Source organism: Scomber scombrus, chromosome 14 (assembly GCF_963691925.1).
Source record: "Scomber scombrus chromosome 14, fScoSco1.1, whole genome shotgun sequence".
NCBI classification, from domain to species: Eukaryota; Metazoa; Chordata; class Actinopteri; order Scombriformes; family Scombridae; genus Scomber; species Scomber scombrus.
Genome location: NC_084983.1, coordinates 21,955,105 through 22,082,931, shown reverse-complemented (window position 1 = coordinate 22,082,931; position 127,827 = coordinate 21,955,105). Strand labels below are relative to the sequence as shown.

At 39.4% G+C, this 127,827-nt stretch overlaps 3 protein-coding genes across 11 annotated transcripts; 2 read left to right on the top strand and 1 right to left on the bottom strand.

Annotated features, from left to right (window-relative positions):
* The first annotated feature begins 7,177 nt into the window (after positions 1 to 7,177).
* ppp2cab (protein phosphatase 2 catalytic subunit alpha b) lies at positions 7,178 to 18,005 on the top strand. Its single transcript, XM_062432640.1, has 7 exons — positions 7,178 to 7,439; positions 16,139 to 16,348; positions 16,457 to 16,630; positions 16,841 to 16,930; positions 17,030 to 17,191; positions 17,548 to 17,666; positions 17,867 to 18,005. Exons 1-7 carry the CDS (start codon positions 7,338 to 7,340, stop codon positions 17,937 to 17,939), a joined length of 930 nt encoding a protein of 309 aa, XP_062288624.1. The 5' UTR covers positions 7,178 to 7,337; the 3' UTR covers positions 17,940 to 18,005.
* A 2,949-nt stretch (positions 18,006 to 20,954) lies between these two features.
* On the top strand, positions 20,955 to 28,145 carry skp1 (S-phase kinase-associated protein 1). The gene is made up of 6 exons (XM_062433839.1): positions 20,955 to 21,086; positions 21,769 to 21,868; positions 22,847 to 22,920; positions 23,726 to 23,869; positions 27,298 to 27,438; positions 27,680 to 28,145. The coding sequence occupies exons 2-6, from the start codon at positions 21,772 to 21,774 to the stop codon at positions 27,713 to 27,715; spliced, it is 492 nt and encodes a 163-aa protein (XP_062289823.1). The 5' UTR covers positions 20,955 to 21,086; positions 21,769 to 21,771; the 3' UTR covers positions 27,716 to 28,145.
* Positions 28,146 to 30,729: 2,584 nt separating this feature from the next.
* On the bottom strand, positions 30,730 to 106,539 carry tcf7 (transcription factor 7). Of its 9 annotated transcripts, XM_062433829.1 has the most exons (13): positions 106,076 to 106,539; positions 105,618 to 105,687; positions 103,916 to 104,019; positions 59,792 to 59,918; positions 47,551 to 47,638; positions 42,588 to 42,677; positions 40,563 to 40,682; positions 40,230 to 40,392; positions 39,702 to 39,809; positions 38,433 to 38,480; positions 35,832 to 35,880; positions 34,269 to 34,341; positions 30,788 to 30,954 (listed from the first exon to the last, which is right to left on the bottom strand). In XM_062433829.1, the coding sequence occupies exons 1-13, from the start codon at positions 106,256 to 106,258 to the stop codon at positions 30,951 to 30,953; spliced, it is 1,227 nt and encodes a 408-aa protein (XP_062289813.1). In that variant the 5' UTR covers positions 106,259 to 106,539; the 3' UTR covers positions 30,788 to 30,950. The 9 variants fall into 9 exon arrangements, with proteins under 9 accessions (XP_062289814.1, XP_062289816.1, XP_062289822.1 ...); XM_062433830.1 differs by lacking the exon at positions 34,269 to 34,341 and having other exon boundaries at positions 30,730 to 30,930; XM_062433833.1 differs by lacking the exon at positions 34,269 to 34,341.
* Positions 106,540 to 127,827: the final 21,288 nt, after the last annotated feature.

The following is a 127,827-nucleotide window of genomic DNA, read 5'->3' as shown; positions in this document are numbered from 1 at the left end:
TAACCAACGATACTGCAAAAGACAACTGAGATTAGAAAGATGGGGGAATAATGTGTTTTTTCTGTGTTGATTTCTGTTATTCATGTGGCTGCAACAAGGTAATTTCCTAAAAGCATCAAAACTCATCTTAAAAAAACATTCATATTAAAAATGCTAATGTTCATTTCACAGTTTGTATCTAAAAGTACAACTGAGTGAAGTGTCATCTTCCACTCCGTATCTGTGTGTTTCTGTCTCTGCCAGTTAATCACTCTCTCTCTCTCAATCTCTTTCTGTCTTTATTAGATTTTTCAAGGTAATGCAGAGGTTAATCATCACATGACGTCACAATGCAATGCTTTGTGTTAATGTTATGTACAGTATGCCTGATGAGCAACTTTAATACAAAAAGTGGTTGATTTTATGGGGATACACGCTGCCACTCTGTCCAATCCCCTCCAGCATCACAAACCCAACTATCCAAAACAACCCATTTATCTTTTTTCCTCTGCCCTATCACAGACAAACACATATTTCTGATAGTGTTGTTTACAAGAGGGTCCAACCCATTTTATCATGATAGCTTGGCATCATCTGCATCAAACATGAGGTCTGCATCTGCTCGCCTGGAATTAAAAGGGCTTTTATCCAAACCTCTTTGGCAAACACAAAGAATTTAAATTTAGATGTTGAACAGCAGCCGTGGCGGGTACCTGAATCATATTTATAACCACACAGGCACAACAACAGAAGCTAAGGCCCACTTAAAATTGTGGCCATTTGATTGATGGTGTTAAAATAACTATGCATTCTTAATGGTGTGCTGAAGCTCACAGTGGCTCCGTTCCACCACAGTGCAACTGTGAGATGTGTTACTTTGGATTAAGCTCCTGTATTATGTTTCCTGCCTTTGGCTCCTGCCTCACACTATGCAATAACATTCAACATGTCAACACTCCCATATCTAGAAACACACTTTTGGGACACTCTGTCATCGGGAGAGATATGCATAGGGTGTGATCAAGCTAAACAATGATAGCTAAAATACTTTAATCCATGTATTACAATCTATTTTCCTATGATTCAGTTTTGTTTACATTGTTCAAAGTGATGTCATTCTGTTGTGTAACGTGTCATTCACTAACAAAAATAAATAATATAATGGGTATAGATCTGCATAAACTTGGAAATAAAATCTCAAGTAAAATTTAATTCAGTCTATTCCTACTTTGCAAAGGGACACATGCATTTTTATTACACAAAGTGTTCCTACTATATCTTCAAATCAAAGTCAGATCCCAGAAAGACAAAATAAACTTCTTAATTTTTTGACTTGCAATAGAGTTTCAGCCAAAACCTCTCACAGAGAGAGAGAGAGAGAGAGAGAGAGAGAGAGAGAGAGAGAGAGAGAGAGAGAGAGAGAGAGAGAGAGAGAGAGAGAGAGAGAGAGAGAGAGAGAGAGAGAGAGAGAGAGAGAGAGAGAGAGAGAGAGAGAAGAGAGATACACTAAATAAAGGCAGGCTGGTCACATGAGAAGGGTAAATGAACTGCCAGGGTGTGACAGTTTGGATGCCTGCCCAGTCAGCCGGTCAGGGACACCAGGACCACAACAATCACACAGTCCGGATGAGCTTGTTTCCAAAGTAATCGATCAAATGTTAATGTGGAAAACAACGATCCACAGAACGCTTATCATGATCTAAAATAGGCTACAGGGTCAGTGCTTAAGAGATGTGAAGCTTGATGAAGAGTGTGATTATCACGAGTCAGATAGCTGTGTAACATAAGGTGGGAAAAGAACACCAACATGATTGAAATGCAGATAATCAACATAATTATCTGAAACACAAGACTAACACTGATCATCAAGACCAAAAGAGAGACACTAGTTTTTTTTTTAATTTCAAGGATGCAGCTGATGCCTTTGTTTCTGGCTTGTGCAAAGCAGAAAATGGTTGCCTGTTTTCACTGTGAACCCGCAAACAGAGATTTTCAATTATGAGGAGAGCGTTCTTGAAAATGTGGATGATTACATGGTTTGTTGTTGCAGAAGAGGCTCAATCAGGAAAGCAGAAAAGCCACAGCGCTGCAGTGTTGGGTTCTGCCTGTCACATTTTAATCTGTTTTTTAATAAAGAACTTATTGAGTGATGCAACATTACAGCACACTCATGATGAAGTATTGATGATTTGATGTATTCACTTGGATTCACAGGGATGATTATAACACCCCCCTCACTGACGCTAAAGAGGAACAGTTTACAATATTGATTACAAAGTTAATGAGTGTAATCTGTAAGATGATTGAGGTTATAACTGAACTAACTGAAGTGTTTTGAAGGTATTTTTGTTTCTTGGCTTGATGGTTGATGGTTGTAATGATGATACGAGTACTGGTTATGAATGAAAATGTTATAAACACAATAATTAATAGATTTCTGCAAGTCATCAGTATTCTGCCCTAATTTAGGTAGCCTGCAATCATGGGTTCTGTGCCAGCAGAGGAACATTAAAATAAATACATTTTCCCTTCCCTCCTGTCCTGTTTAATTTGAGCATATTGCCCACCGCCTCCGCCATCCACCCTTTCATCTTGCCTTGTGTTTCATCGTGTTTACAAAGGAGCCTACCAGGTTTAATTTAAGATACCATGATTATTAATTAACGTGCTAGTTGTCTCAGCAAGTGGCCCCGAAAATGAAGAGCAGATTTAGCCTTTGATCGTGGCTTTTGTTTGATGTGCAACGTCTTTTTTGAGCCAGAGACCACAAAGGTTTGCATTTTGAACAGAGGGCCAAACAGAGCAGAAAATGTGTGTTTAGCAAAGGTTTCTGTCGCTTTAGAAGACAGTGCATTGAATTGCATTCATATCCTGGAGACGTATCCTCCCCCCAACCCTAATCACTACATGCATAACCCCTTACCCCTAATCTTCCTTAATCTTAAAGGAAAGATTCATGATTTTTCAAGTGTGTCTTCAAGCAGTAGTCAGTTGCCCATATGAACATTGTAATCACTCCTCCTGTTCATACTGACCATTAGAAGATCCTCTCTAAATGTGCTAACAATGTAAGTGATGAGCAACAAAATCCACAGCCTCCATCTTTGCCAAAATGTATTTAAAAGTGGCACCAAAAAGCCAAACTTTAAAAGATTTTGACTTGATAGACTTTGAACTTGGATGGCTGAAACTTCATATAAGCGCTGTGGATTGTGTCTCCCATCATTTAAATTAAAGAAGAAGAAAGAAGAAAAAAAACTGATTAGTTCAGAAATGATCAACCAATGAGGGAGCAGATGAAAACATATATAGAATCTTACATTGTGTGATTTTGTAGGTTAAGAGGGCAGTTACCATGTTCATGAATATTAACTGAACTAGTGCTCTTCTGCAGTAACAATCAGTGTGAATTATTTACTTGAGAGTCATTTCCAATTTTAATTGCTGATATGGAAACTTGTAGAGGCAGTACACAAGCATTTCTTTTAAGATTGTAGCTTGCTGAGGTAGAGAACAAAATATTTTTTTAAAAGAACATAGTGTAACTGCGACATTCCCTTGCAGTGTCAGACATGTATATCCTGTCCGCATTATGGAGTCGAGACAACAGGAAATTATGGTGTCAGTACTTTATTTGCCCCTGGAGGGGGTTTTATGAAAAAGGTTATCACTGAATCACAATTTGAGGCTTGTGTGAATCTCTTATATTCAAGATATAAAGACAAATTGCTCACAAATATGCTGTATCCAAAGCTCTTTGTAATATTTAATTACACTGCCCGAGCACAACATCCTCCTAAAATATTTTGGATTATTATATTGTCAAATTTAACAAAGATTTAAAGGAGGTGTGTTTCTTAATAAAGTCTTTTAAATTCTCCATACAAGTGTTTTATAATTTATAAAACCAAATATTTTTTTATTAAGGTGTCTACACTTATATGGAGTTAAAGGAGAACTTGCACAAGTTTCCATATGATCGTAAGTGGACATACTCTATGGAAGAATCGATTACATTTTGAGATTTGTATACCCTTTTAAAGAAAAGATTTTGGTATAAGATTTTACTTGCAACAATACAACACATTCCCCCATATTACTGCCTCAGTCCATGAGGAGGATATGTATAACAGTTCATTTTTGGCTGTTTTGAAGTTATTATCAAAAAAGGACTTCAAATGACTCACTGATATGTTAAAGAAGCTTTGAGAGGTTCTTGCTACACTTAAACATTTCAAATCAAACAGCATTAATGTTATAAACACATGTTGGGTGGAGGTTAACAGCTGGGCACTGTGGTAGCAGGAATGTGTTTAAATTGACACAAAACAAAACAAAAACAAAAGTTGTTAATCTTAATTCATTTAAATGTTTTAATATGTTTTTGGACAGCTGTGGAGGAATTTAAAGTGGTCATGTGATGCTTTGACTAAACACATCAAACAATACATGTTGATGGGATCAATTATACATCAAAATAAGTATATAAAATAAAATAATAAGAAATAATAAACCATGTTGAATGGTGATTGATTAGCTGAGTAAACTGAATCTTCTTGACACAATGTGTCAGTTAATGGTAAGCTACTGGCCTAGTTGCTCCCTTTTTTATTTTGTGTACCTACTGCTGGCTGTAAACAGTGACATCATGGCCACACCATTAAATTCACACCATGCTTTCCAGAGAGATGATGTATTCTATCTGGCGCATGTTGGTAACTTCTCTATTAAACGGCGAGCCAATAAAACTGCAGAGGATGCAGCGCGCTTAACCAATAGCAGAGCTGCATTTATTCAGAGGGTTTGCGGTTGTTGTGTGTGTGTCTGGTGGAGCTCTGCAGCTGCGTAAAGCTAGACACAATCAACAGAGTCACACCGGAAGTAGGCTGATGCACTTAAACACCTGCTCCAATTTTGGCTGCTTTAAAAGTCTACTTACAGAAGTGTGTAACCGCTTCACTAATTTTTCCACTGAATCATGGTCCCATTTAATTCTACTTTGAGGATAAAGAAGGGTATACTTCTAGGCATGGCTACATTGTGATTGGCAGGTCACTACCATGGCGACAACATTGGTTAGATAACATAACCATGGTGTAACCCCAGATTGGTAGAGCACAGGTGTAGCCTTAGCCATCACTATTTCAGTGTGTTTTCAGTTCACGAAAGTTACTTGTAACATTTTGGTCGCCTAAAAAAGTCTTGTTCAGCATCTGGTTGTACTAAAAGACCCTCAAAGGAGTTGGATTTTCAGTTTGTTCCAATAATTACATTTTATTTTAATGATTTTAAGCCTGTTTTCCACAAGCAAAAAGTTAGCATTAACATTATCACAGTTAAACATAATCTGTAAATGTACCCTGCTAACCAACCTAGCAGCTAGTATTAGGGCCAGCTAATACTAGCTGGCAACGGAAAGAAACCTCAGGCAGGACCGGGCTATAGCCCTCCATAAAGGCCTCCATAATTAATTTATGTTCCAACCTCCTCTTCTTCATTTTTAGGCTTTTATTTTGAAAAAGCTACTTATTTGCATTTGCAGGACTTTATTTTATTTTATTTAGGGCCCGAGCACTGACCAGTCAGTGAGGGACCTATTGTTATTGCCAGGATTTTTCTCTTTTATTATGTTATTATGAAGATGACTCCACAGCGCCCCCTGGAAGATTTCAAAGTTTAAGCCCCGCCTTCCACATTGACATAGAAAAATGAAATCGACAAGGCCTATGTATTATGTCCAGACGCACAAAAAAGCCTCTTGGACCCATACCCTAAGTCCAACAGGAAGTCGGCCATCCAGGCTAAAATGTTCAATCTGGATGATTTTTATTATTATTATATTTTTACGCCTTTTTTGACAGCCTAAACATGCCCCAAAACTCACCAAAACTTGCAATCATGTACGATAAGGTAAAAAATTTGATATTTTAAGGATCGCGGAAATGGCCGACGCAAAATGGATTAATAGCGCCCCCTGGAAGATTTCAAAGTTTAAGCCCCGCCTTCCACATTGACATAGAGAAATGAAATCGATAACGCCTATGTATCATGTCCAGACGCACAAAAAAGCACAAAAGAGACATTAACCCCATCACACAATGTTCCATTGAAGCAGCAGGAGCAAAGACCTTTACATGGCTGCTGTCAATGCCCTGCGACTGTGACAAGCATTGACATTCCTGCGTATGAAGACCTCTACCTGCGCGCCCTCCGACTGCGCCACAGCCCGACGTGCATAGGATGTGCGAGGGCCCTTCGACACTGCTTGCAGTTTTAATTTTTAATTGCAGTTGCCTCGTTCTCTTCCTTCTCATTGTTGTTTCTGTCAATTTTCTTCTGACTAACCATCACTTGCACAGATGTCAAGCTTACCATTAAATCCCAATCAACCCAATCATGAGACTTAACTTTATTTTCAAGGGCCCCTGGGCACTTGCCTAGATCCATGGTAGATCCGGCCATGTTATGCACTAGTGGGTCATAAGTGATGATTGAGAGGGATTATTTTTGTAGGAGTCTATAAATCTTGCATAGTATATCTTTAAAAGTTCATTATAAAGAGATCTTTTAAATGAACAGGAGGAATGATTACAGCAATAGATATACATATCAATGTTCATTTGGACACCTCAGGTACAAATATCTATGACTGTGAATATGTCCTTCAAGTATTTTGTTTTCTTGTATCATTAATTGATTAATTTATGTAGGCTATATTTTTATACATGCGGTTATGATTGGGGCTGGGGAGTGGGGGGAGTCTGGTTTTTTTGAGTGCTGGTCACTGGCAGGGTCTCGTGTGTGAATTGGGGAGGGTGGGGTGGGTATATATTATGCTTACATGTGTCGTTTGATGATGAAATATTTTATGTGCTCATCAGGACATTGTATATTGTATTGATGATGAATTATTTTATGTGATTAATAGGATGATGATGAAATTTGATTATGTGCATAATTGGGTGCATTTACTTTTTTTTTTTAAATATAAATGTTTATTAATGTACACTGAACAAATACAGATAAACTAAACTAAAAACTAATCACTGCCAATCAGACGTGCTTTTATTTAGAAGGTCACAGCCGGAAGTGCGGTGTTAGATTAGGTACAGCTGGACGTGGATCACTTACTGACGTCTCTCTCCTCCCTCCCTCCCCTCACTTTCAATTCAGCCGAATCATAGCTATCTGACAGACAGGCACATGCGTCGTTTCACTAGACAGCAAACACCCGCAGTTTGGTGAAGCTCCAGAAAACACCAGAACATTAAGAGAGGAGTGCGTCTCATAACCAAAAAACAACAACAACAAAAAAGTAGCTAAACGAACTACTGCAGCGACCCTGAAAACACACAGAAATGGACGAAAAGGCGTTCACGAAAGAACTTGATCTGTGGATCGAGCAGCTCAACGAGTGCAAGCAGCTGACGGAGGGACAAGTGAAAAGTCTGTGTGAAAAGGTGAGATATGTATATTTTAATAATTTGACCCCCTTTTCAACCACGAGTTCCTGTCAGCGTCTTCCCTCTCTCCTCTCTCCTTACCGCCGCCTTCCACACATTCTTAAAATGGCGTCTATAGTGTACATTTCCCTGCGTGGTGCGTATATTTGTCATCATAACGAGGTGTTAGCCTCTTATTTATAGCACATGTGAATGGTTGTCTGTTAGAAATGTCTGGAAATGTTGAATTACGAGCTCATATGGGTTACTGAGCGGTGTTTTTCCCCCCAGCCACACTGAATTCAAGTCACATACCACATGTTACAGCCCTACTCTGTCAGTGTGTGAGTCTGACCTGTAGCATCTCTGTTAGTGCACTCAAGTTTAAAGACTTCACTGACAGCTTCATTTCCTCACATTAATTATATGTACGCAGTTAATTTAATTTAAGAAAAGCTAGCTATGTTTTGAGTCTTATCCTCAGGTCAGGTGCAGCTGTTTGAAGCCCTGGTAAAGATGGGTAAAAGTTGTGTTTGTCATCCTCTGTCAATGTGGTTGTTTTTTTTTTTTTTGCTTCATGATTTCATTATGCAGCATTTCCCAGAGGTAGCCAAGAAAGTTGCAGTTAACCTCTGACCCCCTGCCTTTCATGTAGCTTTTGATTTACTTCTCTAGTCAATAAATAGTGAGACTGTCCCATTTAACAGGCAATAAAGTAGTCAATTTTCAAACTTGAACATGACATCACGCTGTTTAATTGGTCCAAGGTACACATGGGTGACAAAAAAAAACAACATAAAATGTCTTGGTAGGGTGTTGAGCTGCCAGAATAGCATCAGTGCACATTGGCATTGATCCTTAAAGTCTCTGAACAGCATTTTTCCAAAAGATGTTTAACATGTCAGTCCAAATCTCCCTTAGGTGTTCAGTCAGGTTGAGATCCAGTGACTGCGAGGCCACAGCATGCTCATCAAACTATTCAGTGACCCCCCCATGACCTACGGATGAGAGCATTGTCATCCTGGAAGAGACCATGAACTCCCGTCAGGATAGAAATGTTTCATCGTAGGATAAAGATGATTGCACGGAACAACTGTGTATTGATTTGCAGTGACTCTTCCCTCTAAGGGGATAAGTAGACCCAAACCATGCCAGGAAAATGCCCCCCCCCAAACACACACACACACACACACACACACACACACACACACACACACACACACACACACACACACACACACACACACAGCCTAACAACAGCGATACCAGATCCCCCCGCTGTGTAGGGGTCAAGCATTCAGGTCTGTACCGTTCTCTCGGTGAACGCCACACATTCAGTCGCCCACTTGTCGATAATACTTGTGGTTATGACTCATCTGACCGTATCACTTTCCGCCACATCTCTGCAGACCGGTGCCTGGTGGGGTTTTTTTGCACTGCGCTGAACTCTCAAATGTGCATTCAGCATTGTAATGAAGGGTTTTTATGCACTGTCACCCTACTATAATATATCCCTCTCTATGTAATTGTCGACGGACAGTTCTTGCTGACGCGGTCTGAGCACGTCCTGCGTTGACTTTCTTGGTCAGCTGACAGGAGAGTTGCTGGTTCTGTTTTTCCTTACATATATCGCACTAATGCACGAGCATCACAGCAGTCTTTGTGACTGAAGCTGCTGCCGTCTGTGCCCCAACAATGAACTCTGTTTCAAAGTCACTTAGATCTTTTTTCCCCTCTTGTCATCTTGATACAAAATCAGAATGAGCTGGGCCTGCTTGGCATTTTAATGACACCACAGATCATGATTGGATGTTAATTGCTCATATAAACTCAAATATGTTGACACAGTGCAGCATATGGTGTCAGTGCAGCGTGTGTTTGACCTTTTAACTTCTCTTTTCTTGTTACAAAACCAGGAGCTTGATCTCATCCAGCTGTTAACCTATTGTAATTCATGCTAATAAGAATACATGAACAGTGTCTTCAGTAACCATGCAGCTTGCTTTTGCTGATAACAGGCCAACAGTTTCTGCATACTTCTCCGGTCTGAGCTTGAGCTTAACCCCAATCTCTCTTTGACATCTTTCCTGCTCAGACCGTTGCTTACTTCCAGCTGTAGAGGTCCGTACTTTAAAGGAAAATTTATCTCTTGGGCTCTTCTGGTATCCTGGTTCTCCTCAAATTCAAAATTTGCTTATAGCAGTCTCAAAATTTGGACGGATGTTTTTATTGCCGTTTGCCAGATCTGTGTTCATTCTATAGCGGGCGGGCTTGATCCCTCTCAGCTCTTAAAAGGACTGAGAGATGAGGCCCACGACCATGTTTGGAGTGCTGTTCACTGCAGTGTAAGGTCACGCTATTCTCAAGTGGCTCGTTAATCCCAGCATTTGTTTTCCTTTTTCGCTCTCCTCTGATACAGTCTGTTCCAGTAGCTTGAACTGCATTATTCAACCCTGTGTTGTTTTTTTTTAACTGCAGGTCAAGATCCCAAAACGGGACGTGGGCCCTCTTCGTAGGACGGGAGGGTTCATGCTGTGGCACTCTTGTATCAGCTCAAAAAGTTAAACTAGCTTAGCTGTAGATATGTAATGTTATTTTCCAGATTTATACATTTTTTGTCATCTTTTAGTCTTTTAGGTAGTAAGGAGAAGGAGGATGTCAATTTTTATTCTTGTTTTGACTTAACAGGTTTTTTCCCTGCTGATATGATTTTAGAAGTACCTCTGCATCTCTACATCTGTCTTGCAAAGCTAGACAATCAAGAAGACAGATTTGTAGACCCTGCGAGCAGTTGTGACAGAAATCAGCAGAAAAATGAACACAATGCAGAAGGAGCATGTAGACTGTAAAAAATAATGTTTCTCTTTCCTGTTGCTCTCCACCGTTTCCTCCCTAATGCAGCAAAGATGCCATAAAAGCAGTCGAGAGGAAAAAGGAAAGCTACGGTTTCCTCGCCCTGAGGCTTTATCACTGTCACAGCTCATAAGAACTCAACAGCTCCCAAACTACTGTCTACCTGCGTCTATCCATCCCTCTGCGGCTCGTGTGTTGATATATTCAGCAGAATGCACCTACACAACATCCTCCCCGATTTAAAAATAGCAGAGGATGTGATTGATTGCGAGTTGCATCACTAAAACTATCAAAGCCTTTGTTGCTAAGGGGATCAAAGTGTGTGACTCAGGATAATAGTGTTTCATTCTGACTCAGAGGGCGGCCGTCTCTGTTTTGGGATGTACGGGGGTGTGGAGGAATGAGATGAGAGGTGTAATCCGTCCTCACTTCCTTGTCATTTCTGCTTTCTGACCGTCTCCGAACTGGCTGAACATACCAAAGTTTCAGTGTGGTGTGTAATATAATGTAGGGAGGAGGAAATAGCTATAAGCTTATAAGATGTTTTTTTTTTGTATCCCATTTCTCAAGGCTGTAGATGTGTTTTCTAAAATTATGTTTGTTTTACAGAGTACTAAGGTCATCTGTTTGATCGTTTCTTAGTATTTAATCTAGTCTCCAGGATTAAATTAGATGATTGCAGACGATGCTTTGCTCACTGGAAATTGATTTTTATACACAAAGCAAATGTAATTAAACCCTTTACACATGCTTCAGACACAGAGAGAGACACATATCCTTTCCATGACGTTCTTTTATTTTTTCGCTGTTCAAAAATAAACCATTTGAGAATTACATAACCAGTCAGACAATGTTTTTTTGCCCTTACTTTTTAAGCCCTGTGTTGTTAACATCTTTGCTCTTTTATTCCCTTATGAGGCAGCGTTTGAGAAATTTAGGCTTGATTTAATTTATTTGTCTTTGTCTTGACTTGGTAAACAATCCTGAAGTGGAGATTGTGATTCACACACTTTATTTATAAAGGGAAGTAAATGATACAGCTGTGTAAATGGTAAATGTTTGGTAAAAGATGGGTTTTTTGTCAAACATTAGTATGACATCATGTAAAGTGTGTCAGACTGATGTAATGATGTAATGATGTTGCTCCACTTTATGAAACTGAAGACCTCTGTGTGACTTCTGTCACTGTTAGTCAGGGCAAATGTAGCTTTATTTGCCAACTGATGTCACTGTGTTACTCATAAAAGTGAATTAGTCAGAAGCACTGTTGAAAAGAATTGTGTATATTTGGTTACAGTGATGCTAAATAAGTAGAAGTCCCTTAAAAGTGTTACAATAATATCATTTAAAAATGAGACAAATGGGAATCAAAAACAGTATTGAAGTATGCATAACAGTAACCTTTGAACACTGAAGCCTAAATGACTGATGCTGACATGCGGTCGTTAAAGTCATCTCAGCAAAATTCACAGTCGTACAAAAGCTGACGTAGACCTTGTCCACACCTGACATAAACATGTGTCTCAGAAGACCACTTGTGATCGGATCTCGCTTCCTCTTCAGTAATACACACTTACATCATTTCTGACCCTCACACTGAGATGAAATGAAATGAGCTCACATAAAATAGGTAGATAACATAAATAAACATAGTCTCTACTGTGTATTTTGTCATTTATGGTTGCAATGGGGTTTCTCTCCTCTCCTCTGCTCTGTTTCACTGGAGCAGAGCAGAGGAGAGACAGACAGCGACAAATACACCTGTTACGTTACTGTAAGCGCAATAAAAGCTTTGCAAGTAAAGAGCCAATAAGAGTAATTTATTAATGTAATCAGCATAGAGAGGAGAGGCTTTTAAACAACTATGTTATTGTCAATAACTGTCAGTCATCAGTGAGCCAACGCTGTTTTAACTTGTTATAATTTTAATGCGACGCCGTTGGCACGTAAACGAGTACATACTTTGGCCTACGTAGAAGCCATCATTCTCACACCTGTACTTAAGAGCTTCCCACTTGTGATCTGATCACCCAAGACACATTTTAATGGCAGGTGAGAACATGGCCAAAGGTAACAGTCTGCCGTCATTTTGCTGCTGTTTTCCTCACCAATTATAATGCTGCTGTCAGTGAAATGTTTGATTTTTAATTACCATAAACATCTTGCGTGATGTCACCCCTCGTGTTTGTTGTTTTACTTTGTTGTGAAGCTTAGTTTGGCCTAAGTTGTATCTAGAAGAACCTTTGGCCATGTTTAACTCTCTTTTAATGGGATTATATTGCGGCAGTCGGGAAAATGCTGACTTCACGTCTCAGCACTCGGCTAAGCAGTTTGTTGACTGTGTGGCTTTCTGCTGTCCCGGGGCGTAGCTGTAATCTGGGCCGAGGAATCCCTCCCTTTAGCCTCTCTGGGGCATTTCTGCCATAGGTGTGGTCTGTACTTTGGGGCGAGGTGATTACGTAACCGCTGGCGTCATCTTTTTTTTGCACTGGTACAAGCTGTGATCTGCCGTCTCATGGATAAACAGCTCTCTCACTCATACACACACAATTTGCAGTCATCACTAAATCCAAGCTTAAAACAGGAGTCATGAAAAAGTTATCCTGGTACCCAAAACAGCAGGTCACATGTTAGAACTTAATCCTGTTTGATACGGAGTTGTTTTCGGTCATTTTTTTGTTGGTTTATATTGTTACATGACTGTTATATTGTACGTACAACTGTAGGGTTTCTGACTAAAGACTAAAAGAGGTTAAAAACTGGATAACATTAAAATCTGTGATTTAATACCGCACATATAACACGTCTGTTGTAAATGTGCTAGATTAACAAGTGCACATTAACCTAGTTCTAATCACTTGAGCCAATGTAGGACACAGAGGCGATATCTGATGTGTCATCAACATATTACTCATACAGTTCACTGAAAGGCTGCAGAGCTGTAGGATACATACTATGTCACGCATTGACATAGTAAAGGATGCACGAATGAATAGATAGAAGGAATAACATTTAAAGTTGTTTTTTTGATTGGGTAGTTCTACTTATGTTTAGACCAAGTGTCTGGTATATTATTACAAGGGCTCTAAATTTAGACTAAAATGAGATCAGACAGAAGTTTCTGTGTATAAACTTGTTTGAAACAGGAGAGAAACTGCGTAGTTAGCTTCATCAGTGATTCATGGCTGACATGAAACAAAACTGAAAACACTGCAGCTTTCGAACAGGCAAGATGCCAACAAAAACATTTAATTGGAATCCCAATTAAAATGACTATGGTAATTATATCTGAGTGTTATGTCCCTCTAGAAGTACTTTGTGTTCGTAGCCTGATCTAGAGGCTTTGATTTAATCTACTCTGTAGTCCCAACAGTTATCGCATATAAAATACAAAAAATATAGAATACAAGAAATATACATAATGCATGCAGTATTTTTGAGATTAGGAAAATTAACCAACAAAAAATACATGTGCAGGAGGAGCCAATGAAACCCATAAGAGCTTGTTGGCTGGCCCTCCTATGACCTAACACTGTTTAAAACTACTGTGCCTTTTAAAAACTTTTATTCACTGCACACATTTGATCATTTCATTTCTACCCAGTCATACAGCACTCAATGAAACAGAAAAATGCCACTAAAGGAAATAAAATGTGGACTCAGAACAGCAAACGTCTAGCAGGATCACAGACAGACTGACTGACCTGGCCCACTTCAAATGGCTGTTTGTTTGTTTGTTTATTTCACTCATCTCATCATGATTTTTTTCCACTCAGAGTAATTAGTGAGGTTGTGAAAATATATCACAGCTCCTCTTTAATACAGGCATCTAGACTATTCTCTCTCAGGCTTAACGATTCAATTGCTTTAGAGTCAGAGGCTCTGGTCAATCTGTCATCCCAGAGCTCAGTAATTCAAAGGCCTCCTGCCACATGGTAGTATGGGCACGTGGAGAGTGTCTGTGTGTAATATAGGTCAGCATTGTGCAGCGCTGCAGTCCTGGTCTGTCCTGGTCACTGTGGGCCTGTCTTTCTTTCTCTGTACCATTTGTCGGGGGTGATGGGTCAACTTTAGCTACTATGTCAGCATCAATTCTCTCTTTCTCTCTCACCCTGATTTCATTTATTATTTTAAAAGGATGAAAATATGGAGTGGGGGGGCTACTCAAAATGCACCATCATCATCACCATCAGACATTTAGAAAACCAAACCGGGAGTTGCTTTCAAAGAGTCATGTGATAACAATCTTATGAAACACACACATAACCGACCCCCAGCTAGCAAGCGGATGCGTAATGACCTTTTCACTGGAATCACATCTCAAGAATCACTTAAAAAGGGGCTGGTGTATGCATCCCCCCCGCTTCCCCTCCTTATTTCCATTGTCCATCTCGCTGTCATTTTACAGACGCCTCACTCCATCTCTCATCCCGATCCACATCTCTCTCTCTCGCGTCTCGATGCGTCGGACGTGTCTCGTGGTCATTCGTCTCAGAGAGTTTTACTCTCAGCTTCAGGATTTCTTTGCTCCAAAGCTCCTTAAAATGGCTCATCCAGCTGACCGACCCCCTTAGTCAGCGCTAGTCTGCCAAGCCAGACTGACTCCAGGAATAGGCCTTGTTGTGGGTCTCCAGATTTAGTATTGGTACTGTTTTAAGCTTTCTTCTATTTTTAGTTTTATTATAATCTGGCATCTAGTGGTAAAGATATTAATATCAGGCACCTGCTTAGTGAAAATTAGTAGCAGAACGTAGCTTAAAATAGTAAAATTACCATATATGTCCCCTTACGTCAAATAAGAGTTATCACTAAGTTATTTTTTTCCTGCAACAGCTGACGTGCAAAAAGAAAATCCTTGGTATATTTTGATTGTGTGTGTGTGTGTGTGTGTGTGTGTGTGTGTGTGTGTGTGTGTGTGTGTGTGTGTGTGTGTGTGTGTGTGTGTGTGTGTGTGTGTGTGTGTGTGTGTGTGTGTGTGTGTGTGTGTGTGTGTGTGTGTGTGTGTGTGTGTGTGTTGTTTGCAGTGAATCAGCAGACAGCAGCATTCAAGTGTTTCCTCTAGCAACACTAGCTGCAGGCAACATACTGAGTCACACACTGGTGCAGCAATTTTTAAACTACGCCACGATGAATTCTGGTTAGAACGAGCTGCGTCCAAGAAAAATATTTTTGATAGTTCCATTTTCGGGTGCAGTTGCTCACTGTCTCTTAACCATAGCTGAGTCCTCTTAAAATAATAATCTGAGTAAACCAAGACCAACGACCTTTTTCCTCTCTGTTCTCGGCTTTCGGAGCGTCACACTAATTGATTTTTAGGAACTGCTGCAGTGAAGGCAGAGCTGTCTTTTCCAAGTGTTGCAAGGCAGGCCCAAAGGAAACTGGAGATACACACACCCACACATATACACAGGCGTAGGGGCTTATTTCCTTGGAGAGATTATGCTGGTGATGTTGGGAGTTGTGTTGTAATCACTGCGTAGCATCTCGATGCAGACCCCCACTGGAGACTGATGTGGAAATTGTGCAGCGAGGTCGGCAGGAAATTGTCCGTTCCTGAAATAAAGATGGAGAACAAATAATGACATAGAAAATGACAGTGCACAGAGCATGTGATTACACTGCAGGATTACATGGATTTTCCTGCATGGAAATAACAAAACACAGCGCAAAATATATACAGTGGTTACTCGAGTTCCTTGATCTCTAAATATACAGAAATATTACAGGATTTGTTTGGATTTTCTTGACTTTTGAGATCGTTTTAAGCCTCTTTGGGTTTTTCATTTGCATCATTTGCAGTTTTTGTATGTCTTATTTCATTATTTTCAATCCATGAAAATGTGTTTGTTTTTTTTTCTCTGCAGGCAAAGGAAATCCTGACAAAGGAGTCAAACGTCCAGGAGGTGAGATGTCCAGTGACAGTGTGTGGCGATGTGCATGGGCAGTTCCACGACCTCATGGAGTTATTCAAGATAGGAGGAAAATCTCCAGACACAAACTACCTGTTCATGGGAGACTACGTGGACAGAGGGTACTACTCTGTAGAAACCGTCACTTTACTAGTTGCACTTAAGGTAAGTTCAGTTTGCCGCATTACCGAGTCCTCACACATTTGACTGAAATTAACTTTTTGGAAAAACAGTTAACATGCATCTCTGTTCTGTTCTGTGCTCGTGTTTCAGGTACGTTACCGGGAGCGCATCACAATCCTCAGAGGGAACCACGAGAGCAGACAGATCACACAAGTGTATGGCTTCTATGACGAGTGCCTAAGGAAATATGGTAACGCCAACGTGTGGAAGTTCTTCACAGACCTGTTCGATTACCTCCCCCTCACTGCCTTGGTAGACTCTCAGGTGAGAATACACGTGGGTTGGTTTCACAGATATGATATATATGGACTGAGAAGTACAGGACTTTGTTATATAGAGTTTAATGTTGCTCAGCGGAAGTTGTATATAAAACTGTTTAAGAAAAAGAAATGTGTGATGGATACAGAAGTTGATGATCAGAGACAAGTTCTTGTATGTTCTGTTAATAGTCAAACATTCCTCTCTTCCTTCCAGATTTTCTGTCTTCATGGAGGCCTGTCACCGTCCATAGATACATTGGATCACATCAGAGCATTGGACCGTTTGCAGGAAGTGCCACATGAGGTAAAGATAATACGAAATTGTGTCTTTAATTTCCAAAAAAGCTGGAAAGTCAAAATTAAGAACAAGCGTTAACCTGCCCATCTCTCTCGTCCTCTGCAGGGTCCCATGTGTGACCTGCTGTGGTCAGACCCCGACGATCGCGGTGGCTGGGGCATCTCCCCCCGAGGAGCTGGCTATACTTTCGGTCAGGACATTTCAGAGACTTTCAACCACGCCAACCGCCTCACATTGGTGTCACGTGCCCACCAGCTGGTTATGGAGGTATGTGCCTGTATACTTCATTGTCAAATTATTGGCTGCTGAGGATTGACTGTTCACATTGTCTAATCGATTTCAAAAGCCACCATGCATGTTTGTAATTTTAACAGGCAGATATGAATTTTAGTAGAGTACAGCTACAGTAAATTATTACTTACTTCCCTGGTGTTTATTCATTAAAGATGCTGAAGTGAATAAAGATGAAAGTAGAATCAAAAACATAATTTCTCCCGAAGATCTCTGCTGCAAAAAACAGTAAAACAAGCAGTTATATCACCAGCCAGTTCAAGAACATGTTTAGTTTTGTATTATCCTGAATTATACATCTCCAGTGAATAATGCATCTATTTTTTTCCAAGGGTTATAACTGGTGCCATGAGAGGAATGTGGTTACAATATTTAGTGCTCCAAACTACTGCTACCGCTGTGGCAACCAGGCAGCTATCATGGAACTAGACGACACCCTCCAATACTCGTTGTAAGTACAGCCAAAATTGAAAACTGGAGCTGACACATGTAATTCAGTTGATGTCTAAAATCTAAAAGAAGCTTTTCATGATTGTCGAGTAGTTTGTTTTTCAAATGATACAGAGCACCAGTCTTGTAAAACTCAAATTATGTGCAAAAAATTGTAACTTTAATGGATTTTCGTACTTTTTTTATTCCTCCTTCCACCAGCTTGCAGTTTGATCCTGCGCCTCGCAGAGGGGAGCCTCATGTCACTCGCCGCACCCCAGACTACTTCCTGTAAACTCTGACCTTTGACCATTGTACAGTCAAGTCCAGTATTGCCATGATATATGACCTTCAACCGAAAACAACATGAACGAGGAAGGGGAGGGTAGGAGCCATGGGGGCGGGGGCTACACAGCAGTGCACATTGTATATTCACACAAAGACCTATTTAAGCATTTAGCAGAAACAAAGTCTGTGTGTTGATGGATGGACCAAAAGGTGTGTGCCATAATCATTACAATATTCATTGCTGAGGACATGTATTGAAAATCTCTCCCGACAGTGATGTTAAAAAAAATCTCTACCTGTACCTGTGTAGCTGGACTGATGGCACAGAGGTCCAAGATGAAAGTTTGCTACTTCAAATGTGGCGGATTGAATCCCACATGCCATGGCTTATGTCTAGGAGATCTGAACATGATCTGTTTGCACTTTTGTAAATCTAAAGAAATGTAACATATGTCAAAAGATGAAAAGATTTCACACTACAGATGCTTTTTTTTTTTTCTTTTTGATTTTTAAAAAAATTACAAATAAAGCCCCCCCATCAGGCAGGTTTTACACAAGGTTTCTTTTTCCTGTGTAACTTTGTCCTGTAACTCTTATGCAGTCACCCAGCTTGGTGTATATGATCGACAGATGATGGAGTGTTCATCCACATCAACTCACTAACTCCCTCTGAACTGCAGAGTCTGTATTAACCAAACCATTTGAATAATAAAGATGAAGGTGGCTCCTTGATGTGACTACTGTTTTCTTGTTTTATAATACTGAGAAACGATGTCCTGAAGTGACCCGGTGTTATGGTCTAGCTTACAAGATCCCCGTGGGTTTAGCCAATTGGAGGTCTGCCATCTCACCAACCAGCGAGTAGCTCAGCCATCTGGACCGCAGGTTGGCTGGCAGTGCAACGTTTAAGGATTTAGTTCAGGATGTGTGTTTCAGAGAGGTCTATACACTGATGAACTTCTTGGAGAGTGTCACTGTCATGTCCGATAACAAGATGGCTGAGAACATCGAAAATGTAAAGAAACGATATCCAGAAAACCTGAGAAATGCATGTCTATCATGTACCAATGCCAGCATTTACTGTCTTGCATTTTGCCTTTAATGTTGGTGTGAGCACAATAATATTTTATTATTGAAGTATAATTATTAAAGACCAGATGTCTTTTGAAAGGAGATAAATAATGCTAATCTGTCAAACCAGAACAAAGATACACATTTACACTGTCAAATTCATTTTTCACATTTCTTAAATCCTCCTGTGATCTATGAGGTTTCTGTAGTTTTTGCCAGGGAACAGTTGCTTTCATGTGCCAGCAGAAATGTAGGAATAAGTGAAACATAAATAAACAAAAAGACATTAACACCGAAGGCTCAGTTTTCAAGATGTGTGAAATTATCAAGAGCACAAAAAATAGTATGATTGGCATTTCTTTGGTGACAGATAATATTACTTTATGTGTGTTCCTATTGTGTCATTTACCACATATAAGTTGTGCCCAATGAGCATTTTCTCTGTCATTCATTTGGTCACTGAGCAAATCTAAAAGAAAATAACAATCACAGAAAAAACAACAAAATGTTTGTATTATATCATTTATGAAAATAGAAGCAGTGATGCAACGTTTAGAAATAGATTAAGTGATATTTATGAACTCTAATCTCAGGAATGAACATTTTCGAGGAGCATCTGAAAGCATCATTGAATCAGCTCCAATGGGTCTGTTATGAGGAGAAAGCGCCACTCTGTGGTATCTTAAATTATTACAGTACACTACATTTAGATGTCACATTATACACATACAATAGGTGGACAACATAGATTAATATTACTTCATGTCAATATTACTTAATTGTGATTATTGTAGTGTTCTGCTTTCAGCTTTGTCACAAGCTAAAAGACTTCCGATGGTTCAAAATGCTGCAGCGGGAATCGTAACTAATATAAATTACATATATTAATTTATCCTATATCCTTATTTCATATCTCAATTCACTAAATGTTTTACATTGTAGGAGGAAGTGCATCTCTGTTGAAAAGTGACCACACATTCTGTTGTTAGGTGGTTGCCATGATTTTTTGTATGGTCCATTTTTGATTGTCAACTGTGGTCCCTGAGCCTGTACTTGGTTCAGATTTGTCTCTGCTTTCTATCTCTGACAGCAGAGAGATATTCTGCCAAATTCATAATCTCTTTTCAGGGCCACATAACACTCTGATCTACTTTATTTTTTTAAACTACCTGTAAATTTGCTTTTACTGATTTACTGCAATTTAGCCAATAAAATGAAACGTTATCTTCTAGCACCATAAAGGTTTCCAAAATAATATTAGATATTTATCAATTTAGCAGCTGATAAAGATACACATATTATTTCAAGAGAAAAGTAAAATGAAAACAAACTCTGGAATTACACTTCATATAAAGATTTTAAACAGAAAAGCATAACTTCATTGTTCGTAAGGCCTTTGGATTAGAGGAAAATCAAATTGAGTAAATGTACTGTTTGACGTAAAGTCAATCAAATTATAAGGTTAAAAGTTATCTTCTAGTATTACAAACAGTAGACCAACATGTTTCCAAAATAATAATATTAAATATTCATCAATATGGCAGCTGATAAAGATACACACATCATTTCAAAAAGGGCGCAGTACCCACCTCCTCTCCCCTCCCCCTCCCTCCTCCAGCATCTTTAGTTTTTAAACAGAAAAACATTCATTCAGTGTTTTTAAGGCCTTTGGACCAGAGAAAAATCTAATTGAGTCAATGTACTTTTTGACCTCCTTTGTAAAAGCCAAAAGTTATTATTTTTTTTACCTGTAAATTTGCTTTTATGAATATGCAATTGAGCCAATAAAATAATTGTAATATAAAGCTATTACAAACAGTACATGTTTCCATAATAATAATATTAATAATAATAATAATATAAAGATACACATATCATTTCAAAAAGGGCGCAGTACCCACCTCCACCCCTCCCCTCCCTCTGAATCCGACAGAGCGAGCGTCAGCCCCGGGCAGCAGCAGCAGCTCAGGTCGATCCAGAGACTTCCAGTCAGTGCTCAGAGCCTCAGCGTCTATCAGGCCGTGCTGCTGTTGACTACAGAGGAATATTTCACCTCTGGATTTGAGTAAAACAAACATTCACGGTACGTAGTTTCACAAAGACTAATGTGCTTTATTTGGTGTTGCATATTTTTGTTAATCTGATGTGGCAATTTTGGGTAAAGTCGACTGTTTCACCAATTTGTTTACGTCTTTTATCTCGACTAGCTCCAGTTGCTAAGGAGGCCTCGTTGTCAGCGCACGGTGCTAAAAGCTAACAGGCTAGCATTGTGCATTGTAATGCTAGCTGCGGGTTTAAGCGCAGTAATTAAGCAACACTCAAGTTGTGTTTTGGATGTATAAGCACACAAGACAGATATTATAACCAGCATTCAACACACTGACCCTGGTTTTATACACAGACGAGCACCTCTTAAAGTCAAATTTACAAAGCAAAAACCAATAGCAGGCTAGCTACTTTAGTTAGCCTGCTATTGGCTAGCACTTAAACGATAACCACTTGTCGGTTTAGTTGATTTTGTGTTAAATTATCTTTAAACGCGCACTATATTTGTTGTTAAGGCTGTAGTTAATTTATTAGTGATGTGATTAGCTGTGTATGGCGGGATTAAACGGACCCGGTTTGTTAAGTAGCCATCACGGTAATTAGCTTCAGGTAGTGTTAGCTGTCAATGTGAGTTCACCCTGCTTGATAATCACATTAGGTTTCAGTTTGTCAATGTAGCTGCTGTTTTTTGAATGATCTTTTTTTGTTTCATTTTACAGATAATGCCCACAATAAAACTTCAGAGCTCAGATGGGGAAATCTTTGAGGTGGACGTGGAGATAGCCAAACAGTCTGTCACCATCAAGACCATGTTAGAAGGTACAACTCTAAAAATCATCATAATGTGTCACCTTACAGAATGACTTAAAGACATGGGTTTACAATTACCAAAAAAAACATCTGTCAGGTGCCTAAATGAACATTGAAACTATTTTTTCTTGCCATGATCATTCCCACTAATCATACTTGACATTAGAAGAGGCCTTAATGCATTTACAGTGTGTTATGGGGGGCAAAATCCACAAGCCGCCTCCTGTGCCAAAATGTTTGTATTTTAATGTATTTAAAAGCTTTCTTTGTAGCTAATATGAAGTTTCAACCATCCACATTACTCAATGTATATTGTATATCAACTGGATGTCTTTCAATATTAGTCTGTTTCTCTTTTTGTTACTGTTCTTCCACCTCAGCTCAGCAGTAAAACACAAAGAGGGAATTTGATGTTAAAAAGACTGTAAGGCTATGTTAAGTCTGCAGGCAAAAGTGTCCCATATGTTTTTGTTTTTAATTATTTTTTTCCTCATATGTGACTCAGATTTTTTTTTTTTTCATAACAGTATGAACAGTGCAAATCAGATGGACTATGATCTTTTCTTTTCTGATTTGGGCCACTTTCATCACTTTGATATGTGGTCCTAAATCAGATACAGGTTGCCTAAATGTGGCAGATATCTACTTGATATGACTAATTCAGACTGCTGATATAAGTCTTACATAAGCTTCAGATAAACTTTTAAAAGCATTTTTGCACAAAATGACTTTGGGGACACACTGTGGATTTTGGCTCCCATCACTCATATTGATTTTTTAATAGTCAGTACAAGGCGAGGAAAACCCCTTTCAGTATTTATATGGTCCCCTGACTGTTGTTTTAAGACACACTTTAAAAACTTTTTTTAAATGTTGAACCTTTCCCCCCCTACCACTTTAACAGCTGTATATTAATTACAAATTTCACTTTTTGTAGACATAACCTTGTACAGACCCTTATATGACATTTTATTGATTCTTGGACAGATTTGGGGATGGATGATGAAGGAGATGATGACCCAGTTCCCCTCCCTAATGTTAACGCTGCCATTCTCAAGAAGGTACTGAACACACACACACACACACACACACACACACACACACACACACACACACACACACACACACACACACACACACACACACACACACACACCTTTGGTGATCATCAATGCACAGAAGTTTTTATTGATGTGGTGTGACAATAAAATTAACTTTAGCTTTAAATAAACAGCTCTAACTGTGTGCCGAGATATGTTTAGATATTGATGGGTTTCCTGTTAAAAGAAGGTTGTGATGTTACATTTTTGTCTCGGTTGCATTTGTACATGTTGAATGGTAATGTGTTATAAAGGTGTTTCTAATGTTGCTAATAGTTTATATGTTGATATAAATGAGTTTCATCTGTTGTGTTAAACATCTTTAATTTTAGCTTGGTGCACCTAAAAACTTTACTATACATCACATGCAGGAGCACAAGTTATTTGTTTATTCCCTTTTGCTGCTGCCGAATTGTTTACCAGTCCATCTAATCAATCCTTATCTAATCACATTACTGGGAGCAGAAGGCTGTGTCCTACAAGTTCATGCTTGAGCTGCAGTCATTTAAACAAGAAGGTTTTTAAGATTATTCTGCTTGTAACACAGAACATGTACAGATTAAACAGCATCATTTTTATAAACCTATTTCTAAAGTTTACAAGGCATACAGTGACTCTAGAAAAAGAGAAACAGTTCTGTTGTGGTGTTGAAATTTTTTGTGCTCCAGTGTGAAAATGCAGTTCTGATGGATGCCAAACATATTTGACTGGTTGTGACCTCTGTTAAGTGTTATTTTGGTTAAAGGTGTGTGTATGTTATTTTCAGGTGATTCAGTGGTGCACTCATCACAAAGATGACCCCCCTCCTCCCGAGGATGATGAGAACAAGGAGAAGAGGACAGATGACATACCTGTATGGGACCAGGAATTCCTCAAAGTGGACCAAGGCACCTTGTTTGAACTTATTCTGGTAAATACTTCAATTTATAGTATTGTTTAGAATTTACATTGCATTTACATACATTATTTCCCTGGAGGTTTACACTAAATTGAACCAAAACCATCACCATCACATGCCAGCCCTCAACCCTCATCTGATCTTTAACCACAACTGTAAGACTTAATGGTTAACACAGTAATCTCCACAATGTTAATTTGTAAACAGATTTTTGTCCTCCGCATTATTTGTTAGGTTATTCGACACCCACTCGATCAGTGTTTCCCAACCAGTGAGACATTCAAATAAAATGTATCTCTTCAACTCAAGGTTTAATAAGTTGAGTTCGGAACTAAAACTTAAACCCCAAAAGTAGAAATTTAGTAGAAACGGATCATTCTCTGTAATTTTTGTGTGTTTTAAATTTTGATTGCACTTTAATTCTTGTAAACGAGCCTCAGTGCTGTCATGTGCAACATAATCAGAATTCAGAATAACCATTTGATGAATATTAGACACAGTATTTTCCGCAGTTCTTGTATTGTCATTGAAATTGAAAGTACACGTTTAATAGTGACTTTAAAGATACTAATTTGTTCATTTTTAGTTACATTTATTCTGTTTGTTAGCCAGCTGTTTATCCAGTCTGGAGTCAAAACTGTTCAAATAGATCATAAAACATGTCTGTACAGCCAGAGATCAAATTATTAGCTGCTAATAGAAAAATTAGTTTAAGTGGCCAATCAGAAGAAAACCTTTGATACTTGAACTGAGTGGAGCTCTGATCCCAGCTTACCCCTGAAGTTGTTGACTGTTTAAGGAAGAATCATGTGTCAGTAAATTATGTAACACTACTAAAAACCTGGTGCTTTTCTATAATTTGATTTCTTAATACATTTACCACTAAAACACACATATATAAGATTTTGTCATCTGCTTGTAAAAGTAAATGCCTGTATTTCCTCCGTGACCCTCCACTCCTGTGGTCTGTTTATCTCATTCACTGCTGTGGCGGAGCATCGAGCTTTTCCATTCGGTTAGTGCAGTCACAAAAGTTGCTTAGCAACAGCTGGAAGATAGGTGGTTTGGGCAGCTGCCACAGAAGAGGCAGCAGGGATTTGAAAGGATTGTTTTAAGGTGAAAAACCACAGGAGCGATCTCGGACTTGAATGGATTTTCAGGGCAGCATGTGAAGCTAAGCCACAGGCGGAGCATGTGAAGGGTAACATCAGCAGTGCTTGGGAGAGATTGGGAAATAGGTGTGGGCTTCCAGGAAGTGAAACATAAGTCAGCGTGTCCGTCACTTGGGTGTATTAGTTCCCCCCTCTGGCTGTGTGTGTGTGTACATGAACAAAACAGGAGGATGCTAAAGAGAGCCAGGGTGTCAAAGTAGCTCAGCTGTGGACAGCAAATGGTGCAAGCAAGGTTCAGTGATTCCTACCGGATGTGAGTTTAGTAGCTCACAGCAGAGTGGAACTCATTTGTTTTTTGTTTTTTTATCTCAGTCTTGTGTACAAGCTCTGATGGCTCAAAGGCCTGAGAGATAAGATTATGATCAGACCCCGACCGACATGGGATCTTTGAAACCAATACCGATTTTTAGAAAAAAATAATTCACTGATAACCGATATTATGGCCGATATAATGAATTTATGAAAATAAACCTCTATGTGGATTTTTCACTGACTTTGCACTGATAAGGCTGCTTTATTAAACAAGTACACACGTGGACAAAATTGTTCATACCCCTCTGTTAATGAAAGAAAAACCCACAATGGTCACTGAAATAACTTGAAACGGACAAAGGTAATAAAAAATAAAAAATTACTGAAAATTAACCAATAAAAATCAGACATGGCTTTGCCACAATGCATATTGACAAGCCACAAAGCTTCTGGGAGAATGTCTTTTGGACAGATGAGACAAAACTGGAGCTTTTGGGCAAGGCACATCAGCTCTATGTTCACAGACACACCAAGAAAAGAACACTGTCCCTAGGAGGAGGCTCGGTTATGTTCTGGGGCTGCTTTGCTGCATCTGGCACAGGGTGTCTTGAATCTGTGCAGGGTACAATGACATCTCAAGACTATCAAGACATTCTGGAGAGAAATGTGCTGCCGAGTGACAGAAAGCTTGGTCTCAGTCGCAGGTCATGGGTCTTCCAACAGGATAATGACCCAAAGCACACATCTAAATCCTATTGAACATCTGTGGAAGGAGCTGAAACATGCCGTCTGGAGAAGGCACCCTTTCAACCCTGAGACAACTGGAGCAGTTTGCTCACGAGGAGTGGGCCAAAATACCTGTTGACAGGTGCAGAAGTCTCATTGACAGTTACAGAAATCATTTGATTGCAGTGATTGCCTCAAAAGGTTGTGCAACAAAATATTAAGTTTAGGGTACCATCATTTTTGTCCAGGCCTGTTTCATTAGTTTTTTTTTTTAAATGATTCTGTTGAACCACAATTCAAAAGCAATGTCTGATTTACATTGGTTAATTTTCAGTAAATTTTTATTTGTCAGTTTCAAGTTATTTCAGTGACCATTGTGGGTTTTTCTTTCATTAACAGAGGGGTACCAACAATTTTGTCCATGTGTGTATATAGTATAGTATATTTAACATTGTTTAGCATTTTTCTAGAAATGAACACTAGCAAAATAGTAGAATAGAATAAATAAAAATAAAATGGCAAAATAAACATCAGTACTGTACCGTATCAGTCAGTTCTTCAATTGATTGAACTCTAATCAGAAATGTTTTTTTTCTTCTTATTTATCAATAACTGTCATCAATATTTCACCGTTCATGTATAACTATTACTTGCAAACCGCAGAATGAAAAGATGAAGAGAGGCACTCTGAGTTTGTCAGTTTGCATATATTTGAATCGTCCTCCATTTATGTTTGAGGGATACATGTTGTAATGAATTTTGGTTATTTGTTAATTCACTAAGCGGGATGACTGCATTGGCAAGGTGACGTTGCTGAGACTGAGGACTCTGGTATGAAGAAAATAAATAAATAAATACGTAATTTTTTAAAATGTAGGTATGTCTGACAAATCTTTTTCTATTGAGATAATTTGACGTCATCTGGTGAGATGCTGCATTTGCCAAAAAAAAAAGCAACAACATTCCTGGTCAATGACTTTGTTTACCTGGTGACTGTGATGATCGTCGTTGTGACAACTCTGAAACACAACACAGCTGTTTATAATAGTAATGAGTGTCTTATAATCCTCACTGCTTCCTGAAGCAACAGGACTCCACCAATGGGGCCCCTCGTGTTAATGCAGGGCTGTTTTGGCTCTGAACGCCTGCTAACATCATGCCTCAGCTCCCAACAGACAGAATAAAGGACTGGTAGCTCCTCAGTCCGTCCACCAATCCATACAGTTTGTGTCTCTCGCTGCTGCCCCTCTCCACTCCTCTTCATGTCACGTGTTGTGTTTTTCTGTTTAGGCCGCCAACTATTTGGACATCAAAGGCCTGTTAGATGTCACCTGCAAGACGGTGGCCAACATGATCAAAGGCAAAACCCCGGAGGAGATCAGGAAGACATTCAACATCAAAAATGATTTCACAGAGGAAGAAGAAGCCCAGGTAATTATTCCAACCCATCTTCGGTCTTGTCAGAAAAAAGAGAAAAAAAGCTCTTATGTGAGTTCAGAAAAAAAATAATAATGAATTTAGAAAGAAGGATGGAAAAGCTGAAAGTGAAGCCTTTTTTAATTCTGTTATATACAATAACACAGGGATCACAGTTTTGATAATTAACCTGCATTTCACATTTTTATTTTTTAACTGACCCTGTTGTTGTGTTTCCTCCTCTCCTCGCCCACAGGTACGCAAAGAGAACCAGTGGTGTGAAGAGAAGTAATCGGGAAGATCCTGCTAACACTAACACACTGAAAAGGATTGTCCCTGCTAACTGGTTGCACTGGCGTTGTTCATACTTGTTAATATTTACATTTAGTATATTTAGAGCCACATTTCCCCCCACCCATCCACCCACCCCCTCCCATCCCATCCCTTAATTTCTGTATACCGATAGCATGACCATTTTAACTTGCCTGTGTGGTGTCATTAATTTAAATAAAACTCTTTTTCTGTTTCCACACACTCATGTTGAGTATTCACATAAAATGAAAGTCCTGAATCCTGATTTCATGGCTTTGTGACCTTAAAGATTAGAAGATGGCCCTTTCATATTTCCCCCTATTATTAAATGCTATGGTTGTCTTTTTTACTGGACATGTTTTTCTTTTAGGTTAATTGATTAAATAAAAATGGCTTTTTTGAAAATGGAATTGAGAGGGTGAATATTTTATTTTTGCTCTGTAAATGCATCTGTTCTGTGAAACCGTGATTATAGAGGACGAGGTTGTTTTAAAGGAAGAGTTTTTGTTTTCTTTTGAAGTACTTTGGACTTGAAGTACTTGTGTTGTCACACAGCGTTGGGTGACTCCATTCTTAATTCATGTATTGAATTGGAAACTTCTCAGATAGGCTGATGCTGGCTTTTTGGATGATCAAACATATTGAAGGAGTAAATAAAACGTATAAAAATGTCAGTGTGTGTCATTTTTGTTTTGAAGCTGCCCGGTGCTGAAGTGTCCTGTATTTCATTTTTCACAACCACAGCAGACATGGATGAGATATTTAAACCACTTTAATACATCAAACAAAAAATAAGTAATACATCAGTGGCGTTTGAGGCGTAAAAAATACAAAGGGCATCTTTGAATTGTGCCCACTACTGATGTGAACATCCTCAAATTTAAACAAGCTATTTCTAGCACAAGAGCTCTCTCTGCTGGACGAAAAACAGTTTTGCTGTACAAAAGTTCAACCTACAGTTTGTCCACTGCGTTGTAAGCTGAGCTTAAAGCTGCAAGCAGAACAGGAAATTTAAAGCCTTTTTTTTTTTCTTAAGTCAAAATGTATGTTTGTTACATCGATGTTGGAACATGCACAGATTGAGAACATAAGATATCATTTGAACGCTGCTGCAGTAACACTTGACCCAAAAATCAAAAAAATCTGCACAAGAGGACAAATGCAAAATGTATTGCTTTCAGAAATGGTAGAAACTAACAATCTTTTTTTTGTGGTCATTTTGTCTTTTTTTTTTTTTTTTACATAAAAACATATAAAAGTTTAATTATAATAGGGAATTCCAACATTTATAAAACTTTACAACACAATGTTATATAATAGTACCCATTTGGTCTCAGATTAGTTTACAGAGCTGCAAAACGTTCAGTCAAAGGAAAACAGCCAAGAGACTTCAAGAAGAATCCCTCGTCTCGCTCTCTCGAGGGTTTCCCCACCAGCAAAACATCTGACCTTAAAAAAAAAATCATGAGATTCATACAAAAATACCAAAAATGAGGAGGAAATGCAATAAACATGTAACGGTTGATATAGCGAGAGACTCGACAGCCTGAAAGTGCCTAAAAGAATGTAACTTGAATTGGAAATACACTGTCCTATAATGCTGAGACTTTTTTTTTTTTTACTGGCTGTAAATGTTTTTGTAGTTTTTTGTGAAAGGAGCTGCACAGGTAGATATAAAAATGTCTAAAAATGGAACGAAGCAGAGCTGATGTTCTGCTGGTTGGGCTGGCTGCTTGTTGGTCTCTGCTCCCCTCTTAATGGTTTAACGGTTTGGTCTGAGTGAAAGTAATGGACGCTGGACAATGTATATCAAAGTGATAGCTGTTGAAGAGGAAAGAGCATGGTCTTTGTTATTATGGACCCTTACATTTGGTGAAAAGTGAATATGTAACAACACTGTGACATCTGAAAAAGAGTCTCTTAGAAGTTTATCTCTGCATGGCAATTTTTTTTTTTTTAGCTTTTAGCTCATCTAACACAGAGCTCATTTGCAAAACATTTTGATTGTCGTGGAGCTGAAAGCACAAGGTAAGCTGCACAAAAAAAGCAGGAGCGGAAGAAGTTTTTTTTTTTTATATGTCAAATGATTTCTCAGAGGCAGAAATAAACGCTTTGAGTTTAACTGCAGCAGATGGAGCTAAAGAATCAGATTTATTCTCCAGCGTGTTTCTGCCTCTGTGTAACCAGAACTGTGTGGTCTGGAACTTTCGAGGTTTCGGTCACTAAATTCAGGGGCTGGATCCTTTAGTGGAGCTGCAGGCCAGATTAAACCAGAACCATCTCTTGTAGACGAGACAGCTGAGCCTCACAGGCACTTCATACTCTGCTGCATTCAGGTGCTCCTCGTCAATTTCTAAATCAATTTTTCCACGTTCCTTACCAGGAAGTTGTCTCTAGAGCTGCAATGATGACTAAAAGTGATTGATATTTTATAGACCAACCGCTTAACAGAGAAAATAATCATGTTTTCAAACTTTAAATTGACGAGGATTGCCTAAATATTTAATTTAAGAAGTGACCGTTGCAGAGCAGAAAGAAGAGGCCTTGTTGACCTGTTCATGATGTATTTGGTCTAGATTAACGCAAACTTTAGAGGATCCAGTCTCTGAACTGAGACACAGCTAGTATCTTTCTCTGGGACAGTCCAGTAGGGTGGATGCTCGCTGTCACCTTCACTACACCACCCTGCCACCCTCCGTCACACCTGTGTTTGTAATCAGACAAAAGGACCACAGGGGTGTAGATGAATGTGAGAATGAAGGCATGTGAGGAAGATGAGGTGAACAGGGTCAGGGATGTTGAGTGGACCGGCGTGATCACTGAGTCTCTGTAAGCACTTTGAGAGAAAGTCCTGCAGCCTTGGCGGCCGACAGCGCCGTCGTCGAGCTGTGTGTCTGCTTGCCGGACAGTTCCAGGTGTGTGTGGGTGTGTTTGCTTGCGGTCTGATGGAGGTCGCTGCGCTTGCCAGCAGACTGCTCCGGGGGTAAGCGTGTGTGCGTTGGCGGAGACAAGGGGAGGCGTGTTGACAGGGAGGTGGGTGGCGGGGAGCAGACCGGGGAGAGGGGGCGCTGGTGCTGGTACAGACGGTGGTGGGCTGGGGAAGGGGATGGGGGAGAGTCAATAGCACTTAAATCTGAAGAAGTTGGGCTGGGGCAGCCTCCTCCTTGAAGGTAGCGAATGCACTTCTTTTTCCTCCTAGGGACAGTCAGAGAGAGTTATCTGTGAATAAAGTGTGGATGGTAAACGTCAGCAAGCTTCAGTAGGGATGCATCATTCACACTGAGGTCATCAGCAATGAACATGGAGACATGATCATAATGAACAACAGAGAAGTATTAGTGTCAGTCTACGTATATCTGAATATGAGGGATTCATTTATCATTTATACATTTTAGGATTAGATTTAGGATAAGGTTATTTTTTAATGGCTATTGTGCTAAATAATTGCACTTTTAAGTTGCTGTATTTAAAAAAATAATGAGTAACGTTCTTCCACTGGAGTCAATCTGAAGTAACATTTTAGAGCTCTGCTTTAAAGCAATATGTATAATTATTTTGGGAAATGCAGTTATTCACTTTGTTTCAGAGAGTTAGATGAGAAGATTTATTAATATTGCTAAACACTGAGCTGGAGCTAGAGGAGATTAGCTTAGTTTAGCATAAAGACTGGAATCAGGGGGAAACAGCTAGCCTTGCTCTTTACAAATTAAAAACAATATGACAACAAACGTTTTGAAAGCTCACTGGTTGACATGTTGTATCTTGTTAGTTTGATCTGTACAAATGTAAAAGCGACAAGTGAAGTGACTTTCTAGAGTATCATTACTGTAAGGTTGCCGGGCAACCTGATGAGATTGATAAACTCTTTCTTCCTACGTACGTGTTCCTATGAAACAATAATGACATTGGCAACAATAATGACATTGGCTGTTTTAGCAGGCTAAGCTAATCACCTCCTGGCTTTAACTCTAGTTAACACAGAAGTATGAGAGCAGTATCGATCTTCTCTTCTAACTCTCGTCAGGACAGTAAATAATAATTTGCTAAAATGTTGAACTAAAGATCTTACATTTATGTTGGTTTATGGAACTATCACTGTGTAGGTTTAATGATTTGTTTGAGAGCAGGGAATACCACTCAACTTTACAATTAATAGACAATATTACTTTGATTTTTTATGAAGTACTTAGAATTAATTAATGAACACCTGATGGAGCTGACAGTGTTATATTTATAGAAACTGCACTATGCAGTTAGGCGTTACCGTTGTCTCTCTGCCCCTGTTCTCCTGGACTTGACCAAACATATTTCATCTGTTTAATCGGCAAACAGCAATGACTGTGCTTTGTGAGGTGTTGTACTTAAAAGCAGACTTGTGTACCGCTGAGTGCAGCATCAAAGCAGTTAACAGGATCCCATGATCATTACCAGAATATGATATGAGTCACCAGGTTTAACCGCAAGGAAAGGCGCTAGGCCATATTTAGAGAGAGGGAGAGGGAGGAAGAGTGCAATAGAAAGTGATTTCTAAATGTCAGAGTTCACCATCAAAAGGCGCCTGTTACCACATCGCATGAATGGAGAAAGTTAAAAGCAGATGGGCATGAGAACGGCGTCAAAATGCAAAGCTGCAGGGAGTGTGTGTGTGTGTGTGTGTTAAGCTGTGGTGATAAGGATTTGTTCTAACCACATTCAACCCCCTTTGTTGTCTCAATCTGAAACACACACACACACACACACACACACACATACATAGAGTCAGATTTCCATGACGTGATGGTGGGGAAGACGACGGGGTTGCTACAGTGCTGTGGTGGTAGAAGCTTTTTCTGCAGAACCACACAGATTCCCGACTCCTGCTGCGACACTGACGACTGTTGTCTACTGTAATTCCTGCTGTGACTGAAACAGAGCAGTCGGAGGTGGTGACAGGTCCGCTTTTCCTGATTTATATCAAACTGTTACCATTTTCCGCTTTATTACAGAGCAAGGGAACGGAGATTTGGTTTTCGCGATGTTGTAAAAAGAATCATGATATACTCTTGGATCCATGTTGTAGCCGCTGCAGTAAATAAACCTTAAGTGGGTTTGGATGCACCACTGGCAGATAAATAGATATATCTGGCCACTAAATTAATCCTAAACTCCCTAAATCAAGTTTCCTGTTGTAGTTTTATAACTTCTTATTATTCCAGCTGGGACAGACTAACCCTGTGCTTAAAAGTGGGAAAACTGGGAAATTCCCAGCTTTAGTTCATAATTACAGGATAGCAAGAAAGAAACACGGCTGCTAGCAATATCTAATGACGCATCACTTTTCAATTTGGCAACCAAAAGTTTAAATATTTTGCTATGTCAAGATAAGTTGGACCTTTTCAGCACAGTGGTTGTGATTTGGTTTTAATTTCCAGTTATTATGTAAGCAATAATACCCGACAAGTTGTAATAGCTTCACGTTGGGTGGTAGCCTTGTAACTTGAAAGGCTCTTTTATTCCCCCCTTTGTAGGAATTTTTGAGTTTTTATTTTATGGCTTAAACATGAAAATGTATAAATCTGACAGGAGGTTTTAGAGAGATGCCAGGAACAACATAAAAAAGGCCCCATTTTTCAGCAGTATTGATTTAAAATCTGTAATAAAAAGGTATATAAAAAAAGGAGGAAGCAGAGACGCATTTGACTTTTCCTTTTTGATATCAAGTTCACACTCACCAGCTAACCACTCTGACACCTTTATCAAGTGGTACTCCCTTTTAACCACATTAACATTGCAGCGTCTGAATGATGTCATGAACTATAACAGCAATGTAGAGCCCGAACCACCTGTGACCTTTCAGATGAGACATCACAGGAGAAAAATTAACCTTTGGTCACATGTTGTGCTTCGTCTCAAGTCAAAGGAAAGGTTGTTTTGGGCGTGACCTTTGACCCTGGAAAAGTAATCCCCTCGTAATGTCAAGCTGGGTGTAACAGATTTAAAGATCAGCATAGAAGTAGAAGAAATTTTGATATTTTGATTCTTAATTAAACAAATTCAAAGTTACATTGTTACTTACTCCCTTCAATTGATAACATACTTGGAGCCCAATTCCTATTGTCTCACATTAAAATTGTTGATTTTGTAATTTCTAATTGTATATTAATGGCAGTAAACCTTCTCTGTGCAGAGCAGTGAGTTAGTGACAGAAGGGCATGCAGAGCTCAAACTGGATTCTCAATCATTCTTTGAAGGCGGAGCTCCTCTTAAAGGAGACGTAATCTCATTGGTGGGTAAGTAACGCTGAAAATCAATGAAAAGGTTTAAAAAGTGAGATGAAACCAACGAGCTTAACCAAATTGATTCGATTTTTGCCACCTTCAGAGCAGCTCCGCCTCTGTGAAATGTTTGAATAACTACGACTCCATTAGGGAGGATGAGGAAGTGATGCACTGATGGTTAGATGGTTAGATGTGAGGAAAGATGAGGGGGTTTGCTTGGGCGGGGGGCAGTGCTGGGTGCTATGGAGTGGGTGGGGTTGGATGTTCGGTACACACCTGCAGGGACCGCACCAGTCCGTTTGTTGGTTGAGGCCGAAGCGAGCCCGGCATTTCTTAGGAGAGCCCGGGTCTGAGCACAATGCACAGCATGCACAAAACAAGGAGGAAGAGGAGGGGAAAGCAACAACAGAGAGGAGCAGAAGAAGAAGAGGACACAGGTTAGAGAGGAGGACACGGATAAAGACAGAGAAGGAAGGGGAAAAAAATAAGAAAGAGGAACGAGAGCTTGTCATGACAGGGAAAAAAAAGCAACAACAGTGCTGTCCGTTCAGAGAAAGCAATCAAGTCAAAGTGTTAGTAGCACAGCAAAACATCAACAACCACCGCAATAACCATCCAGCAAAGACACTTCTTTGTTAAACATGTCATACATCCTGGAAACAGATGTACAGAGAGATACAGGCAGAGAGGGCAGCCGTGCTGTGACACTCCGTTAGTACGAGATTTTAAAAGCTCTTCAGTTTCCAGACAAAGATAACGTCATAAACTGCTTTTGCTTTGGAGGTCGGCGCTTCCAAAATCCAGAAATACATGTTCCAATGTTTCTGTTTGAGGCCTGGTTTGATTTGGAAAATATTGGAGTTGGATTTTTTGAAATGAAGGATTATATGGCATCAGTGGCTCATTAATCAGCTGCTTTTCTACTGAGCTCTCACATGCAGTACCAGAGCATAGCATTTACATCATTTCACTTTGGAAATGCAACAAGTTATTTTCTCACTTTTGATGCTACATACTAACCCAAGTTGCTGTCACTCAAGCATGAGTACTCTACTTACATATAGTAAGCCTACTCTACGTGGGACCTGTGGAGACTGTAGCCATTCATATTAGTCAAATAAATTGAATATCTTTCAATGTTAAACTTTTGTTTTGCAGTGTTTCATTGCTGAGCTGTAGTGGAGTGAATGTAATAAAAAGAGGGATTTGCTGGAGCAAATCACTTGATTTGACTAATTTGGACGGCTTATTAGCCTCAGATAAACTTTGAAATACATGTTTGCTTAATAGGAGGACCCATCACTTACATTGCAAGTGCATTGGTAATGGATCTTTTAAAAGGCAGTATGAACAGGAGGAATGATTACAGCAAGAGTAAAACCTGTTTCAGTGTTCATTTGGGCACCTGACTTTTGTTTTAAGACTCGAAACATTGTGAAAATATACTTAAAAATAATAATAATAATAATCATATTTTTGTTTGCCGTAATATGGTGATAGAAAAAGAACACTGCATTGATGTCCGACTGACATTTTGAGTTTGAACCAGCTGAGATCAGGCGGCCATAGATGTTTTGTACACTGGGGATGAAAATGTTTATTTAATTCAGGTTACGTGGAAAGCCGAGTGGGTGGGTGGTTTGACGTTAGAGACACATCCTGCCTCAAAGACACCAAGATGTTCTGCTACCGAGCGCCAACGCAAATTCAAGTTCAAGCTCAACTGAATTCTCTTGAATACTTTAAAGCTGACACAGGCCATTTGTATTCTTGGACTGAAACATGGTATGAAAAAAAGGTATCTAACAAGAGAAAGATGTTTTAGCAGTGGGTGTTTACCTGTGTTGGAGTCCTGCTGCTTCTCCCTTTTTCTTCTCTTCTTCTTGCCCTGTAGGACAAAACAAAAGAGAATCCACCCAAGACATGAGTCTGGCTCAGCTACTGAAATTACTTAATTACTATAAATTCTCCATCAGGGCTGTAAATGATCTGCAGGCTTTTTTTCTGTGACTAATAAATCCAGTTAACATACTCAGATTAGTTATCAACCATCATTTGTAAAGATAATGGGATTGTGCAGGAGTGATTATGAATGATTTTGTCTTATGTGCCCTCCATAAAGAATTTCTGGATTCCTCTCTGCTTTCCCGCTGAGCTTAAAATGTTTGTTGTCTACCCTTATGTCTCTATTCTTTTATCAACACAAAATCTGCACCATATATAAAGTTAAGTGTTCTTATGTGACATGGAAATCAATTTGAAGTACAAAAATGCAAAGTTAAGAGCAGCAACCAGCAACCAGGTCAGGCAACCATCATCAATGCTTAATAAAAGCAAGAAAAAAGCAAGAAAGATTTGAAAAACAAAGGAGAACACTTTATATTATTAATATTGTAAACACAATTCATGCAAAAACCTGGTGTGATGCCTAAAGTAACAAGTGAAAAAGAGATTGAGACACTCCAAAAATCTGTAAAGATATCATAAAAGAGAGGCTTTTAATGATTTTTGGATCACTTCAGAACCAAACGTCTTGTGTTCATATTTCAGTGTATCTTCAGGCTCACTGTACTGTGCGACTGTTGAGGTAAACATCAGAGTTGTTCGCTCAGATCCGGTGATGGTGAAGTGAGGCCTCATATTTGGGTGAGATAAAGGATGTGGGTAGAGATCTACCGCCTACTCTACAATGTCTGCCCTCCTCAGCTCCTCAGCTCGCTGTCAGCGTTGTCCATGTGGTTACAACAACTTCTACTGCAACTGCACCTTTGTGAAGCTTTATGTCTGTGGGTGTACGTGTGCATGTGTGGGCATACACACACACACACACACACACACATGTATGTATGTATATATATATATATATACACAAACACGTATACTATACTATTGCTAGGCTGTTTTAGCTCTTGGAGGAGAAACCCTTCACAGCTGCGGGGGCGATTTGTGGAACTTCACTTCCTGTTTTGCTAGTGGGTCCAGTGAGTGCTCTGTTGTTTGTTTTTTATTAATAACCTCAGGAGGACAGCAGAATGCAGAGGGTGATTAGGAGGGAAGGGGTTTCTTAAAATGCAACAGACAATATATTAAGCACTGCCCAGAAGCGCTGAGTGTCGTCATTTTACAAGTTGAATGTGTACTTAGCTGACTCTGTTGCTCTGTGCCTCAGAGGACTATTTTGGAAATATCAATATAACTTAATTTCTCTTTATATTGTGGAGTTGTGATGACAGTTGCTAAGCTATTATAATGTGTGATGCATTCTTGACATTATAAATTATTCTTGGAAAGCTTAGTGATATGCAGTATACAGTAAAGTTATGTGCCCAATGCCCCTATAGTTAAATACTGTAAAAACAAACACTGTAAGTGTCAGTAGGCCACCTTTTGTGGATAAACATACTATAGTAAGAGTAGAAGTCATGACTTTAGTCCATGTGAACTGACAGCAAACAGCACCTTTCTGAGCTGTTTAGAAAAAGCTCAAAGCTGCATGCATACAGCAGTCGCTCCTACACCTATGATCACAGTTTACTAGAGCTCTGGTTTATAACATAGCAGAATCTCATGAGCTTGTGTTTGAACAAGGAGATCAGAGATAAACCTCTAAATGTAAAGTTAGGATCTTCATTTTGAAATATCTGCTCATTAACTGGCATTGTGTCGTGCTATTCTATCAGCTACGGCCTTAAGAAGAGATGAAATAACAGAGAATGACGAAGTGAATCAGCATGCGTGTTTAAATATGCTTCACAAGACATGTTTGAAGTGCTCGTTCAGATGCTATAAACCACAGCCCAGATAAAATGTGCCCATAACTCGTGTGCCATGCCTGCCTGTCTGCAGAATTCAGCTCAGTCAGATAGAGAGAAACAAGATAGTACAGCAGAGAAAAGCATATACAGGTCACCACTCTGACGGGTATCTAATGTGATTGAAAAGCAGCCTATCACAACCACAGCCTTTAATTCACCTGATTATGAATAAACATACCATGTGTCATTGCAGTCTAGCTATACTAATAAAAAAATATGAAGGTGCGCCCCCCCTCCACATAAAAACATTGTAATAATAAACTATGGTAGCAAGGCAGTGAGGCCAGCCATGCGGCCCTGCTCTCTGTTAGTTGAGCAAAACGGGTTGATTTATACCTCTGTGTGATTCAGCGTTTTACAGTTTAACTGACTAGTCGTCGTAACCACGGCAACGTGCAAGCCTGGGTTAAGTGTAACCATAACTGACCAATCAGATCTCCTTTTGCAGCTGCTGTTGCTTATGTATTTATTTTCATTGGGTGAGGTTGATGCGTGTGAGTCATTAAGATTGTTGGAAGGTGCATGCAAAACTTTTGCACAGGAATACCCACAACCCCTTTCATGCAGCTTGTCACATTTTTTTTCCACCACAGAGGCATAAATCCACCATAAGACGTGTCCCTACCCAATCAGCTTTACTCTTTTCCCCTGCGACCCCGCTAAGGCCCGCCTCCTGCAAGAGTTCAACAGCAAACTGACAAGTCAGAGGCACACAGCAGCCCAGATACAGCACATCCCCCAACACATTAGACTGATGCAGATACTCTCAAACACATGCACCCCACAGGTTTAATCTCCTCTACTGTGGGATAATCAATCATTTCATGCCACAAAAGTGTCTTGTAATGTTTTATGAATTTATGACTGACAGGTCTGAGAGCCAATGATCATGCAGGTTGTTGAGGCAGTAGCCGGTGAGTAAAGTAAGTAATTTCTTCAGCTCTGAGGTGAGAACAACAAAGATGATCAATCCCGGTTCACTCAGCTTTGGTTTATTGAAATCTGTGCTGTTTGTTTTAACTTTGGTTTCATTTACAGGGAATCAAACCAGAGAGCAAAGAAGTCAAGTGGTTGGACCGGTTCTTGGTGTTTGTCTCTAGGAACAGATTAATGTCAAACTCAGTATCTAGTGATGTAATGTAATAAATACTGTATTACATAAGAACTTATCAAATAATTAATAGCTCTCATTGCTTTCTTACTCCTTCTTAAAAATTATAAATAAATGAAAATCTGATTAAAACAAAAATCAATAATAAAATAATCTGTAACAATGGATTTTTAAAACACCATTTGTACTACAGTTAAACTAATTTTTGTCTTTTTCACTACTTTAAGGGACATTTTCTTTCATTTTTCTCCCTACTTTCCATTATTGGAAACTGTTTTGGAAACTATGCTCACCACAAGAAAATCTTGTTTACTGCTAACTGCTGTGAATCAGTTTTAATGGAAAATGAAAGTTATGTGTAATTTACACAATGTGCAACATCCGCTGATATGGAACATTTAAAGAAAACTGTGGGTGATTATGTTTATAATATAATATTGTTACATGACATAATAATTTAAAGACACACCTTTTTTAGTAAAGTAATGATTGTCAATTAATGTAATAACATATTCAATCATCAAAAATAACACTAAAAAATGACTACACTATTCTTTTGTATTCATGTTAAATGTTTAGTTGATACAAGGTGAATATTTTAACCAAAGCAACCACATGACTTCTTTATTCTGGTAATGGTTCCCAATATAGTCCAGGTTTAAAAATCATGACAAGTGAGAGAACTTTAGAAACTTACTGGTTATATTCTTACTGGTTATACTCCTGGTTATGTTTTTTTGTCTTATGATGAGAGAGAAATGGGTAATAAGAGGAAGTCCTTACGTAGTTGTCGCGGGCAGACCAGGTCGGGTAGAGCTGCATGTGGAGTTGTCTCTCCTTCCGGGCCAACTCGTAGTACTTGGCCTGTTCCTCTCGGGTCAGTGCGTGCCACTGGAGACACACACAAACACACAAGAGTGAAAAATTAAGTAATCAAGCTAAAAAAAAATGTTGGAGACATGATGGAATTAAAAGGAAAAGATACAATGTGAACACCAACATATCAGCTACATTTAAAATTCTGAACAGTGCAAGAAGAAACTTTTCTTTCGCCATCACATTTTAAGAGCTTTGATATGATCTGTGTCTGAACTGTTCAAACTGTACAATTTATTTCATTGTTCAGGATCCCAGTAACACCATTCAGTGTGTTGTTGTGATCTCAGTAGCACCAGTATGTGAAGAGAACAGAGTTCACGTTACCAAAGTCCTCTCATGTTCCTCATGTGTGAAATTACAGACTGACCTGGAAACAGGATTAGTCTGCGTTATGTGTGTGCATGTGTGTGTGTGTGTGTGTGCATCCCTCACCCTCCGTCCCAGAATCTGGTTGATGGCGGCGCTCTCCTTTAACGTGCACTCTGCGATGACCTTCGCCCTCATCTCCTTCATGTAGAGCATGAAGGCGTTCAGGGGTTTCTTGATGACCGGCTTCTTGGGCTCCTTCTCTCGCTTGGCTTCCACCTGCGGCTTCCTGCAAGGGGGGGAGAGAGAGAGGGAAGGAGGGGGAGATGAGCAGAGATGGAAAGAAAATCAGAATCAGAATTGATCTCAAAGAGAGGTGTGATAGAGAGGAGAAACAGTGAAGGAAAACGCACCAAAAACCTGCAAGTGTAGCATGAAGTCGGTGCGGTCGATACTTACACATACATGCCCCTGTCATACTGGTCATGGTCCTGTTTGCCTGAAGGGGGCACTATTGCTGGGTGGGGGATCCCTGTGGGATGCATGCCTGAGGGGCCCAGCATCAGAGAATGAGGGAACCTGGTGGAGGGGAAAGAGAAGGGCAGAGGAGGACAGAAAAACAAGAGATAGAGTGTGACAGAAAAGCTTCAGTCAGTTCAGAGAAATGCGTTCAGTTGGGGGCAGAAATGACGGTGAGCATCAAAGCAAGCAAAGAGCCTGAAAGCATGAAAAGCCAGGAACAAATCTGCATTTTCTGTCAAGTATCCACAACTGGCTGATAATCAAACTTCCAACAACAATTTGACTGACTGAAAACAGGATGCTTGCCTTTATAAACAGATAGGAGGATAAGCCCATAACTCTTTAAAAGCTAAAATTATGAAGCTGGTGTTCATGTCAAGCACTGAGCTTAAAATGTGAATTTTATTTTTATGCAGTCATTTGTCACCACTAGAGGGTGCCCTTGCCTTACAGAGAGAGGGGGAAATATTCCTTTACATTTCAGACCTTTTCTTGTGTGGAGTCTAAACTCAAGTCTTCATCTTTATCGTCATTAAATACCATCCATATGGAACACATCTGTTAATGAGTCTAAAAGACAGATATTTGGGGGATTCTACTTCCAGATATTTGTTTATAAGAAAGAAAAAGAACAATAGATGTTTTATGAGTTTTAAAAAACAGGTTTGTTTCAGCATCCTCACAGACAGTTGAGATTTTGTTTAGGCGACACAAAGTCTGACCGACAAGGAAGCAGCAATAAGCGTCAGCTGCTGGCAGCTGAAGGAACATCTGGGTTAAAAAAAAAAAGATCCAAAAAAACATTCATATTGTTTGTTTTGACCTGCATTAATTGTCTGCTGCACTTGGCAAATTAAGGAACAACTAACAGTAATATAAAATTAACAAAATGCATAAGTAAAGCAAGTTAGGCAATGCTTACTGCTCTGAAACAGTGAATACAGTGGATGCATTTCCCACTGGGACTTATGTGACATAGAAGATCATGTGATCACACAAAAAAAGTAGATCACAAGATTAGGTTTGGTGTGCAGCAAATTTACCATTTACAAAATTTAGATCCATTTTGGATACCGTACTTAAAACTTGCATTAGCTTGTTCTGTTCATCTAAAAAAAAAAAAAAAAAAACACTTATTGGGCATCATGCAGGTCTAAAACAAACCATATGACAGGCTTGTTCACTCTACATGAACGGGGATCTTGTGTTTAAGACCCAGCAGATGATCTGGAGAACAGGTAAAGCGCTGTGGCGAGAAAGCACCTGTCTGTTGCAGGCATACTCTGTGTGCTGTGTGTGAGTGTGTACTGAGATCTTTAACGGTGGGTCAGGATCACATGACTTAAATTAAGAATTACAGCTTAAGCAAATACATACACACACACACACACACACACACACACACACACACACACACACACACACACACACACACACACACACACACACACACACACACACACACACACACACACATACACACACACACACACACACATACACACACACACACACGGCTGTAAAATATGAAGAAACTCACAGCAGGGTCATGAGGATTATACTCATGTTTTTCCATTTAGTTCTATTAGTGAGTGTCATGGATATGATCAGGAACAAAAGGAATAAAAATGCTGTGTGTGTGTGTGTGTGTGTGTGTGTGTGCATGTCAGCCTTTTGTATTCTGCAACAGCGGCTAGCTTGGCTCGGCTACGTTTGCTTTGACTCAGCTTGTTTTGGCGAAACACTGAACTCGTCCTGTTTACAGCACACTGCCTCCAGCAGGACTTTTACAGCGGCTGTCCAATGAAAGCGGACACAGAAGCCGACGGTGAATGGAAAACTCTGGCTCAGGCGTTTTTGAATGTGCTATAAACAGGATTTGTTGATGCAGAGCGTTGCTTGTTTTTGCTTTCTCTCTCTGGGTCTCTCTCTCTGGTCGGTCCAGCCAGCCGGCTACGATACCTGGAGTAGGAGGAGGCGCTGGGGAGGTTGGAGGAGTAGGGCTGCCTGAATCCACAGGAGGACAGGGAAGGATAGACTGGCTGGCTCTGCCTGCCACAGCACAGCAGAGGGGAGAGACGCCAAAAGCTTAACACATAAAAGTTTGTTGATCCTTATGGGGACATTCAGTCCTTCAGGTCAATTTATTCGATTCAGATCATCTAACAATATTTCTAAAAATCCTTCTAAAATATTTTTAAAATCATGATTAAGAGGTACTATTTTGTGGATTCCAAACTTGCATTTTGTCCACCACTCCACATCTTTGTTTGTGTTTTGAAACCATCTTTAAATAATCAATGGTTTCAGCTGGAATGAGAAATAATGGTTCTTTTACTTCCAATGTGTTGTTATTTTTGTCCTGTGATTGCTGTTCCATCCATAATTCTTTATACAGTAATTAATATAATGTGTTTATCTTCAGAAAGTAAGTATTTGGACAGTTACACATGTTTTTTGTTCTGCAGCACATTTAGTTGAAATAAATACTACAAGCTCTTTTGAGGAGTATGACTAGGATATGAAAAATGTGTGTGAATACTTATGGCCTTCACTGTATATATGAGCATGTTCAATGTATCTATGACTATAACTTTTAATTGATATATTTCTGTCATACACACACACAAAAAAAAACAAAAAACAGAACCAGAATATTTGCTCATTGTTCTAAAAAGTGAAATCTTGTGTATGAATGATTTGTTTTCTTTTAAGTATCCAGAAGATAAGATAAGACTTCCCGTCTATAAAAGTATGTGTTGTAGAACCTCTTGTGATGCTGTGATGCATGGCGATCCCCCGCAGTGTCTGGATCAGCACTGTTGACAGCTGTGTGTCAATACAAGGCTTACCAGGAGCAGAAACACAAATACACACAAACCCCCCCACACACACATACACACCATGGGAGGTAGAGGGGTGGGGATGGGATGTAAGCAAGAGCCTTTGATATGTAGAAAACCACACTTCTACCTCCTGAGAGCCAATACAACCCCCTTCCCTGCCCCAACCCCCCCACCACACCCCTTCACTGATTCATCCTCATGTTTCAGTGAATTCACGCACACACACCAACACACACACATACACACGTTTCCTCATCTCATCTCCCCCTCTCCTTCTCAACTGTGTCCATTTGTCAGCCCACAGGAGGCAGCGCTACAGTAAAGCCCGGGAGCAGAGGCCCTCGGTTGGGAACAGTTCCAGAGATCACTGGGCTCAGTTCCTGAACTGGAGGACCATTCATGCTGTAATCCTGTTTTAACTGAGGTCACAGTACAAAACAGGTCAAGTGTCTTTCAGATGAAGGCAGTTTAACCTAAAACTGCTTTTCATCTCGTCACGTAGCTGCACACGCCAAGTCTAACGATCTATAAATCTGTCTATCAGTTTACTTTATTATTTTAGACGGTCAGTCCGCAGCAGCACCACACACGTCATTAATATCAAAATCCCGATAAACAGCTGCCTCCTGAGTGATGGTGACGCACACTCCAACAGAAAAATACCTCCTGTGTGAAAGGCATGGCTGAACAGAGGTATGCTTGGAATGAAATCTAAGCGACCTTCTCTATTGTGCCATTCAGCAGCTCGCAAATTTTCTTTGTTACACTTTGACTGCAAGTGACAACAAAGTAATTACATCCCTACAGACCGACGCTAGCTCCATTCAAAAGGTGGCGAATTTGCTAATGTCAGTGAATGGCGGGAAGAGGCGACAGCTTTCATGCTTTGTTTAATCTGGTTCTTCTATCACGTAACACTGCAAGTCTCCAAAAGACATCTGGTTGCTCTCCTGCTCTACAGGTATTTATTAAAAGGCACCAATAAGTACAATTTTACTGCCTCAGAGAAAAAAACGTGTCCATAAAATGTGGATTTTGGCTTCATTTTCTAACTCTTTGGCCTGTACCTCCCACATACTTATAATTTCAGCTCCTCAAGCATTGAGAACAGAGAGATACTTCAGCAACACAGGCTGGGCTGAAACTGTAGTTTTTCACATCTTTTCACACTCTTTTTATGGTGAAGTGTATATTTTATTTGTATTGAACTGTGCCTGCTACTAAAAGTTCACCCCTCTCCGACTTGCTTCCTACCAGCTATAAAGTGCTGTGTAGCTGCACGGCTGTGGACTTTTTGTAGAAACGTTGCTGAACAACCGATCTCAGCTCTCGCCACAAAACAGTGTGACTTTAAACAATTTGTAATTACTTAAAGGTTCAGAATTTCCCAGAATTTAAAGTGACTTTAGCATTAGAGATTTTAATTATAACCCACAAATAATTAACATTAGAGTCAGATTGGTGTCCTTTGCTATTATTGGAAGTTCAATTATTGTTTTTGTCAAAGCAAATTTGTAGCACTGAAATGTGTCCAATAGCAGGTATCTACCACTACCTGCTATTGGTCAAGAGCAAAATAGTGTAATAAGTTCAAAATCAGTAGCTGTGTTGAGCTTTCTTTACTTAATGTTAAATAAGTAACCATGCTGGCTAGCTAACCAGTTAACAATTAAGCATTTAAAGCCTTTTTGCAAATAATTCCTTGTTCAATTTTGCTATTTAATGTAATATCATGTTAACAAGGCTCATTCATTTATTGTTAAATAGTGATGGGGGGGCAGTAGTTTGATCATAAACGCAGAAGCAAAATCAGATCATTAACATTACATTGTGAAACAGTGCATGACGTCTTTGCTTACAGACACGACTTTTACCATCCACTTATTATAGTATTTAATAAAGCACCATGTTTGTGAGACTCATGCTCCCATCACAGCAGTTGCTGCTGCACAGCTGCATCCTTACAAACAACAACATAATTCCTGACGGCTTCCTGACCCCGGGGCAACCAACCAATCAGCCAACAAAGCCAGGGGACATACGGAGGTGGTCGAGGAGGGACGGGAGGCTAATTGTCAAAACAACAGAAAACAAAAGTTTGACATTTACACAATCATTCTCGATGTTCCCTCGTCTCCTTCTTCAACCAGTAAAGCACACTACTAGTGGCCAAAACAAGCAGATAATCTGGGTTAAAGGAGATTAGCGGTTAATAAGACTTGTGAAAATCCATAGTGAAGTGTCAGAAAAAGATAACATGTCTGACGTCAGATTGGAGAGATCTGGGGGGACAGACAGCTCGTCCTACAGAAACATGAACAACTGACAAACACGCATGTGAGCAAATGCACACACAAAGTTTTAAGCTTCCAGTCCAAATCTCCATGACATTTTGATGTAAGCCTTTAACTGTTCCTGCCGGGGATCTGTCCACGCACAGATACTGTAGGTTGTAATAAATGGATTTATGTTGATCCATAAATCAATGGAAGCCTGACATTAGACGTTCACAATCAACCAGCGTGACCATGCAAGCTCATAATCGACGCTTAATTCAACTGATGAAAAATGAAACGGCTGAATATGGACCAGATGTGGCCATTATAGAAAGCCTTCTTCATCACTGCTGCTGCTGCTACTCCGTCCCCATAAACAACTATTGTAAAAATCTAATCCAGGGTAGACGCAGGCTGAGGGGAGTTCTGACTACTGTAAACCAAACATGTTGTGGATAAAAGCCAAAAACACCAATTTTCAAATTTCTAATCTGCCTGCAACATTTCCCAGAATCTACCACATCTTGAGGAAGTTGCATATTTATATCAGAAGGTATTATTACATGTCAAGTCAAGTCCATTTTATTTATATAGCGCCAAGTCATAACAAAACTTATCTCAGGGTACTTTTCATGTAGAGCAGGTACTCTTTACAATGTTATTTACAGAAGCAGCAACATTCCCCCCCCCATGAGGAAGCGGCAAAGAAAAGACCTCAAGCATAGCCGGGTTTTGATTGGACGGTCATCTTCCTGGACCGGTTGGGTGCGTGACTTGATATCTCTTGTTTCTTCCTTACGAGATGATTTCTTGGCAACAACACCCAGTTTTAAAACACATAAAGTCTCTTTATTGATAATTTGATTTGGACTCAGTAAACATGTCAAAAGGATTTGCTTGTGACTCCTTAGACACAGGCCTTCAGTGTCTTTTGATGCAGTTTATAGTGTAGAGCATCGTCACGTCGTTTAAAACGATTTTGGTTGATATTTAATACAAATTTTAGCGGTCGTCTGCATTCCTTTTGTTTTGACTAGAGGCCGAGAGGTTGAAATAAAGACACCTAAACGCAGGGGATCAAAGAAGGTGGTTGCCATGCCAACGGGACCTCAGGTCATCTACTCTGACAGCAGGTGAGACAGTGATGTATGGATCACTGCCCTAGGTCACAGTGTGTCTGTGTGTATATGTGATGCTGAAATAGTGATAGAGGACTGTAGTGATTATGACTTTTTTGGGAAAATGACAGCTTGGTGAATCAATATGAAAAAAATATTTTAGGATTAAAGGTTAATGGTGAGAGTTGTGTTTTGGGTGTTTGGACTAAACTGCAGAGGCACATCTGTGTTTAACGCTTTGTCAATAATATAGAAATAGTTCATGTTATTAGAAGCAACACACAGTATAATGCTATCCATATAGTAGTGTAAAATGAATGCTATTTATTATCTGCATCATTCGTTACTAAATTTCCATCACTTTGTTTCCTCTTTTGTGCTTTTTACCAATCTCAGGTACAAACCTGCTGCACTTAGCTGCTAATCATTTACAATAACAGCTGCAGACGTTTCTATTCCCTCACATTTGATGTAATGTCACTCAGTACTCAACATGACAGTGTAGCATCAGTTCTCATCATCCCCTATTGTTAAAAAAATATTACCTGGTGCATTCCTTTAATGTTAGGCAATGAATGTGAGTTATTACAAGGTCAACATAAGTACACAAAGGACTGAGTGAGTCACAGCGTGTACAGGTATTCGTGTGTGTGCATGTGCATATATGTGTCTGTGTGAGACTCACCAGCCCATGGATGGAGTGATCTGGCCGACGCTGCCTGGAGGGAGGGAGTAGTACCCTGAGAGGTCCTGGGACTGATGCCTGTGAACGCCTTTAGGACACACACAAACACACACATTAACAACATTGTCATCTATTTTTGTGTCCAGCATATTGTTGCTCTTTGAAGTTCACACACACTTATGTATAATAAATGTTGCAATTTCTCTGTCTTTTAAGCAGGTACACACTCATTAGGTCAGGTCAGTGGCCTCTGGCCCTGAGTCCATTGGGCTATTAGCGCTATTAGTAGTCTGGGAACCTGGTATTAAGCACCGAGATGCCCCTAACACAGGTCACACACCCCTCTGTGTATGTGTGTGTGTGTGTGTGTGTGACCTGCCTCTGACATCTTCACTGGGAGCTGATGCAGGCAGTGAGGGGCTGTGGTAAAAGTTTTAAAACACACACACAGATTCGGACACAAACCCAAACATGGACACAAACAAACCATCACACATTCCCCATCTCTACTTTTAGCAGAAATGTTTTTCAACAAAAGAAACACAGACAGCTTGACTCTGTGTCCTCACACACTAAATATCCAGTCTGTCTCTCTTGGTCTTTCTCTTTGTGCCCTTCAAAGGAAGTCATTTGTCAACAGGCAGCACCTAGCACTTAGCGCAGCCCAGCTGCTAACCTGTGTTTGCAGCAGAGGAATGCTGCAGATGACTGTAATTTGGCCGCGGCTCCGGGCCTGCTTCAGGACCCTGAGCCGCTATAAATCTGGACGACAGGAATGTGACTGAGTCAGTCGACCTGTCTCACCGCTCCGATCCTTCCTCCCCTCCCTCTGTCTATCCCACCACACCCTTCCTCCCTTCCCCTTCTCCTGTCCTCTCCCTTCTTTATCACAGTCATCCTTCTTTGCGTCTCTTCCCAGAATCCATCCTCCCATATTACTTTTATGGTCTTCCCCCTAATTTATTCTCCCCCTCTCCTCTGCATCTCCTCTTTTATTTCCGCCTCTGTGCTCTCTTTTTGTCTATTTGGCAAGTTTGTTTCGCCAGAAGCTCCACTCAGGACACAAAATCAGCACCAGCTACCAGCCACATGCTGGTAAAATATGTGGCTGGTAGATTCACTTCACTCACCAGACACAAACACAACGGCAGTCCATTGAGTGGATGGTCAAATCTGGACATTCAGTCGCCCACAAAGTTCATTTTGCACCCTGACTTCACTGTTGTATTTATTTATTAATATAATAATGTGGCTTTTGTGAACAAACTTTGCTCTTCAGTCCTCAACAGAACCTCAAGTCAGAAGACCCAGAAAATAGACTTAAAAAGTAAATACAGAATGAGGCAGCAGGCTAATGAATATATATCTTAAAATTAGAGGCATAAGCTTGTGCATGAATCATATTGTTTTACAGCAACTTCTGATGGTTGCACCTAACCAAAGTAAGTGTTCCTCTATTAGAGTAAAGTGTGTCTACAGTAATGGTTAGCGGACCAGATGTTACATACCCTACCAGGTATTTAAACACAGATTAGATGAGATTTATTGTAGTCAAATAAAAAAAGTCACTACATCATTGTTCACAACCACAACTGTTTACATCACTATATGGAAATATGATAAATGCATGTGAAAAGAGAGTTGAAGAGGCAGAAGGGACTTTTTCTCAGCAGCGTTTATCCAGCTCAGACATGTAAACAAGGTTCAACATTTATCAGGGTAAACTCCACTTGTTGTAAACACGGGGTTTACCCTTGGCCTGTGTGTATTGTGTCTTACAGTAGGTGGTGGAGCGCCTTGTAGCGTGTAGCTTAGAGTTTAGCTTGCAAGCACTGAAGCGGAGAATTGAACAGAGTCGTACAGTTCTGCCTCAGACACAAAATATAAAACAGCTGCTTTAAAAGGATTGGATCACAATTGTTCGAGTCTGTCTTTAAACAATTGTCAGGTGCCCATATGGACAGCGAAAGAGGTTTTCCTCACTCTAATCATTCCTCCAGTTCATGCAGGCGATTGAAAGATCTTCAAATGTGTGTCGTCCTTCTGTGCAAAAATTGATTTAAAAGTTTATCTGAAGATAATACAACACTTCAGCCATCTGTGTCAGTCAAATAAAGTGGATATCTTCCATAGTTAGGCTCCTGTTCAGGGAATCTGGCACTAAAAAGACTTATTTGGGACTGATCCTTTTAAGCGGATGCAACCAACATGGCCTGTGTTGTTGTTTTAGCAGAAGGCACCCTTTAGATCACTGATGAATCATGGGATTAAACAATGAATGTTCATACGTTAGATGCTGAGATAGCACACTTTTGACTTGTATCAGCCATGTTCCCTGAAATGACTGAGTGGCAACCATCAAAACAGAAATCCTAAACTCAGCATTGACAGGTTTTACTTCAGCTATTAGTCTGTCACACTTGAATGTGATGGAAACATAACGTTGGTTTCTGTAAGTCACGTTTTTGCCTCAGAGTTTGACACCATTAGCCCTGTTTGTTGTTGGGAAACCTGAAGGGGAAAATTAAAAGCAGTAATGGGGCAGTTTTCTTTGGAATGCCCCTTTTAAAGCGGCCGTCTAATAACAACTGCAGCAACTATCTCACGGTCTCCATGTCAGTGTCTCGGGAAACACTTCAAAGGGAAACCATTTGAGTCAAACTAGCTCTGCGTGAGCTCGGTATCAGAACGCGTGCATGTTAAACCGAGAGTCAAGGGAGCTGAAAATAGTATTCCAGTGCTGATAATGTGCTGTGGTGGTTATAACCACTGAGAGTGAAAGCGATGCAGCATCTGAGCCTTTAAATGACTTGACAACCTGCCTGTGTGGTGTACATAAAAGAGGCCAAAGACCAGAAGAAAGTTTGTAGTGTTTTGTTACAGTAAGGGCGGTAATGAACTCTGACAAATTTGTTACTGATGTACCGGAACAGTTACTTTTGTTAGAGAAAACATCAATAGTGAGAGTAATAGTAAAAGTTATTTATTACAGTGCAAAAGTACAGTATATGAAATCCATTTTAAATATGACTGGGCTGTCATTTTATTATCATATTTAATTTCCAATACACAGTTTTTCTCATGCAGTCAAGTGACTCTAGTCTTGATACTTTAGTCATCATTTGTCATCACTTCATCATTTTCTCACGTGCTGTACTTGTTGAATTTTAAATATTTTTTATGCAAGAGAGTTACTATTTGTACTTATTCATTAACTGTTATAGCTTGTGTACTTTATAAATCCATCTATTCATTTTTTTTTGCATTCTCTTAATCTGTTTTTTGCTTTGTTTTTTGCCCTTGTTTCTGTTTGCAAAACAACTAAATACCACTTAGGAACATTTTATTTCATATAGGGCAACAAGTTGCTCCAAGAGCTTGTTACTTTAATGTCATTGTAACTGCATCATGTATTGTCCGACATGCCGTTAAGATTGGGAACAGAACTTGGAAATAAAAGACATAACTTGGAAGATTCGACTTAAGTAAAGGCTGTCAGTATTCTCTACTTTTATTATTGTATAATCCCATAGAAACAGCAATGCATTAGCCTTTATATACATCCATATATATATAGTTTAATTTAGAAAAGAAAATTTCAATGTAGCAGACATTAAGTAAACAGTAGCACATAATGTATTTATTTATTCCCAAATTAAAACACATTTGGTGCTTCAGTTATAGCAGCTGTGTATTTAAGTTAAAATACACATCAGTTTTTTTGTTCCTGGTAAAGATGTCAGCGAGTGCAGCAGACCTCCTCTGTGCAACAGTGGAGGTCTGCTACACAGAGGAGGTTATTATCAGGCTTTTACAACACATGTAATACCTTAAGACCATGTGAAACCATGTAGTGAGTGTTAATCTTCAACACATGACAGTGTGACCGTCAGCAGACGTGTTTCATTTCTGCTTTTTTTGCGTCGCACTGTATTCTACGCTCTACGATCTGAGCCAACAGCCAGTGAGAGCGATGTGACGGCGCTGGATTGACTGTGAGCAGCTCCACTTTTGAATCACACGTTGGATGCAGTGTGTTATGGTTGACCGAACTGACCAGCTGGGTCGCACAGTGTCAAACACAAACCGACAGGAGGATACTACAGCCAGAGATAGACGCAGATGAGTGATCATTCAATTGTCTGCTTTTTTTTTTATCTTGTAAAGCATTTTTATGTACAATATTGTTTATAAAGGATGCTATGTGAATACTCCTATTGTTATTAATTTGTGCTACAATTGCCTTAAAACTATAAGTGCTTTTTCTTTAATTAATTGAACATGAAAACCTAGTGTGGCAGATAATAAATTATTTAAACAAATTAAACAAAAACATAAAGATTAATAAAGAGGCTATTAAAATAATGATAACAATAAAAATATATATTTACAAGCAATTGATAAATGTGAATGGCCGCTACTCTGCTCAGCTCAAATGTGACAGATGTGACAGATGTGATCATGTATTACATAATTACACCAATGTTTTGGTTCCCTGGAGTTAATAATAAACTGTGATTTCAAAAGGAAATAGAAATCCTCTTTTTGTTTGTCTCAGCTGAGTGTTTTGTACGACACTTCAACAGAACAGATGTTTTATGTCAATGGGGGTTTGAACCCTTTCTGTCCTCTACAACTTTCCACTCTGCTGTTCATCTGCTGTCAGATATTAACAGTGATATTAGTCTGATTTGACTTTGCTGTGATCTAAATAGTACACAAAACACAGGAGCAAAAAAAAAAAAGGGGTCTGGTTGCCATGGAAACTGGCATCCCTTGCATCCCTATAGTTTTCACTGCAAGTCTCTTATTCTTAAGTCTCTCGCAGCATCGGTGTGAGATGATGACGTAAAGCGGAGCTTAGGTGTGACAAAGTCTGAACCTCCACTGTCATGTTTTGAAACCGCACTGCAGCTAAATTTAGAACGTGGATTAGCAAAATATTTATTTAGCCCAAAAATGCTGCAAACATAACTGGGCTCAACGCAACTTCCAGTTTTAAGTAAGGGAAGAAACTTTAATGAGTTTGATAAATCAAGTGCACCATGCAAAAAGAGGGACGTTACAGTCCTGACATAAAACACATCCTGTGAGGAGTTTCTTAGTATTGACTATAAATGAACCCTTTAAATGCAGTAGCTGTTTGAGTCTATTTCTGTCTGATTTTACCTACCTCTGTTTAATGTTTAATAACTTTTTGGTTAAAGGTTTAATTTGAAGATGATACCATTTGTACACCAGAGTATAGATTACTACATTTATTTGTTTCAATGAAAATATGGGATATTATATTTACATAATTTAAAAAATAGAACTAAATCACACTTGAAATGTTTTGTTTGTTTTACAGTAAACCTACTATAGACTTACAGTAAAACTATTTAAATTTGACATTTTCTCGTTCTCTTGTCCACAAGCGTAGAAAATCTCAGGCTGAAATGTAAGCGTATAAAGGTTTCACAGGGCACTCAGTGAGCAGTGTACCTGGGTGTCCTTTTGTGTGTTAAACCTCTTCAAAACCTCTTCATTATGGCTGAAATGTACTCTTTAAAATTTCAATACTTGTTTTTTTAAACACATAATTGCTTGCAGTTAATGATAAACATTTTATGCAAGTACTAACAACCAGAGAAAAGAGGGATTTTTAATTTGGTATAGAAAATGTAGGGGTGGACATGCATGTATTCACAGTGTAGCCACACCTATCCAAACACTGAACAACATGAAGCAGAACGGTAACTGTAATATTGTAGGTATGTATTTAACCAAATTAATCTGCATATAATCTACTTTATCGGCCCAATTTAAGCCAGATTAGAGATGTTAAATGTGTCTGATAAATCACTTGCAGCATGCTAATGTGCATGTGGATGTTACAGTAATACAGACAGAAAGACAGCAATGACATCAGAATCACACTGTAAGGAGTTTCTTACTTTTGACTATAAGGGGAAATTAAAGGGAAAATCAGCGGCTGAATTACTACTGAAGGTTTGGCGGTAACGTTTAGACAGCAGTGAAAACATACAGTGGGTGCTGATGGAAACTACACAGGAAGTAAACTGTGCTGTGAGAATAAAGTGAGAGCTGGGAGCTCAACGTGCAATAAAGGATGACAGGTGTCAACACTGTGCAGAAGTATAACCAAAGACTTTCCCTGTTCACAAACAGTGCACGATTACTATAGTCAGAGGCTGTGATCAGTAGTGACAGGAACTGTCACCGGCTGTCACCGACATGACGTCACGAGGAGAAGGACGAGCACAGGAGCAATCTAAAAGCAGAGCAGCAGGAGTTACATTTTGAATTTTCATGCTGATGGCTGACCCTCATATTTCACACATCATTGGTTGTGATCATTCAGAAAGAGAGAAGCCCAGTAACCTTTAAATGTAAGCGACCACTCATGCATCACTTACATGTGAGTGATATAATTATAGGCCTGGAGTGTGAGAGCACAATGGTGTGCAAAAGAACTGGCAGAGTACAAATATTACATTACATTTCCCATCTTTATTCAAGAGAGTGGTCTTTCAATTTGAGAGCACGGTTTGTTTACTTCATATTCAGATTTTGTCATTCTTTCCCTAAAAACCCTGCCCTCACATTCAAATAGCCCAGATTTGTTCTACTTCTTCTCCAACTGTTTGCTTGCACTCAGATAAGTTGTTGCTTGCACAGATTTCCTGCTCCAGCTTCAGTTCTTCTTCTTAAACTCAGGCTGCTTCTGTGTGCTCATCAAATGTCTGCTCACTGATTTTTTTTATTTTTAGAAATAACCTTGTGAAAATTCCCCAACCAATATAAGGCCAGGTGTAGTGTTGATTAATGAAATGATCCCTGCCTTCTTACAGGTGTGTTTACTTTACTTGTTTAGTGTGCAGGCGGTTATTCTTTAATCAGGTTCATCCACTCCCACCTTCCAGGGCTTTAGTAAAATACATCCCTTGCCACACTTTTTATTTTTCGATAACAGCTACATTTGATAGGAGCCATATAGAACAATAACTTACTGTCGGTGTGCTAGAAGAGAAAACGACATCACCTCCATGACTCTGGAGTGGGAGTCTATAGGATCACCAAAGTCAAGGACCTCAAGTAAGTTTTTATTTCAATGGTGCAATCATACAGCCTGAAAAGAAGCAAATCTATACAAAAACAGGGGCTATTTGAGTAAGAGGGCAGCTGTTTGAGAGAATGAATTACACAATATGAATGTGAAATCTATAAATCATGCTCTCAAACTGAAAGACCATGCTCTCGAATAAAGATAAGAAAAAAATCCCCATAGATAAAAAGATTATGAGATATATAAAGGTTAACAGACTCAGAATTATAAGCAAATGACTGATTATAACTTGATATATTGTTCACAGAAAAGTTTGATTTCAAATAATAAAAAAGGTTTTGAAAAACATTTTTAACAGTCAAAAAAAAAAGTCAAACCTCAGCAAGAGGAGATGTTTACGATCAGAGAAAGTAATGACAGCTAGCACCGAATGTTTTCAGTAGAAAGATGAAAAAGAAGCGTGAATTGCAAAGGCACATTTTTAACATTGGTGTTGCCTCAAAGAAAAGATGAATCAAGTTTTTGATTGCTTCGCTGTGGAGTACAGCTGTGTGTTTGGCCTTTGCCTGTTCTCAGACTTTGTCCCTGCTGGCCACTGAACGCTCGCTCCAAGGTTGTTGATTTGGGGGTGGGAGGGTGGGGTCACGAAATGATGAACAGAATAAGAAAGCAAGAAAAATCTATTTCTGCTATTCAAATATATATTTTTTTGACTTATTTTCAAATCTTTGTTATTTTCTCGACTTCTTGGATGATTTGAATTCTTCAAAACTATGGTGGCTTCATTTTAAGTGGTCATAAAGGTTGGTAATTTAATGGGGACAGATTATGCTTTCCATGGTTTTCTGTATTTTTATACTGTTACAATGTCAGATGTCTGTGTTAAACATGGTCAAAGTTCCAAAACATGAGGTGAAGTTATGTAAAAATGCTCCCTGAAAGTCAAAAGTCAGGGTTTAACCCGGCTCTGAACGCTCCGTATGCAAAGTCAATTCTACTTCTTCATCATGATGACATCAGATCATTTCTGAATTAAGTCATTTAAGAAGATGGCATATTGGGTAATGAATGAGAAAAAGACGTGAAATCCTACTGTATGTTTACATAACCTCTGGAAGCTGGCCAATCAGAACAGAGTGGGATCACTGGAAGGGGTGTACCTTAAAGATACAGTTTCAGACAGAAGCTAAACTGAGGGGCTGCTAAAAGGGCCAGTATAAGATAAATAAGGTTGTTTTGTTTTTTTTACTGTAAATCATGCCTAGATATTCCAGTAGAGCCCCAAAATATAAATAAAGACCTGGAAATGTGCATGATACTTCCCCTTTAACTTCAGTCCACTAAATTTATGTCAGCAGGTATTAAACTATATTGATACATGCTAGGTTGAGCAGTTTGAGGACAGAGTAGTAAGTAGGTTAGCTGAAAAATGACATCACTGATGAGGTAACCCCTACCTGTGACAAGCTGACGAGTGACATGAGGAGTGAGGTAAGTTGTGTGTGTGTGTGTGTGTGTGTGGGAGAGATTAGAGGTCTAGTCAGAATTCAGGTGAGATGGTGTGAGAAGGGTTATACGCAGCAGCCAGGTGTGTATGTGTTTGTGTGTGTGTGTGTGTGTGTGTGTGTGTGTTTGTGTGTGTGTGTAAGTGGCTAGAAGCAGGTGGCTCAGTCTGTCATTAAGAGCTGAGTCACTTTGCTAGCGTCAGCCACACACACACACACACACACACACACACACACACACACACACACACACACACACACACACACACACACACACACACACACACACACACACACACACACAGTCTTCAACAAGGAGAGTGTGTTTGAAGCAAAAGGGGATTTCCAGACGGAGACGGCAGGAGATTGCCTGAGGTCTCTCTAATATCCAATCAGAGCTGAGAAAAGACTTTTATTCATCTGATGTTTCTGGGGTTTTTTTCTTCTTCACTATTCTATTCTTTTGCTCTCAACCTCCTGTTTCCTCCTTTTTCTCTGAATAAGAGTTCTCGCTTTCGTCATCATCACCATCACCATCACTGTCCAAATCCTTGAATTACTTCGTTCAGCCTTGGAAACTTCAGAGGGATTTTGACGTGGCGGCTCCTGAGGAAACCCCAGGCAGTGTTAGACGACCGGTGAATATCACCTCATCGTATCAAGATGCGATTTCATGGTTGTCAGCTGTATTAAACTTTTCTGACACTACAGCGTTACTAAACTCTGCCGACCTCTGCCTGCACTCTGACAGACAGCATTAAGTCTATTTTCGATTTCTTGCCTGCACCTTTTCTTAGTATTCTTGGCATTTAATGCTTTCTTCAAATGAAGTTGTAATAACTTGAATCAAATCATCCTCATTCGTAGAGATTTTATTATCAAAACATCACCATTATAGTTGTTTTCATCATCATTCAGTTTGTAGATCCATCATGTTTACTTCAGGAGCAACTTTTGACTGCGTAGAGGATTTCTGTCTAATAAGCTTTAGACTGATGAAATGTGTGTTGGTATATCCATAAACACAACTGGTCCCTAGAGCTGCTCATTACACTGTTCATTACACACAAAAACATGAGTGTTGGCGGAATAAACAGCATAGAAATGATTTAGGGCTTCCCATGCATACATTACATACAGGAGACGTTCATTTAAACAGTGAATTGTACTTAATTACACGGAATAATTACAAAATAAGTTATCTTTTAGTTTCACCTCGCATCTCTTTACACCTGCTTGCTCACACATTTTCTCGCTTTCCCTTTCTCCTCCATCTTTATTTCTTTCCTCTTTTTGCTTTCAGTTTCTCTTTTGAAGGAATCCGTTAACTGATATTTACAAAAGGCAAAAAAATAGTCTAATCCAATGTGGGTCACAGTGTCGGCCTGAGCCTTATCATTGATGGAGCAACAAATGTTAAGTTAATCTTGGTGGTGGCACTGAAGCATACAAACTCAATAGGCGGACACCAGTCTGGATCCAGAATGAATAACACTATAATCCGCACAGGGAACATAACTTAACTACGACCTGACCTGGACCACTTTTGAATAACACATTGCTATCCTGTCATCTCGGCTGTCATCATTCGGCCGCTCGCTAGTCGCCACAGTTATCAAGGTTATTGTGTAATGTAGGATTCATTAATGTCAGTTCAAAACTAACCGATACGATAAAAGAAAGGCTGATAGTGAAAAACATGCAAATAATAATGACTAGACCGAGAAATAAGCATTCATTTTGCTTGAGGGAAGTGTGAGTTCACCACTGAGCCTGATTTGCAGTGAACAGAAGCTATAATGAAGAGTGGAAATGCAGAACGCCACTACAAAATACAAAGTGAATCTGTTAAAGTGTGATGTGAAGACTCCAGCTGGATCATTTTTCATTTCAAGAATTTGGAGGCTCAAATTTAAGTACTTTGTTACACAGTGAAGGTGTCACATCTCCCATTAATACAGCATTACTGTTCACTTCTGGTGTTTTTACACTCATCACTTAATGCACCCTCACTGCACCTTTGATGTGGTGGAAATGTATTAAGTGGAACTGTAAGATTGCATTTGCACTCAAAGGGGTCATAGGGCTTGAATGTGCTCAGTGCATTTAGAGGAAAACCTCACGGAGTGTCCTAAATAATGAAGTTAAGGCTCATGGATGTATAAAGAGAAATGGATAAAGAGATCCAAGATGGCGCCCATTCATTTCCAATGAAAAGTTGCTGATTCAGCACAGTTTTTTGTTTTGTTTTGTTTCCTTCTTCATTTGCTTCCTGGGGCTTTGGCTCATACCAAAGACTGTACACATTAATATGACGTCACAGCAAAAAACCAAAACCAAAAAAAAAAGACACTTTGACACGTGGACAGGAGGAGCCTGGACTCAAACCACCAACCCTACCATTAATAGAAAACACACTCTGTCCCCTGAGTGAAAGCCACTTGTAAAAGAAAGAAAGCACCACATTTTAAACAGAGAAATCCAAATCTACCACAATGTATCCAGCTTTTGTAATACTTAATATAACAAGAGGTAGTTTGTATTGTTTGGGAAAATTAAGGAACATTGCTTAATTTTTAAATACTGACAAGACGAAAACAATTGAACTCATCCTTTGACGATTTTGAGTAAAATTCAACAGTCAGTAAGTGAGATATCTTTCATTGGAGCGAAGTGTGAGACAGACGGACAGATGAATGGACCAACCAACACTGCCACCCTTTTAGTCCCACCTCCTGCGGGTCAAAAACCCTACAGTGTTTAAATGTCAGGGTGTGTTTGTTTGTGACTTCCAAACAGAGTACAGTGTGTGTTTGTATGCTCGCTAAGGAGAACCTTGTGTGTGCTGCTCAGATGACTTGTGTGATTGTCACCCTAATTGTTTCCATCTTGTGTGTATGTGTGTGTGTGTGTGTGTGTGTGTATGTGTGCGTGGCTGGCGGTCCCTTCAGAGGAGCAGGCCACTTCAGAGCAGCCGTGGGACCGCCACAGTCTGACGGAGCCGATGCTGCCACTTCACACAAAGTGTGCGTGCCTCAATGTGTTTGTGTGTGTGTGTCCATGTGTGAGGGAGGGAAGGAGGGTGGGGGTGGGAGTGTGGTGGGGATTAACAAACATTGTGTGTGCATGTAAGAGAGAACAAGAAATAAAAAGAATATGAATATATTACATTTGTCATATTTCATTTCTTGTGTATGTGTGTGTGTGTGTTTGTGTGTTTCTGGTAAAAAAGAGACAATGCTCATTTTTGTGTTTGTGTGTGTAGATGTGATGAATGATGTGTCGACAGCACAAACAGATCGCAGTGTGTGTGTGTAGACGAGGATTTCAGCAACAATTCAGCAGCTGTCTGGAGTATGTCTATGTTTATTTGAGTCTGTGTGTGTGTGTGTGTGTGTGTGTGTGTGTGTGTGTGTGTGTGTGTACATGTGCACATGTGTTTAAGAGAGACCACTGAAATGTATATAATTCAGTTTTTCAATAAGAATTCAAAATCAGTAATGCTGTGTTTGTCTATTGTTTCTCCATGTGACCTTAAGTATACCTGTAAATAAACTTCATATGTATATATAAATATGTATATATGTATATTTATGTCTATGTTTATTTGAGTCTGTGTGTGGGTGTATCGCTGTGTGTGAGTGTGAGTGTGTGTGTGTGTTCTCACCTGTCTTCTGGCTCATATCTGTGGGCAGGTGTGGAGGACTGGGGCTGAAGTGCTCGTTGCTGTAGGGCAGGAGGGACGTCAGCGGGTGCATCCCGTGAGACTGCTGCACCACCGACACTTTGTTGGACTGTACATGAGACAAAAAAATGCAAAATGTATTAAAATCATTAGAAATGTAGAAATGTACATGATTGTTGTGATACGAGGTTGCAGGGACTTTAATAGGTCCCCAGTTTACCCAGATTATCCAAAACACTTCTTGTCCTGAGAGGCTGAAATTTGGCATAGAGGTCAAGAGTACTACTACTGCATTTCAAGATTTCAGTAATGTAGATGCTAAACACGATTAAAGAACGTCGCAATAACGCAGGTTTGCCTTTATTTCATTTGCTTTAAGAAGTTCCAGATAGATGCATACAAACAAAATCATTTAGAAGATAATCCCAATTGTCGAGACTTAAAGAAGCGAATGTCAGAATATTTCCCTCATTTATCAGCACGTGTAAGGATGTTTGCTCCATGATGTGAAACATCGAACCAAATGCACGTATTTAGAAGAAAGACAGACTGAGAAAGTGAATGAAAGAGAGCAAGAAAGAAAAGAAAGCTGTACATTTTAAACGCGGTTTGGAACAAAACAGATGGGCTATACTTCGCTCCCATTGGTTTCCAGAGGAGCGGGGAGCGGGAGGTGGAGGCTCATTTGATCGATAAGCCTTTGATGATCAAGTGAGGCTGCGTGTGAGCTTGTTTGCTTTCATGTTTCTGTTTACAAATGGCTTTCAATAACTTACGTGAAATCCAGTTATTGCTAATGCTCACAGCATGCTGGCTGACATACGATATGTCACAGCGGTTTGCAATGTTGGAGGCAGCTAATCAGGCAAGCATTGGACAGAGTTTAACTGCATGTGTTTGAACCAGGATGTGTGTGTGTGTGTGTGTGTGTGTGTGTGTGTGTGTGTGTGTGTGTGTGTGTGTGTGTGTGTGTGTGTGTGTGTGTGTGTGTGTGTGTGTGTGTGTGTGTGTGTGGACTGGTTACTCTTAACAGTTTCTGTGGCAGGAGAGTATAAATATGCATCTTTATGTGTGGGTGTTAATGTTTTTTTGTCAGTAGGCGGATGTGTGTATATTTGTATGTGTGTCTGCAAGTCGTATTAAGTCTTTGAAAGCATAGCAGAGACGCTGATTTTCATGTGTGTGATATCTCTGAGAAAAGTTTTAACGTTTTTTTTTTTTTAATTCTGAACGCTGAGACGGACAAGCCTCTGTGTGTGTGTGTGTGTGTGTGTGTGTGTGTGTGTGTGTATGTGTGTCCATTTGCATGAGTGTGTGCGTGGGAAGTGTGTAACATTAGCGCTACAAACGGCCAGATCTGGTGCTACTTGCTTGGCCTCCTGCTGAGTTACAAAGTGAATACCTTATCACTTAAAGGCAGAGCTTCCACGCGCTACACTCCACATTAACACACGCATACACGCGCGTGCACGTTCAACGGCTCCTTTCCTATCCACCGACACCTTAAACTCTCTCTCACTGGCTAAACACACATACAGGCCCTCATGTGTATGCTACACGGCTAGCAGTGGAGCTAAGATCAAACCGCTAAACCGCTTTTAATGTCAAGACACATGAAAACAAAACGCACTGCTTCTGTACCAGAGAGCCGGAGGGTGGGAGGGGTTCGGGGAGGAGGTAGTGAGGGAGCAGGGTGGAGGTGGTTTAGATAAGGTGGTCTGCATTCAGAAAAAAAAAACCCATATAAGTACTCGGATATGGAGGGGAAGCGTTGTTGTTTCATTAATGTAAAAAGATTTGGACAGAATGGTCACCTTACAGGATGAGAACAAAGGCGACAAAATCATCCAAATGTCCCTGCTAGACACACGTTGTCATGGTAACACTTAATTAAAACACTATGTTAGGTGACAGTAGGGGTGACAGTAGGGGTCGACAGTGTATAATTGTATCAGAATCAAGTATGAAATCTGCTAATCAAATCCAAATCCTTTAAAATACCTCATTGTAAGTTCAGCTTTGATATCTGCAAATAAATGAACTCATTAATAACCAGAGTTTTGAGAGGCAGCCTAATTAATGTTAACAAATTGTTACAACCTGAAAATGAGATCTGCTGATTTATTGGCACTTCTTGAATTTGGATGTTGAAGGATTTTTCATAGAAGTCAGAAGCTGGTAATTAAACTCATTGTTCAATCACAGAGAACCTTTATTCTAAATCCAAACTCCCAATTTTCCACCGATAGCAAAATATGTCACACTGGATTACAAGGAAACGTCTATAAAATGATGTACAGCACATGTAACTGTGCAAACATAGAAATGTTGTCTTTTAACTGAATGCTTGCTTCAATGCTTTGACCGTTTTTTCAAGCAAAACTTACATTAACTTTTAGAGCTTCTTTAAGTTCTTACTTTTCCATCTTGCTAATTGTTTTGTGATATGTAATCACACCATGAAAAAGAAGTGTGAATGACTTTTCTTTTCATCACTTAATATCTTAATTGACTTCTACACTTCCTCTTTTGTACATTTCCTCTTTTAATACAGATTTTCTCAGTCTCTCTTTTAGCTATGGCTTATCACCACTTCAATCAACACAAAACACACACACACACACACACACACACACACACACACACACACGCACGCACGCACACACACCATTCACTTGTCTTTACATTTGGAGCCACATTGCTCTGTCTTGGGAAAAGGAAATGGGGAAACTTTATATTTTCAGCACCGGCACTGACATTTTGCAGGGAAATCCCAAAACTGGTTATTTACATGAGATGACATAATATTAAAATCTGTCTGAGGCTTGAATGTAAAGTGTCACAGTCCAGAGTGCCTGCAAGAGTCTGAATGAATTTTCATATGTTCTGTAAAAAAAATAATGCTGATTAGAAAAGCAGTGAGTACAACATCTGGCCAGTACAGTAAGAGACACACAAAATCTGGCAGATGTGAATACTCACATCTACACAGCCACAGCTAAACCCGAATATACAAAAGTGTTAATGATCACACACAAATTGCACTCCCTTAACACATTCTACATACAGTGCATGTGGACACACGCGTGCAGTGCACAGATATGCTCGATAACTTTTACATATGGATGGAAACACACACACACACATCTGTGCAGGGCTGCTAGGAACCTTCAAAAGTAGCTGTGGCTCCGTTTCACGTGCTGAGGTTGATGTAGCCGTTTTGCTGTAACATTATAGCCGCAAAATCGTCCATTTATGTTTCCTCTCTTCCTCGGGGTAATTAGCTGGCCTTGAAGTGGCTTTCGCTGCGCCTTCCTTTTTTTACACACACTCAGGGAGGCTGACTGAGAGCACTCATTTAACCCATAATTATCAACCCCTCTGTATTTAAAAAAAAATCCCCCCTCTCCACTCCTCACCCCACCACACACACACGCGCACACACACACACACACACACACAAAACGTACACATAATTACCTTCGCTGAAACAGACAAGTTTGTACATGCGCATGTAGGACACACACACACACACAGGAAAAAGATTGGATAACACTTACAGTAGCTTTGAATTGCGCAGCTATGTTACAAGTAAAAAAAAAAGAAAAAAGAGTTCAGGTGTATACACACACACACACACACACACACACACACACACACACACATACATACAGTAAAACATACAGATGCAATGGAGGAAAAAGTTCACTCACTCTTTAATTTTCAGGAGTTACCCACCCTTGCAGGCTGACATAAACGTCGTACAAATCATTGTACAAATCAATACTAAATACAGGTTTTTTTGCTGTGTACCTCAACTGTGACCGATTGAGCCTTGATGTATTTATGTTTTAATAGTAAAATAATATGTACGAGGGCCCATCTGGTCATAAGAAGTACTTGCTATGACTCAAGGCCAGAACATCATCTCTTAAGTGTCATTAGGACAATCTGAAAGTACTAAAACGTTTGATGAGGAAGCCGTGTCACCGAAACAACATGACAGCCGCATCCACTTTCGGCTGTGATTGGCCGACAGGTGGAGATTTTAACACTTCAAATTTCATTATGTGTCTAAATTCCCTCACGCTCCTGCTTCTTTCAGTCTTTGTGTTCACGATGCGTTCACTGACACCAAAAAGTTGGATTTACAAAACCGTTTAACCTCTAAAACCGTTGTTTTGGACACTGTGCTCTTTCTAAATGTTTCTAAAATCCTGTTTGTTCATTGCAGGCAAACTTCCAGAGGAGCGTCAATACAAGAGTGAGAGTAAGAGAGGAGTCAATAAGCAACAAGCAACCACTGATGCTCTCTTCATTGCATCTTGTTATGTGAATTCTGCTTTCACTGACCAGCATGAATTAGTCAGTGTATCATCCTGCGATGTTGTTCTTTCACAACAGTGATCTTTAAACATTTAAAGCAACACACTCACGTTTTTCTGTCATAGTGATGTTTGGTAAAATCCCTCTGCAGGAAAAAAAAAACTGATGTATTGAATTATTTTAAAGGGTACACTGTGGAGTTTCTGGCCACTAGTGGTGCTATGCGTCCATGTTTTTCTGGGTGGGTTCCTGCTTTTGTTTCTTTATACACAGAAACGTTGCAACACACCAGACTGCTGGCTAGTAAATATTGGTGTAAACAATGCACTGTCTGAATATTTTTACAAATGTTTTATGAAAAAGGAAATGCATTCAACACATTTGTAGGAACTCAAATGTACACAGCATCTTTTAGCAAGAAAATGTAAATGTAGCAGAAAAGCTTTAAAAGTAAAGAAACACAACTTCATATTTCATTTTGTTGCATATTTGTTGCTGTTTTTCCTCTACAACTACATTCAGAGTCAAAGTATGTCTGATATTTCTTTGTATTTCTATACATATGTTAGTCAGATAAGTAGCTTCAACCGCACTGAATAATAAATCTCCTGTTTGTTGATTACATCAAAGATGTAATTACTTCAAAGACGTGATCACTTTAATTTCCCAATTTTTATTCCATTTTTATAATTCCAATTAGATATCAACACCTTTTTAAGTGCGTCAGGAAATCGTAAATGTAGCGCTCAGTCTCTCTGTAGTCTCAATTCACTTGAAAGGCCTTTGATTTATCAGCATATTGTTGCTGCCTTTTATCTCCGCTCTATTTGAACAGAAATCTGCTGCTGAATACAAGAGTTAATGGGATCTCAGACATCACTTGTTTGTAATGACGGCCCTCCACCTTGACCCTGACACGCACACACGTGTATGTATGCATTGCACATACACATGCGTGCAAAGAAACGCGATCGCTTGCTCACGTGCGCACGCACACAAACACACCTTCATTTAGAGGACATTGCACCTTTAATGTATTCTTTAGTTTTCAGATGACACACTAAGTAGATCCGTCTCTTTTTATATTTGAAGCGGAAATTAAAGCATCCTCTCTTTTGTCCCCCGTCTTCCAGAGTGCTTTTGATTCTGTCTTTAATCTCACATTTCATGGAGATGACACATTAAAAACACTCATTCACTCTCTTTCTCTGACGATCACCTTGTCTCAGTGTGGCAGCAATAAAGACATTTTTTTAAAAACATGTCGCTGTGAATTAATGGTGGATTCACTTCGCTCTCTGCAATCCTTTCAAGTGTCTGCAATCAAGCTGCGTCACAGGAAAGAGCTTCCTCACAGAGATCTGAGCATGACGGCGTCATGTTTTGTCATCAAATGAATTGCGCTTAGTACTTAACAGCATGACAAAGACTAATGAAAACAAGCATTTATAAAATCATATTTAAGTTTTTGCATCACTGTGGATCTCTGAATTAACTAACACAACAAAATGTGCCTGGTGGCTACTTTTAAGAGAATAACTGTGTTGATTGTGGTGCGTGTGGGCGTTAAAACTAAAATACATGTGCTTGAGAAAAAAAAAAAGTATTCACATTCTTCATCTTCATATAATGTATTCAGGGCTGTGTCTACTGTTTGCTGCTTTTGATCACTTAATTGGAACTGACCATGAAAGCTGTAACTGAAGTATTACTGATCATTAATGGACCACTTCCTGTACAGGTTGGATGGTTTAAGAATTTGTCATCTTTAACGGTTTCCGCTTCCTGAAAAAATGTTCCTTGGATAAGTTAGAAATGAAATGAAATTTTTAAAAAAAAGTAACTGATCTTTTCTAACAAGCATCCGTTCAAAACCACAACCTGCTTTTCCATTTGAGGCCAGTCCTGGTGTAGATTTCATGGCCATGTGTACTGCAGGAGAAAGCAGGTTTCTAATTGGTTTTTTACATGTTTGCATGTGTGAGGCTTAAATAAGGTAAAGTAACAGCAGAGCGGCTGGATGAAACGAGATTATTTCACAAAATAACAAGTCCTTGTATATAAAATGAATCCAAAGTCGGACTCAAACTGAAGCTAACCCTAAACACTTTTTTCAATTCAAACACATTCACGCTGCGACAAATTTTCACTGTACTCTGCTCAAATACACAGAGCTAAGAAAAAGTCATTAAATAAATGGACCAGGCAGAGTGATTCAGTGTACAAGTGCTCACAATAAATGTAAATATGTACCAAAAATTAGACATTTTAATTGTATAAACCGAAAACTGTGTTCAGAACCTGAAAATCGATGCAGTCTGGAATAGCATCAATCCACTCGCACAAAACCAGGATTTCACCAGCTATTCAATGGAAGAAAAACCCTATTACATAAATGTTTATTTCAGACAATGTAGATGGATTTCTTTTGTAAAAGTATAGTGAGTGCATGTCAAATGTCAAGGTAACTGGAAGTGACTTTTTTCACACCTCATCAGTGTCCTTTAAAAGAGACAAATGCATTGCTCTCTGAACAGTAATACGTCCCCTGAGAGGTCAGAGGTCAGGGTCAGTAGTTGAGTGATAAATTGCCAGACACACGTACACACACACACACGTACACACACGTACACACACGTACACACACGTACACACACACACACACACGCATAGTACAAGTCTGTTGAGTGTTGGGCTTTGTGGCTGAACAAAAGGGGAAAAAAACAGTGAGTCTACAAGCGCGGTAAAATTCCCCACACCTGCATGCAGAGAGAAAGTGCAAAAGAGAAAGAAACACCGAAAGAGAAAGAGAAGATAACCGCGGGAGGGGAAAATGAGGTGGCAACTCCTCACGACCTGAGAATCTCACAGAGCAGTTGATCCCCTGGGAACTGCTGGCCTCGCTTTGATATTAGATTAGACTGGTATAAGATTAAATTCGATGCAAATGGATCAAAAAAAGCACCTCTGAACTGCTCCACGCTGAGCAGAATAATTTTAAACTGTCCTGTATGAGTAATAAGAAACATAAATGTGATGCTGAAAGGAAAAGGTTTCAGTCTTTGCTGAACAGAAAGCCTATAAAGTATCAGTCATTTGATTTCTGAGGATGAAAAATGTTGATTATTTACCCCAATAAATCTCTTGTCAGTTGTTGTCTGGAGAGACAGCAAAAATATGTTAATGGCAAAAGAGACATCATGTTTGAAATGTTTGATTCAACTTTTAAAATCATCTAAACATCTCCTTTTCTTACACCATGTCACTTAATAAACGTGCTATTTTGCGCTGCTCTACAGCTGCATTATGTCATTTATATGAACTACATTTAAATCTTTGTCGCACTGACAATGTTAGCGTCTGAAATAGTTAGACATATGATATTTGTGTTAGTAATGAGTGTTATGAGGAAATGTAATGCTGCTAGGATTAATTTTTTTTTAAATTGATCGATGGAGAAAAGCTTTATATTAAACATATTTGCAATTTGTTCACCACCAACACAAAATGTTCACATGGCAACGTTTTTATGGTCATGTTAAGGCAACTCAAAGCACTCCTTTAAGCTTAGAGATGGGCTGCGGTCATGGTATAATACAGAAAAGTTGACGTTGGCTTGAAACATGAAGCAAAACGCATTCATATTTTCATAACTAGTAACTTTCCGTAACTCAAGTGTTCAATCAAAACTGTGAGTAGGATGTGGGATGTGAGCTGGTCCCTGGTGTCCTTCTACATTTCCACTTGTGTGCAGTACGTCCGCCGTTCATGCACACCCATCATTGCCCCCAAGTACCACCAGGGTGACCTGCTCTGCCCCTCATGACCCCCCACAGCCTGTCCCACCCCAGCAGTCAATCTCAGCAAGTAGGTCTCCCAATCTGGAAGTCATTGCCTTCTCCAGAGTCAGGAGCCCAAAATGAGAGCCTCTTAGTTGGAGGTTTGGGCAACATCAAAGCCCAGGCAACCATAACAACGCAGCTATGTTTAAAAAAGGGCCAAACACCCCCCCACCCCCCCAAAAAGCCCGCCCACTCCCCAATTACTTACACACACACATGCACACGCACACACACACACACACACACACACACACACACACACACACACACACACACACACACACACACACACACACACACACACACACACACACATGCTCATATGCATGCATGAATGCATGTCTGCAAGGACACGCCCAGTGGTGTGCATGCAGATACACACAAACACACACACACCATCGTCCACTGCTGCCACACACCACTGGAACATCTGGGCCATGGCCATGATGAATCAGTAACCACTACTTGTAACTAACAGACAGACTAACAGACAGAACAGCTTTGTGTGCATGAGTGAGTGTTTTCATTACTATGCATACTGCAACAAGAATTCATGTTCAGAGACATTAATGAGTCCAGTTTTTACTCAGCATCATGTTTTTAGCCCCTTTTTGTCTGGTTTTCATCAGTTTATCCATTTATTTAGGATAAAGAAGGATATGACAGCATACATTTGAAGTTCTGTGCTTTTTCGTTTTGACATATTAATCTGGATCAAAATTAAGATCCACATAGATCTGATCTCCATTCATAACTACTTTCTCATTACTTACACCTTTAGGATCAAGGACACCAGTTTAAAAAAAAAAAAAAATGCGATCACCACTTTTCCTTCTACTTCACTTATTTTCCTCCACAGATGACTCAGCCACTCTGTATCTTTCTACAATTATAAAGTGGTGGATTTTTAAATGCGTCTACTTTTAGAGCCAACACTAAATAAATCACAAGGGGATTCAGCATTTCCCCCAACCAGGAGTTTTGTTCCTGGGAAGAGTGAACAGGGCTTTCAAACTACATCCAAATGTTTTACATCTTAATGTTACGAAATAACTTTTACAGAAAACAAATCCAAACACATTTTACAGACTATTTTTAGTGTCTGGTCAAAGTGCCCTGCTCTGGTGGGGTGGGTTGGGCCGACTCGGGACGCATGGAATAGTTCTAAAATCCTGACTACGGCTCTGACTTTTATGTGCTTTCATACGGCTCTGACTTTTATGTGCTTTCATGCATTCAACACTGCTGCTGCCAGAACTACAACTACTAATGCAGCTGCTGCTTCTGAAACTACTACTACTACTATTTATATTAATGTTTACATAGCATCAGTGGTTTAAGAGATGGCAGCAGAAGTATAATTATCAGTAGTAATAATAGTCATAGCAATACTCAAAATGGCTGTTTGTCTTGCAGACTTTCAGTCTCACAGAAAGACGAAAGTGTAAACCCTTTGTATTTTTTATATTTCATCCTGCAATTGCTCTTCCATCCTTTCTTGTTAATAATTCATTTTTAAGGATAGATCTTTATACAATCCTTCAGCTTCTCATCTCTACTGTTTTTTATGCGTATGAGGACACTATCTTTCATTTCTCCATACCGACATTACTAGTGCAAATAATAACAGAGGTGCAGCAGTAGCAGAGGATGTAGTACTGATGGCTAGTAATAGTAATAGTATTGATCAGACTTGAGCGAAAGGGGAAAAAGAAACAGAAAGGAATGCAAAGAGATTCACTTTTCACACTTAATCTGACATCGCAGGTCAGGTTCACTGCAGTGAGAGAACCTCTGTGTGAGGCGACGCTCGGCTCTGCTGCTGCAGCTGGCTCCAGGCTGTGGCTATGACTGGGTGCGAAATCAAATCCAAGCAGTGTGATGGCATTTAGAGATGAGTTATCACTCTCTTAATGAGTGGACAGAGACAGACAAGCAGGCAACTTTCCCCTCCGAGTGCAAGACTGCGGTGACGCTTTCGCTTGGCATAAGTGACCTCTAATGATTGGTCCTGAAGAGAGCTAATTAATGGTGTACTTGTTTATTTCCAACAGAACGTTCCACAATTAACAACACATACGTGACATTTGGGCAATCATCTGCAACAAAAATATTGACACAGAGAGTCGGGAGGAAATGAGTCGACCACAGAGGACATAAATCCTCTTTGAGACACACTTCCTCCAGGGTTTGGTTTTTCTCGAACAATACTGTAGATACTACGACTGCTTTAGGCCACAGCCATATTTGTCTGTCTTGTGGGAGCCGTTAGCGAACACATGAAAAAAAAATCTCGCGGTTTGATAAGAGCATTGTCAAAAAGGCGCAGCGGGCTCGCCATGGCGGGAAAGGCGTCTTTGTTTGCATTTATTCTCAGAAAAGCCAGTCAGGATTGTTTCCAGTGTGAAATGTCAAACTTCCACTACTGTGTTTATCTGACCTGATTTATATGGTGGCTGCGGTCTGGGATGAAAGTTTTACCCAATCATCAAGAAAAAAAAGTGACCTTTTAGTGGATGTCCTCCTACCTACTGTACTGTATGAGGGAAGGAAACGCAGGGCTTCAGAGCTTTTGGTTTTTTTTCTTAACAAAGATCCCCAGTGTGATTGCGATCCCGTCCGCATGTTATGTGGTCCCGTCCCCTGCTGAGATGACTGAGCGTGTCTGTCTCTCACTCATTGTGAAACCGTTCCTGTACGGCTGCAGAGGACAGCTTTCACTCACCAGCTCACCCTGAATACCAAAACCATGTGCCCAAATGGGAAATGCCGGCACACATAAAAAAAACACCCTGCAGTGATGCGTTTCCGATGCACCACTATCTATGTATTACACAAACATGGCCACCAAATAACACATGAAAGGCTTCAAACAGGTCACAGTTACAGATTTTTTCTTTTTAGATAGATGTGTGTAGATAATTATTAAAACTTGCTTCCTTTTTCCTTTTGTTTGGTTATCATCAAATGAGTCACAAAGTCACAAGTAGAGGTAGGTTCTGAAATAAATACTACAAGTTCATCCAATTAACTAGAGCAAATGATTTGAAAGAAAAAGAAGGTGAATGAAAGGGCAGAACAGATTTTTGAGTGTGCTGTTCATGAGATGAATTATCCTAAAATACTACTGAAAAGATTTATACAAGTTGTCCAGTAAGAAATTGAGAATACACACAAGACAGTATTAAACATCAAGAAACATTAGCTTATTTCCTCAGTTTTAAACCTTTAGTGGACTGAGAGAGGCAAAATCTGTATATTACATCTTCATTATTAAATCTACATTCAGAATTGTTTTATAAGAACACAAAGGTTCCGATAAATGTTTAAAACAACACGTGATTACGTCTCTTTATACACATATACACTTTTGTTCCTACATGTATTTTACAATGCATATTCATGTGTTCATGTGTGTCATGTGATCGGGACGTTGACGAGGCGGTCGTACACGGCTGACTCTACATGCAGGCTAACCTTTGTTGAGTAAAGTTTTTTTGGGGGGAAGCAGACAACTCAATCAGCTTACATGCTTTCTGCCCTCTGGGGCACCGGTTCACTTCACGTGCACGGTGCTTTTCTGTCTGATCTGCTGCTTTGATGTTTGTATCAAAATAATCTCATCCCTGGGCGTTTGCGTGATATGGGAGCATTGAAGGCCATGCAAAAGATATACCTGGGAGGGGGGCAGAGTGTGTTGAATGGCCTTAAGATCCCCAAACCCAAACAGGAATATTTTTTGGATACGCCTTTTTTAAAATTTTACACACGCACGCACACTCACACTATGGTGCTGTAAGAAAAGGACGTTTCTTTTTTTTTTTTCAAAGTGAGATGTTTTTTGCACAAGTTTGCATTTCATTTGAATTTATTTCACTTTTTAGAGTTTTTAAAAGAACAACAAATTTAAATGACTTGTTCTTTTCATGTTGCATCACTCTTAAGAAACACACAAATCTGAATTGTTAAATTGGTACTTCAAAAGGTTTATAAAAAAACTTGAAAGTGCTGACATTACAGCAGGCCATGAGGTCACTGCTGTGTAAACTTTATTCGCCGTGGTGACCTCTCACTCTGTGTTACTACAATACAACAAAGCCACTGTTTCTTACTCAACACTCATGTAGGCCACTGGTAACAGTTTTGACATCAAAGGACAGTGCAGTCCATCTTCATTACATTACCCTGCTTCCCCTGTGAGGATGACACGGCTCAGTCCGCTACTGAAAAAAGTCTGAATGATTATTTTCATTCATGTGTCAAACACCGTTAAGCCATGGCCTCATGGTGAAACTGCTTGAAGAGTGAAAACAGAAAGAGCAAATCTAATATAGGTCAGTTTATTTATACATATCTTACAAAAAAAATCAACTTGGAACACATTCATGTTCAGACTTTTTGAGTTAAAGGACTCATTTGGGAAAATTTGGGGAATTATACTTATTTGCACCGACTCAGATGACAAGATGATACAATTCTCATATCTGTGCCTTAAGCACAGTGTACTTGCTGAACTGTTCCTTTAAATCAAAGGTTTTGTTGGCAAACCTAAACTGAAGCCTGCATTAATCAGTTATTTACATCACGATGCAACATCTGCAGCTGTTTTCAAGAAAAGCTTAAATCATGTTTTAATGGACAACATAATAAGAAATGCATTTATTTAAAACCTCATCAAGACTTTTTTTGTTTCATTCCTCCAGTTTCCACATCCTGAGGCAGCCTGAATTTGTCTTTGTGTTCTAGTCAGGTGAAAGGTGACTTAAAGCTCTTGGTGGTAAATCTGCTCAACAACACTGTACATTCCCACTTTAGGTTTATTATTCTTAAAGAAAATTAAGTGTGTTATTTGTCTCTGAGTAACTCTACCATTCAGGAGGAAAAGAAGGGATCAAACTCAAACACAGCCAGAAAAAACACACAAACCAACAACAGACGCACACACTGTCTGGAAGAGGCGAGTCATCAGATGACATCAGTGACAAACCAGAGCCCTGAGGCCGCTGCCCAATCAGCTCCTTCCTTTCATCCCCTCTCCGGAAGATCAAGCTGTCCAACTCAGGACCATTTAAAAAACCATCCTTCACCAAAGATTACGGTTGTTGTAACAAGAAGCGGTTATTCATCAGCGCTGATGACCAGTGTCCTCGCTGAGTGCTTACAAAGAACACTTTAAAGATCCTTTCAGAAGTCATGATTCTTGGGGGGAAGAGCAAAGGTCTAAAGTGGCGATCTTTGACCTTCATAGACTTCAAATTAACTAAAGATCAGGACAACCACTCAGAACAACCACTCGACTGTCTTTATATTTTTAACTCCATTTTTGACAGTCACACATTGGAATTAATGACTTTTTAATTTATTTCTGAATTGGTGTTGTTGTTCATTGTGTCCAAATGTCACAGTTACAAACTGACTCAGTGCTATGCGTTGTGTTTGCTTTGGTAACGATTACTTTTCCTGCTAATTAAGCACATTTGAATTGAAATTGACTATGGGAAATGTACAGACAAGAGATGGATGAAAAAAATCTGTTTATTTTGCTGATTAATAATTTGGTCTATAAAACTGTCAAATGTCCACCACAGTATCTCACACTGTTGGCCAACACTCCAAAACCACAAAGACATTGAATTTATTATCACATAAGATTCAGATGACCAGAACAACAGCTGGAGCCAGTTCAGCACAATTTAAACTGTTACACATTCACTTTCTGTTTATTGACTAATCAACTAATTGATTAAATGTTACAGCTGTAGTATGAGGGAGCAAACAAACAAGGAGACGAGAAGAAAACCACAAGAGAACAAGAGATGAGTGGACACTCAGATGGATGATGTGGGAGAAAAAAGGAGCAGAAGGAGGAAAGGATAGAGTGATAGATGGATGGATAGATGGATGGATGAAAGTGTGAAAGGAGGGGTGGATGCTGCTCTCTCTCTTCTTTCATGTTCTAATTTATTCTGTCTGATTAATTCCTTTTACCCCAGCGGCTGGAGCGATTCCTCTAGATGTGCAGTGCGCCCCACCTCCCAGCAGCCCCTGCTCTCTTCTCTTTCCCTTTCTCTACTGTACCTCTTTTCCTCTCTCGCTCTCTCTGCCCACCTGCTGGGCTGGTCCCCTCTCTACAAGCCAGCGGTGCAGCAGTTAGGAAACAGAGCAGGCATGCCGTAGCCATGGTGACCATAACATTGCTTCAGGATTCAGGACAACCGCAGGCCGCAAAAAGTCCCAGCTCTGATCTAAGATCTGCCGCTCTGCTTACTTCATTTTGTGTGTACAAAATACCGAAAAATGCAGATTTGAGTCATTAAAGGGTCAGTTCAAACAAAATTACAAAAAACACAATTTCTCACATCCACTTTTATCTGTATAGGTAGTTTTGTTTTTATGTGCCATGGTTTTGATTCGTCACTACCCCGTGTGAGTGAGAAAATACTATTTCTACCAACAACATTGGTCGTTTTCCATCGGCCGCATGAGGTTTCTTTTTTTAGTTATCCATAAAAATCAAACACACTTCAACCATGACTGACTGGATCCGAAGGCGAGAGGTTAAATATGTGAAGCATGACACAACATTATCTGTGCCCATGGTGACCTGTCCAAACAGACGACAACTGCAATCAAAAAAACTGTGTCTATAAATGAGTCTTGAATGTTACACTGCATTTAACTCAACCAACAAAAAAAAAGCCCCCCCGAAAAAGGTTTCACAGTTGAACTCAAAGAAATTATAAGGACATAGGCTTCATTGCTCCTCTGAGTGTGTACAGTTGTGTGTTTGAACAGCTTTTAAAAAAATAAATTGAATGTTACAAGACTCCTTTCACCAGAAGTCAAACGTTTCAGCCAAAGAATATCAAATGGACTTGAAAACTCTACGCTGGAGTTTCGTCCAAACACCTGGAAAAACAGCTTTGGTTTTCCTCTCTACTCTCATTTATCGTTATAAGTTGTTGTTACCACAAGTGGTTTGGCTTGGTCTCGGGGGGATATGATGCTTTTCTGTATGATGGATAACGCCTGCAGTCAGTTACTGTTACGCAGCTGCATCTGCCCCTGCTGAAGTGTCTTTGAGCAAGACACAGAAGCTCTGATCTGTCAAGTAGAAATGTGACTACATGATGGCTTTAAGCAAATTCTCACACATTACATTACACTTCAAGTTGTTCTTTCAGTGATTTTTAAAGCTCTAACATGCTTGTAAGTATATACTGCTTGACTGCAGGAGCATTTTATCATATAAAAAGCTGAGCTCATTTTAAAAATATAGTGTTTTAATGCATCTCACCCCATGCTCACAAATATGATCACATACTATCATCCCTGCCTCTTCCTGGTGAGTATCGAGTCCAAACCATGATGGTAAAACGTATCTTTTTTTCCCTCCTTTCCCTCCCTCCCTTTCTCTCTTTTTCTGTCTCTCTTTCTACGATTCTGAGATGCACTTCATGTGTTTGGCAAACATCCTCACTGTAGTTTGACTGGCTTGAATTATAGATAGGAGACGCAAGCCACCCGCTGCTTGTTTGTTTGTTCAAGACTTTGAGTAAGCACAGGGAACGCATGAAGGAGCGCGGGAGAGAGAGATGAAATAGTACGGAGAGTGCAGAGGAAGATGAATTAAAAAAAGAGACCAACGATGGAAAGAAAGAGAAGAATAAGATGGGGGGAAAATGCTGGGGAGACAGATTAAGGTAAAGGAATCAAACCGCACATTTTAATCTTACAGAGAACGAACGTGTTCATGGTACTGGGATCCAACCCAGGAACCATTTTGACATTGAACAGACTATACGGCCAAAATCAAAGTTAAACCATCTGTATTTATCCTTAGCTGCCTACAACATGCACTGTTTGACAGAGTATCTGTTTGTTATCAGCTCAGAACAGCTTCCAGTCGTGACTCTAAGATGGTTTTTACTGTGTTTTAGTAACGTTTTGAAAAAGTTTGGAGGCTGATGTTGAACTTGGCCTCACAGACGTCACCGTCCATCATGTGTTTGCTGGGATCACATAAGAAAAAACAAGAGTGAAAAAGACACGAAACATGAAAAGATTAAAGGGGACGTATATTTTTTGTGATTTTCTGTTATTTCTATGCTGTTATCAGAAGTCAGAAGTCTGTGTTAAACAGGGTCAAAAGTCAAAAACTTGAGGTTAACGTATGTAAAAATACTCCCCGAAAGCCAAAAGTCAGGACAGATTGTTCACACATGCCCACAAATTGTTTCATGGATTGTTCACATTGTCCACTCGCATATTTCCAATCAGATTTGGGCCCGAACATGTACAGATGTGTTTGAGTTCAAATAAAGTCTCCTCCTATTACAGCTCTTTGTTTTTGTAGCCTCCGGAGGCAGCCAATCAGAACAGAGTGGGCCCATCAGAAGGGGGGTCTTAAAAAAGAAATGAGGTAAAACGGACTGTTTCAGACAGAGGCTGAAATGAGGAGTTTTTAACTGTAAATCATGCAAAGATATTCTAGTAAAGCCCCAGGATATAAATAAAGACGTTGAAATGTGCGTGACACGTCCCCTTTAGGAAAAATAATGAAAAAAGGGAACACATGAAAACAATAGAAGATAATCAAAAAGAGAAGTGAGTGACACACGCCGCCATCGCCATCATGGTGGCAGAAAACAACCCGTTAAAAAGTCGCTGCACCCGAAGCCATAATTGTTTGTTACCGAGCGCAGCCTTACATCACTGACCACCCGTCCCTGCTCTGCAACTCAGCGGCGGTTCTTCTGAATCCAAGGGGGAACCCTCCTCTGCCCATCCAGATCAGATTACACAGGACTCAGAGCTCTGATGTGGCTTCAGAGAGAGAGAGCCTACAAACCCCGGCCCACAACCACACAGACCAGCTCAGTGCAGGCCTCGTCCTGCGGTCTCCTCGCTATGAAAGAATATTTTTGAATGCCTTGTACATTCCCTAACTCCCCCCCCCCCACCCCACACACACACACACACACACATGCTGCTCGCATTTAGATGGGCTTTTTATGGTGGGGGGGCAGTGGGGTGCAAAGAATGCTGGTGGTTGTGACAAGTTATTCTGAAGGGATGCACACAGCATCGGTTTTCACTTTTGGACAGAAGGTTCTGGTGTGTTCTGGTAGGAGCTGGGAAGAACCAAGGATAACTAATCACTGTCAGAGGGTGAGGGTGGTGAGCAGATTGTAGTTTTAATGTTTCTCGAAGACAGAAATAAAGTTATTGGTGCAAACGCAGTCCTCTTCTTTTCAGATGGTAGCTGACTTGGTTTTCTGTCTTTTCTGTCAATTGAAATATCCATCAATTAAAAAAATATCTATTCAATTAAAGGGGGCTTTAAGTTTTTTCAGACTTTTGAATCATTCAGTTGCTTTTCAGTAGTATTTCATATGTATAGAAATGTAAAAATTCAAATTTTGGTCAAAGTACCTTTCTCCCATGGGACCTGACGTAGGTTTCTGCGTCATGACGTTGCTAAATATAAACCAATATAAACCCTCCTAGCCTGCCTAACCAGTAGCCACAGAAACCAACTGAGCGCTCATTGATGCCGCTGCTCAGCTAAGCTAAACGTGCTAACAGACACACACACACAGACGGAGCAGTCACTGTTGATGCTGCTCTGCTAAACATGCTAACAGATACAGTTTAATAAATAAACACTGAGCTCTCCTCCCGCCATTAAACGACTCAGGATCAGAGCAGAATCTGGTGTGACTCGCAGATGTTATTTATCCCGAAGCTCCATCTCTGCTCCCGGCTCTCTCCTTCGGAGCTCTCGGCACTCAGCAGCTGTCTGTCCCTCTGCTCATCTCACACACTGAAGACTCAGCACTGTGACAGCGCTCTTAGTGTAACAATTTTTCATGCTCTAACATAGGGTGAGCAAGTATGTTAGGAAGAGGAAGAGGGAGAGAGTGTGTGTGTGTGTGTGTGTGTGTGTGTGGGGGTGTGTGTGTGTGTGTGTGTGCTTTTTGCTAATGACTGAACAACGCAGAAAAAATAAATCAGATGCATTTGTCCATTAACTAAATGAAATGCAGTTGTGATGAATGTTAAGAGTTACACATGTGTTTGACAAGTTAAAAGGACAATAAACACATGAAACTGAATCTCCTCCATAACAAATATATAAACAGAGTCTGTGGTAAGAAGGGCTGGCTGATCGTTTCAAAAACTAAGATAGTCCAGTAGTCCAGTATTAATACCAGTACCCTTAAAGTGATAACGATAACAATACAGCACTTCATTCGATACCTTTTTTTCCTACTTCATTTGATACCCATCATGTGAATAGATGCATTCAGTTGCGTAAAAATGCCACCACTCCTCTCCATCCAAATGATCTTTACACAAATACATTTTGAAAGCATCCAGAATATTAAAATGTTTATTTTTGAGGCATCTCAGAACTGCCAACTCTGTCAAACACACTGCGCTCAACTTCACCACCACAGACTGTAGCTGCTGCAGTAGTGGGCCAATCGCACGTCACATTAAAACGAAGAACATTTGGGCTGATTGGCTGTGAGTAAAACCATACAAATAGTCTTTTTTTTTGTATAGCTGGGTACATAAAGGCTCGAGTGCAGTTATCATTTGACTGGAGGAGTTTCGATACTACTTGGTACTGGATTATTTAGGTCAATACCTTAAAAGGGTATCAAGTACAGATACCCAGCTATGGTGGTAAGAATTCACAGACTCACGTGTCTTTATATGTCTACCCCTGTGATAGATACCTTATAATGGATCAAACACAGCAGATAAACAGGATAAAGAAAGAACTGGATGTGGAGGGAGTGAAAACCAAAAACTGGAGAAGAGGATACACATAATGTTCAGATGTGAAGGTAAATACAGTATCGAATGCATGTCTAAAAAACATGGATAAATAACTGGTGAAAAGATGTTATAACTGATAAATATTTGGACAAATAGACTAATGGATGAATAAAAACATGAAACCTGATTACAAAAGGAACCTGCGAGCGCACACACACACATCACCCCATTACTACATCGTCAGCCTTCACCTTTTCATCCATCTCTCTTCTACACATCAATTAAATCCCTTTCCATCAGCTGGGTCTTGTACCATATTAGCACCTAGCCTTCCCCCTCTGTCTCTGAGTGAGTTTCTCTTTAATCTTCAGGAGATGTTCCCATTGATGGGCCTATTGATTTGATGTTGCGCCAGCTGCTTTTATCTCCAGGAACTCAAAGAGATGTTGGAGAGAGGAGACACACTCCCCACCAGCTTCAACCACACAGCCTCAGTTTTTTATTCTATAGGAAAGCTGGTTTTAACTTGGGGTGGTCGCTGCCCTCTGGACAGTTAATCTTACATGATGTCAGGCATTGTCGTCATTTTTTTGTGTGTGGATACTGTCAGCCAGCAGTCTGAAAAACACTTGTTTCAATGTTGGATTGCATTGCATTCATTTTAAATGCCACGAAAAATCATTTTATCGCAATTTTTTCATCATCCTTATTTTTTTAAATGTAAACAGTGCACAGACTTTTGAGTGCACCGATCTGTGATTTCAACTTGTTTTTTCTATTTAGCGATTTCCCAAAACCTCACTCGTAACGTGTCAGCTTAGATTAAAATATGTATCAATTCAACAGAAATGCTTCAATACATGTAACTTCTTCCTGTCTGTTTGAATACACCAGCACATGTTCAATCCCTCAATGTGTGAAACCACACAAATGTGCTCCAGGACAGTTAATAATGTTTTTAATGATGCTATTGTTTTCTCACATTGAGTTTCCAGGGAACCTTCATTATGATGTCAGGCGTAATGATTTGTGATACAGTTGCAGAACCTCCCTGATACATTTCCGAAAGATCCCGAGCCTTCTAGGTGAGAGGAATGCTGTGTTCATTAAAAGCCAAATCTGTCTTTAAATATAAAGATGTGAGAATAAAGAAAATGACATATAAGAGTCACTCAGCAATCCTCAGTGACCTAAAACTAGATGTCTATTTAAATCTAAAGTTTTTTTTAGGAACAGAAGAAAAAGAAAAACTTTGCTCTCCATTTGGGGCATAAACTGTGTTGAGGATTATGCTATGGCGCAACTCCGATGGAGTCATCTGTGTTGGTTGGGAGAGTGAAGCGAGGGCGCTTCCATCCAGCTGACCGCATGTGGAGCCTGTCCAAAACCCTACGAGGGCCAGTGCTGCTGCATCCCACCACAGAGCTGCATGCACAGGCCCAGAGGGCCTCGCTGTGCAGCAGCATCAGAGAGGCCGTCTGTCACCACTCACTACAGCACTATGTTCTCCCTGTGTGGGTGTGTGTCTGTGTGTGTGTGTATTTACATATTTGTACCATATGTGCATGGTCATGTGTATATGTGTGTCCATTTATTTGCTTTTTGTCTATTTAGGAATGTGCAAATCCATGATCTTGTAAGAAAATTTGGTTTGAATGTCTCTTCATTTATTTATATATGTTGTGTGAATGTGTGTATGTGTATGTGTGTGTGTGTGTGTGTGTGTGTGTGTGTGTGTGTGTGTGTGTGTGTGTGTGTGTGTGTGTGTGTGTGTGTGTGTGTGTGTGTGTGTGTGTGTGTGTGTATAAGGGTCCCCTAGAGAGCATGGCAGGTCTGTGGTTTACGGAGCGCCTGCCAAGCTGCCCGGTTGGCTCACAGAGGGGGTTGATATTCTGCTATCGATCATCTGTACTAATAACATGGTGACTTGCCCACAGTGTGTAATTATCACCCCAAAATAAAGTGGCTGGCTCTGCTCAGGGACCTCTGCCTTTAAATCAGCTTTTGTCATCTGCTCACTCCTTCGCTCTTTTCTTGCTCTCCTCGAACGACTTCTCTTTATGCACCTTAGACTTGTTTCCCTGTGGGCGTCACGTGGAACGTGGCCTGAACTTTTTTTCTGTGTCAGACACTCCCGCTATTTTCCATATCAGGACCTCGTAACATTTCTGTAAATCTTCCTCCACAGCTGTGGTGGGAGCAAAAGAAGCAGCAGTCACAAGTAAAGAGCAAAAAATGTTACAATGCTGTAACATATGACGTCTCTTTAACCCACTTTTCCACAAAGACTGCCTGATCTATCCATAACTATGATATTGGTGAGGGGGGGGAAATGTCTACACACCCTGTGACTGTTAAAAACCATTCCCATACCTGGATGAGTTCATGTGTGAAAAAAGCTTTATGCTATGCGTCAGTTTGTTTCTTCCGTCTCACTCTCTCCCACCTCTATCTTTCCACCACTCCAATTAAAGGATTATACCAGTGTTTTTGCATGTTTTATCATATTTTTAGTCGATTTTCATATATATTTACCTTTTTAAACCATGTTTTAGATATTTCAATTCCAGACAGCCATCAGATTTCATTCATCTAAATGAGAAAAGCATTCAATCAGCAGACTCTTGTGTAATCCATCAGTGAGCAACAAGCCTGCTGTCTTTTTTGTCAAAGTTACATCATCATTTAGAGCTAATGAAAATGAGCTAATGAGACATTTTTTCAAATCAACATGCACTTGACCAAAAAAAAAGACAATGTAATGCTGAAGGGATTCATCAGTTAATTGAGTGAGATTTATTGGCGACAATTTTGATGCAAAAATGCCAAGATTCTGCCCCCCTTAACTGTGAATATTTACTGTTATTAGTTTTCTATGATAGTAAAATGAATATCTTTGGGTTTTGGATTGATGGTCAGGCAAAACAAACTATTTTAAATCTTTGTGATTAAGTTTTAAGAGTGCTAATTGATTTTCATATTGTGCAGAAACAAATAAAAGCCAATGGCTGCCTGTAAAAGTAGGGACACTCATACTGTCCTTTGAGTCTATTTCATTCTTGTCATCCATCCAACCACCCATCCACCCATTCACCATCCATCTCTCCCCTCTAGTGTTGTGGCCTCGTCCCTGCATTCTTCTGCCCATCCCTCCATCATTCTTATCCATCCGTCCCATCTATAAAAACATCTGATGTTTGCGACTGAGGTCGGCTGAATTGTTTAGTCGTGATTTGTAATGTAAATATGTGGCTGCGTATGAGAGTGCCGCTCCCTCTGGAACACACACACAAACACACACACACACACAAACACACACACACACACACACACACACACACACACACACACACACACACACACACACACACACACACACACACACACACACACACACACACACACACACACACACACACACACACACACACACACACACACTGCGTATTCAGAGAACAACCAGCAGCTGCCTGGCTCAGCTCCGTTACTCCTACTAAGCCATAATTGTTCCCGGGCCTCCTCTCTCTCAGCGCTGGTCCACCCGAGCCAAGCGGCTAACCATCAGCAGCCCTTATGGCTCACTTCGCCTCCAGGATCCAACCGCCCTACGATGGAGCCCATTAGTCTGTGCACAACATACAGTACACAGCACAAAGCACACAGCACGGACAACGCTTCAAAACAAAGACGGTGTTGCGTTTTCACATGATTTAATCAATCGTGGACAAGAGAGATTTCAGGTGACCCAATAATAGATTGTCAAATATAAAGCTGACCATCCAAGAGTTCCAAAGACCAAGAGGATATGTTTTCTAATTTTGTCTAAAAATCCCACATTACAATAATGAAACAAAGAAATAATAAATTGCTTCTAATGAACTAATCCACTAAAGTTTTGGATTCATTTTCTGTTGATCAAATCATTAAATCAACTCATTTCCACAGCACCATTTGGTTTTGACAACATTAGGCACTCTGCTAAATACTGTTATCAAACTATTCACATATTCAGATAATATCTGGCATTTTGTGTTGGTGGCAAATGCTTCTCGATTTGTAGCACAGCTGTAAAACCTATACAGATACTTGGAGTTTTAAAGTTCCTTCATGAACCTGGAAACAGAATTTGACAAAACAATCTCACACTATAGTCAATCATAAAATTGAGACTGTTATGTCAGAGGTACGGATCTTTCTTATTTAAACAGTGTTATTGGGATTAATTGGGAAGTTAATTAGTCAGCTGGTATTTCAAGTAGAAACCAGTTGAGGAATCAAGAATTTAAACTTTAGAGTCAATCGGCTAAAAGTAACAATAAGTGAATCTACATTAAAACATTTTAAAGATAATTAAACCATTAACATTCCTTATAAAACAATCAGTCTGCTATCAACTCTCTTTCATTTAAAACCTCAAACATCTCTTTATTATCTTTACTCCCATGATGTTGCTCCCTTCATCTGCATTTGTCTGTTTCTCAGTGTAAAATTCCCTTCCTATCTCTCTCTCCCTCAATCCCTCCCTCGCTCGCTCGTTTAATCTCAGTCCAAAAGAAACATGGTGGGAAACCCGAAAACCAAGCAAAGTCCCAGCAGCTCGACGAAGGCCAAACCAGAGATCACTGCTCCCATCCTCGACTCCTTCCCTCCTCTCCTCCCTCCAGCTACTGCATGTGATGCCACTAACATGTGATGCCACTAATATATGCACGCCACGATGCTATCGTATCTCTCTTATTGTGTAACTGTCTGGGGTCGGTCAACCCAATGCGCAAAGAAACCTTTAATGTCATTAGACAAACAAGCTTTGAAAATATTGGATCAGAAGCCAATAAAATGGCACCATTGTAAAATTGCACTGCAAAACAACATTTGGTCAGTCCTCTTTTCCAGTTAAAGGCCAACAGACTTAGAATACCCTGCCGTCAGAAATAAAAACATTAACTGATTTTAAAGCTTTCAATACTGATGCAAAACTACAGTTTAAACAAAGGAAAATCTGTGAACAGTGACATACATTATATAGCATACATACTTTTTCCCCTTTTGTTGTTCTTAATCATTGTTTTCAGTCATTGTTGTTAATCGTTGTTTGTAGGCTTTTTTGTCTCAATTACTGTTTGTAGTGGTTGTTTGTCTAACTCTGTTTTATTGTGTGTCTCTGTGCCTTTATTAGACTGTTGTGTGTTTTATCCCTTAAAAGCCAAACCAGGGACAAGAACTGCAAAATAAGTTGACATTGCATCTAATTTCATTTTATGCAAATATATACCTACATGTATTGTCACTGACAAATACAAGCATACATTAATCAATATAAAACAAGCTTAAGTCCACTTCCATGACAAGAGTTGACTAATGTGCTAGTTTTGGATTTTTGGAGTTTCCTCCACCTTCATTCCCTGATTGATAAGCCTGCAAAGGAAATGATTCAGCCACAACAAGAACAAAAATAATCTTGAAACTAAAATTGAAATAATTTATGACAAAATCCTTAAACATTACTGCAGTTTAAAAATGCAGTGTTTACAAGGCTACTGGTTCAAATGATTATGATTATGAGATGAGTATGTTAGATTTGATTCTTATACATCTAAAACAGGTCTGTAAAAACTAAGTTGTCTGTCCTTTTTTGGTTATAAATTATTTTCCATTGCAGGTCAGATGCGTTTGCAGACAGTAACTTCTCCTCCATAAAGCAGCAAGAGGAAAAAAAAGGAGATACAGTTGAGCAAGTAAACCTTTAAAATTTTCCACCAACACAACAAGAGCAGCACAGTTAGGGAGGAGCAATGTTTGTGTGTGTGACTGTGTGTGTGTGTGTGTGTGTATGTGCGTAGTTCAGGTGACAATGAGACTCGAGGCCTTTATTTTCCATGGTAAACCACAACAAGCTTAACCTCGCCTAACTGTACACAACAAACACAGGCACGCACACAGGCAAGCAGGCACACATACACACAAACACAGGCACGCACACGCACACACAGCTGCACATCAGAGGAGACCCTTATTGTCAAAGATTTTGCCCTCAGTTTATTTTTTTGTATAGCAAATATAAAATAGAAGCCTCGCTTCAACTAACACTTAAAAACACTCTTTAGCTCTTCTCAAGGTAAAGCATTCATGTTTCTCTGGCCATTACCGTAATATCCAGATGACATTTTATGCTCAGTTTTTACGGCATTAAGCAATAAATTACTTTCTTAAAAAAGCTACAGATCATTTTTGATAATATACAACAAGATAACCATCATCTGAGGTAAAAAAAAAAAAAGAAGAAGATAAAATTAGTTTAAGTCATTCATAGTACCATTTACTAAATTATTTGTTTTTTAAAAAAGGCCACACATTTGAAAATGGACACAAGATTTCATGTTTAAGTTAAAAAACAGATGAATCTTTCCCCCCTACGCATGATGCATGCTTGTTGATTGACTTCTTTACTTGATATATTTCTCATGCTAATAATAATAATAATGATTATTGAAGGTCTGACTCGTTTGCATGAGGATGTTTAATCTTGGAATCGAACTAACTGAGAGGCAGTGGGGAGCCTCGAGGGACGTTTGGGGACTTTCTCTCCCTGTGGTGACATTCATAAGAAAAAAAAGAAAGTAAGTGGAAAATAAAAATCAACAGTCTTCTTCCTTGCTTCCTCTAATCAAAACAAAATACCACTGACTTGATGTTTAGCTAATGGATGCTTAATTGAAACCAGTGTTCCTTAAACTGGCCTTGGATTAATGCGACTCTGCGGGGGGATGGACTGGAGCCTGGATGGCACTCACGCTGCGCCGCTTGTTTGTGACAGTGTCAGAGTTATAGCTGTCTTTAATTGGCAGCATTAAGACGCCGGGCGCATTTTTAAAGAAAAGCAGAGGAGCAGTTAGAGCAAGAGATGGGGTGAAGGAGAGAGAGATGAAGGGGCGAGAGAGCCGAGGCGAGACAGAGAGAGAGTCTGGGTGGGGTGACAGTCAGCTCGCTCTGCAGCGCGGTGGGGGAGCCAACGAGTCCTCTGGGGTCCTGACAATGGCCTGACCGCGCCTGCTGTAAATCTGCTTCTTGCTAGGAGGGATAATTCGGCGAGGGGATCATAAAAACATCATCGATGGAGTCTGTTTGTCTGAACGCACGCCTGTCTGTCAGAAAAGAGCAAATCCTCCTCCTCCGAATGAGACAAAGACTCTTATCAATGGCGCCTGTTTCGCAAGAATTATAGCGCGACATCTGCAGCTTGATGATGATGGATGCAAAGTTTAATCAAAACAAATAACTTCTTTCTTCATCAATAACTTTTCTTTGGCTTCTTTTGCTGTACCAACAATAATCAAGAGTTCATTTGCTAAAAACGTATTTAGCAGCGTACAGATACTGACATACATGGTACAAGCTGCTTTTCATACTGTACTTTCCCCCCCCTGATTTCTAGTAACCCTGAGGGACGAGTAAAAGCAGTAAGTTATAACTCTTTCTCTATATAGAAACTGAAACCTTGGATTTTATTAATATGACTGTTATAGATATTTGTTTTCAACTATAATCAGTCAGTACAGTCAAATTTCAACACGCTTAAATGTGGTCGTTTTTTCCTCTGAGTGATTTGGGTGCTCTGCTAAAGTAACAACCACTTAAAAACTGGCCTAACTGCATAAAACAACACACAAAAATGCTTTACACGCTGTGACCTCGGTTTACCATTGTTGATGGTGTTTGGATGTGAGTCACTGTGCAAAACACACGTACATCTTGTCTGTGAGCGGAGTCCAAAACACTAACTGCGAGTCCTGCCTCTCAAAAGCTCGCAACACTGCTGAACGGCCCATTTAAACTGCCTTTTATATTATATTAGAAATGATGCAACCTTTCAAATGCTAATTGATACTTTGTGAGTTACAAATGAATCCAATTTAGAATTTTAAGATTTACTTAATAATTCAAATTCAAAATTAAAATCCTCCTCATGAGTCACGAATAACGCGGTTTGCTGTCTTGATATTTCACAAAAGTCTGATGTTAATTTATGACAGAAGCTATAAGAGGTGTTCTGTCAACGAATAAAATCCATCAAGAACACACACTCAGATTTTGTCTGTGGCAAATTTGCTGCCTGCTTTGATTTCCTCTATCAACATCCACTTCCTATTACCGAAAGTTAAAAAAAGAAGATTTTCATGAATTAAAATTAGCACTGGATTTGTATTGCTTTTCCTTGAGTGCGGTGGTGAAACGGTTAAAGGTGTTCTTAAGGTGTCAGAGTCTGTTTCAACTGAGGCTGTGGTTTTGTTTTACCAGGTGCATAACGCGGTTACAAGCTTCTCATTGTTTACTGCTAACTCCCTTCCGCTACTGCAGTTATCGTCTCCTCCTCCATTGTGCTCTCTCTCTCTCTCACTCGATCGCTCCTCTCTGTCGCTTTCAATTTCTCTCCGACTGCTTTTTACAACCACTTTCTCCTCTTTCTCCATCATCTCTCTCCCTCCATCTGATCAGCCCAATCTGTACACGTCTGATAAATCTGATGAAGTGTTTCTTTTGTTCTTCACTTCCTGCCCACCCACCTACCTCCTCCCTTTCATCTGTCTTTGTGTGTGCATACAGTGTTTCCCACATACATGTCCTGTACTACGTACAACACCTACACCGTCACACGCCCACAAACTGTCACAAAGACACACACGCACGCACTCATAATACACAACCGCTGCAACGAATCACACATCACGGTTGCTCTAGTTTTTAGTCTGGCTCAAAACAAATGCTCGCACGAGACGATACACTGAAACACCTTCTCACACACCCAAACACGCCCAAAACACTGATTAGAAATGTTTCATATGAGCTCCATGTACTTCCTGAAATGTATTAAGTGTCGTCTGTCAGTGACTTTGACTCTTGTTTACATTTCACTCCTCCTTCAGCCTCCCTTTCTTCTCCACCCTTCGAACCCTCCCTTCCTCTGTCGAGACTACATCCCCCCTCCTCCTTTCCTCAAGGCCACCTCTTGTTCCTCGCCTCTCCATTCCGTCGGCCCATCAGTTATGAAATCTAGACGCAATTATCGGGAGCGAACATTTTCTCCGAGTTCTTTGTCTTCTCTCTGCATCATAAGATGAAGGCCGGAGGAACAAATACGCTCTCATCGCGTGTCCGTCTGTCTCCGTACATCTCTGGAAACCCTTAGGGGGTTCCTGCCTGTAGGCCAGCGGAAAAAAGGTTCCCAGAACCACAAAATGTGGGGATGGGTGGCGTTCCCCAATCTACAAAAGGGGAGAAACAAAGGTAGGAAATCTATTTGACGCATGGCCGAGCTCCTTTTGAGGAAACCTGTTGAAGAGGGAATTCCTCCCTCTCCTTTTTCTGGCTTAAAAATGACATTAACACATGGACACAGTGCCAAACCATACGTGCTTACAGAAAATGAAGAAATAATAGCGGACACAACTCTGGCAGTAAGCTGCCACACATTCACCTTGGGACCAATTTCCTTCCTCCTATGCTCTCCTTCAAAGGCTCAATGTCGTCATTTTAACATTTCTGATGTAACTCCTTTAAACTGCGACAAACTTAGCATCAACACGCTAAGCATTGTGGGAAACCTGCTTTAAAGCACAAACCAGGAAGAGGGTGCTTGTGTTTCCTGTGCAGTTAATGTCCTTGTTCCAAAGTTTGGATCCGGCTTTAATATCTCCAGCTGTATTAGGTAACTGAATTCAATGGTGAGGAAGTATTGGAAATATTGGGATGTGATGAGAACTTTGATATTTCAGGTAACGCCCTGGATTAGCCAACAAACACATTACCGTCATGTGATTACTTTTTCCAGTAATGTGTAGTGTAAGGGATTACAATTTGAAAATCTGTAATTAGTTGATAAATTAATTAATCCATCAACATCAAATTAACCTGCAATTGTTTTGATAATTAATTAATCGTTTTGAGCCATTTATTAAGAAAATATTCAAAGATTCTCTTTTTCCGGCTTTTAAATGTGAATATTTTCTGGTTCCTTTAATACTAAATGACAGTTAACAGAATGAAAATACTCGTTAATCCAGCCTTAATTACAGTAACTAATCACAGTAACACAGTACCACATTTCCACATTGGTTGAACAGGCTGGTTTGTAACATGCTTAGTGCGGAGGTTTGAGGTGTTGGTGGTAGATTATGTTCTACCAAAAGAGGAGAAATGTGCCTGGTAACCACACAGTGGTCCAATTTACACAGTTTCTTTTTGCTGCAGGCAAGACACATGAAGCTTTGCCTATATTCGGTTTAATACAGTCCAGAATCATCCACGTTGTTTTGTTCTGAGTGTATGAACCCCACAGCTTCACAGTGACGGTCACTTCAGCAACACCATTCTCCCAAGAGTTACCAATATTCCCTTTCCTGGTGTTGTGGTGGCGATCGCTCCACAATCACTCTAACATCTCCCTCATAGGTGAAATCTGGTGACTGCAAAGGGGCAGAGTTTACGATTCACACCATTTTCATTCTTATCAAAGCCTTCAGTGAGCCCTCTATAGAAGCATCTACATTTGTTTTTTTTTTACTTTCCTTAAATGTGTCAACATTCTGCATGTATTGGACTATTCTGTAAAACTACACATTTCACAGGGGAAGATTTGATCGATATCACTCACCCCTGTCACTGAGACACACACAACCAAATATCTCTCTAACTTGTTACAGTTCTCAAGCCAAGGCATCCTAATTCAATTGATGGCTTTAAAACAATTAGAAATACCACTGTGTGGTTGTATGCCTCTATAAACCTGTTGAAGGACTTTAATAAAAAGGTAGTAAGTGTATTTTCCTTGTATGTGTTCACATGCTTGGCCAATAAAGCAGATTCTGACAGAACACAAAGTTGTAGTCATGACAGTAGACGATGCTTCAGATATGGATGTTGCTGCAATGAAGTTACAAATTATAAAAATGTCACAATCTCCACTTCTGTTCCTCGGTTATGGCGTCGAATAATTGCCAGGAAAATGTTACATTCTGAAATCACTATGAAGTTGACCTTTGACCTTTTGAATATAAAAAGGTTATCACTTCATCATTTTATCCTATACGACATTTGTGTAGAACATAGTCATAACTAGTGCATGAATTATTGTTTTTGTGTTAGGTCAGGTTCATTCTTGAGTCAAAGTGACATTTGTGCAAAATTTGAAGAATTTCCCTCATACACCGGCCTTTGTACCTCTTTAACTCATCTTTCTCTTCATCAAACCCCTCTTTTGTCTTAAAGAGTCGTGAGGCTTTTATTTCAGGCAGGTTGTAGGTTTTTTTTAGGCAATGCATGGCATGTTTCATGGTGCTTCTGTGTTGTGTGTTTGCATGATGTATGTTAGTGTGTCAGTGTGCATAAAGAGGAAGAAGGAAGTGCTCAAGCACAGTACAGCTTATACTACTATGAGTGTATGTGGGGATGGGAGTATTTACTGTATATGAGTTTGTTTCTCTGTGTGATAAGTGTGGGTGTGATCTATATATTATATGTGTTTAAGCACAGTATTAGTGGAGAGTTGGACTTTAGTGCATCCATTTATGTACATATGTATATTTATACATGAATAACGTATGAAGGCTGTTTCCTTCCCTCACCAGATGAGTATCATATGAGGGAGGATTAGACTACCGTTCCTGTGTGTGTGTGTGTGTGTGTGTGTGTGTGTGTGTGTGTGTGTGTGTGTGTGTGTGTGTGTGTGTGTGTGTGTGTGTGCATACGTGTGTGTGCATGTGTGTGTGATCACAGCCATGTGTGCTGGGCTGCTTCATGCGGCTGTGGAGGCTCCAGCTGGTCTGGGCAGAGCCACGGGCACGGGGTGGAGAGGGGCGGAGGAGGAGGAGGAGGAGGAGGAGGATGGAGTTTGAGTTTCATTTAGTTGACTATTTTTATGCACACTATTTTAATAAAATGTGCATTAACATGATGATAAAGGTCATCTGCTGCAGAGGCTGAGGTTTAGTGGGTGAGATGAGTGATCACAGGATATTATCAATTACTAACAACACCCCAAATATAGGTGTTTTTACTCACACAGGATGATGAAATGTTATCTATCAAATGTTTTGTTGTCTATGTTTGAGTCAGTGATCAGGTAAACACCTCCGTTTGGTACCACATCACTGAGATCATTACCTAACAAACCTGTAAGATGAGACAGGTTAAGAGCCAATCAGCATCAACCAGATTCATTAGTGTACAAAGCTGCAAAACCTAGTCAACCATTGGTCGAGTATAAACTTGATAGTAAACTGATTATCTTCAGGTTTTGGACTGTTAGTTGGATGAAATGAGACCTTTAAATATATCACATTGGACTTTGGGAAAATATGATCTGCATTTTTCACCATTTTTGATGTTATTTTTAGACAAAAAGATGAATTGGTTATTCAAGAAAATAATTGTCAGATTACTTAATAATGAAAACATTTGTTAGTTACCCTAATACTTTATTTCTGGTGCTGGCTTAGCTTTTAACGTATGGATTTCAGGAATATTTTGACATTTTGGGTAATGGGTTTATTCACTTATTGAGGATATTAACAAACATCAACATCAGTCTTAAAAATCTCCCATGACCATGCCTCATGCAGTGCTCTGACACCAAGGTTGACAGACTATTATATATATATATATATATATATATATATATATATATATATATATATCATATAATTCAATTCCAAGATAGCTGATATAACAAGCAGAGTGAGAACCATTAGATACGAGTTAGAAAGTCACAGCCTGCTCAGCCCCCCCTGTGACTGCTTAAGTTAAAAGAGAAGACAATAGAGAGGACAACTGGAGCTAAAAGAGCTGAAATACATCACTATGTCTGACTTTGAAATTACTGTTGATACACACATAATAAAAAACAATCCCAGTTTAAGTGGACCATGATGCCAACAGCACAAACTGGAACAAGACGTTCCCACCGACTGAACAAGAAGTGCCATCTTGTTCCAGATCAGCACTGCAAACACACAGAAATGCACACAAACCCACGACAAGATGTGAACTAAGTCACACTCGGAACTGAGAACACACACACACAAATGCATCCCTGTGTGTAAACAGGTTGTACATTTCCTTACAGGGAGAGATGAAAACAGATTTTGAGCATCGATTAACAGTTATGGTCCTTTTTTTTAAGCAGACATACCCGACATTTGAGGATTTCAGGCTCTCAAATTTGAGTATTTGCTCGTCTTACATTACAGAAGATCTAATATCTTTGGGATTTGGACTCATTCTGACAAAATAAAGATACTTGGTGATGTCAACATGGACATTTTTCACTGCTTTGACGTTTTGACTAAAGTGATCAACAGAAATAAGAATTATTATAATCAGAAGATTCATTGATATGAAAATAATTGTTAGTCACCGTAGATGTTGAAGTGCTGGACATTTCACCCAAAAATGAGCAAAATTAGAGTTCACTTAGTGCAGTCATTGATTGTTTATCCTGGAGATTATTGTATATTGTCATATATCAACTTATTCTGTGTTGATGTAAATTCTCAGTGCATAGTTTGAAGTGCACCTTTTTACCCCAAATTATTTTCAATTATGTGACATGCTAATCATCAAGACAAATCCCTGATTATGTGAGATTTATTCTTGTGATGCTGATGTTACACATGATTTGGTCTCCTTTGTTTGGAAAGTACAGGCTGATTATTTGTGTGTGTGTGTGTGTGTGTGTGTAAGTGAGAGTGAGAGTGAGAGTGAGAGAGAGAGAGAGAGAGAGAGAGAGAGAGAGAGAGAGAGAGAGAGAGAGAGAGAGAGAGAGAGAGAGAGAGAGAGAGAGAGAGAGAGTGTTGTATGTGGATTGTAAACCTCCACTAATCTGGAGAGGTAGTGACTGTTTTGTGAAACTGTTCAACGGGCTGATAATTAACAGTAATTAAGAGGAAATGAAACAAGACTTTAATTCCCATAGGTCACATGGTTACTTAAAAAAAAAAACCCTGTCTGAGAAACACACAATGCATGTTCACCTGCATGTATCACTTGATTTGCTACAAAAACAAACAACTGTGAACCCTTTAAAGAACTGGATTTCCCATTTTATGTCAAACATTGAATCTCCCCTGGTTTTATTTCAATCAAAACAAACATTTTTAAACCACCGGGGATGATTTTAATAAGACTCCATCCATGCAGACACACTGCTAAAGAACAAAGAAATAAATAACTACTTCAAATACTATTAAACCTACTCTGTATCTCCACATGCACGCTGACGGGCAGACGGTTGGAGCCATTTATTTGACACTGCACTGACCAGGGCTACAGGAGGGAGGAGGGAGGAGGGCTTCGACATGTTTACAGGTTGTGAGCGTGGCACACTAACCTACAAACTTTGCGATGTGGGTCTGACAAGCTAAACAAAGCAGCTGCTTCAATAACACAACGTCACAGAGATAAGGGTATATTTTTTTGAATGGCTTATGGCTACATATTAATTAAAAATGTCTATATTTAAAGACAGATGACACCTTTAAAATGTTTTTGGATTTGCATGCTCTACACTTTATTGTCTTTACTGCCACAGCAAGTTGAATAATTGTGGTTTTCCATGAGTTTTCAGTTGAGCTGAACACGCTACCATGAGCTCATTCTGAAGCATTATAGCAATAACTAAGAACATAAAAAAATGTTGATTTGTAAACATTAAAACAGGAAATGATTTGTCATGTGCGCTGAACTTCCTGCATGAAATAACTTTGGTGCAGCAATTAATTACATTTCAGTGCATCACTACTGTGATTTGTGAAGCCATGTTTTCTTTTTAACTAACCCTACTGAGGTGATACTGGTCAAAACTTTGCTTTGTCAGGAATCAATTAGCTGAATTTCAGCTCCAGTAGTATCAGACTTATTTAGTGGAGCTAAAACCAATTTTGCAGACTTTTTTTATTGTTTTCCTGTCCTCACACAATCAACAAACCATGTGTGCAGTACAAATGAGCGGACACGATGCTGTCGTTGATTAACTACAAGCTGAGAACACACATCTGGGAGCCCTGGACAGCTCTGGTTGAAACCCTGCTCTGTAAACAACGATACAGGAGAAACCCTGTTTGGTTTCGCTCCACAGGCCAATGACTCACCTGTGTGCAAAATGCTGCAACACACACACACACACACACACACACACACACTGAAGACTCCCCTTCTATGAAAATCTGCATGTCTGGCTCAAAAGTGCCTGTTGGTGTAAACTCAAATCACCCTGGAAAAGCAGATATGCAAAAAAATGAAATCCACTTTTTCTCCCTCTGATTGTCAACAATGAATTAATATGAAACTAAAAGGTGCCTCAAACACAATTCTCAACAAGCCACTTGTTTCTTCTTCATGCCCTCCCCATCCCAGCAGTAAAACAACTTGTATACACAGCATATAAAGAGAGAGAGCACCAGTGAACTGAAGGAAAAAGAACCCATAAAAATGCCCCGTCAGACTGTCTGGAGCAGATGTTAAGGCACCGCTCCTTCTCAAACATGTCAGAGGATGTCTCTTTTACAATTCATTTTTAACTTTTGAAATAAACTCTCAGAGTTTTAGCTCCTTTTTAGTGGCTGTCTTCCAGGTTTGTACTGTAAAGTAATCTCCTGAGAAGTTGGAATGAGAGAATTTACTGCATTTCACTTGAAAAATGACTTAAATGAATCCCTTGTCGATTCATTAAAAGAATGGTCTTTTCTTTGCGAGTCTGCTGCTTTAAGGCACAACAGATTACTTTGCAGCATGGAAATGGACGGTGACCACTAAAAATGGAGCTGGAGCTAATTTCAGGGGCTGATGGTGGCAAAAATTAAAGGCTGATGGAAAAAATACATCCTCCAACATTTTTGACCTCTAGCATCCTCTTGGTGACAGGAAGCGTGGGAGGGATTATGGGAAATGTGGTCTTAATTTAGAGAAACACTTGCATTAACAGAAACACATGAGGTTACCAACCGTCTCCATCGCTTGTTCGTTTTTTCCTTGAACAGAGTAGCACAATTAATTCAATGTATTGCTCAGAGTGAACAAATGAGTAGATGCAACGTTTTTTGACTGAATGTGTGAAAAGAGAAAAACAGAGTTAATAATACCAATCAAACAAACCCACACTTCCTCTGCCAACACCTGTGTCTTTTACTGCTCTACCGTTTCCCCTCGGTTGCACCTTCCCTCTTTTCCGGAAAGAAATAAGTGGATGAATAATTACAGGTATAAACACCTCGGGGCCATCTAAAAAGGGTTTTTTTTCTTCTTCTTCTGATATTCTTTTAAACATTTCCGCCTCTTGAAATAGTCCTCTGAACAGTTTCTCCTTAGGTGCCTTCACAGCCCGCTACTTCAAAGCCAGCGGGGCGATGAGGACTCTCTTATGGTCATTTGTATTTTAATCTCCCCTCCCCCGCCCCCTTCCCCTTCTCTTTACCTCTCTAGCCCTCCCTCTTTAAGTCTATATATCTGTCTGTATCTATTTTGATCTAGTAGTCATATTTCCTGTATCTCTCTTCGAAGCAGCAGAGGCTTCAGTCTACCTGAGACAGACTGAACATGTCAACCTGTGACATGCCCCCTGCTCCCCTCACCACACACACACACACCTGGTTATTTAGTAATTATCTTTATGTTTCTGATGTTTCTCACTGCAGCAAAAAGCCCTGATTTAGGATTTTCCCCCACTGGAAATAAATTCAGCAACCTGTCAACAGCTTTTCATGTCTTCCTTCATATCAACGACTAAACTTGGCATGTTTCGGAGTATGTAAGACATCAGAGGCCTCATTGTGTTTTTCTCCTGATCTTGTCAGGTCAGGAAATCATTGAGCAATTTTGCATTTTAAAAAACTGAAGATATTTAATTTCTCTCAAATAAACAACCTTTGAAGTCATGTCAAGGATAACGATACAGAAACCTCATTCTGTTTTTTTTTTTTCCTTACTCCTTCAGGGCATCTCCAGGGTTTAAAATTCAATTAGGATCTGATATTTTTCTATTAATATAATAAATACAGAATAACCAGACAACAATTTTAAACATTACACATGATGTGAATGAGGAAACCACTCCTCTGCTCTCGTGATCCCAACACAACAACAACAACAACAAAAAAAAGGGATTTTGCATGTTTGGCTGAGAGCAATATTAGAGATTTGTCGTCCAATCATCATCCTCCTTTCACTCAATAATCTTAGACTTTATACATCTATAATCTTGCACTTACATGCATTTCAACAATGGCAAGTTGAGACTCTGCCAGTCCCCATAGCGCTCTTACTTATAGCTCAACCATTGATAGCTTGTTAAATAACTTTTTTGACTTGGACAACATGAAGAATTGGATAAGTGTTACTTGACACTGGTTCTTCATTTTTAAGAAAAACTGTTGTCAAACAACACCTTTGGAGATGCAAGGTTTTCATCCGACAGCAGCTTTGCTGCCTGCTAGTGAAAGCTGCTTTTCTTTTAGGCCTCTTAAATCCGAGCGGCGGGGTCCTTATCGTAGCCAGTCAGAGGCAGGGAGGCCCCAGCACTGCTCATCCCAGCCCCTGGGTCTGTATGAAGGGGGGATTATGGAGGCCTCAGCCTGTGTTGCTGCCATTGTTTACCAAGAGACTAGGGACTGGCTGAACAACCCCCCTGTCAACACAGCAATACAATGGGAAACAAGGAAGTGGCAAGATCCTAGAGACTTGCACACACACATGCCATTCCCCTTGATCTTGGAGGATCGCACTCGTATTATTTGAGAGATACAAGGAGGAGGAAAATGGGGACGTGAGGGGAGCTTGTTAGCATCAGCGGCTGATGTTTGAATGGATACAAGGAGGAGGCATGGTGAAAAAGTTTATGGGCTGAACACTTAACCCCCACCCCCCCCAAAAAAAAAATAAGAGGCTGTCAGTAAAAGTGGATAAATATAATGAAACTTTTATTTCCTAGCATGATCAGAAAATTCTAACACCACTGCTTTGGTTTAGAGAAAGTCATGGAGGGACATTTTGAAAGCTGAGATGCTTAAATTTTTTTAAAAACACACTGTAGCTGAGCCTGTATAGTCTTAGAAATGACGAAAGTTTCACCCCTACCTTTCCCAAACATGTCAACTGTCTCTCAGCAGTCTTCCTGTCAATTTTTCAATTTTAGTCTGTGAAATGAAATGTGAAATGAGCAGGAAATTCCCCCAAACTAGACGACGACACTTGCTCTTCATACGTTCAAGCTGTTGAACTTGTAAATTCCAGTGACTAAGTTTACATGTTTTCAAACAAACTTTTTACTGTTATCCCAAATGAAGCGGTTAATACAGTAAGCCCGTCAGAAGGTGTCCAGGAACAGTGAGTGGGAAAGCGTTTTAGAGCGGCATGTTGTCTTCAGAGCTTGTTGACGTCTTTGTGTGACCACAGCTTCCACATCATAGGTAGTTTCACAGCCTCTCTGACAATGAACAGAACTGCACACAGCCAAGAAAAAAAAAAAAAAATCAGATAGAGCTTGAGCCCAACTTATCACATTAAGTGTCAGTTTATTTGTCATTTTCGGGCTTTTAAAAAAAAAAAATGCAAAATCTGCTTTTACCGCAACAAGCTAAAGCTGCTCTCAATGCAAACTTAAAATCCAAAAACGAACCAAAACACACGAACAGACACGCTGAGGAGAGGTTCGGGAAAAGCTGATTGATTGAAATCTAGTTGAAATACTTGCCTTATTAAAATTTAACCACTAACCACCAGTTACTCCTTTCCTGTGAGTCATTGGCCACTTCAGAAAAATTTGCAGCCCTTGATTTTGTTTTGGTGGGTGGGTCGCCCACTAAATTTCAACCCACCAATCTCCATTAATAAACTGGCAACAACGACTTCTTCTACAACTTTTATTTTAAACCTGCAGTCACCTATTTCTAGCTGAAATCCACTATCCACTATAGCATTACTGTGGCACGTCACATTAAAAGCTTCCACCGGCTTCACTTTAAAGGCTTTTATTATGAAGCAGGTGCAGGAAGTGCAACTTCTGGAGGTGTTCACTACACAGTGGTCTACAGTAAGATATGGAAATGTTTCTGCACTTTTTTGATGACTGATTAAACTTTAAATATCAATAAGGGAGGCACAGTCAAAGCGGACAGTGTGATGAAGGGGTGCAGCAGACAGAAGCCCACTCAAAATGCACTCATGTGTAAAGTTGGATCTGTTAAAATCTATTAATTTCTAGAAAAGACTGCCTCCTATTAATTAGTATTACCACACATTAACATCAAAAATTGAAGGGGAAACACTGCTCTTAGTCATCTCTGTCAACACAAAGTTCATTTTTTTAAAAGTCTGGTCATGGGATTAATACAAGGCTGAAATTAATGCAAAAAAAAAAAACACAAAACAGCAGTAACACATTTCCTCTTCATCCCTCCTTTACCCGATCCCACACATTTTTGTCTTCTCCTTCTTCTATCTGCTTTTACTCTGTCCACTTTCTATGAAACCCTCCTTACAAACCATCATCAAGCATTAACCAAAAGCAGCATATTGAAATGTGTGTTTTCTCAGCTATACAGTGGCACTCCTGAGCTGGTAGAGACTCAGCAGTTTGTTCAAACCACATCAGCAGGACAGATGCTTCCCAACAACCAGGTTCTACATTCACCCTGTGGCTCAAAATCAATGGGAACTCTTGAGCTTTGTCACTTTTAAATCCACCTATTTATGGTTCAAGAAGTACCTTCAAATGATCTTAGAGAGTAAAAACAAATAATGAAGCAGCAACAGAAAGTTGTTTTACGCCACACACATACAGAACCAGCTAAGATGATGACAAACCACATACAAAAAAAGAGTAAAAGTAAAAAGATGGATAGATGGAACAGGAACAGAGTGGAGGAAGCTGGGAGAAAATGGGTGGATGCTGAAGAGAGAAAAACAATCTCTCCTCCGCTGGGGTTTGACTCCTCAAGACGACAAAGACTCATGATCCCTTCAAAAACAGTCTGCTGGTAATCCACAGCATTATACACACACAACCAGCAAAGGTCTCACACACTAGCTACACACACACAGACACACACACACCCAGCAAACATTAGCGCACAAAACACACCATGAACCCTGCATAAAAACACAAGCCTGAGGAAACAAACTTGAGGAGAAAACATGCAGATGAAGACACACAAAGCATGCCAAAACCTTAGATACATACAAATTACTTAGTGTAATGAAGTTGAACAGCAACCGCACACACACACACACACACACAGTCTTACACACTCCGGATAAAGCTTTATCCAAAGACAACAAGCTGAGGGAGTTTAGTCCTATCTCTGAATCCCACAAAATCTCCTTCTTTGGCCACTTCCTCTGAAAGGACGGCTGATATCTACATTAATATAACAACAGTGAAATGTCCCATGAAATGCTGTAATAGGAGCATTATCTCTGAATGGGATAAAGAGGAGAATCTGTGCAGAAAATGTGCAGTCGCTTTATAAAGATGGCTTCTCAACAGAGATTAGAAGCTTTTTTTCCCCCCTTTCATATGAGATGTTAACATTAATACCAGAACAATAAGAGATTTGATTTATCCGTGTGGAGAGGAGAGGAATGTCCCAGTAGTCCATGTTGTTGGTGCGAACTGGAAGAATTTATAAATCTTCACTGAACAACAACAGCTTTGGGTGTTTACTCCTCTCCTATGAAATACAAATGTGACCTCCGAGCATCGGGGTCGGACAGGTTATCATTCAAACCTCCTGCCTGGGAGGCCACAGCAAAAGTTAAACTAATAATCTAATTTTAAAAAACTGAAAGAAACATGGAAATAATAGATTACTAGTCTTACTAATCATGCATAGCGAAAGATAAAGCCACATGGTTTACTCTGATGAGGAGAGGGAAAGACACAGCAAGACAAATATTACAATTAACATCTGACTTTCAGTCACTTAGCTGATGCTCTCACAATGACTTCAACAGTTTACGTGAGTTTACGGGAACACACAAAGGTTTTCAGAAACTGCTCTTAATGTTGTTTGATCAACTTAACTTGTGACAACAGTAAGTTTCCCACTTAAATACAGACTATCAGAATCAGAGCCTCTCAACACACTGGATGCAAGTTTTGAACTCCAAGAACAATTTCACTTTTTTCCATAAAAACTGATAAAATAAGAAAACGAGAGCTGCATCTGTTTTCATTATCCATGAATCATGATTAAACAGTTGACAACATCATACAAAACATCAGAAAACCGCCGCTCACAATGTCCCACAGCCAAAGGTGACGTGTCTTCAGATGTCTTGTTTTGTTTGACCAACAATCCAAAGCCCAAAGATATCAGATTTCATATAAAACAGAGAAAAAACAGCAAATCTTCACATTTGAGAAGCTGGAGAATGTCTGGCTTTTTAAAAAAAATAGTTTTCTGTCAACCTATATACATTTAACTACTTATTATTTCAGCAGTAAACAGAGTAAAACACCTCTTAGCAGTAGTGGAATACACTATTTCTCATCTGAAAAGCTTGATTAGAATGGCCAAAATAGAGATATATTTTTACTTTTATGTGTTTCCAAATGCAGGACATACAATCAAACTGACTGGTTATTTGTTAAATAATAAAACATAAATCTTCTTATCTTGAAAAATGCTTTTCTACAGCATGACACACACAGCGTTAATCATCAGCCAAGGACAGATGGATGATTTGGTCTCTACATTCTTATTACTGAATAAACAAGTTGACCAAGAAGGCCGACATGCTCACTATTAGTGTGACTATGAAGTGAATCATCACAATGCCAAATATTCATTGCTTTCAGCTCTTCCAAAGCAATTCTTTGCTGCTTTTTTCTGTTTTCCATTGAGGGTTAGATGTAATATCTTTGTACTGTTTGTCAGATGAATAAAAAAAAAAGCAATCTGAAAACATCTCCTTGAGCTCAGGGAAACTGTGATGAGCATTTTTCACATATATTTTACAAACTGAATGATCGCAGTGAAGAAAATAATCAACTTCCAAGGATTGCCATTATTAGAAAGAACTAGTATTAAAAGAGTGAAACTTTTCAAAGCCATAATGCCGGCACAGAAGGACAGCAGACACACACACACACACACACACACACACACACACACACACAGGCACACAGGCACACACGAGACGTAACATGTGTCGCCTTGTCCCACATTAACACCATAACACTAGAAAAACACCAGACAGCTCTCTTTTTTTCTGTCAGTCTCCCAGACCTGTAGTTTCCGATCCATCTCTTCTATCCATAATCACCCCCCCCCCCCCCCCCCCACCCCCACCCTCAATCCCCCCCCATCCCTCTACTCCCTAAACCACTATTCTCAACCCTTTCAAGTGGCAGGTAGACGGGGGCCTGATATGCCGCTACCGCCTCACAACCAACGGGCTAATTACAAGGGAAGCAGCAACAAGTGAGCATTGTGTGGAGTCTCCAAGACACACAGGGAGGTGGGGGGGTTGTGGTGGTGAGGGGGGGGAAGAAAGTGCTCTTTATCTTACCACCACGAATGTCCCCCCCCCCCCTCTCTCTCTCTTTCCACCCCACCCTCAACAAAAACAATCTCTGAGAGGCTTTGCGGTTGGCACTCCAGGATTGGAGAAGAGAAGAGGGGGAAAAAAAGAGAAGAGAAGAAGAGGAAGAGAAGCGTGTAAGAAGATGGTGAGAGAAGCGGGGAGACACACTGATGAGCGACACATACCATCACACTTTCTCGTGTTTGTCTAACACGATGCCGGATGCGCTGTATTATGCAACGATGAGTATTAAGATGCTTAAGGAAATATGCACTCGTACGAACGCCTCATTCAATAATGTTCTAAATCACTGTGTGTGTAGGTTTATGAATAACAGACTTTGGGGAAGTACGGTGTCCTGTGAGACACTAATGTGCATGTTCTATGTGCTATGTATGGGCCTCTTTCGTAAACCATATATGTTAGCAGAGCTGCTGTTGTATCAGATTTTCTTTCCAAGAAAAAAACAACAACAAAAACCAAAGTCAGCGTTTTTTCCTGGTGACACATTTTTTCTAGTTTCTAAAAAGATAGGGGAATAAATATGTCAAAACAAGTGCATATACCATTTCCTCTAATTTAGTTTTTAAGCTCTATTAGATAACATTTAACTTTCCTGAGACTGTACAACTGTGGTGGAGCAAAGAAGCAACTTTCACAGAGGCCATGACTTTAAAATGAAAGCTTATGTTACCATTAACCACAAAGAAAAGGTTGGGAACTTAGGGTATTTTCAGAGGAATCATCTCACTAGTAGATCAGTCAGCATTTTTTGACCCTTCAATGACCCTTTTAAAATCCCCCCCTTGACCAACTTGCTGGGTGTAAAAAAAAATCCAAAATCTGGCCATAAAGCAGATTTTGTGATACAGCAGATTCCTCAGTCACTGTGCCTCATATGAGATCAGCCTACAGCACATGTGATCTCACAAACAGACATCTCTGCTGTTTAGCAACGTCTTGTCTGCTAGAGCAGGGGTTAATTCAGGCAACAGGATTACACAGCACGTGAAAAATGAATTAGGCACAACTGCTGATGTTTGGTGCAATTAGTCAGCCTATCCATGGATATTGGTTCTTATGGGTGACTTGAAGGGATTTTCTGATTATTTTTTTAGGGCTGTCTGGCTGGATGAGTGATACTGCATACTTGAAATCCCTCCACGATCCCTTTCTGATGTTTGTTTTAGCGGTTTAACACTCAGAACAGCTATTAAGGCAGCGACAAACCTCTTGTCACTCACGCACGGCACAAAACAGATGGGAAGCGTCATGTCAAGCGGGTTCACGATGACGACATCAATCATATTCCAACTTCAGCAAAAGGCATAAACAAAAACAATCTTCGTTGCTGCGTTCCCTCGTGAGGCTGCGGCGCTTTGATTTCATTTCGCTCTGTTTTAAATACCGCTTTATTTTATAAGGGAGTTGGGGAAGATGGGAGGAGGGGGTGCAGCTCAGTTCAAAGCCAAATCGGAACACATGTAAAGTTTGTGACTGATTTGCAGTGCCGCAACTGATCTAACACTGAAGGAGCCTCTTTTTTTCCCCCCTGAACCTAAATCGAACTCAACTGCATCAGACTACAAGCATGCTCGCATATTGTGCTGGAATAAAGTGATTGTTTCTGCTTAGCGATTTGAAGGGAGGAGGGAGGCGTATCTTGGAGTTAATTGACAGAGCTGTATGTTATTATTATAGATCTGTCTCATGACTGCTGCTCAGTACATGTTTGTTTTTTTAGGCGGTATCAATCACTTATTATTACATTTAAAGACGCATAACTGCAAAAAAACAAATATAAATAAAGTATTTTTAAAAAAATTGGAAAAAAACAGCAGCACTACTTTACAGGTACGTAACTGAGATTCATCTACTTTGAATAACAATCTGATTTATGAACAGATGAGCTATTTAAAGAACAGCAGATAGAAATGGTATTATATTAAGCATATAATAAGCAAATAAAATGTTTAAGACTATATAATTAAGGCCATAGTATGCTGACTGCATCTGACACCACTGATTGTTTGGCTGCTTTCAGTGGAAAGTGACTAGTCTGCTGGACAATATGCACAAAAAATGATATACAAATAATAAAAGGGAAAAAAGTAGAAATTCCCCTAAAGGAATATTCATGCCTTTATCCCAAAAAGACCCGATAATCATTACGACTTCAACCGTCTGATGAAGCTTTAGCCACCAGGCTTGAAACATGTCCATCCCTGAGACTGTGTGTCTTTCTTTCTCATTTCTCCAACAGTGTGAGTTGCTACTATTGCAAAAGCATCACCACCACCAACACTAACAATTATTTAAAAAGAACATAAAATAAAAACCAAGATACCCTCCAGACACACAAAACCACGTGATTAACGTTTGGACTTGAAACCAAAGAATACAAATACCATCTAAAGTGCACAAACTTGCACTCAAGTCCAAAGAGAGACTTTTACTTTGGTGGATATTGAAGACCTCAGATTGCTTTCAGCTACTGACACAAGACAGCATTAGGAGAAAAAACAGTGAGCGGTGCACTGCGGCCAGCAGTAGAAGAGTAGAGAAGTGGACTTACAGATGGTGAAACCGAGCTGTTGGGGAGGTAGGGGTCGGGCAGCATCAGGAACGGATACCCCGGGTACGCCGGCGTCTTGTACATGCCTCCATCCTGCTTCGACACTGAGGTCAGACATGAAAAACAAGAAAAGACAGTTAGAAAAAACCCATTTTTAATGTCAGTTAGTAGCAGCTGAAACTTTTTATTCTTCATTTTCTACCCAAACTCTTCTGGTTTGGAGTGGACGAGACTCAATAAGGATTCAACAGATCATTTAAAATTTGATTTAAATTAATAAAGAAGAAATGACTTATTCACATCCTGTACTTTTAGAATTAAAATGAAAAAAATAACTAAAATGAAAAAAAATACTTACTACCACTATTTCACTAAAAGATTTATCTGTGTATCTCTGAGCAAAAAAGAAAACACCTGAGATAAATAAACGTGCATACAAAGTAGGTCAACTATTTACAAGTGTTCTAGTTACTACATGTTATATCCTTGTATGAGCACAGACTATAATACTTGAGACAAACGCGTTACAACCGTCACCTTGCCTTAGAGGCGTGATCTCCTTTAGCCTATGTGTTAATTTATCACTCACCACCACCCATATTAAGCATCACAGGCCTCTCTGTGGGTCAGCTATAACTAGATTATACCTGGTCTGTATGACACACACTGACAAACAGGCCTTTATCATTTACTTTTTTTTCCAGTCAAACCATTTTGTCATTGCCGAGCTCTTTCGTAGGTGCCAAAACTTTTCACGTGGCCGGAACTCAATTGACAGAATACGAAATCACGCAAGCAGCATCAGAGCGATCCGTGGGCTTCACTTTGTCTTGAAGACCCCCAAATAGATGTATTTGAAACCGCAAATCCACATTTGATGAAGGATTTCTTGCTCAAACGAACAGAGCATTTTTCCCTTTAGAAGTGATTGAAATGAGTTGCACAACTGAGTGCAGCCTGCAGTACTGCACCTATAATTAAAACTGTCGTGTATACATTCTTTAAATGTGCCTTCTTCTTTTTCCAGAGAGGAAAAGAAAAATCGCTCTGTGCTTTTGTGTGGCAACTGTTTAAAAAAAAGAAAGTAAAGCTAAACCTCTAAAGGACCCTGTTTGACCCCACTTTTGGCAAAAGTTACACTGCAAAAAAAAATGCCTCACCATGTCAACTGTTTGAGTGTAAAACATGTCTGGTCATCTGAAACGTACCCAAACACAACTGGACAGTATCAAAAAAACATTTGATACATGTTGCTTTATACAGTGCAAAGGTGAAATTGCCACATTTAAGGCCAAGAAAACTCCCAGCGACCATGTTTCACAACCTAATTTTCTTAAGCTGGACATTTAAACCAAGTGATTTCCACTTAAATCTCTTGAAAATCTCTTGAAGCCTTGCTGATGTGAACCAGACACAGAGGAAACCTCCCCACCAAGTGATAGATGTTGAGAGATAAAAACCAGAGAACACGATGAAGGCAACCATGGGCATTTTTTTGCAGTGTACACCTGAAAACAAACTCTTTGAAGTTGAAGCTGTAATGCAGCAACACGTGTCCCCGTGACCGAAATGCTCCTTTACTTTGACACAGCAGGGGGGGTTTTATCGCTTCTCAGCTGTTTTTCAGAGATAGTATTGGCTACTCAAACCGGATGAGAGCGACTGTGAGGTGTGTGTGCGTGTGTGTGTATGTGATTCTTACCACCGTCGAGATGCTCCCGGTGTTTCTCTGGGAAGCCCCTGTGCTCGCCTTGCTGTCCCCGTCTGACCGCCTGGAAAGGACCAAAAACACAAATGATCCAAACAAAAAAAACAAATAAAAGGACAAAAGGGCGATGCACCTCTTTGAAAATGAACTACACGAGTGTCCCAGAGTGACTTTACACTAAACCTTGTCATACTTTATGGTGTGTTTTTTTTTTTGCTCACCTATGATATGGCATCCCTGTCCTGTCCTGCAGTAAAACCTCTGGCACACATCTGGGAAACTGTAACCCTGAAGGCTTTTTTGTGTGTGTTTTTTTGGTTTCATTCAACGCTTGTAAGCAGCGTGTAAAATAAAACAAGCTTTCTCTCTCTCCCTCATACACACACTCACTCTCTGTGTCTATGTTATGTACACACTCTAAGACACACACATACACTCTCCGTGCCACCTACCGCTGCGTTCGGACTTTGATTTATTTCCGACTCGTTCACCAGAGAGGACTTGAGGTCGGCCAGGTCTCTCTCCGTAAACGCATTTTCTTGGATTTTCTCCTCTTGCTCTCCTTCGTCTTTGAACGCTATCATCTCATCATTCGCTCCCAGGTCGTCCCCTCCGCCGCTGCTGAGCTGAGGCATGTCGACTTCCCCCCCCCGCGATATTAACACACTTTTCAAAAAATTGTGTATGTCACCAAAAAGGGAAGAAAAAAAAAAGTAGAAATAAAGAAAAAGAAAGACTTTTTACGGTTAAATCTCCTCAGTGTGCGGCGCCTCCAAAAGTGCAGAAACCCCCACCACATGTAACAAAAAAAGTTGAACTGTGGCGTCCCCCGGCTGGCTGGTAGAGGACTAATGTTTCCCTACTACAGCAAACAGCTCATTTGAGCCCAAGACAAGGCGAGGACTCCCGACATCAAAGGGCGCCGACCGGATGATTGACAGGTCCGATGACTTGTTGGGGGGTTGTACGATTGTTTCGGCAGAGGGTTGAGCCTCTTAAAGAGACATACCTCCATGAGCTCGGCTGCGCAGGCATTATTCATGACTTCCAGGGGCGAATTCACACCATCCACGGTCCTCTGGCTGCAAGAGTGTGCAGCGTCTGGACACCAAGACTTCCCCAAAAGTCAAATATTCAGGCATGTGGATTGATTATAAGTAAAAAATCTTGACTTTTGTTCAGTGCTGTGTTGAAGATTTTTGATTGCATTTACTTGCTCTAGTTTCAGGAAGCAGAGTTACTGTGTGTGCACCATTTTTTTCATTATTTCTCAAAGCAGTTGCAGTTCATTTCACTTCATTTTCATGCACTTTTTATTTCATATTTGCCATATTGAGATGATAATTACTACCTCATTACTTTGGGGCTCAGCTATAATCCTAAAGTCAAGTTTACACAGAATCTGCACATTTTTTTCTTTTTCTTTTGCCATTGACTGGTTTAAAACCAAATTACAATGATCTACTTCAAGAAGCTAAAATAATTTTTATACATGAAAATGTGAAAAAAAAAATGTTTTTTTCCTCAATGATATGGATTCAGCTCATTATTTTTCATGATGCCCTTCTCCAAGTCCCCCCCCCCCCCCCCCCCTCCCCAAAAAAAAAAATTAGTTTAATTAAGGTTTCCCTGCACACCTCTCCATCTGAACTTTTTGTCACGTGCACATTCACAAGGATTTTAATTGAGAGTATAACACTTAAAGTTACACAAATATCAATGATGGAAATGTATTTATAATGGCAGATTCATTTTTATCACTAGTTCCCATCACAGGCTCATCGAGGGACGAGCAATGAAAACCCGATGGGCTATAAATGCTGTGAAATGTGGCATTTTGGTCCATACTCATCCCAAAATGAGCATTAAATAATTTAAAAAAAGATAGAGGGGAAACTTTATTTTTGACATTTACGTTTTTCATCCTGAGTGCTTCTATTTTGCAATCATATACTTTGGATGTGGAATATTATCAGCACGCACACATGAAATATTAAATATATCAATAAACACACACACAATTTTTTTTAAAGTATGTGGGGCAATAAACTAAAAAATAATCTTTTAAAAACATGCATTCGCTTCTATACTTGCATCAAATGTTTTTTAGCTGATGACAACATGTAATATTTTGTTTATCATGTAAAATTGATACAGCTTAACACAGCAACAGCACAACTTTACTTTCACTTTTTGTGTGTTGTTTACTAAAGAGAGACCTGACTGCACCATCTTCTGTGATGGAGACAGCTTATTATGAGTGAAACCTGCCTGGTCTTTTTTCATTCACATAAAACACATAAACACATGCCTTGTCTCCTTCTCTAAATTAAAATAACATACATCTACAGAAAACAAATGTAGCCTAACCACATTGTTATTGCTGAAAATGCCAAAGATGGAACTGCTGTTCTTTTGAAGGGTTTTAGCATCATCAAGTTAGTCTATAACTTTAGTTATTATGCATTGTGAGTTTTACTTCCATCCCAGCAGTCCTTTTGTAGCAGCAGTTGTCACACTGTTCAGTTGGTAGTTTTCACATTTCGGAACAAAACTCCTCATTTGCACAGACATAAAAAGTGGTAACTCAGGCAAGAAACAGCTAAATGTAGGACATTCTGTGAAAAACATCAGAAGGCACAGCACACTCATCAATAACAGAGGCACAGCATGTTTTTGGCTGGTCCTTACATCCCCCAGATTTTGTAACAGTCTCCAAAACAGCAAAAGTGCTAGCTATTGCAACTACTTGATTGGAGGAGGGAAAGAAGGAAAAAAAAAACATAGTTCAAAGATGTAGACTTGAAGTTCTGATGTCTTATCAAACTCGTAACTTGCCTTCCCCTATTTTCCTCCCAGTGCCAATGCATTTTTAATGCTGATACAGTAGCATATCTGGTCTTCTGAGTTTTTAATTGAGAAATATTTATACACTCCCATGCTGTGACTTAATATTTGACTTAATCTGAGTCGGTTGCCTTGAATGAAAATGATGATCCACAGCTGGGAAACAGAATTAAATACAAACAGAAAATGGGCCTGGTATTTGCATAAAACTGCATATTTATACAATATCGTTGATGCATATTAATAAAAAGATTAAAATGAGCGGTTTTAATGTATGCAAATCTAAATTATAAATGAGTTGTTTAAACTCCTTGTTTATTCGCCTTGATTAAATATAGACAGCTGTTTTTCCAGAGAGACAGCACCTCTCCTGTGCCGGCCACATTGCCTCGTGAGCTTGCCACACTCTGATCTTAACACAGTTTCCCATGAATATCTGTGCTGATAGTTACGCACAATCATCACATGGGTTCACAGGTTCACATAAGGCTATAAGCGATAGTCGGCCTGCCTTTCTCGCTCACAGACACAGACACACACACACACACACACACACACACACACACACACACACACACACACACACACACACACACACACACACACACACACACACACACACACACCACACACACACACACAAACACAAACAAAACACATCCAGAAATGAACTCATTCTCTACACATGCCCTCTCTTGAAATACTTTGAGGCACTCTGACCTACAAACACTTTCTCTCTCTTTATATCTTTTTGTCTATCTCTCCCCTTTACACACACACACACACCCACACACCCACACACGAACACACACACACACTTTTGCTATGAGTGGTGTGATCATTTTGTCAGATCGGAGTCGTATTTTAAGTTCACACCATCCGGCTTTATCAGTCTAGAGTTTTTGCACACAGAAACAAACACACACCGTGCATCCTATCCCACCACTTTTATCTTTTATCTCAAACTCTAATGGTAGTCGTGACATCAGACATCATCTGTTGGCAGGAAAGGCCAAATAAGGAAACATGAGAAGATGGAAAAGATAAGCAGCCCACACAGAAAACAAAAGGATGCATCGCTACTGTGACCCCAGAAGGCGAGCTTTTCACATGCAGACACACAGATACGAGTTGTATCTCTGAGAAACACAAAGACTGTGGTTTTATGATAAAGGAAACGTGTTTGATGCAAAGATGTTTATGTTTTTATTATTCAAAGCTCATTTAAATATTGGGGTGCACAGACTTTGTGCAATAATGCCATCAATTTAAGACAGTAAAAGAGAAATGGGGCATTCTTAGTATTTATGTAGTAAAATGTATTCATATTTTAAAATGCAGGCTCAATTGGAAGCACAAATATTACAGAAGAAGCTGTTGTAGTACAGGATAAATCTTAGTATAGGTGGACTGAAAAAACATATTCCTGTTACACAAATGTTCTTATATTTCCTAGACTTTTAATTAATATTTGTTGTTTTTCTTGTGAATTACTGGATAATCTAATCTCCTCAAGCCTCTTAATGTTATGTCTACCAATCAAAAGTGATATGCAATCTGCATCAGAGGGGTCTCAGTTTGCTTTAATTTGAGGGGTCACAAGCCAAACAGGTTGGGAACCTCGGCGTCAGACAACACAGAAAGGTGACAGGAAATAAAAGAACAAACAGGATAACATCTTCTGCTCTCCTTTGTACGCATACGCCTTTAAAAAGAAAGAAAGAAGGTAAACAGTGGAAATAAATGAAGCACACTTTACTCTCACTGTGTAAAGGAGTTTCAATGAGTTTCTTTCCATTGCCTAATCATCGGCGGGGGGAAACGTTCTTTCTTTATCATGTTTTCTTTTTTTCAAAGATGAATCACAGTTGGTTCAAAAAAAGATTATATACTGTGCTTTCTAAAGAAACATCAGGCGCATTAAAGCAGCAGAGTAATTAAATCATGTCCTTTCATTGGGGTTAAGCCACATCCAAGCGAACAGCTCTTAACTGGAACCACTTGTGTGCTTTTTATTGGTAGTTCTCCTACAATCAAAACCATGTCCTTCAAGGCAAGATCCAGCCAGCAATGTGGAACCTTGACAAATCTTTTCAGCAGTTTTATTTTATTTCTTTGCCTCTGCTATGAAACTAATCTCTTAACATCAAATATTCTGCAATAATGTGGTTTTAGTGAGATGAAAGGTTATGACTGACTTATGTTAAATTGTTTTTAAATGTTACGTGAACCAAGATAACCACTACTCTGCATGTGAGATGCATTAAAAGGTTAAAGTAGATGATGTATGGGGTTTGTGCAGCTCAATAAGGGTTACAAAGTTTATAAATCAGGCGTTAATTGCCAAAAACATGTGACATGTCTGAAAGTCCACTCATCATGTTATTTTAACCGCTTGTATCTTCTGAGATATGTCAGAGGATACACCCTGTATTTGTTTTCTGAATTTGTGTAAAAGTAATTCACTGAACATGGTGGTGTCAGTGACATCAGTGACGGGATGCTATAAAACTCCTGTGAAGGTGGGTTTGAAATCTGTGGGAGTAAATAACCTTTGAATCATTTCAGAATTTGACACACTTATTTAAGAAGTATCACACAGAGGTGGAAACATGTGAAGCAACAGTGACATGCTGATTACCATGAGTAAAGGTTACAGAGGCCATGTTAAGATCAGGACTGGTTTGACAGTCAGCACCTGGACAGCAACAAAGTACTGGTTTCAACTCTGAAAGGTGAACATGTAGCTGAGTGAATATCCTGAAAAGAGGAGACACTGGCACAGACCCCCCCCCCCGCTTGAATAAATAACAGTACAAATAAAAAACAAAGAGAGGGAACTTGATGTCTTGTGCTGGATAATGAGGCCCGTTCAAGTTCTAGTTTGCTGAATGTTTGCTGATTTGAATGTCTGTCTCGTTTGATTTAGCAGACTGCAGTCCCTTTACCTCTTCGTTAGCTCCTTATCAAACATTTATGAGCTGTATCAGAGATCCGAGGAGGGCTTTGGGGGTAATCAGCAAACATAAACAGAGGAGGGGGAAAAAAGCTGTGAAATCACATCGCTGGTCTTCACCAAAGGATCAGTGGATGAAGTTGCACTTTATTTGTGACTTTGTGGATCTAAAATGTAATAAATGTGCATTTTATCTTTTCCACTTAAAAGTGTCAAGCAGTAATGAAGCTCAGCCACTACATCAAAAATATGGAAGAAATACAGAGGATCCAAACTCTTATGCTACTTTTCTTTGGCAAATGATGACTTTATTGCTGAATTCCACCAAGTCTGTTCCAATAATTGTCTTCATAAGTGCCATCCTTTTTTAATATTGTGCATATTGTGTATCTGTCACTGTGTAAGAGGAGAAACCCCTTTTCTTATTTTCAGTCGTCTACATCTCTGTTTTGGTACAAAACCTTTCAAATGTTTGCACGCAGCCTGCTCTTCTCCTTGTGCGCTCAGAGGAAAGAACAAGCAAACTGTGGTTGGAACAGCTCCATCTTCACGCAGGCCCTCTTCAGTTCATGAACTTTTTAAAGACGCGCATTAACAAATCATGCCCCGGCTTATGAAAAACAGGTCTGATAGTGACTGGAAATAGCAGCAAAGAGCTTCTGCGTCACGTCGTGTCACCGCACATGCGCCGCACTGGGGGGTTTGTTTGTGTGTCGCTGAGCTGATTGAGGTGAAGTGAGGTGATTTGCAGGTTTTAGGCATCAGGTTTAAAGGCAGGTATGGAGGTTTCGCTCTTCTTGCTCGTTGCATTTAATTTCTTCAAATTCAACATTGCCAAAACTCAAAACTGACAATGAGCAGCCAGTATAAAGACAACACAGTGTCCTTAAAACATGCATGTGACTTTGGAATAAGCATGTAAGACCAAAGTGAGATAATGGTTACCAAATCATGCAGATTATACAGCTGACAGTATTTATAAAGATTTGTTTTCCCTTCATTTTTGTAGCATGTAAAATGAGACTTTGTGCATTCTTTCGGAGTAATTCTGAGCAATCCAGAAAACATGAAATAGATCCTGTTATTTTTTTCACTGTTACCGAATACACTATCTCTCAACTGGAATAAACTTTGTTTCTAAATTATCCCTCCTTTTCCTTCTAACATCCAAGTCAGGATTAAACATATGGCTTTCTCTAAATAAATTATGCAAATCATTGATAGTTTAAAAATGTCTGTTTATTTTCTGCTGTTTTTATTTTATACATCTACTACTTTGGAGAAAGTTTTTTCACACTGTAACAGTTCATTTTGCATGTGTTGCATAAGAGTCAAAGCATACACAAGAACATTTTCTGTGATAGGGAAGCAGATATAGACAATTACTGAACTGTCTGTATGGCTAAAATCAGGAGATAGACAAGGAAATACATCAATATGTCAACATGAATAAATTAAGGGAGGATTATGAAATACAGAAAAACCAGGCCAATAAAGCAGAAGTGATACATATATTGAAAGTTTTTATGAAAGTGTAACTCCAGAAATTAAGCAAATTCATTCAAGTTGACTGAAAAACTGTAGTTGCCTAGGATTCGTTTGGTCTTGGTTACATTAAATGAGGAAGATGAGGAGGAGGATCAGACCTTGGCCTTCGGTCTACAGGTTACCGTGCCCTCCGCACACAACACACACACACACACACACGCACACACACACATAGGCGTATGCACACTCACACACACACACACACACACACACACACACACACACACACACACACACCGCTCACTGGCAGCACAGGGAGAGACGTGCTGTAATCTGGGAGGCAGGAAACAAAGGCCCTCGTTAATGCAGAGACTTGCAGGGGCCTTTGATGTGGAGCCAAGCCATTCACTCCTCGCTCCTCACACACACACACACACACACACAGACACACACACACACACACACACACACACACACACACACACACACACACACACACACACACACACACACACACACACGTATTTACAGAAAGATAGAAACATGCATATGTGCACTCAGATATACACACACACACAAAAGGACGTGCACATTCAGCCTTTTACCACAGAACGCCTCAAACACACACTTTTGCAAAAGAAAAAAGAAAACGCTGAAAAGAATGTAATCTCCCTGAGTTGAGGCAACGTGCCTGCTATTTAAAGCTTGATACATTAGATTTGAATCAGCCGACACTACATGCTCACACACTGATGAACCACAAAGCTGCAGCTTGGCTCAACGGAAACAGACTTTTTTCCACTGCACATTTTCACTCCTGCGTGGTGATATCAATTCCCACTATTGCCACAGATAAGTAAGCTGTGGAGTCCATCAGAGCTCCACAAAGTTCAAAATATAATCGGCAAAATAAAAAAAGACAAAAAAAAAAACATCCAGAAAGCACGCAGTATAATCCTTCAAAAATGCTCACAATACTCCCACAACTTCAAATAGTCTCCTCTAAAGTGGTTTTGTGTCATGAATTCTGCATAAAAACTAAATGTGAAATTTGTTAGAGCCACACAAGATGCACACTATGCAGCAGGCCAGTGTGACAAAAACTGCTTTTAGTCATCTTTAATCAAAGCCTTACACAATTTCAAATTGGCAGAGACATCAGTGACAAAAAGAAAAAAAGAAGTTAATACAGTATAGACTTCTGTTTCGGTCTGTCTCTGTCAATTCAGAGCATTCAAAGCAGCAGAATCAGGCTGTTAAAATGATAAGAAGAGAATCACGGCTCAAGTTACTCCATGTAAGTCCTGTGATGGAAACAAGCTTTCACAGAATAAAAGGAAATGTTCATTGGGAATCAATGAAACAATAAAAGTGACGTAGTGATAGTTTTGGTCATTAAAATAGCAGCATCAGGAGTCAGTGTGATAGAAGGACTAGCTTTGTGTCTTCTCCTGTATTGTATTGTATTGTGTGGTCCTTATTGTATCAATTTTCTGTATTTTTTGTATGTAAAAAAAAGCCATCCAAATACAGTTTATTGTGCCTCACTATACTCATTTTATTCATTATAATACTGTTCTATACAAACCACACATGTGAAGACAGTCACCTATGAAATAACCATGAATTACCAATACTAATTATATATGCAAATCAAATTCGTTTGTATTCAAATTGTGCAATAAACATGTACAAATTGTTGTATTGCATGTATGTTGTTGTCCATATATATTTATGGTTTCTTCTTTTTCCACCTTCATGCCTGTACATAATAGCTTTATGTCTGCTTATCTCTGTTACCTGCTGTATGTCTGTAGCTGTATGTGGTACATTGAGAACCGCTGGAAATGGGAGTCGAATTCCTTGTGTGCTCAAACACACTTGACCAATACATTTAGATTTTGATGAATCATATTTCTATGGTTACAGACAGTGGCAGCTGTGTCTGTAGCAGTATAGTGATCTTAGCGTAATTATGATAATTATTTGTGCTATTGTTTATCTGTATTGTTGTTATGCTAGCTGAGTGGCTAATCCCTCTTCCAGCATATTGTGATGCATGAAGCTGCAGCTGTCTGGTTAGTGTGGCCGTGCTGTTGTTCTCCTCTGCTGAACAACCTGATATTAGTGGTTAGTGTGTTGCCACAGCCAGAGAGGCCCGACTCTGTCTCTGATGAAGGTCCTGCCCAGAGCTTCATCGAACAGAACACAACACCCCGCATGGAGCATGGCGTTAATAATCCAAGTCTTATTCTGTTCTTCTGTTGAGTTTTCTCTTCTCTTCTCCACATTTGTTCTTGTTTATTTACTGTTTGATGTCAGAATTCTGCTTAATTTTTTATTCCGTTCTTCATCTTGAATTTCTTCTGCATGGATTGAAGGGAAAAGTACGCAAACTACTTTCAATGGTAAGACAACACTGAAATGTACAAAATTATTGATGGGGGTGGCATAATTTATGATATGATTGTTTCTTTCCTGATAGATTTATCCTCTGTAGCTGTATTATATAGCAAGTGTCAACCTCTGCTATTGTTACTGGAATATAAATAATCTACTTTGCTGCTTAACTTTTTTTTTTTTACTTTTAGCTGCAATAGCCTTCAAGAACAGCTGATTTTCTCTCATACATTTCGTTCTTCTTACTGTATTTTGCCCACCCTGGAAGAAAAGTGTAAAGTTACAACAGCGAGCTTCACTCTCACTCCCTGTTCTTGGATTCCCATGAAAACCCTGTTGTTTAAAATTGTCACTGAACTAAATCTCAACATTTATCTTAACTGTGTCCACCTTTACATGTTGGCCAACCCAGCTGCCAAGAGGCTGGAAAATGGTTAACAAAATATCACTTTGAAACTGGCACGAAAATTAACGTGTGGTGATGCGAAAGAGTTCAACATATAGAGTCCCCAGATGGTCCGTTATGTAAAGTTTGATATAAATGGTAGAGCAGGGCAGAGGATGTGGGTGGCCAGATACTAAAGCAGTGGGTAGCTCAAGGGTAGTGGTAGCTGATGACCAAACACACACACACACACACACACACACACACACACACACACACACACACACACACACACACACACACACACACACACACACACACTGCATCCATTCATTTGAATGCAAAACAATTATTTAACCCTTTACATATAATATTTTAACATACGATATGTATATTCATCTTTTTCCCTTTGAAGTCAGGTCTTCTCATCACTCAAACTGAACATTAATGTACTTGAATTTGAAACCAGTTGGCATTTGTCCCCCCCATATGGTGGTATCTCTATTTGTCACTGAATGTTTGCCAACAGGCAGTTCTAATGGCTGCACAAGTTCAGAGGAGAGAAAAAAGAGGATGCAAACACATACACACACAAACCTCGATGACAGCTGGGACATGCCGGACAATTCACCTACAATGACAAGGAGCAAAACTAAAATCACAATTACAGCTTCTACAAGTCCACCATTGTGTTCGCTCCCCTTGGGGTTTTACAAAAAAGAGGAGCGTCACAAATCCAGAGCGAGATCAGAGCGCTCTCAAACTAAGCCTCCATTTACTCTGATGGCAGGCCTATTAAATGCGTGCGTCCACAGTGGTCTCTTTCTAGTGGTGAGTGGGCGGCTCAGAGTCCTGCAGTTGACAGTTAGCAGCCGATTCTGGGATCAGTTTTTCCGCAGCAAAGGGACTGATGTGGCTCAGAGGAGGATGTGGACTCATATGATGGATCATTGTTTAGGTTTGGGGAGTGGGTGTGTGAGCCTATGTGTGTATGTGTGTATGTGTGTGTGTGTGCGTGCATGTGAGTGTTTCCATGCCAGTCCATGCAGTTGGAGATCAAGGATTCAGGATCAGTCCCACATTACGTGCACACATGTGTGCAGACAAACATCTGCATGAGGCAGCAAACACATGTATTGGGGTGTTAACTACATATATGTGCATGTGCACACATACACAACTTACATTTAAGTATGAAGTAGTCATTACTGTAAAAAGGTGGAAAAAGAGTAATTTCTAGGTTCCCAGTCCAAACACCACTGGTAAAAACTGTTATACACATTGTTATACACAAAGACCTCCAGTGAGCCCTCCTGTCTAATTAAAAACACATACTTCCATATTTGGTGATTTTTAAGTTTTTAGATACGCTTAAGGCGTATATAAATGTTTTTTATGGATTAAGAAAGTTCTCTAGCTTCTTTGTTAAACATCTAAAAACCTCTTAAATTGTCTAAAAAAATGCATTTTTCGCAAAGCTTAAAATAAGGTTATTTTTTTGTTATTTCTTAAAGCTGATATTTTGGAGATACAGTAGTTCATGTTTTTTATTTACAGTAATTCAACCTGCTCTTTATGTCCATATAGGGAGCGGCTCCTCTTCCACAGAGCCCACCATGTTTCTAACAAACAAATCAACAAAACAAACACTGGCTCTCGAGAGTCAACTGAATCAAGTGATCTGCAACCTCACTGCTAGATGCCACTAAATCCTACACACTTCAACTTTAAGATCTATGATGAAAAATGAGTAAGCCATTGAAAAAACATGACATAATAGCTAATTGGAGTGCAGTGGAGGACATTCAGATGCTGTCCTCCACTCCACAGCAGATCAGATGAAAACTGAAACTCAAGAGAAAATTGGAAGTATGAAAGTCTCCATGTTGAGGTTGAATATTCTTGAGGAGACGCGGTGTAATGTGGCAAAATGTGTCAATCAGGTGACAAGGCGAAAGATGCTTTTGGTATCTTTTCAGACTGCATTATCGGTTAATATCTGAATTATGTATCATATATTTATATGCTATCATTCAGAGTGTAAAAAATGATTTTCAATCCCTTTCAAAACAGCACTTGACAGATATAACCAGTGGCTTAAATGCATATTTTCTTATGTTAACTGACACTTCATACTATCTCCAAATATGCAGAAAATATTTCATGAGTCACTTGAGTCAGCGTTGCAAAATGTCAAAAGCTATGTGTGTTAAAAGGGGAAAATCATATCCTGAGAAACTGACATTTAAAGATGCAAAGGATTCTGCAAGACTGTGATGATATGAGTGAAAGCTTTGACCAGAGAATAAAGAATATGAACAAAGAAACCAATCAAGGAGTTGATCCCACTGGTTAAGAGATTCTCATACTCCTGTGAAACATTTTTGTTTAAAAAAAATAAGATACCTGCACAGTCTTCACTTGCTCAGTGATGATATTTTTTAAACAAATACAACATTTTGGTCACTGACCTTCTTCAGATATATGCTGAAATGGAAAAACACTTCTTAAATAAACATTGTATTTATTAAAAATACATATTTATTATTATTCTGTTGGCACTTACGTCTTGTTGGACCGCTTACTCGCGTTGGTCTCTCCTCACTAGATCCTTGCTTGTGCTGTATTAACTCTCATGTGTACATTGCTTTGGATCAAAGTGTCAGCTAAATGAAATTGTAACATGCAACAGAGGAAAGCCAAGACTGAAATCAGGAAAATATGATGCTTACATTAAAACAGAGCCAGGAGCTGGAGCTGCTTCTGTTTCTACTGTTTCTAATCTGGTTCATAAGAGTCTTCAAAATCCTGTAATCCTGGTAAAAGTAAGCACCATATAGATTAGTTTTCTGGCTGCACAAAAACTTCTGGGACAAGTTAAGTGCTCAGTTTCGTCAACGTTTTTGTCTTCATATTTTCTGTGTTTTTCACATGAGGTAAAACTTTCTGCAGATTGCTTCTATGCTGACAATAAAAGTTTTAAATATTTTTTGATTTGCAGGAAACACATGTGAGTTTTAAAGGAGCAATAACTTCAACTCTTGTTTTTTTCTTGCTAATATCAAACATGTAAAAAATAAAGTGGACGAATATTTGGATTTCCTGGCCTGCACGTACAGTTTACACAATAAATGGGAAAGAAATCAGAGTGGTGAGAATCATAGTAGAATATTCATAGCTAAAAAAAAAAAAATTCATCCTCTGTGATGTTGTTAAATTTCGCAACGAGTCCAAACAGTCTCATCTGAAGCCAAGGTCAAACATAAGTAGTGTCGTGCAGGATAAAGAAAACATCCTGGCATCTTTTTTTTTTCTTCTTCAGCAAACTGGCAGCAGCCATGGAAACAGGAGGGAAAACTCAAAGAGCAGACTTCTAATATGGTTTTTCTTCAGAAAAGCACTGAAAATTTCTGGTGCTGATTTTATGGCTCATTTTAGAAATAACTTTTTAAGGGCATTCTATGTGTGTAAAATATGAACTGAATTGGTTTTACTCAAACTATTCTCTTCAAGGTAGAGACAACTGGTTTCGTGGAGGTGGTGACATAGGGTTGCAAATACTCAAAGTCACAAAATCAAAGGAAAATTTCACTCCTGCATCATTTTACACCAATGATTTCCTACATTTCCCAGCATGCCTTTCGAACACCTGTAGGATTGCCTAAACAGCAGAAGAGCAAAAGAAGAGAACATTTTTTTTAACAAAAATAAGCAGGTACATCAGCTTTCATCCCAAACAGAAATCATTTGGCTGCATTGTTCCAGGTCTTTCAAAGACACTGGGTTGAAATGTGTTTAACTCTGGCTCTTTTTTTAATGAATTTCTCCCTGTGCATCTGTTGGACATCACAAGATAAAACAACTTCCTTTTTTTCCTTTTCTTTTTTACTCACTGGGTTGATTAAAAAAAAATAGTTTCCACTATTTACATTGTTTTAAAATGTTCTGCTCAATTAAAGCTGTCCTGGAAATGTGGTCGGATGGTTTCTTCATTTGGCCAGTTATACAGGAATACAAAAATACATCAAACAACAATGCAAAACCATGAAATACATCATATATGTATTTAATAGCATCAAAGTGAATTTGGGGGTCTGTAAACAGTTTTGTCAGGTGATGGTTTAATCTAAGTTAGTAACTCCCCTGCTGAAACGTCCACAAACTAAACAGAATTCCTACTGTTACCATTTAGCTGTCAACTCTACAATCAAGGGAATGGAGATCAAAAAGTATCATCATTTTGTCCTGCATAACCACTAATTTAACGAAGAAGAGTACAGTACTTGAATGACATGCACAGCCAAAGATAAATAGCTTTCTGTTACCTCACCTTGACACATGCACTGTGATTTTGATTACTATCGCTGTAACAGCAGAAGAGTTAAAGGTTTCTGTTCTGCCACTTGTGAAAACACCCTCAAGCGTCAGTGTCGGCCATGAGTTCAGTTGGTCAGCCACTGCTGGCACAGGGAGCTAGACTGACCTCTTGAGGTTTAAAATGGGAATTAATCTGAATGAAGGGACCTCGGTAGAAGGTGTGAGCTCCACCACATATTGCAGCAGGAAGAGGAAGGGAGGTTTGTGTAGTTTGTATCTATGAAAAAGAAAGGTAGCATTGGCTCTGGTATTATTCTCTGCTTAAGGTTAAAGTTGATCTTTATTTAAGTGTATATCACTGAAATAAAATACCTCATGTACTTAACAGAAGAAGAAAACACCAGACTATAGCTGCTCACACGTCAGTGACACTGAATGTTGACACATGAATTAATACTATGTGTTTTTTAAATTCAAAAAGTCTTTAAAATAGTGTTTATATTATGATTTCTCTCTGAGTTCCCTCATATAAATGACTGTTAAAATGGTCAAACCATAACTTGCATCCTTATTCCCTCAGCCTGAAGTAAAACCTCTCATTATTCTAACTTATACAAAATCAGAAAGCACATTATTCATTGTAGCGGACATTGAAGAAGGATTTGGTCGCATCTGGGTCTGATAACCAAATCTTCACAATACTTTTCAGATTTTTCTTCTTTCCCCCCTTTTCGTCCACACAGGGAGATGTAGCATATGAAACAGAAAACCCTGACGATTTATGGGACATTTTACTATGGCTGGAACACTAATGTATTACATACTCACACATCATTTTTACTGTGACTTCTGTCACATGAAAAAATATCGACGCCAGAAGAGTTATGGTTCTGGGCTGCTTTGCAAAGGCCGATGAGTTGGTTTGTGGAAGGCTGGTTTTTACTTGAAATTAAGTTTTATACAGACTGTTATTGACTGAGTAAGTTTTATGATCCAAGTAAAGGACCTTTAAAAGCCACTTAAAACACACTGAATGATTTCAGAACTTGCTTTAGGGTCAGAGACAGAAGTTAGCAGGGGTTTCTTAGTTCTTGAATAGTTATAGATTTAGATTTTTCTTTTTCACAAGACTCAACACGATAGGAAGATAGGAATTCATATGCAAGAATGTCTTCTTATTTAGTGAGGGGGTTTTGTCTTCATGAATTCCTCAGAGAGATATGTCGAGCCCACACATAATACTGTACAGTATGTTTGCTTTTTGTACTTGCAGCAAATAACAGTCTCGATATTACAATAAGCTTGGGGCATGACATAAAGTAAAAGTAAGCACGAAACTGAGAAGTAGCTCTAAAGATGAGTCAACAACAACACAATTCATTTTATTGTTACATGCATTTTATTATTATTCTATTGTTAAACCTTTATTTGCACCAGGCAAAGAAAAAAGACATTTTAAAAAAAAGATTTAAACTATTTCACAGCTGCTATTTGAGCTGTAAGAGAGGACAAACAATTATTCACTTAACATCTATAAATTTAACTGTCTAGTTTGCAGAAGTACTCTTCATTTCTACGCTGCAATTTGTCCTTTTTGACTGCAAAGCGTTTGCTGATGGGCTTATGAGAACTGTCAGAGGGCGATTTACATGTCAAGCTAAAGCAAAATATAATCCACTGATATGAAATCTCCGAGCCACTGTGATGGTCTGGTCGCGCTGGATGTATGAGAAGCAGAGGCCTTGTAATCTTTTCACTGTGACTCGCTTCTTCTGTGCGACACCGGGAAAGGGGGGGTTAATTACATTAATCCAAAACAAATAAATGTTTGGCAGCCCTTAAAAGGCTGTGGGAAATGGCTGAAGATTGAACCGTCTTTTGAGTCCCCAAACCTCAGGCTTTGATGGTTTTTTACTTGACTCACAGACTTAGAACGCAGATTTGATATCCAACTGGAGCTGAACTGCTCTCAGTATTTTTCTTTCCTCTCTTCCTCAATGCTTTTCTTTTCTCTTTTTGCCCTTTTCTACTTCCGTTTGATTTTCTCTTTCACTTTTCATTCAGTTCTTATTATATTTCTTTCTTTCTTTGTCACTCTTACTCTCTCTTTTGTCACATCTACTGTAGCTGTTAAAGTACAGATTTTTACTTTTCAAAACATGGGGAAAAAAGATTTAAATTTCACAAATGTACAATTAATGTACAAAAGAAGAGAAGCACCACGTGAACATTTAATACGAGTCCTGAGATTAAACTCAAAAGTCAGAGAATAAAGTCAGAATGCAAATACATTTTTCACATGTGGCCCTAATCAACTGTATTAATGAAATAAATAAACAGATGACTGAAAACAGCATGAGTTGAGTGAAACTGAATTCTTTTTTTCCTTCTTAAATGCAATCATTAAAAACAGACCTGACACTGATCTGGAGATTATGCAATGATTTTTTTTGGCTGCGATTCTCTAATCTCCTAAATTTCCCCTCGCATCAGAGGTGCATGTTAATAAAATTTGCTCTAAATTACCCTAAATTTGTTTAATGTCATCTTATTAAAAAAAGAAGAAGAAGTGTTTTCAAGTGCAACAAAAGCGGTTGCACAAGAACAGCTCTGCTTCATTTTTTAATCCTTGAGTCACTTTTTTATTATTATTGTTTTAATGATTTTTATTGTCAGGTTGTTGTTTTGGTGTTTTCGCCATATGTTCTCACAGTAAGACTAAACAATCACACTGATCAGATGATGCTTGTTAACAACCAACAAACCCTGTAATGAAAAAGGACAACGACCAAACCCAAACCCTACAAATCCCATAACCTATGTTTGGGGAAATACTTTCACTCCACCATACAATAAGTGTGTGAGAAATGCATGTGAATGGACCACTTCTCACAGTATATCATGCTATACTTGTGGAGTAATCTTGGGAACAAACATTATTCTCCCAGGCTCTGTTGTTGTAGAGTACATGTTCGGGGTCATGATGGTGATTTATAGTGATGGCACACTGGAAGCGCTACACAAGCTAATTTGTTCTGGTTTTCCTGATTGGGAAGATTACAGGGCCTTCACTGCAATGGCGACAAATGTGTCACCGCACATATCTCCACATCGCCTCTGTCTCCCCGTTGTTATAAACACACACAGAAAACAATCGGAAACATTTCCTGGTGCATGACTTCTGGTGAGATTTAGTCAGTATGGCACTAATTTGAGTGCCGTGGTGATGCACCACTCTTGAGGGCTTTTAACATTTTTGCGTCAAAACTTTATTTGGGGTTTTGGTGTGTGGATGCTTCATTTTGTGATTGACAAAGCGTATTTGTCTGGAAAGGGAGACTAAACTGAAATAAAGTCAGTGGGATCCCAGAAAAGCAGAACTGCTCTTTAAACTGAAAGATAATGATGTACTACATCACTGCTAACAAGGCTTGACCGAATGGAGATGTGACTTTGACTGTATGAATTACATCTGTCATAACATGTAATTAGTAAGTAACCTTTTGCTGTGATATATGAAACTGACTTGATTAAAAAAAAGATGAATAACTGGTTTGTTTTTTCCCTGGGAAAAAATCAGAAGGAGTAATAAACACTTACATAACTCTTTTTGCATTTTATGTACTCTTTTTTTTACAATTTATTTAATTTGCTTTATTTTTGTTTGGCAGTTTTTGAAGCATTTAGAAAGCTTATTTGAACAACATGCTTTAGAAATTAAACTTTTTTCAAGATAGAAATTTGCCTTAAGGAGGACTGTTTCTGGATGCAGTTAAGATGTTTGTGACTAAAGATAAATAAGATGGAAAAGTTTAGACAGGCCCCAAAATTCCAGATTTAAACAATTAAGCTCGATTTGGTGTGTGGGTCAAATTACCTGTTAAATGATAAGAACGTAGACACATAAGTCCCAGAGAGAGTGCTGGCTCCAACACTTGTCATAAAGTATGAGCCCTGTGCAAAAATAAAATAAAATTTAATCCCATATACTATAAAATGCACAATTAAAATGCACACTACTGTGCTACTACTGTCTTACTTCGTCATACAATAGCACCTTTCATTCAACCTCTCCAGTTCCCACAGAAACTGCCAAAACACCATGGGAGTCTTAACTGTTGGTCCAAAAGGTAATATTAAAGTTGGAGATAACTATTTGGTGCCTAATTTGTGTGGAATACTGCAATTTCATATTTATTCATTTTTCAGAAAGCTTAATGAAATAATCTTGTCAAAAATGAGTTGCAGAAACGTTTTTAAAAGTTTAAATATTGGCTCTGTATGTCACTGTCATTTGTTGGGTTTTTTTTGGTTGGTTTTTTTAAAAGGAAAACAATCCAGAAACTCACACAAAACACTCCAACGTTCTCCACGCCAGTTCAAAACAATCAGTTCACTCTGTATTACATTACTTTTAAAACTTCAATATAATATAGCTCATTACACTCATTTTAAAGTCTCTACATTGGTTGCCTGTCCGTTGCACTGCTCTAGACTATTAGTCTGACATGCAGTATGAACCAGGACAGCTCCTCCAGACTTCTGGCACGAGTCTTTTAGTTGTCTCAGAACAGTAATACTTATGAACAGTAATACTCTCTTCTCTGTTTATTCTTGCTCTACGTGCTTATAAATGTTATAAATAACATTGTCATTTTAAATCTTATATTGTTATATTCTCTTTTCAGGGTGACTTTGTTACATCTGTCCAGGGGTTACTGATGAAAAATAGGCTCTTGGCTAGCTCTGGTGCATTTATAGCAGGGTTTATTAATGTGCACTGTCCCTGTTAAATGAACCCATAAATAAAATAATAAATACATCAATAAATTTGGTGAGACAGCTTTTAGTTTTATGCTCCAGGCTGCTGAAACAACTTGCACATCCATCTGAGAGGGGCTGAGTGTGCTGGTATCTTTGAATAGAAGCTCTGTAGTATTTAGATTTTGATTAAAATGCTTTATGACCACTTATTGTATTTAAATGTATCTATCTATTTTTTAAAATTCTTCTATTAATCTTGGCATTGGATTTCTTATTTAACGCTTATATGTTTCAATGCACCACTCTCCAATGGTTTTAGTGTTTGTAGTTTTAAATAGTTGCCTGAATTAAAGTCACTGTAAAAAAACTTGAAAGATTGATTAATTGACTGCTTGTTTTAGACAACATCCACATTTAGTTGACTTAATCTGAAAACACATATTCCTCTCCTGTTTTGGCCCTTGTCAACCTTAACTGATGACATTTCTACACACAAAATTTTTCCAAAACACTCTACAAAGTGGATCATCTTGTGGTCGAGAAAAATAGAGCTTCTCCAAATCGGTGACGTACTGCATGTTTGCTCAGTACTCAGACACAGTTGGTTTTGTGCTGTGTGACAGTAATACTTTGTGGCTAACCGACCAGACTGCAGTTGTACTGGGCAGGTTCCTGATGTGAATGTGTGCAACTGTCAGTGTAAACAAGGTGTGAACATTGCAACAGAGCATTTGTTCTCAGTTTACCACCACAATAGGTACACGTAAACTGAAAAACTGAAACTTTCTGTTGTCTATATATTTCCCTGAGATCACACACTTTGAAACTTAAAGTAATGCAGTGGTTCACACACTTCATGTGTCATCATTGATCTGTTTATGATGTTGTATTAGATGGGTTTACAAGCATTAAATAGTAAGTGTATCAACTCTTTAGGTCTACGAAGCAGGAGTATTGGAATGTTGCTTGCTGTTTGCTTCTAGCTTTTAGTCACTTCAGTGAGTCAAGTTACCACCAACAGTGCTTGATAAAGTGATCTCACGAAAAAGAAAGCAAATAATCTACAGTGGACATGAATGATTTTGATCATGATGTCCTTATTCTTTAAAGGAGGGGGTTCACAATTTTTCAACTCTGTCTTTAAACAATTGTCAAAAAGATCCCCTCCAAATGTACTCACAATGTAAGTGATGAAGAACAAAATCCACAGTGTCATTTTGAGCAAAAATGTATTTAAAAGTTTGTCTGAAAGTTTATTTAATCAAACAGTGGATATCTTCCACAGGTAGAGTCTTTGTGTTTTGAGAGACAGTGTTTTCCTGTTTAGCCTCAGTGGAAAAATCATAAACAAATGAAGGAATTTTGCACTAAAAAGAAAGAAACTTTAAAGATATTGACTTGATTTGACTGATTTCAGCAGCTGAATCCTCATATTAGATTCAAATAAACTTTGAAATATATTTTTACATGAAAGGATGGCTGTGGACTTTCTGGTATAGACAAAGACAGAGACAATCCTCCATCCCCTGTGTGTGTGTGTGTGTGTGTGTGTAACTGTTGATGTAAAGTGTGCGTGCGTGTATGTGTATCTGTATCTATGCATATGTGCCTGGGTGTGAGTGTATGAGGGTCTTATTCTTGTGTGCCTCTGTGTGTCTGTGTGTGTTTGTGGCTGTTTGTACGTTAGCTTGAGGTGGGCCTGGCATTTAGACTTAACCGGCAGCATCTCAACAAACAGCATGTTTGCACCCAGACAACAGAATTCTTCACATCTTCTTCAGTTGAAAGAGGCCCTCAGATGTACAGTAGATGCTTTGTGGAGACAGAGATACGTGTTTCTCAAGGACATACAGTACAGAGTTACACAATCACTCAAAGATCTCAGAGCTGATCAGACGCCCCTATGGAAAATGTCTTTTTACTGCTACAATATCACAAACTGTAACTTCCGCTCAGGTAGCTGCTGAATGGTGAATGGAATTGACTTTGAAGTTTAACCTGAAAGTTAAAGACTTGAAGTTGCTTTTGAAATTTACAACACTAATGTTAAAAACCATTCCGCCAAAGGATCTTATAGCATTGCTGCAAACCAGTAACAATAATCAATGCAACTATTGAATTCAATGCAGAATATCAATCAATCAATCATTCAATCAATCAATCTTCATTTACATAGCGCCAAATCACAACGTAAGTTATCGCAAGGTACTTTTCACATAGATCAGATCTAGACCCTACTCTTAAATAGAATTTAAAGAGACCCAACATTCCCCCATGAGCAAGCTGAGGTTCATTTCTGTGAAGCATCACGGAAACACTCCAAAGTGACTCTAATCTAAAGCTTAGAATCAGATATTTTGTCCTTCATTTGATATTTGATTGTTAGCATTTTCTAGCACTGTGTCGACACTATTGTGAAAGTACAAACCTGTGTGCAGCACAAGTGTCAAAGTGTCTGTCAAAGCTCAGCTTCAGACCTGCATGATACGAATGATTAACATTTTTTAGTAATGTAGGCAAGATAAAAAAAATAATACTTCCTTTTAAAGGTGCAATGTTGGAAATCAAATAATATCATTCCTGGAAATCCTATATTCTTATACACAAATTCAAATGACCTAAAATGAATAAAAGAGACTAGTTTTCTTACAATAAGAAGAAGAAATAAATGGAATAAAGCTGAAATCACAAATGCATTCAGATGTGATTTGAAACCCAATTACAGAACCTTAAAATCTAAAACTAATGTGCAACCAATGAAACATCTGCTTCTGCTTGTGCAGCTCATGCAGGGTTTTCTAGAAAAGACTCTATTACAGCCATCAAGACTGCTGGTGATAAAAGCATTTCTGTATTTCAGTAGCCTATCTGCCCGAGAGAGAAATGGCTGTACTCCTGAGAAGATAAAAGGCAGTTTTGGTGATTTTTCTGATGTGAAGCTCAAGTCAGGATCAAAAGCACACCAAGGTTACAAGCTTGGGGCTCGGTGTTCAGTGCCAGGGATTTTTAGTTTTTGTGCACAGCTTCTCTCTCTCTCTCGCTCTCTC

What these genes read in the sequence shown, in the direction of transcription:
- ppp2cab (XM_062432640.1), top strand. Translation starts at nt 7,338, where the DNA reads ATGGACGAAAAGGCGTTCACGAAAGAACTTGATCTGTGGATCGAGCAG. An exon ending in TGCAGGAAGTGCCACATGAG is followed by an intron (nt 16,931 to 17,029) that starts GTAAAGATAATA and finishes CGTCCTCTGCAG; the next exon opens with GGTCCCATGTGTGACCTGCT. An exon ending in GACACCCTCCAATACTCGTT is followed by an intron (nt 17,667 to 17,866) that starts GTAAGTACAGCC and finishes TCCTTCCACCAG; the next exon opens with CTTGCAGTTTGATCCTGCGC.
- skp1 (XM_062433839.1), top strand. Translation starts at nt 21,772, where the DNA reads ATGCCCACAATAAAACTTCAGAGCTCAGATGGGGAAATCTTTGAGGTG. An exon ending in CCTTGTTTGAACTTATTCTG is followed by an intron (nt 23,870 to 27,297) that starts GTAAATACTTCA and finishes TTTTCTGTTTAG; the next exon opens with GCCGCCAACTATTTGGACAT. An exon ending in CAGAGGAAGAAGAAGCCCAG is followed by an intron (nt 27,439 to 27,679) that starts GTAATTATTCCA and finishes CCTCGCCCACAG; the next exon opens with GTACGCAAAGAGAACCAGTG.
- tcf7 (XM_062433829.1), bottom strand. Translation starts at nt 106,258, where the DNA reads ATGCCTCAGCTCAGCAGCGGCGGAGGGGACGACCTGGGAGCGAATGAT. An exon ending in ATCACTCCATCCATGGGCTG is followed by an intron (nt 42,678 to 47,550) that starts GTGAGTCTCACA and finishes GTGCTGTGGCAG; the next exon opens with GCAGAGCCAGCCAGTCTATC. An exon ending in AAAAGAGTAAAGCTGATTGG is followed by an intron (nt 35,881 to 38,432) that starts GTAGGGACACGT and finishes TTTGTCCTACAG; the next exon opens with GGCAAGAAGAAGAGAAGAAA.